At 42.7% G+C, this 144,179-nt stretch overlaps 1 protein-coding gene across 2 annotated transcripts; it reads right to left on the bottom strand.

Annotated features, from left to right (window-relative positions):
- Nucleotides 1–51,824: 51,824 nt before the first annotated feature.
- On the bottom strand, nt 51,825–139,393 carry LOC148024348 (glycolate oxidase 1-like). Of its 2 annotated transcripts, XM_087693965.1 has the most exons (12): nt 139,258–139,393; nt 138,969–139,183; nt 138,409–138,533; nt 138,006–138,052; nt 136,382–136,459; nt 99,502–99,626; nt 99,366–99,432; nt 84,715–84,777; nt 84,344–84,413; nt 84,084–84,184; nt 70,349–70,453; nt 51,825–52,441 (listed from the first exon to the last, which is right to left on the bottom strand). In XM_087693965.1, exons 1-12 carry the CDS (start codon nt 139,282–139,284, stop codon nt 52,268–52,270), a joined length of 1,197 nt encoding a protein of 398 aa, XP_087550091.1. In that variant the 5' UTR covers nt 139,285–139,393; the 3' UTR covers nt 51,825–52,267. The 2 variants fall into 2 exon arrangements, with proteins under 2 accessions (XP_087550091.1, XP_087550092.1); XM_087693966.1 differs by lacking the exon at nt 139,258–139,393 and having other exon boundaries at nt 138,969–139,251.
- Nucleotides 139,394–144,179: the final 4,786 nt, after the last annotated feature.

The following is a 144,179-nucleotide window of genomic DNA, read 5'->3' as shown; positions in this document are numbered from 1 at the left end:
CATGGTAAGCGTTTGGAGCTTACAGGATATACAAATTTTGACTGGGCAGGAAGTACCTACGATAGGAGATCTACCAGTGGGTATGCATTTTCCCTTGGTAGTAGTATAGTCAACTAGAGCAGTAAAAAGTAACCTACAGTTGCACTCTCTAGTACTGAGGTAGAGTATAGAGGTGTTGCACTTGCTGCATGTGAGGCAGCATGGCTCATGAAGCTTCTTGATGATTTGGGCATGGGGGAAGTCATGCCTGTCACACTCTATTGTGACAACATAAGTAGTGTGCTCCTAGCCAGTAATCATGTCTATCATGCTAGGACTAAGCACATCGAGGTACATTATCACTTTATCAGAGAAGAAGTGATTGCATGTGACATTGATTTGGTCCATATGAGGATAGAAGACCAAGTTGCAGATATCTTTACCAAGTCATTGGGTAAATATAAGTTTGTGCATTTCAGAGAGCTACTTGGAGTGAAGTACAACACTTGAGCTTGAGGGGGAGTGTTGAGAGTCAAGCTCATGTACCTTTGGTGTGGTTTGTTTACCTTAGCTGAATAAGGTTTGGGTCACAGTGACTCAAATATGGTTACATCTAGGTTACTTTGATTTTGTATGTTTGGTTGTGTTAGTACATAGTTAGGTAGACTGTGGGAAGATAATGAAGATGAATAGAGGGCATAGCTGCTCTCCTTCTTGCAGGCCTTTGTCCCCCCCTCTCTCTCTTTGTGATTTCTTTGTTAATACATAGTTAGACTGTGGGAAGATAATGAAGATGAATAGAGAGCATGGCTGCTCTCCTTGCCTAGCCTTTGTCCCTCTCTCTCTCTCTCTTTGATTTCATTTAATCATGATGAGGTGGCCTCATTCTTCTAGCCCCTCACAACAATCTTTCACCCCTCCTTTACCCCCTTTCTATCTGATCTAATAGAGGTGTCAAGGATGGTTCTAATACTTGGTATTCCTACCATTCTCCTCTTGGAAAAACGAAAAAAAAAGAGAGAAAATGACTTCCCTGTCATGCCAACCTATTCTTCGAGAAAATGTGGAAACACCCTCGGGAATAGAAAAAAAATCAAAACTGTTATTGGAGAAAAGGAAGAAATTCCCTATCATAACAGACCTCGTTCCAAGAAAAGGTGGCACACACCCTTGGACAGAAAGCTGATTGTGGAAAAGGTGGCAACACCCCATAGTCTAGGATAGCTGATAGTCGGTCTTCCAAGATGTAGTTCTAAAGCTGCCTCCCTTGGTGCGTTGTATCTTGCAACTTCGTTAGTGCCTTTGACTCCTACAAGAGATGACATTTTCAATATGTAATTATCCAAGTACCAGCCTTGTTGGCTACCTCCTTGGGTACACCTCTTCATCAAATTGATACAAGTTGACATCATCAACCAGATGAAGCTGATCTTCATTGACAACCTTGAGTGATGTGAGCTTTTATTCTAACTGGATGGGGATGTAAGTATGGACTGCCCTCTGTATTTATCAATAGAGAGTGTGAATGGAGCATTGCACGCATAAGATGGGCCTTTCAATGCACAAAGTGCAATTTGTTCTTATGTGCATGTCATTATAAGGTTCCATGGCCTTCCTTTTTGCATTGTATACCAGCATAGGTTGGGATGCATTGTTGCACCATCAATTGCACACAAGGCATACAATCTTTGGATAAGTGACAATGAGGATTACATCAATGGGGTTCAAGAATGGGTTGCCCTCTTGTGTTCATCAAAAGAGCATGAGATAGAGGGGGGGATAATCGTGATTGATTTCCCTTTCATCAATTGATAGGTGAGGATTGAGGGACATTATGAGAAATGGAGTCAGGTACGTTCTCCTTTCCCTATGCACACACATGGGACGACGGGCCTCCTCCATCATCACTACACACATAACTCTGTTTGGTGCACTATACGATATGGCTCTATGTCCTTCCTTCTTACACCTACTATGCTAGATGGGTGGGGACGCATTGATGCACCATCAATTGTGCACACTGGCATACTCCCTTCAAACCATCTCTCTTGTTCATTTCTAAACTGAGTGTGAGATATGGGTTTTAATCATTCTCATCAAGTGATATGAGTTATGGGGTGAGTGCTTGATCTATCATCCTCCTACGAGAGACTATTGAGATGTGTTGTATTCTTTGTCATCGACAACTTAGCTAGCTCTTCAACGACAATGCTACCACCTTGGGTGCTGTTACACATGGTCCCTCTTGCTGGTTGGACGAGTGTGATGTGGTGAGATGCGGTACCTCTTGCAGACAATTATGATCCTTCACATGTCAATGACGATGCACCTCGACCATCTACAAATCAAACCAAGCTTTTCTTACCCTACCCCTTTTGCTTACAAGAGCCGGACCTCATGTTTTAGAAAGCATGGGGACGCATCCCTACTACGTGTTTGTTTTGCATGCCCTCATGGAAACACCCCTTGGAACAGTGATTTGATGTAACAACTGTGACCTACACCTTCCCTTTTATATTTTTTCTTTTTAGTGCTTATCATTTTGATGCATGGTTTGTCTATGATTAATTAACGCCCGTTTTTGGATGTTCTCATGTGTGATTTTTGCTCTTTTTCCATGTGAACTTGCTCTATTCTCCTCAAAATTCAACTTTGATTAGATAGCCTTGCCCAGCCTACTCCCCTGCATAAGTTTTTTTTTCTCCATCATGTTTTGGCCTACGAATTTCATATTATTAATTTTTATGTGTGTTTTTGTACTCGTTTTTATTGTTTTTTTCATGTGAACACATCTTTTTTGCATCAAAATCATGTTTTGACTTGACGGTCTTGTCATCCACCATTCCTTGGACATTTTTCTTTTTTGGTATCCCTTGTTTTGACTTAGGGATTGTTTGTAATCAAATTTTCTTCGGATTTTTGGTTGTATTTTTACAAAAATTTCCCATGCAAACCCCCCCCCCCCAATTGCCATCAAAACCATGTTCCAACTAAATAGCCCTCTCCCATTTATTTCTTCACACACTTTTCCTTCTTGTTGCATTCCATTCTGATTTTTCACTTTTTTGTTATTAATTTCTAAATCTTTTTTTGGGTTTTATTTTATTGTTTTTCCATATGAATGGATCCTATTCTTATCGAAACTATGTTTTGACGTGACAGCCTATTCGACTTCTCATTACAAATAATTTTCCTTCTTTTCGCATTTCATTCCGATTGATAGATTTTGCATAATTAATTTTTGTGTGTATTTTTGTGGCTTGTTTTTTATATTTTTCCATGTGAACCCCCTCTTTATTGCCAAATGCGTTGGACACATTGTCCTTGCTATTCCCCCCATCATTCTACCTAGTTTTGCTTTCTATGGCATCTTCATTCGATGCTCAGATCTTTTCGAATTAAATTTTTTGTTTAATTTTGAATTTTTACCTTCCACAGGTGTCGAATAAAAGATCAATTTTTGCATTGATACGTGTGCCCAACCTTCATTGTGTGCAGTTCAGTCGTCGAGATTCTCATATGCCCTTGGTCATTCCCATCGGTGCAAATTTTTTACCCCAGCCCGTGTTCGTATGCGGGATGGATCGTATGCTTTTTAATTTTTAAAAAACATATAAAAATAAAATACTAAAAAAACAATAAAAATTTACAAAAAATCCTCCCCCCAACCGACACCCGTGTTGAGATATCGAGCTCCACTCGTGATATGCCAGGATGACCGTTGTGTATTTATGTCACCGACGTGTCAGTCAGATGCGGTTGGTACACCGCTCATGAATAATAGCTAGATGACAGCTATCCTTATCTACTCTAGTTCGTGGCTCAGTTAGTATGCCACCTTAGTTAGTTGAGTTTGGTTTGAGACCCATATATAGGGTTCTTCTATTTCTTTGTACTTGAGTTCTTTTGGCTTACACAACTAAGAAGAGGAAAACTGTTTTCAGCCTCCATCTCTGTGTGTATTCCCCCATTGTACAAGCAAGAAAGCTTCAAGTGAGACTCCTTCCTTCTCTCCCAAAATCTTGACATGGTATCAGAGCCTTGTTCGTGGTAAGGAGCTCAAGAAAGCAAGCCAAGCTCGTGGTGTTCTGGTAAGAGGAGTAGTGTTGCTTTCATTTTCTGTTTTGGGAGCAGATCTCCGCCGGTAGCACAGCCGGAAATTGCAAGAGTGCATTGTCTCAGGTTGAGACGCCCTTCGTGGTGAAGCAAGAGGGCAGTATATGCTAAGGGTCTGGGCTTTAGCCCTTGGCGACCCTGTTTTCTTGATTTGAGGCCATTTCGGGGCCTGTTTTGGAGGCGGAAGTTTTCTGCATGCACTCAGGAAAAGACCCTATTTTATGCTGTGCGACCACTGTTCTACAGGTCAGTGAAAAGTTACTATAAAAATTGCATCGTATGCTTGTGCGCAGAGACATTGGGAGTTACAGAATCATCCTTGTTGCCTGTTAATGCAAAATCGTCCCTAGGAAGTGACTGTGTGGTCAAATACCACTTTCGTCAGTTTTGCAGATTAGCCCTTGTGAGGCTGAAGCTGTGTTCCTTGCAGTGACAGAATTTCTTGCATTATTCTGTAATGGCGTCTGATTCTCTTTCACAGATTGTAACTGAAAAGCTTGACAAGAACAACTTCCAAGCATGGAAGTTTAGAATGACGAATTTCCTTATGGGAAAAGGATATTGGGAATCTGTTGCAGGAAATGAAGAAGAACCAGTTCTTCTTGATGTTCCCAATCAACAGCAAATGCAGGCATTCAAAGCATGGCATGAGAGAGCCAGGAAAGTTATGTACTGGCTGTCTATCAGCATTTTAGACTCTATGATTGTGCATATTCAAGATGCAAGTACGCCAAAGGAGGCATGGGATGCTTTGTCAAAAATGTATAGCACAAATACGCAAGCCAGGAAAATGCAGCTCAAGCAAGAGTTGCACAATGTGCAAAGAGAAAATATGAGTATCAACGACTACCACATAAAGGTGAAGAAGATTGCAGATGCACTTGCTTCCATTGGGTCGCCAGTGGAAGATGATGATTTAGTTTCTGTGACCTTGAATGGTCTAGGAAAGGATTATGCACAGTTTCGGACATCCATTTCAGTTCGTGAAAGATTTCCTGATTTTGAGGAGTTGATTGCTCTTCTAATTTCTGAGGAGCAAAGAAATGGTGGTGCATCTTCTTCAGGAGGAACTTCAAAAGAAACTGTCTTCTACTCAAATGCTGGAAGAGGTAGAGGCAGAGGTAGAGGAGGCCGATTTGGAGGCCATGGTAGAAATCAGAATATGCAGCAGACTCAAGGAAACCAGTCCTATGGAGGAGGACGTGGTAACTCTAGAGGCAGGGGGATCCAAAGAGGTCGTGGTGGATGGCAAAGAGGCCAAAGTGCAAACAGTAATGTTGAATGCTACTACTGTGGTAAAATGGGTCATATGGCTAAAGACTGCTATAAAAAGCAGAATGACATCATGAATGGAAAACTGCAACAAGGAAATTATGCATCTTCTAGTAGACATGGTGATGACAAAAATGAGCATTTGTTTATGGTGCAGCACATGAATAATTTTGTGACAAGTGCAGAAGAAAGCAACGATGTGTGGTATGTTGACTCAGGTGCATCAAACCACATGACAGGTCATGCAGAATGGATGGAGGATGCAAGGAAAATGGAAAAACCAGGATATGTGGAGACTGATGATGATACTGCACATCCTATTGTGCAGATTGGAAAAATTCCTTTGTCTATGCAGGATGGGAAAAAGAAATACCTGTCCGATGTATTTCATGTCCCGAATATCACCAAGAATTTGGTTTCTGTTGGTCAAATGGTTGAGCAGGGCTTGCAGGTTAGATTTAATCCTCATGGATGCTTTGTTGAGGATATGAAAAATAAAGGTCGCTTGATAGCAAAAGGAAAGAAGAAGGGCAGAATGTTTACGTTGGATGTAGACATGTCTGAATTGAGTGCAGCAATATTTGCACATGGGACCGGTGTAGTTGCAGATATTGATATCTGGCATAAACGCATTGGTCATGTTAATGTACAGCGACTTAAATCAATGCAGGCCCAAAATATTGTTGCAGGATTGCCAAAATTCAAGGTTGCAGAAATGCATAAGGTATGTGAAGCCTGTCAGTTTGGAAAACAGGCAAGGAAACCATTTCCTAGACATGTTCAAGAAAGTAAAAAGCCATTGGAATTAATCCACTCTGATGTGTGGACTACTAAAGCTGCATCTCTTGGAGGCTATCATTATTTTGTCACTTTTATTGATGACTATAGCAGAAAAGTTTGGGTATATTTGATGAAAAAGAAAAGTGAAGTTTTTGGGCATTTCAAAACTCTTAAAGCTATGGCTAAAAAAGAAACAGGTCTGCAAATAAAATGCCTAAGGTCAGATGGACGGGGAGAGTACCTCTCAAATGAGTTTGCAAGGTTCCTGTAGGAGCATGGCATAAAGCAGCAATATTCATGCAGTCATACCCCACAACAAAATGGAATTGCAGAAAGGAAAAACAAGCATATTGGATAGGTATCTCCTGCCATGCTCAATGAAAAAGACCTGCTAGATTTTTATTGGGCTGAAGCAGTTGCTACAGCAGTCTACATAATGAACAGGACTCCCACTGTAGCAATACATGGGATGACTCCAGAGGAGAGGTATACAGGTAGGAAACCAGATATTTCTCATTTGAAAATTTTTGGTTGCATTGCCTATGTACATGTGCCAGATGAGTTGAGATCCAAGTTGGATCCAAAAGCTGAGAAGTGCATCTTTATTGGTTACTCTCTGCAACAAAAAGGGTATAGATGCTATAACCCTTCTACTCGTAAGTTTACAGTGAGCAGAGATGTTGTTTTTGATGAGATGAGTAGCTGGTATAAACCAGTAAATGTGATTGATGATGTAGATGCACAAAATGGTAATGCTGCACAGAATTCATAGCAGCAGTCACAAAATATTAGTGGACCTGGAGCGTCCTCTAACAGTGGTTCACATTCTTCGCCATGGACAGGCAGATTGAGATAAGGAGAATCTTCTCAAAGCAATGCAGATAGTGGTATGCAGGTATCACAAAAAGGAAAAGAAAAGGTTGATCAACCCATGTTTGATGTGAATGCAGGTGACTCTTATGTGGATGGTGAATCCAGTGGCTCAGAACAGAGCATTGATGATGAGTTGGGTATTCCTTCTATTATTACACCTGGAGTAAGGAAGACCAAGGATGTTTTGAGAGGACCTGGGAGTGAACCTACTTTGCGCAGGTCTACCAGAGCTAGGTATCCTGTGGATAGGCTGAAATATGATGGATTTACAGCCATTCACTATGCATATATGGTCAAAGTGATACAGGAACCAGAACCCACTTCTTTTGAGCAAGCCATGGGAAAAGAAAAATGGGAGAAAGCCATTGATGAAGAAATGGATGCCTTGGAAGCAAATGCTACATGGGAATTGGTACATTTGCCTAAAGGTAAGAATGCAATTGGCTGTAAGTGGGTTTATAAGGTGAAGCACAATGCAGATGGTTCTGTGAACAGATACAAGCAAGATTAGTAGTCAAGGGGTATGCACAAACATATGGCATTGACTATGAAGAAACATTCAGTCCGGTTGCAAGGATGGCAACCGTAAGAGCAGTCATTGCTATGGCTGCATCAAAGGGATGGTCTTTACATCAGATGGATGTAAAGAATGCCTTCTTGCATGGTGATTTGCAAGAAGAGGTCTATATGGAGCAGCCACCAGGTTATGTGCATGCTGTTCATCCTGAGTTTGTTTGCAGGTTGAAGAAAGCATTATATGGCTTAAAGCAAGAACTTAGAGCATGGTCTGACAAGATAGGACAATATCTTATCACTATTGGCTTTTAGATTTCCAAGGCAGATTTCTCACTTTATGTGAGAAAAACAGAGAAAGGTATTATGCTACTTGTCATTTATGTTGATGATTTGATTATGACAGGTGACAGTGATGAAGATATCCTTCATGTGAAAATGCTATTGAAGCAGAAGTTTGAGATGAAGGATTTGGGAGAGCTGCGTTATTTCTTGGGCATTGAGGTGATTAGATCACCAAGTGGGATACAGCTCTTGCAGAGGCAGTATGGATTGGACATGCTGTTCAAATATGGGATGACAGGCTGTAAGCCTATTTCAGTTCCTTTGGAGCAGAATGTGAAGCTAAGCGCAGATGCAGGTGAGCTTCTGGAAGATCCTACTATGTACAGACGCATAGTAGGAAGCTTGATTTATATGATTATTACCAGGCCATATTTGAGCTATGCTGTTGGACTGGTAAGTAAGTTTATGCAGGCTCCAAGGAAACTGCATTTGGATGTGGCTAGACGCATACTCAGGTATGTGAAGTCCACATTGCAGTATGGACTATTTTATGAGACTGGGGTTCAGATACAGTTGCATGGATACACTGATGCTGATTGGGCTGGTAGCATTTCTGATAGACGATCTACCAGTGGATATGTGTTCTCTTTTGGGAGTGCTGCAGTCACTTGGAGCAGCAAGAAACAGCCTACAGTTGCCTTGTCGAGCACAGAGGCTGAGTACAGGGGTGCAGCAATGGCTGCATGTGAGGTAGCTTGGTTGCATAAGCTACTTTATGATATGCATCAGTCTCTACAGATGGGCCAGTTGTCATTTATTGTGACAACATGAGCAGTATACACTTGGCAAATAACCCAATCTATCATGCTAGAACAAAGCACATTGAGGTGCATTATCACTATGTGCGAGAGAGGGTTTTACTAGGTCTTATTAATCTAGTTTATGTCAGCACAGAGGATCAGGTAGCTAACATATTCACGAAGGCATTGGGCGCAGAGAAGCTGCGCAAGTTCAGAGACCTGCTTAGTGTGCAGGAATTGGGATTGAGCTTGAGGGGGAGTGTTGAGATATCGAGCTCCACTCATGATATGCCAGGGTGACTGTTGTGTATTTATGTCACCAACGTGTCAGTCAGATGCGGTTGGTACACCGCTCATGAATAATAGCTAGATGACAGCTATCCTTATCTACTCTAGTTCGTGGCTCAGTTAGTATGCCACCTTAGTTAGTTGAGTTTGATTTGAGACCCATATATAGGGTTCTTCTATTTCTTTGTACTTGAGTTCTTTTGGCTTACACAACTAAGAAGAGGAAAACTGTTTTCAGCCTCCATCTCTGTGTGTATTCCCCCATTGTGCAAGTAAGAAAGCTTCAAGTGAGACTCCTTCCTTCTCTCCCAAAATCTTGACAACCCCTCCCCTCCCCTCTCTCTCTCTCTCTCTCTCTCTCTCTCTCTCTCTCTCTCTCTCTCTCTCATGTGTTCCTCCCTACCTCCAACATCCTCCCCCCTCCCTCCATATCCTCCTTCGTCTCCCCTTCTTCTTCTCTTCCTCCTGCCCCTTCTTCTTCTCCTCCCTAACCTTTTCCTTCTCCTCCTTCCTTCCTCCTACCCCTCCTCCCTCCTCCATCTACTTCCTCCCCCCTCTCCCTCCGCACTCCTCTTCTCCTCCTCCCTCTCCTTCCTCCCCCATCCCTATCGTCATCGTCCTCTACCTCGGTGCCGTTCTATGCCCTCTTTGCCACGTACTCCTCCCTCAGTCACTTGCAGGCTTGCCTTGTGGTGGCCGCCGCCTCGCACCTACTACCGCCTACTCTTTGCGACGCCGTCACCTACTATGCACATTGCCGGCGCCCCCATAGTAGTGCCTTTGTCACATCAGCGGGCCGCCACGTGCTGCCATTGTGTTGCCGTCCTCTTTTGCCCATTTTTCCATGATGCCCTTGCTGTGCTCACCCCTCCCTTGTCTCCCTCCCCTCCCCTACCCCACCTCCCTTTTGTTGCCCTCCTTCCCCACCCCACCCCACCCCTTGCCCAGTCCCATCCACCCACAGGTGCCCAACCCCCACCCTTTCCCCCAGCCTCCCCTCCCCCCCACCCCCCTTGCACAACCTTATTGCCCTACCCCCGTATCTTCATTTTTACCCTCCCCTCGTTTATTTTCCCTTTCTGCCATGTGCACACTGTCTCTACCCCATGCAACATTCGCATGTCGCCTATGAAGGGCACGTTTACATGTGAGGTTTTCATGCTCATGGATGACCATGCATGATAGCAATTGTTCACGTGTGAGGACACATGTGTGGTCTTTTCTATGCGATGGTGAGCTTGCAACTGTTCACACATAGTAAAACATAGTTCGTACCTCTGTGCAACGTCTGATGTGATAGGAAACACAATTTCCTTTTTATGTAAAGATATCTAGAGCTCTATTGAACTCTCAATTACTACTTGTATCCAACAACTTTATTCTTCTTGTCATGAAGAGGTTCATCAGTCCAAGGAGGAGTTGAATAAAGCTAATAATGAGCTAGCCTCTGTCCAAGAATTTTTTTTGACCTCTGTACACAAATGGAGTAATAGATTAAGGTCATTGATGCCCAAAAATAGAAGATCTCTACTTTGCAAACTCAATTTGGTAGAGACTAAATGCCAAGTTGTTACTAGACTAAGGAGAGGGATAGGTTGTTGAAGGAGGCTGAAGAGCTAAAAGCTTTGATAGCTACCCAAACAGAAGAGCTCAAGTCAACTAATACTATCCTAGATCAAAGCAACACTCAGATTCAATAGCTCAAGGAACAATTGGCTCAGTCTCGTTCTACTTCACAAATTCCTTCTGTGTAGCCAGTTCCTTCCTTCTCTCTTGCGGATTTAGGTTTGCTTCAAAGAAATGCCATGTTATGTCCTTTATTCCAAGCCAAGGTGGAAAGACTTCGGTCAAAAATGGACTTGTTGTAGTCTTCATTTGAGTAGTTCTAGGAGTTAGTTTCTCTAGATCACTCCTTCTTTGTGCATTATCAGAGCAACATAAGTTGGCATTATATATTAAACTTTTCACAATGGATTTGCCTCTTCTAGAGAATGGTTGCATTAGAGCTTGGCTTTCCAAAGTGGTTAGAATGGTTTTTGAGGATTCTGTGACTACAAATACCATGTTTATGTCTTACATGTACTTGCGAGGTGATTTGTTAATCCTAGATGATAAAGACTTGGCTTGGTATGTGGGAAATGTAGTATTACAAGCTATTTTATATGTCAGACATTTGGAGTTGCAAATAGACCAAATGTTCCAGACATATTCCTCTAAAGTGGCTAATTGTCATGAGACTTCTTGGCATATAATGATTATTTCTGTGATTTTGAACCAGTGTCAAAACAAAGCTTCTACTCATGTGCAAAATACTAACCAATTGAGGGTGGACCTCTTAGCCCACCTTTCCAAACAACCTCCTTTTGATTAATTCTTCTTTGACGCATATCATTGTAAATCTATCTTAGGTATGCCGGTTAGTGCCTTGTTATTCTTATTATCAACAGATGGCTCATAGATATGAAACCTATCTTTCACTTTATCAATCTAATCCATAGGTTATTTTATCCCTTCTATTTCAACCCCAAGGTGCTCCTGAGATCCCTATTTTCACTCATTGTTCTTTTATTGAGGATCATGTCTTTTTCCCTCCTCCTTGTCCTTCCCCATCCACAACCATTCTTTCCACTTTTTTAGCATACTTGTTAACACTTTTTTTAAGTGATTCCCCTAAATTCTCAGCTAATCCCTCTTTAGCTCATTCTTTATTTTATGATTTTGCTTAACCATCCCTTCATCCTCTCTTACTTGTTCCTCTTTCCTCTCCTATCACTTCTATCCCTCATCCCCCTTAGTTGGTTAGTGGTTATGTAGGCTTTGATAAGAAGATTCCTAGATGACAGGGATGGAGTTCAATAGATTCTCTTACACAACCTCAAATAAATTGGCTGCTGATTCTAGGGGAATGGATGACTACTAGCCAAGCTTCTCAATATTCAGATCCTTTAGTGAGATTGACTGCTGACTTTCCTTGATACCTTGTGTACATGTATCGGCATTCACATAATGATTAGAAGTCAATCCCAAAGCTATGCATAAATGTGAATGTGAATATTGATCTCCAACAACTAGATATATTGTACTTTCATGCTCTTTGTTTACCTAGCTGATATCTTGTATTGGTGGAGAGGATGTGTTGCCTGCAATTTTTCCAAAATCCTCCCTAGAATTTTGTAGATGAATCTCTATCCATGGATCATTTTCATAATCACCAAGATTTTAAGCAGAATCATCTTCATTTATACCCATGGATGTATTTTTAATGATTCATAATGATATCTCTCTTTTGGAGGTGCCATTCAATGGTTGTTTTATGTTAAGTGTGTGTGTGTGATGGTTATTTTGTTCTATGATGGGGTCGTAGTGGTTGGAAATTCAACTTGTTCGAGCATCTATCTTTTTGAAGATTCGTGGTGGTGATGATGATTGATGAATAGCTCAAGATGCAACAACCACTTATATCCTTTAAAAGTTTGTCATGCTTATCTGTTTCTAAGTTGTGTTAATGGATAAAGGCGTTTTCCTTTCATTGCATTCTTTCTTAGATGTTGCTTATGAGTTGGGATCATGCTTGGATAGTGCTTCTTGAAGATGTTGTGGAAAATCAAGGTGAGCTATCATTTTGAACTTCTATTCTCTTTTTCTAAGGTCATGAGGATGCTCCCTGATTAAGTGTGGGGATATGTTGAGGGTTGAAATGACTTGATTTTTGGCTAATTTTTGTTGTTTTTGAAGATTGAATGAGTGATTTTTGATTGATTTTTATGTTGATTAGTTGATTTGGAAGTGTTTGAGAGTGTTTTGGATAAGCTTGATTAAGTTTGAGAAGCTCATTATATCTTTTAGTGGAGATATGATTTTCTAACATGTTTTGTTGGTGTCTTGATAGTGTCTGATTGGTTCTCATTGAGTCTGTTTAGCTTTTGTTTTGTTCTATTTTTCTTCTTTATTAGAGGTTGGAATATTGATTGATGGATTTTGAGAGTGTCTAGAAGCTTATTGATTGATTCTTGATGGTTTTGAATGGTTTTAGTTGAGCTAAATGCTTTCTGATGACCTTTTGTATGGAACTGTAGACCCTCTGTCTTTGTTTTGTTTTTGTTGTTATGAATGCCTTTGTAAGTGTTATGTGGGATGAATGTATAGCTTGGGGAAGTTTTCTAACCTTGGGAAGAGATGAATACAAGTTCAAAATAGCCCAAAGAAGTGGAAGAAGTAGATGTTGAAGACTCAATGAAGTGATAGTGACATTGTTGAGCTACGAAAGGACATTGTAGTGGCTCTGGTGACCTTTCATATTAGACATACATCTTGGGGCTCTAGTAATCAATCATGTGCACTGTATCGTTAGATGCAAAATATGCTTTGCAGGGTGAGAGGCAATGGCATGGATGAAGTAATACAATCAAAAGGAGGAGGTTGAACAAAAAAATGTCATTTGTATCATTGCACGATAGCTAAAATGGTCAATATAAGCTAGGTACCATCTTATATAGTTGGGTAGCCCATGACACATGGCATCCTATCATTGGCTAGATTTTTCAATGGTCGTCCACATGTTAGGTTGGCCCAATCGTGTATAAAAACCTGTGGCAAGTTCCTCATATATTTTTTAACCCAAGCTTGCATCTTGATTATTCTACACTCTTAGTATTATTTTTGTCTTTCCCTAAATGTTTTCGCACTATTTCTCCCTAGAATTATTCAAGGCTCCTGATGTGGACACATAGAAAATAAAAAGAAGAAGGTTGTTTACATGGTCAAGGGATTCAATTTGTGTTGTAGTATCCTTTGCTCCTCAAATTTCTACTTCTTCTCCATGATCAACAACAAAAACTATGGGAATACCTAAGAAATCTCCAGGCAAAGGTAAATCACCTTTGAGGGTTCTTAGATTGTCTCAAACCACATACATTTCTCCTTCAGAAAGGCTCCTAGATTTCTTCTTCAAAATGGCATGGAGTTATCTTATTATCCAATTGTAAAGGATATTTTTAGCCCTAATTGGGATCTTGATCATGTGGTAAACCGTTGCAAAAAGTTTTGTGTGGAGGACTTTGCTAAGTTTAAAAGTCTGGCATTGCTCAAGATTCAGAGAGAGAGAAAGAGACATAGACATTGACCAAGCTCAGAGAGCAAAGTACTCTCATGCTTATTCTTCATTATTCATCCATCTAACTTAAACACCTTACACTATAGTGACATAACAAAGGATAAGTCACACTAGGTCTTACTAACCATCATACTAAACTAGAGTTAGTTCTAGTCTGCCTGACTTATTTAACACACACATATGCAGGTGACAGCTAAGGTCTACAACTGTCATGTCGAGTATGATGGATGAGCTTGGTTCTTTACACTTCCCCTCAAGCTCAAGTCACCTCATGTATCCCAAGAAATAATTTGAAATGAATAAACTTATCTCTACTAAGTGATTTTCTAAAGATATCTACCACTTGGTCTTCTGTCTTCACATGGATAAGATCTAACTTTTCTTGAAGTAGCATTGATGAAATCGTAATGCACGTCTATGTGCTTAGATCTTGCATGATAAACAAGAGTACTTTCTAGAAGCACACTACTCATGTTGTCATAGTACATCTTGATTAGTTTATCCACATGTACTCCCAAATCATCTAACATCTTTATAAGCCAAACAACTTCACATGCAACTTGATTAGTTTACCCACATGTACTCCCAAATCATCTGACATCTTAACTAGCCAAACAACTTCACATGTAGCTAAGGCTACATCTCTGTATTTTGCTTCAGTTACTTGAGAGAGACATAGTGGATTCCTTTCAGCCACTGCCAAGACCAAATGCATACCCACTTGTTGATCTTCTGTCATATGCACATCTAGCCCACTTTGCATCACTATATCTTGTAAGCTCAAGAGGCTTACCACACTCATAAAATAGTATATAATGTAGTGTAGCCTTTACATACCTCATAATCCTTCTCACTGCATCTAAATGAGGTTTGCTTGGCCTTTGCATGAATTGACTGATCAACCCAACTACATAGTTGAGATCAACTTGAGTGACCATAAATGAGGTAAGATAACTCAAGCTACCAACCATCTATCTATACACATAGTCACATTATCAATCTCATTTCATGTATTAGCTGTCAACTTGACATTCTGCTCTAATGGAGTATCCATGGGCTTGCACTCCAACATATTGTACTTTTCTAGCATATTATGTGTATACTACTTTTGTAATGTCCAAATTCCTTGAGGTGTGTGTATGACCTCAATACTAAGGAAAAATCTCAGCTCTCCTAGATCTTTTATCTAAAACTCTTTCTGTAACATAGATTTAATCTCATTAATCCCATGTGTATCATCACCTGTAAAAACCAAGTCATCTACATAAACCACCAAAATCACATAGCCTTTCTTTGTCTTGTTAGTAAATAAGCTATGATAAGATTTGCCCATTTAAAAACCAAGTCTTTGTTAAGTACGACCCATTTTTTGCATTCCATGTCTGTGGTGCCTGTTTCAAACCATACAATGCTTTCTTTAATCTGCAAACATAAGATGGATATTCAACATGTACATATCCATCCACTTGATCCATATAAACTTCTTCCATCAATCACCATTCACAAAAGCATTCTTTGCATCCATTTCATATGGGTTCCAACCTTTGAATGCAGCTAAAATTCAATGATAGTCTGTTCAATTACCATCTTCGAAATAGGACTAAAAGTCTTCAGCCCAAACTATTGAGCATAACCTTTTACAACCAACTTGGCTTTGTATCTTTCAAGTGAGCCATATGATTTGCATTTGACTTTGTAAATCCAATTGCATCCAATAAATGTCTTTCCTTTAAGAAGCTTAACTAAATCCCAAGTTTCATTTTTCAACAAAGTATATACTCTTCATCCATTGCTTTACACTAGTTCTTATCCTTAACTACTTCTGCAAATGACATGGATTCTTTGTACTTTATTACTTCTATCATGTACGCATAGTGTTTAGCTGAGTATCCACTATAAGTAAATCTATGAATAGGTTTTCTTTCTCTCTGTGATCTTCATAGCTATGGTTCACTATGCGATTCTTCTCTCTCATGAGGCAGTACATACCTTTGCTTAACACTAGGTGTAACAACTATAGGTATACCAAGTTCATTATCCAAGCTGTCAATGGAATCATATCTTGACATCAAAACAGACCTATTACATCATTAAGTGCCTTATTTTTGCCTTTATCCATGTCCAATCTCCCCCTCACTAACACTCTAGGTTAGTGAAATGAGATCCATGACTTTGTAATCTTCTTGTCCAAGGTCTCACACCCTAGTAGATACATCATGCATAGGTCCACTAGTGGTAGTAGTATTGTGCATTCCATAGCATATGTATTGTGTAAAGAGTCATCATGAACTGTTACTTGCTTAGCACCATACTAGGATGCTAGCTCATCATATACTATATCATGGCTGATCAAAGTCTCATGAGTAAATGGAACATAGTACTTATAAGCCTTCCATTCCTGTGAGTAACCAATAAAAATAGCCTTCACTACCTTTGGATTAAGTTTCTTCCATTTTTCATCAAGTACATGCACATATGCAATGCTACCAAATAATTTCAAGTGTCTAATGTCATGCTTATAACCATAAACCTACTCATATAGTGTCTTCACATGTATACCAATTGTAGGTATCTGATTCATGACATAAATAGCAGTTAGAACCACTTCATCCTAGTGAGAAAGAGGCATATCTTTCTCATTGATCATTGCTTGGCTGCTTCCATAATGACCATGATTTTCCATTTAGCCACTTTGCTTTGCTGTGGAGTATAATCACATGTCAACTATCTCCTGATCCCATGCTTCTAGTTTCCCTTTGTCAGACATACACGGAACAATAATAGGCCCTTGCAACTTGTTCATTCAGATATATGGGCACCCACACAATGTATCTCTTGGAGGGTCTTAGCATTATGTGATTTCAACATGTATACTTGGGTATACATTCTGAAGCATATTATGTGACCTTTGTGAATGATTTCAATAGGTATACTTGGGTATACATTCTAAATCATAAAGATGAAGTTCTGGATAGATTTATGGATTTAAAATGTCATGAAAAGAAAGAGTTCAACTACGGTGTATCATGCTTATGGTCCAAAGGTGGTGGTGAATATGTGTCAAAGGGTTTCCCAAAGTGATGTGCTGAACATACTTGTTCCAAATCAACATATTTGAATTTAGGTAGACTCGAAACAATTTCCTTATGTTGCATATTTTTTAGCCTTTGCACATTGATGTGTCCAATGTGTTTGTGCGAGACATATATATCTTTGACACTTACATCATCATGAGCAAACATTAAGTGTTAAACTCAAGAATATTTGCATCCAATGTAAACATTTTGCCATGTCTTTTGCCCTTTGCAATCGTCTTGTAACCTCTCCCATATTTCTCTATAAAATAGCCATCTTTGTTAAAGTGTACATGTAAGTTTTGCTCAGCCATCTGGCTAATAGATAACAAATTCTTTGTGATTGATGGAACATGCAAAACATCATACAACTTCTTCTTCTTACTATCAGGCATGACTAATGGAAAACACCTGTATAAGCTATATCATGCTGTTGAGTGTCATCTCTTGTGCATACATAGCCATTTGTACCTACTTTCATTTCATCAAACCACTCTCCATGTGGTGTCATGTGATTTGATGCTCCTAAATCAATATACCATATGTCATCCGATTTCTCCTATTGAGTAGCCTTGTTTTGTACATAAATCATGGTGAATAACCTATCACCACTCTCATGCTCTACATGATTGGACAAGGCATAGTGACCCTCCTATCTGTCTCTTTGATTGGGTTTCTTTTCCCAACATTCTTTAGCAATGTGGCCATATTTTCCATAGTAATGATATATATGCTCCTCAGAGCAAGAAGAATCTACCACTGACTCATGGGTGTTGGATAGTGGGGCCTCCCGTCACATGACCAACAAGAAAGGTCTATATAGTTCTATGCAACCTCTACAAGAATCCATCATTGTGATGTGACGGTTAGAATGATGCAAAATGCCCTATTGCGGACACATGTACTATTTCTTTTGTTGCTGCAAATGGTGAAGTCAAAAAGCTTTCAAATGTGTTGTATGTTCCTGAAATTAGGAGAAATCTATTATCAAAATTTTTTGCTGCCATAAGTGATCTTGGTCATGTTGTGAGGTTCAAGAAGATAGGTATAGAAGTTCTCGATAGTACTAGCAAAGTTGTTGGCAAAGGAGAAAGAAGGAATAACTTGTATGAACTAAGTGCCTTACAACCACAGTTGGAGTGGACACAAGTAAGCTTTGGCATGAAACGTTTAGACACATCAGACTTGCAGTGTTGAAGAAGATGCACAAGCAAGGTATGCTTGCTCACCTACCTACAGTGTGACTGAATTGAAGGAACCATGTGAAGCTTGTATGATGGGCAAGCAACAGGGAAAGGCATTTCCACAGGAAAGCAAGAATAGAGCACAGGCTCCTCTAGAGTTGGTGCATGCTCACTTGTGCGGTAAGATGCCTACATAGGCCTTGTGGGGATCTTCTTATTTTATGTTGATTGTCGATGATTACAGTAGGAAGACGTGGGTGTACTTCCTTCGTGATAAGGCTTAAGATTTTGGTAAGTTTAAAGAATGGCTAAAACTTGTTGAGAATGAAACAAAAAAAAGTGACAATAAATTTAGAGCAGATGGTGGTGGTGAGTTCAACTCAAAGAAGTTTGAAGACTTTTGCAAGAGCAAAGGGATCAAGAGTCAATTGAAGATGCCTCACACACCTCAGCAGAATGGTATTGTGGAACACAGGAATCACATCATTGTGGAGATGGCAAAATGCATGCTAAAGGGCAAGGGATTGCCTAACCATTTTTGGGCTGAAGTTGTTAATAGTGCAATCTACATTCTAAATCAGAGCTACACAAAGGCTCTTAAGGGAAAAACACCTCATGAGGCTTACACTGGTAAGAAACCATCCGTCTCACATTTTAGAATTTTTGGATGTGAATGTTATGCACATGATGAAAAGAGAAGCAAGTAAAAACCAAAAAGAAAAAAATGTATCTTCTTGGGTTATAGTGATGAGTAGAAGGCTTACAAATTAAATGACCAAGAGGCAAAGAAGATCATCACGAGCGGTGATGTGGTGTTCAAGGAGCAACGACATACAGTGGAGGAGGAGAAGGCAAGTTCTTCCACTTTATCATCAAGCGAAGAAGCGAAGAAGTAGTTCACTATGAACCTATCTCGAGAGCTGTCCCTATCCTTAAGGAGGAGGAAACATCATCTTTAGATGATGGGGAAAAAGTTCACCAACCTGACATCACCCCATCAGAAAATCCATTGCCGCGTTGGGTGAAGCAGCTCTATGACCACAATAATCCTATGCCTACATCTATTGAGGAGAATGCATATGAACCCAAGGAGGTCTCAGAGAATAGAGGAGCATAGGAGGGCTTCTTCTCACATAGTCAATATGGCCTTGATGGTTGAGATTATGAAAGAAGTAAAGGAGCCAACTGACTTAGAAGAAGCACTTGCAGATTCAACATGGAAGGCAACTATGCAAACTGAGTATGAGAGCATAATGAAGAATGACACTTGGGAGCTACTGGATCGGCTAGTAAAGCGGAAGGTTATTGACACCAAGTGTATCTGGAACGTAAAGTACAAGGCTGATGGTACCTTAGAAAAGTACAAAGTCAGAGTGGTTGCCTAGGGATTTTCACAGGTTGAAGGGTTTGATTTTCAAGAGTCATTTGCCCCAACTACCAGAATGACCACCATTCGCACAATACTTGTAGTGGCCACCCACAAGCAATGGCCAATTTACCAAATGGATGTTAAGTCAGCATTCTTAAATGGTGACCTCAAGGAGGAGGTTTACGTGGCTCAGCCACTAGGGTTTGAGGCTCCTCATTTTGAGAACAAAGTGCGTAAGTTGAAAAAGGCATTGTATGGGTTGAAATAAGCCCCCACAACATGGTACTAGCGGATAGATAAGTTCTTTTTAAGCTTAAACTTCAAAATATGTGCCTCAAATAGTAACTTGTATGTTTACAGGGATGGTGAAAAGTCTATAGTGATTGTCCTATATGTGGACGACCTTCTTATTATAGGTGACTATGAAGATTTGATCAACCAAAATTGAAAGGCTTTGAGTTATGAGTTTGAAGTGACAGACTTGGCTTGCTGCACTATTATTTGAAGTCTGGCAAGAGCCAAGAAATATCTTCACCTCTTAGAAGAAGTATGCATGGGAGATCTTGAAGGCATTTGGCATGACCAAGTGCAAGGAGATAGCTACACCTATGGAGGTGAATGCAAAGTTATTCGTTGAGGATTAATCAACACTAGCAGACATCGGGAGGTATAGGAGGTTGGTTGGCAATTTGCTGATCTACTTGTGTAACACCATACCAGATATCAATTTTGCTGTTGGTGTTTTGAGCAGGTTCTCAAACAAACCTCATGAGAGTCATTGGAAAGATGGGATGTGGGTGCTTATATACTTGAAGGAAAGTCTTGACTATGGTATCACATACAATTCTGGAACTTCTCTTGCGGAGAACTGTGACTCAAATTGGGCAGGAGACAGTGATTCCAGGAAGTCAGTTTTTGGTTAGTGTTTCTCTTTGGGTTCAAGAATTTTCTCTTGGATTAGTAAGAAGCAGCCAATATGGCATTGTCTTCTACCAAAGTAGAGTACAGGGTAACTTGTTTTGCTGCATGTGAAGTAGTATGGTTGAGAAGGATCCTATGGCATATGGGAGTGCAGGATGAAGAACCAACTATGCTGAGATGTGACAATAAGAGTTGCATCACCATTGCCAAAAATCCAGTGTTTCATGCGCCCATCAAACATATAGAGATCTAGTATCACTATGTGCATTATTTGATCAAGGATGGGATAGTGGAACTGGGCTACTATCCAATAGAGTATAATGGAGTGGATATCTTCACCAAAGAACTTACGAAGGATCTACTTTAAGCTCATCTTTAGAGAATTGGCATTGATCTGAGGAGATAGTTCATCTTCAGAAACTCGGCATTGGTATGAGGAGATAGTTCGGACATTGAGGGGGGGTGTTAGATATGCTCAATGCCCCACCCTCATAAGGTGCCACCAATGATCCATGGTGCTCAAATTTCTAAGGCCCTCATTATGAGAAGAAGCCATATGTGAGATCGAATATATTGGTTGAGTCCTGACTTTTATGTTAAATGAGATCTATGTGACTAGATGGCAAAAAGGTGACTGTTGTGGATCTAATCTTTGGGTTGGACGAAGTAGTTAAGCTGGTAGCAACTCGAGGCACATTGCATTGAGTTGCAGGGAAAGGGAGTTATGAGGGACCCCTATTTTAGGGTCTAAGGGCAGCACCCCCGGCCCGATGATAAATGGAATATTCCCTGGCCGACTAGTGGAGGCTCATATGGTAGGTCAGTCAGGCCGACCTAACCGCCTTTGCAGGCTATAAAAGTTAAACCCCTTCACAGCCATCCATCATCTATCTTTCACCCAGTCATAGTTGTTCCATCTAGCCTTAAGCTCTTCACCTATCTTCTCTCTAGATCCCCATCTAAGCTTCACATTGGAAGTGCACGGGTGGATAGAGCTATCTTTGTACAAGTTGTTTGGAGCTAAAGAAATGTTTTTTAATTCTCCTCTTATTTATTGTGTAATCTTTATCTCTTTCTTAGATTCTGTTCGCTGTGCCGTGTAATTTTTACACATCCATCTAGCTTACACACCTTATACTAGTGACATAACAAAGAATAAGTCACACTAGGCCTATTTGACCATCATACTAACTAGAGTTAAGTCTAGTGTGTTTGACTTATTTAGCACACACACAAGCAGGTGACAACTAAGGTTTATAGTTGTCATGACAGGTATGACAGATGAGCTTGATAATACTTGTTTATGTAATTAATAATACTTCTTTCATTTCATGCATTTGAGCCATGTATGTGTAAAATGTAGAGCATAACCTTATACAATAGCCAAGTATCCTGTCATAACCTTCTCCAAACTATCTTATCTAGTCATGAATATTGAAAAAAGGAGGATGTTCACTTGTAGAAAGGCCCTTGGAATAAATAATTCAATCCACCCAAAAATATATATGCTTCTATCCTTATATTCGTAATTTGTTAGCATCCATCTCATTTATCAGTTACTCGATGATGTATACTTTTGCAAGATGTATAAATCAGATCTGGCTGAATGGTAATTTTGTGCTTGCATGTGTCTACGCTAGTGTTACTTGAAGAGATATTGCCAAACATTTTAGCAAATCAACTAGAAATGAATCTCATAGTGATAGAAAGTAAGCACAAAAAAGAGAATGGCAAAAGAGAATGGTGTATGAAAAAAAGACATGGGAGCAAACGAACACGATTTGGGTGCAAATATCTTGAAAATACAAAATCTCTCAAGTTCCAAGACAAAAATGGTCAAAAAGGTCATCCTAATATAAATTAAAAGATGAGGAAAATTAATGATCGACCCCTTTAATGAAGTAAATATTGTCTCATTAATCAATCTAAGCAACCAAATTTGAAGGTTTTATTCTTTCAAAATCTAAAGTAATTGGAAACTTAATTATTTTCTTGTAAGTGCCTTTTTTGAAGCATTTTTAGCTCTAATGATTCTGTAGTGGTAAGAGTGGCCTAAGATATCTAGGGTCTTGTATTGAGAAGGAAGGTCTAGATCATCTTCTTTACAATAGTTGTAGTGGTAAGAGTGGCCTAAGATAGTGACTCTTTTTGTCAAGTTAAGTTAAATCACTTGCTCATGGATGTAGGGGTTCTACTAGGTCTAGTATCCACCTATGTGGAGAGTAGAGTTTCAATAGATTCTTCAAAAATAAATAACCTAATAACTTTGAGATTTTTTATTATTTAGATTTACTTCAAGTTTGTCAGATGTAAGTAAGGCAATTGACATTGATGAATCATTGCATGCCATTGTGCATCCACCAACACATTTTATGATACCATGGAGATGGTTCATAAATTTGATCTAAGGCAAACATGAATTGATCCCTCCAATAAAAATCCAAAGATTTAAATAAACCTAGGTATCTTAGTAAGCTAAGAACTTTGGAATGAATAAAGTCGCAATGGAAAGTCTAGGCCAAGGTAAAGATGCCATAATGATATCCAAAAGATTGACTTCCTACTAAGAACATAAGTTAAGCTCTATCTCAAGTTCATGATGACTTGATTGGTTTAAGAGAACCCCATGCAAAAGGGCAATATATTTAGATAGATCCTATGCATAGATTTGTATTGCAAAGTATTGATTGATGCATTGCAAGGGATTTTTTGATTGTTTGTATATTATAATTCAAGCTATGCCAACATAGGCTGATTTTGAGGAATGTGCTTGGCTTCCCTTTGGCCTTCCTACTATTATATGCTCAAATCTTTCACCAAGAAGATGATTGTATATACAGTCAATGCTAAGATCAGGATTGGATATGAGATCTCTCTCTGTAGAGACTTTTAGTTAGCTAGGAGGTGCTAGGAGTAGCCTAACCCCCTATGAGCCTAGGATAGATCTCTCAAAAGGCCCTAATTAAGGGTGGAAATATGGTTTTTCATTTGAGCAAAATCCAAATTATTGGACTAGAAAAGATGGAATAAAACAAGGATTGTACACGCTTCCCTTGAAATAAAAGATTCATGCTTTCTCAAAGGCTATTTCCACTTGTATTTGTATCTATGCTAATATTATGTGAAGGAATGTGTTATAATGGGTTAACTAAGGAAGCTATTTGTAAATGTCAAATTTAACTATAATAGGATTAATTAAAGAACTAAGACTACTCCTTCAAGGAAACTGGATGGGTAAATCCCAATGGATAAATCCCAAAGCATCTTCATCCTATTGTAGGGCAATCTAAGTTAGCTTAGAGGTTTCCCAAAGAAACATTAGATTAGAAAATTCAGGAAAATCTAAACATTTGACTATCCTAGAGTCTTGTCATAAAACCTAACTCAGTGTTGTCTTAGGGGACAAAGGTAAGGCTTTACACTACGAGTGAGGGATTGGGTATGACCAATATCCCATCATTTCTCAATCTATTTGAACCAAGTGTGACACGGGTCTACTTTGGTTTGGGATGACTTGCATAAGTAGCTACTTGAAAACAAAGCTAGAACTTTAGTTATAGGAGATCTTAGAAGTCTTTTAGGGTCCCATTTTCATTATGATCCTTATGAGATGAGGTATATATTTTCCTGTAAGGGTAAATTGGAGAGATCCTAGGCCAAAAAATTTGGATATTCTAGTTTTTGATGGAGTCACCTAGCTATATCCCTTGATGAACTACCAAAATCATGCTATAAGTGAACATAGCCAAAAATCCCAGGAAGTGTGGTCAAGCTTCATGACTCTGAAAAATCCTATCATTCATGGCAAAAACACTTCTCAAGGAAATTTTTGACTTAAACATAACCCTTTATAAGATTTGCAAACAATATTTCTAAGGCTACAACTATAATTTATTTAGCTTTGATACCACATCTAACACCCTCAGTCTTTGATTTCCAAATTAAATTTACTAGAATGCATCTCCATGATCATCCTCAAGTCTTGGTAAGTCTTTCCTTGTGAAAGAATCTTGGAAGAAGGTTTCCCAAGTGAATAGACTTAGCATCTCTTCTAAGCTATTGCATCTTAGGTATGTGATGAAGATAATATCTTCTAGCTAAAGAGGATTATAATTTTTCTAGTCAAGAAGACAATATTTTACTAGTCGATCTTTTAAAGAAAAACATTTCTTTGGGCATAGTTGTCAAGATAAAGTATTATCTTAACATTGTTAAACCTAGCTTTCATTGGTATGGCTAATTTCATGATAACTCATAATGATTTATTCTTCATACTCAATTTCTCACAAAAAAGATTGGGTATTAGCTATAATTCCCTTTTGAATTATAGTCCTAAAATAATGGGTTTCCCTATAGATAACTAAATAATTGTTCCATCATTTGCATGCTTTAAAAATCTAATCAATTTGGATACTCTTCATATGGACTAGGTTCCATCATAGGAGGGGATGTTCCTTACGGAAATTCCCTCCTAGCAACTTATCTATTTTGCATCTACTTTGAGTAGCTATAGCTACTATGGTTTTTTTAATTCTTCTATTATCAATCATTACCTCAACTAGTATTATATTCAAGAACGTATAACTTAGCTACAAAGAGGGACACCTAGGATTGAGTTGGTGTGGGTGGAACCTCGTTTGTCCATGTGATCTCTTGCATGAATCTAATGATTCTTCTCTTGGGAGCTATTATAGACTCAAACTCTTCCATGTGCACTCCTTGCTTAGTTCCTTAACTCTTGTAGAGTTCCCAGACTTATACGATCTTCAAAATGAGATTTGACAAGGTTAGGAAGAGTTATGTAAGGGAAACTTGACTCTCTCTCTTGCAAGAAAAGATAACATAAGCATGAAGACCACACATTTGCACACAAATGAAGAGCCTTTTCCATTATCCATTATCCATCTTATATAATAGTCCTAGTATTTCTATCATTTTTGGGAACTCACATTAGTGGCCTCTTGTCCATCCTTGCATGCACTTTGAAATTTAAACTTGACTCACTCAACAACTTTAACAAAATGTGGCTCTCTTAATCAAATCACTAGATATTTCTTCTTGTTTTGCTCCCAACAAAATGACTACATAGTCTCCCTTTTTAAATCGGGTAATTTTTTTGGGAGGTCTTATTGTGGATGTCAGAGTCTCTACTTCCTTGGGTTTCCTTTAGCTTTCTCCATTCTAAGTACATTGTTAGATATTTCTTCTTGTTTTCCTCCCAACAAAATGACTACATAGTCTCCCTTTTTAAATCGGATAATTTTTTTTGGGAGGTCTTATTGTGGATGTCAGAGTCTCTACTTCCTTGGGTTTCCTTTAGCTTTCTCCATTCTAAGTACATTGGTAACTTTATCTCTGATTGTTTAGCTAGAGCTTGCTATGGAATATCTACATTTGAATCCATGACATTATCTAACTTCAAGCTTGTCATGTTCGATTCTCGATGTGAATTTTTATTTTTGTCTTGCACTAGCTAGGATGAGGTCTGAGGTTTGAAAGCCTACCCTATTTTCTCATGATCAAGTACCTCCAACATTAGGAGAAATATTTACTCTCTTTTTTTCCCCTTAAGGGGTTTCTTTCACCTCTATCTCTCAAAAAGGAGATTCCAAAATAATGTTATAATAAGAGATATTGTACAATCAAGAAAATCTCATATTTATATTTTTAATAGAATTCACCTATTATTTTATCCCCAAACTGCAAGATATGGTCACTTTTTATCAAAATCCTCACAACTAAAAAAATACAATTTTGTTTTCTCCAAAAATGGAGCCAATCATTAACATGTGATTCTTTAATACCCTCATGACTTTTCAACATTAAAATCTATTAGAATCATTCTCATTCTTGCTTCTTAAAAGGGTAGAAGTTAAAAAATGGTATAAGTTGACATACACATCATATTTAAAGATTATTTTTTACCCAAAGTCACATTTTTGACTCAAGAGTTTCCTTGTAAATTTTTATCTCTTTTTTGGAAAATTATATGCCCATTTCTAGGCAAATTTTCCTTCCCTCTAAAAGCTCTAGTTTATCCCAAATTTTTTGTACTCTTCTCTTTCCCTCCAAATAGTTTCTTGCATATGAATTCTTCTGAAGCAATATCATTGAGGAGTGGTTTTGATGCCATTTGCTGAAGTCAAATAATCTCCATCTATAATACTCTCTACACTACCACAAGCAATCTCCCTCTTCAATAGCCTATTATACAAGCAATCAAGTGATAATGAAGGTATCTTTATTTTTTAATCTTTGTGATGTTATTATTATTCACAATTGTTATTTAATCCTTAAGCAACAATTCATGGAGAGAGAGAGAGAGAGAGAGAGAGAGAGTACTTGACTATGTGAGATGAACTAAGGAAATAAGTGATAAATGACAAAGAGTAAACTTGGACAAAAGATAAGATGATGTTATTGTTCTTCACTATCTAAGCTTTTGTATAAATGTGTTTAATCATATTTGACCAATTCTTATTGTGTGTGTGTGTGTGTGTGTGTGTGTGTGTGTGTGTGTGTGTGTGTGTGTGTGTGTGTGTGTGTGTGTGTGTGTGTGTGTGTGTGTGAATATTTTGGATAGAACAGAAGATAAGATAAGGGGCTAATTAGGGGTTGATTAGGGTCTATCATGACTGAAATCAAGAGAACGAGTCAAGATCCAATTGGTTAAAAAAGAATACAGATATAGTGGATCAAATGGGTTTAATTGTATGATTTGAATGTTAATCCAAGTTAAAATTTTCACACATTTTTCTTTATAGAACACATGTATAGGATGCACTAAAGAGAAAGTTAGATACTCACTTCCAATTGGAGGATAAATATGCACCACTATTCAAAAGAACTGTGGAAAGGGATGATACAATAAGATAAAAGATACAACAAGAAAGAAATACAAGGAAAAAACTGTCGATCTTTGGGTTGATGGGCATTTATCCACCTTATCTACTAACTCAAAGGCCACCACAATTTAATGGGCTTACATCATTTGTAAAGTTTGTTTGTGAAGGCAATGAAGAATTGTATGGATATGTACATGTAGAATTATGACACAAGGATTAGCAGGGGTTCATCAAGACTTAACAAATATGCAAACAAGATTATAAGGATATGTGCAGTCTTTGATAGAAAAAGATAGATTATTGGTTGAGAATGATAGGGAGAATCAAAGCCTACAACATGTAATGTTTGTCATTAAAGATGCTATGCATGCTACGTAGGTATATAATATGGAGTTATTGTCTAACATTATGGAGTTGGAGAAGGATAATAGAAACAAAAAGAGGAAGCTTGTAAAAACTTTGGAGATTGGGCCCACTTTAAAAACCAAAGAAGCATGCCAACGTATCTAATTAGTTAAACCAATTCACCAATTAACCAAAGGAAGTGGATAATATCATAGACAGATATATTCTCAATGTGCTACAATCAAGAATATGTTTCCTCATGTAGAGAATACCATTATTGCTAAAGTCCTTAGCAAGGACATGGTCAAAAATACATCAAAAATTTGTAAAAAAAAGAATATTATGGATGGTTTTGTAAGTGAACATCTTAGGGATGTAAGCAACTTGTTTACTACTATAGATGCCTAGGGATTATGTGACAAGGTGGGAATGAGTCTTGAGCCATATAGTATGCTCTATCAACAATTGGATACAGGTTTTACGTAGGTCTTCAAAACAATTAAATGAGAAAGTCTTTGAACTAATTGGTGAGCTTACACATTTGGAACACACACACATATTGAAGTATGGCTCCAAAGAAGTTACCTTTGTATTGAATGCATCTAACAACTTTGTATTGGATATATGTAGGTTTAGGTAGCTATAGTCAAGTTCTACAATATGTAGCTATAGTCAAGTTCTACAATATGTCCATGTGGAAGAATATAGAGGCAAGCTTAAGTTTGTCCTCAAACTTAACAAGAGTGAAATTATCAAACGGGTGCTCCAACACTTGATAAGAAAGTGATCATGAGAAATGAAGTGCTAGTCCTAGTGGATCCAAACTAGTGCCCTATTTTGAAAATACCACTAACAAGGGTTCACTTTTGCACATTGCATTGTTTGGTTAGAATAATTGAGAAGCTAGTATATGAATTTGTATGCTGCTTTGCATACAAGATGGAGCATATGTCACAAGTTGATGCCATATGTATATGTAGGAAGGTAGACCAAGTCCTCTTTGAAGTTGGATTGCACCATGACCAAGTAGAAATAGAAAATGACAATAAAAAATCAGGCAAGAGTGGAAATATCCCTTACAAGCCATGCTTTGGCAGACCCAACGCTAGGAAGTTTGTATCTCCACCTTGAGATGAGGAAGGCAATATATATATGAAACAACTAGAGAAGTATGAAGCATGGAAAGGGTTGTACCTTGCTATTCTAGATTAGAGCAATGGGGGGAAAATGAGGATTACAAAGGCGAAAGTGTGGATACACCTAGATAGATTAGCAACTCCCTTACAAAACTTGAGGTTTAGGGATGGTGATGCTAATACATTTAAAGAGATAATTGCTAAATTTCACAACTCTATTGTGGAGGCATGGACTTCAAATAGCATAATACACTGTATAGTTAGTATTATCACCATTACAAAAGTATATCATCACATTGAATTAGTTTTTGTTTTCAATCTCTCTTTCTTATGTAGCATATACTTGAGGCATATGGTCCATACTTTACAAATCAAGGGAGTTTAGCAATATGGTCAAGTCAAGGCATGGAATGATCTCATTGAACATGGAGGTAGTATCAATGATTCCAATTCTATGAGGCAATTATTCCAATAGTGGTATAGGTGAGATTAGATATATGATATGAGGAAAAAAAGAAGAATTCAAAAACCTCTCAAGCACAATTTGTAAGTAGGGCAATATATGAAGTGAGGAAAGTAAGATATAAAAACAACACAACTAGGCAACGCCGTGCCGAATGGCTGGCAACCCAAGAAAGAGATAGCAAGAAATGGAGACCTAGATAAAGAGTAAAATTTTGATGCATTTAGAGTCCAAGAGAAAGTACATGTACTAATGATATGACTCATCAATACTCCTATCTTAAATATGAGTTGTTTTAAACACATCTATCTTAATCTTTAGATAGTTTGCTTATTTGAATTTGGCTAAAAGAACATTTTGTAAATTTTATTTAAAATTTCAAAGGTTCAAACTATGCTTTTCAAAGTTTTGATATTGACTGCTCTATCTTTTGGGTCTATTAATCTTAAATCACACTTGGAAGAAGGCATAATGTAACAATGCCTAGCTTAGAGAGTGAAGTTTAAGGTTATCTCTACTTAAGTTCTTTATTTAACATTAGATATGAGATATTATTGAAACTTTCAAAAAACTAAATTTAAATGATGAAAAGTCGATTTTGAAATCCTAAGACAAAGATTTGAAAATTCCAAAACCTTAGAACATTCACTAGCCTTGAGAGAGAGGGCAGGAAGGAGGGTGGCAGAAGATAGAGAGAGGGAGGGATGAGTTGGAGAGAGAGAGATAGAAGTTCATTTATACTACAATAAGTTTGAAAGTTCATTTATACTACACTAAGTTTAAAAGTTAATTTGTACTAGAGTAATTTTAAAGTTCATTTGTACTACAGTAAGTTTAAAATTTTTGTATTTAAGTCAAGTCTCTCCTTTCATTTTTCCCTATTATTCTTCACTCTACCCTCCACTTTTACCTTAGGACATTCACTAGCTTCGAGAGAGAGGGGCATGAGGGAGGGTGACAGAAGACAGAGAGAGGGAGGAATGAGGTGGAGAGAGAGAGACAAAAGTTCATTTATACTACAATAAGTTTGAAAGTTCATTTATACTACAATAAGTTTAAAAGTTCATTTGTACTACAGTAATTTTAAAGTTCATTTATACTACAGTAAGTTTAAAAGTTTTGTATTTAAGTCAAGTTTTCCTTTCATTTTTTCCCATTATTCTTCACTCTACCCTCCACTTTTCTATCCTACATCATCACAACCATGGCAAGTTCCAAGATTCCTATCTAGTGAGCATACTATGAGTGACAATGGCCCCTAGTAGCCAACAATGGTAGGCCTATTAAAGCTAATAATGGTGGTGCTACTATGGCTAACAATGGTGGCCCTAGCATGATCAATAATGATGGCCCATTTATCGAGAATGATGGTCCACGATTTTCCAAAATTGGTGGTCCACATTTTCTAGTTGCTCTAGCTTCCACTATTGCTCTAGCACTCTGATAATACACATCCTCCAACACATAAGAAGCAAAGACAGAGATCGATCACATCTGCTTTATGTGAGATAAGGAAATTCCAAAAGATTGCCAAGTTGATTATTCCTAAGAATATCTAATATGTGATATTCTATTTTTCCCATGATTTTCATTGTGTGAATATTTAAGTTTTCAATTTTCCAAGTAGTTTCGTTGCGGATAAAATTAATGTGCAATCACACACATGTTAGTGAACAGTTGTACTTGGGCCGACATACTATATATTTACTATATTTTGTGGTTTAGCAATACTATATCCAATATATGATATTCCATTTTTCCCATGATTTGTATTTTGTGAAATTTTAAGTTTCCAATGTCGCACATAGTTTGGTTGAGAATACATTTAATATACAATTACACACACTTGGTGAATTTTTTATGTTCTCGGTGAAGTATAATTCAGCTAATGCATTTTTCAAAAAAGATTGAGCCATAAATTTTATAAGTTAGAATCCAGTCAAACTTCACCCATACATTGGGTATCATAAGTACTCATGGAAAATAAAAAATTGGCCCCGGGGCACCTAGCTAGAGGCTCACATGTGGGACCCAGATTTAGGGCCCCACATGGGAGCCTCTGGCCAAGTGCCCCAAAAGCTCATTCAGGGCCCCACATGCGAGCCTTCGGCCAGGTGCCCCGTAGGCTTTTGGTGGGGCCAAAATTTTTTTGGGTTGTTGATATGTCCTAAAAGAGTCCATAACATTTCAAGTCAATCTAATCACTAGTAATATTTTTCCAAAATCTGGACACATTAATTCAAGTTTATGCATTTTAAAAAGTTTGGCTATAAGTTGAAAGTTTCACCTCATTTTACACATTTGAGTTGTGTGTTTCAAGTTCTCACTCTTGAAAGACATGGCACACACTAAGGAATCCTTGTTTTATAAGAATAAGATTCATTATTAGTGAATATATAGTGAAAAAGTTGGGTTTTTGTGCACAATTATTCATTTGTAATGGCACTAAACTATATGGTATGTTATTTCAAGCCACATGATTTCTTCCATCTTTGTAGAATAGTGAAAAAACTTGTAGGTTCTTTATATTTTACTTTTTTATTTTGTATTCCTAAGGCAAGATTTACAAGTTGTGGTGTAAGCATCACTTTATCAACTCCTTGCTTACCCATTGCTTTGTAGGCTAACGTACTTGTTTTAGAGCTAGGGTCATAATTATGGATGAAAGTTAGGCATGTGATTACGTGAGTTGGTTCACTCCACAAATTAGTGAAGTTTGTAGGCCACAATGTTTGACAAGTTTCCTAGCCATTTCATTATCATTAACCAGCTTTTCAGCTTTTGATGAGATGGAATTTAAGATCCCATAGGCCCCATATGTTTGCATCCAAATTAGGGTCTTTTTCTTCTTCCATCCCCTTGAGGAGTACTCCAACAACTTTTCCCTTGGCCATAGTTGCTCAATTCTATCCACGAAATTGTCATTGGAAAATTTTTTGGACCAACTTTGGACCCTATCTCTTAAAATGGCTTGGCTCATTGCAATGGAAAAACTTGGCACTTCATTGTTGCCAATTGTAGGTACAAAGTTTCTAGCTGCATGTTTTTTGGCTTTCTTTCTCTGACCACCTTGGTGTTATTCTTAGATCCTTTTATTCAAAGTTCTTGGATAATTGGCTTAGCTTGAATTAATTCCTCTTGCAAATCAAATGACACATTTCTTTCAAGGCAAGTGTTTAATGGAGTATTGAGTCCATGGCAGAACTTTAACACCTATTGGGAGATGTCCATGGGTGGGGCATACTTTAAAAGAGATGTAAATCTGGAATAGTAGGCATCTAAGCTTAGCCCTAAGTATTTCAAGTTAAAGAATTCATTTATCTTTAAGATGCAATATGCTAATGAGAGGTATTCATGTGCATAGCTCCTTTAGCTTCTCCCAAGTGATGGTTACTTTGCAAACCCCTTGGTTCTTACACCATTGTTTCCATCAAAGCCGAACTTCATCTGTCAGCTTTAACTTAGCTATCATAGCCTATTAGGAGGAGTAATTCATGCATCAACAAAGTAATCATCCATGGACTCCATCAAAACTTCTACTTTAGATTAAACATCCTTCCCTTTGCCAACAAACTTGGGTAGCTTGATTTGTTTGAGAATGAATCTCTTCTCTTGTGCCTTAATCGGGGTAAGTGTAGGCATAGAAGGCATGATACCCTGGGATTGAAAAACTCTCATGGTTAGATATATCTTTTGCAAGCAGTAACTTACTTGATTTTCAAAACTTTAAGTTTATAACAAGAGTTTAGTATGAAAATGCACACTCTTTTTAAAAAATCAAGACATTTTCATTATTCATAATGACTATGGTAATGCTAACCATTTTTAAATTACATCAAATAGAAAATTCTAAGTACAAAAAATACTTCTTATGGATGGTTGACAAGAAGAGAATGACTCCTTTATTTATAACCCAAAAGCTTACAACTTTAGGGTAGAACCCTTAGGATGATAATAAGCTAGATCAATAGGGTAATAGCATGGTGGTTCATGATGGATATGTGAAAGGGTAATAGCATGGTGGGCCAAGATTACTCTTGTTACTTCATCATTGTAAACATAGTGGTCAAGGAAAATTGTAATATTGTGGGTATACAAAGTAGGACTTCTCCTTAATGGGGAGAATACAAAAGCAGTTTAGGACCTTCAAATTCTCCATCCATTGAATATAATTTAAGTTTATCTAAATGTAGTGGAAACTATGAGCATCTATGCAATAATAATGCCAATCTCTAGGCATATCTTCTTTCTCGATATAGTAGGGATGAATCATACAACTAGTCTAGGATGTGCATCACTTCTCTCCTCCATTTGTAGCTAGAGGAGTGCATCATCAATGTGTACATGGCTCGGGACACTAGAAAACAATCCCAAGCTTCCATACTCTGTTGAAGTTACATCCACATTAGTAAGAGAAAGCTTCTTGAATCCCTACTTAGGTTAACAACTTTTATATAAGCTTTTACCACACAATCATAAATTTTTTTACACTCTAATAGCACGTGCAATATTGTGACTGGAAAGTCTCTAGTATCATGATTTAGTGATCCATCAAATGGCTTTACCTAAGTGATGTTGCCTAGGACACCTTAGAATAACATGGGGTTTGTTGTGTTGCTCAGGTTCTCCCCAATCCACTTTGCATAACAAAAGGTTTCGACCATAACTGATAAGGATTGATTTGAATTAGAGTGCCTAAAGTAAGCTCAGGCCACCTTTTGGTTTGTTTAGCATTAGTCTTTGAGTGTCTACTTTTGCTAGATCACTCAAATTAAAGACAACTCATGTCACAATTGGTTCAAGGAGAGTGAGAAACAAGGGGGGTATAGGTATGCTGACCCCCTCTATCCATAGGGCATAGTCTCACTCCAATCCCCTAAAACAACAAGGAGTCAGGGTTCTAACTAATCTCTACTTAGTCAATGTTTACTTCTAATTAATGTATTAAATTTTAGAGAAGTTGTTGACTCGCCGAGACCACCTTGTTGTAGGATAGATCCATGATAGATCTTGCTCTCCCCTTCACTCAATTAGTTAACTTTAGTTAACGAATTGCCTATCACGCTTATGTTTGGATACAGAAAATCAGTTTCTTTAATTAAACTTTTGGAGCATAGTGATTCGTTCATGTAATCTAGGATCATGACATACAAAAAAAAGAAACCAATCCTTTGAAAAACATATTTTAGTTATCTTGCAGAGTCTTATGTAACTTCACCTTCTGTCATATGGAAGAACAACCAAAATGTCTTATTTCCACGAAGATTCCATCCTTAACTAGTAAGAGGGCTCTCAAGAAGTCTCCATCTCGAGTCATGCAAGGGTTGGCACTTCCTAAGAGCTTGAGAAATTTATTGGCTAGAGTCCCCCTTGCACCCTTACCTCCTCCTGCCTAATAGTTCCCTATGGAGCCACCTCTCACTATCAGAGCTAGTCCAAGATCTCCGAGGTAGTAAAAACTAACCGCCATGGTGTAGGGTTTTGTAGCTAGTCTTGGGGGAAGTCTAGCGTGACTCTTTCTTTTATCATGTTGTGTATTAGATTCAATTAGGATCCTAACTATACAATAAAACATATATTTTTAAGTATATCAGGCAACCTTTTATAAGCACTATTGAAAACACAAAGAGGATTAAAAAATAGGATTTAACCTAGTAGACAATCTTTTCAACCTTCCAACTTGGTTTCTTTTCCCTTTGGATTTTTCTAGGAGTTTTGAAGCCTTGAGCTAATAACCCCTATCAAAAAATTTATTGGCTAAAATCAATTTACTTAGTTTGTTCATCAGGGTCTTTGATTGGCAACCTCTTTCGGTTTAAGTCCTTTGTTGAAAGTTGAATGATCAATCTATATTTGTGAACCTTGATTGATAGGTTTATTTATATGTTTTTTCTATGTGTTGATGTAATGAGGCTAAGTCATAGCTTAGTTTATGAAAGTTAAATTAAGACATTGGAGTTGTTGTAGTGCAAACTGGCTTTGAGATTGTCGCCATGTAAGTCATCAAAGATGTATCTTGTTGCCTATGGGAGTTTAAGTCCCTATGGTTTTTCGGGGAAAGGATCAATGAACCCTTGTACTTACCCCCTTGGGTAAGGATCATACCCCCCTTTCACTACGTGGGCATATTGTTAATCTTGCAGTCCTTTAATGTATTAATAGCAATTGAATTCCCCTAAAGAATTTTATATTGTTTAATAACATGCCTAATTGATTCAAAAGGTTTTTCTATACACTTAACTTATTTTTTGAACAAAATAACGTAATCATTAATTTTATTAGATTAAACTTTTCAATTATTTTTATCAGGTTAAATCTATCAATTATTAGAAATACCTTAAAATGTGTATGCATGTATTTTGTTAAAATTAGATTTTACGCAAAAGATTTTAATTGATCTTTTCCCAAAGCTATCATTTAAACTAGCTCTTGATGCAATTGGCTTAGCTTAAAAATACCTTTTAAATTTGCCTAATTTCTTGTTATTTTCTCATATCCCATTTTAATTTATTATCTAGAAATGAATTTTAGTATTTCAAATTTCGTGTGTTTTTCTCTTTCAAATATTCCTAATTTGTCGCTTCCAACGTCAAGTCTCGAGCGACTAGGTAGGTAGGGACTTTAGGAAATGGCCTTTGCAAGGGAAAGGATATGGGTTGCCATAATAGGAGGTAGAGACTTAAAGGATGCAGAGACAGAGCTTGCGCAGTGTAAGATTCCTCGTTCATGGCTATGGCCGTTGCCATGCGGGACTCTCTCTCTCGGTGATTCTCCTGCGGTTGATTCCATGGTCAAGGCAGCACTACCTGGTTTGAGGCTGCGATGATGGCAAGGGTGCAAGGATGAATAATCACTTTCTTTTATGTTTCTTTTAAGAAAATAAATCTTTTAAACTTTTAAAACTTCCCCGCCTCCCAAGCGCTAGTTCATGCGGAGGGGACGCCGCATTGTTTTACTCCTTCTTTTAGTAGCTTGGGTTGTTGCTCATTCCTTAGGGGTGTCTCCTTCATCAAAGCCCGAGGTAGATAAACTCTCCTCACTCTCATCTCTACTCCCCTTTTTTCCATTTTGGCTCTTACTTTGTTTCCTAACTCCTTTCTTGCTCTTCTTGCTTTCTTTATCTTCTTTCGACTTGTTCTTTAGGCTAACCAAAGTTCTATCAATAGACTTTCTTTTTGCATCATGGGTATCGCTTCTTGGGTGATTTTGGTTGGATATTGTCATTTATTAGCCAACTCTGCCTTTTTGAAGGTAGAGATTATTCTAGCCCCAAGGATATTTAGGTGGATATGTTGATCAACAAAATCCATTTTACATTATGTTTTGTACTATCTCAACAAGATTTTATTGTTCCACATTCTCTCGATTGGGGAGAAGATAGAAAAGCATTGGAATGCTTTTTGTCTCAATGGATACCATCAACTTACAGTACTTGTATAATGCTGTGTATTGTGAGCCTCCATATGGAATTAATATCGCATCAAAGTGTATCAATGAGGGCTATTTGATTTGATGCCAAAACTCGTATGATAAGATGTTAAAGTCTAAAGCCTATGTCTATGAGAGCATCAACTAGAATATCTCTAGAGGTAGTAAGTTTGAGGCATAGATAGGTGCGATCACTCTGACTTTGAAATTTTATTGCAAGATAATGTTGTGTTTTTGTCACAAGGGTCCCATGGTTTCACGTCTTTAGTCTTTGTACCATTGGGGGTATCGCAAGTTTCTCGTATTGAGGATGTTGAAGGGGGTATTATTTCTTGATGTGACTTCTATTAAAGTGGTCAACCACCTTTACCATATAAGCATAATGGTGAGCTACATAGCCTTTAAAACTAAATCTTTTAACAAGGTATTCTCAAGAGTGTCAGAGCTCTATGCTTTTTGTTCAACTCATGGCACAAATGTGGTAGGGCCCTAATCCTCTGAATTTCAATTTTTGGTTGTGTCCCTTGAGAAAATAAAGTGCATTGTCTCCTTGCTCAAGTTATCTTTGATACATGTGTTTAGCAGACCAAGCCTTCCTGCACGCTTTTTCCACACTATGCGCATGAGTGGCTAAAAGCCAAATTTCCATTAGCCATTCTAGTTTAGGGAGATGCTCGCACCATGCTTTGTGTCCTTCCCACCATTATTGTATTGCAAAATATAGATAGGGATTTAGAGCTATACATGTGATCGCATCTATACCATAGGTTAACCTGAAAGGGTCTTGCCTTGTTGCTATAAGCAACACGGTAAGTCCATAGTGCCACCATCAGCTTGTTATCCAATCTAATTGTAACCATGACATAATTTTGGTCAATATATCGATTGAAAGGGAGAGACGGATCGAAGCTTGGACTCGAGAGCTATGGCCATAGAGCAAGAGCAAAAAAGAGAGAGACTAAAAATGGAAACTCCAACAGTCACAATGTGTGACCGATCCTTCCTTTATTCAAACTGTCACTAAAAGAATAAAGAATAAAGTGACAGTGACAGGCGCCCGCCATCTGCAGTGTGCAGTGGCAGTGACTGTCAATGTAATAATACATGGGCGGCTAGGTGCAGGCGCCTTTACCCCCAACAACCTCCCACTTAAAAGTGAATCTGCCCTAGTGAGGAGTGAAAAGAAAAAGAAAAAGACAGTACAACATGTACACATGTACAACAGGATGAGGAAAGACATCATCTCATCCCACGCCCATCAACCTCCTGAGGAAGGCAAAGTGCTTTGTAGAGAGGCTTTTCGTGAGCAGATCTGCAGGATTCTGGTCAGTCGAGATCTTGACAAGATCAACAGACTTGTCCTCAACGATCCCACGTATGAAGTGATACCTCACCTCTGTTGAGAAATAGACAAATGATGTATGCTCCAAGAGGTATGAGTCTAAGCTAATCTATCTTGGAACCTAATTCACTTGTGTAATAGTTTATCTCTAATTGTCCATGTCATTATGAACTTGGTCTTCATCTTTGATCCACCATAGCTTGTGTCATGTCCTAGATCCGCATCATTTAACATGGTATCAGAGCCCAGTTGGGCATGGCACAGCTCATACTCTGAATCTCTAGTCTCCCTTCACCTCTGATGATCTCTAACCAAGTCACATTCAGCTCACATCTTCAGCTTCAACTTCAAATCTCAGTTGGACCTTGTGGCAGCCATAGCCAGACTGCACCTACCCACCTTGGAGCTCTTGGATCTCTCTCTACGGGCCATATCTTCATGTGATTCCTTTTGGAGCTATCTTCCCTTGCTCAAGACGCTTCATCCTAGCACTTCAATTGACGACATTACTGCTTCCTAGCTCCAGCATTACACAAATCAAAACGCACTGTCATGTCTGCGCCTGTCCACGGTCGTACTGCTGACGCGAATCGTACGGTTCGAAATCGACCCTGTGAGCATAGGGCTTTTGAAGCTCACTATGCAAGCCTACTCCCTATATAATATCTTGGACAATGGTGAACTCTTTGAGCTGCACGAACTGAAAGAACAGTCGGCTGTCTGAAACCCTAGAGGAAGCCATATCCAGAAATTTGAAAAGCTTGGTAACCTTGTTCTTTTTCTCATTACCATCATCAACAGTGATTTTGATCACTGAGGAATAATCTCTGAAGCTCATTACTAGTCTAGAAGTGTCCAAGGAAGCTCAGAAGCCACCCACGAAGTTCCTGAGAGGAAGCAGATCAAGTACCGACTAGTATCCATTAACACTCAACTAGTGTCAATTTGACACTGATTCTCTTGTGTCTCTTGACACATTAAAATACAGTTTTTTGCTGGTTAACTGAAGATTAGTAACATGGCAGAGCTTGAGCAAATAACAAAGTTCAATGGAGAAGGCTTCCATGCCTGGAAGGAAAAGACCATGTATCACCTAATGCGGAAAGACTTGTCAGACCTGTTTGAAGATGATGCAGATAACAAGAAGGAAGATGATGAAGACGGGTTCGTTGAAGAAGAACAGTTCAAATCCAAAGAATGGAAGAAGATGAATAATAAGGCACTAGGCATCATTGCCTGGGGATTAAGTGATGATGTGTTACATCATATATCTGGCATTAGAAATGCTAGAACCGCCTGGGAGGAACTTGATAAAATGTTTGGTACTCAAGCAAAGAATTCAAACGTAAAACTTATCATGCAGTTTTATAAACTGGATATCAAAGACAGTGCTTCTATGACCATACACATTAATAAGTTTAAGAGTTTAAAAACTCAGCTTGCATCTCTTAAAAAGAATATTGAGGAAGATGAAGCAATAGTCGTACTGCTTGCAAGTGTAAACAAGGATCCATATGAAAATCTTGTGTCCACTTTGAGTAATGTTCCAAGCCTCACACTTAAAGATATTGAGCACTCACTAATCGATGAAGAAGGCAAAGTAAAAACCAAGAATGCAAAAGACAATGTCTCATCATCTAGGGACAATCTTTTGTACACCAAAGGAGCTGCTGGACCTAAAGGAAGAGGTCGAGGATTCATCAACAACAACAACAAGGATCGGCTTACATGTCACTATTGTGGTAAGACTGGCCATGTAGCCAGTGAATGTTTCCACAAGAAAGAGCCCAACAATTGCAAAGTGATCATCACCAGAACCAATTCATGGAAGAAGAAGAAGAAGAAGAATATGCTTCCGCTACCATCAACAACTCTGACAGATTGTTTTGAAGAACTTTCATTGTATCTTTCATATGTTTTTCCTTAGTGGATTTGATTTGTAAAACCCTTGCCAAGATGTAAAGTCTCAAGCTTTAACTTGACTAGGCTGCCTATGAGCTAGTCTTCCGGACCATGTTATCATGTAGGGGGGGCAAAAGCCAGCAAGTGTAGGGACTCATCATTTGAGGGGGGGTGTTGAGAAATAGACAAATGATGTATGCTCCAAGAGGAGCTATCCTGAATCCCATATGCACAGTGAGGAGAGTGGAACAACTCAAAGCCTATAAAGCATTGTACTTGACTATGAAATGAATACAATATCATGATGCCCATGCATTTCTGCACCTTGGACATCCAAGAAACAGCACCTCCAGCATACATGAATACATAGCCGGAAGTGGACTTCCTACTATCTGCATGTTCTGCATAATCAAATTCAGTGTACCCCACGACTCCTGTATCTTGGCTGCCATAGCAGATGCACATATCTACAGTGCCCTTCAGGTACCTCATGATACCCTTCACAGCATCCCAATGCTTCTTGCCAGGTGTAGCCATATAGCGTGCCACAACACCAACTGCAAAGACAATATTTGGACGAGTGGTTATCATGGCATACATAAGACTGCCCACTGCAGATGCATAGGGAATCTTGGCAATCTCGGCCCTCTACTCATCTGTCTACGGACAATCAGTCTGTGATACCTTCACATAAGAAGGCAATGGACAGCCAATAGGCTTTATGTCCTGCATGCGGAAGTGCTCAAGGACTTTATGAATGTACTCCCTTTGTGATAAGTAGAGGAGTCCTTGATGCTTGTCGCGTCTAATGCGCATACCAAGTATGTGAGTGGCTTGTCCCAGATCTTTTATCTCAAAGCTCTTCTTGAGCTGAGCCTTAAGAGCATCTAGCTTATCATGAGCTTTCCCTACTATCAGTATATCATCCACATAGAGTACCAAAATCAATAAAGAACCATCACGGGCTTTTTTCGTGTAAAGACACGGATCCATAGCACTCCTGTTGTCGCCCTGTGACTGCATAAAGGCATCAAACTTATGATACCACTCCCTAGGTTCCTGTTTTGAGCCATAAAGACTTTTCTTCAATTTGCACACTAGGTGCTCCCTACCAGGTTCTGCAAAGCCCTTAGGCTGCTCCATATAAATCTCATCATGCAAGTCCCCATGTAAGAAAGCCGTCTTGACATCCATCTGGTATAAATCCAGGTCAAGCTGAGCAACCAAAGGCAAGACTAATCATAGGGTGGTCATCTTAACCACAGGAGAAAAGACCTCATCAAAGTCCACACCATGCTCCTGCTTAAAACCCTTTGCTGCCAATCTAGCCTTGTATGCCGGCTTTGGGTGTCCAGGGGTACTTTTCAGCTTGTACACCCACTTGCATGGCAAAGACGTCTTGCCCGTAGGCAAGGAAACCAAATCCCAAGTGTTATTCTTATGCAGGGAGTCTATCTCAGACTGCATAGCCCTCTCCTAGGAATGATTGTCACCCTTGTGCATAACCTCATCATAAGTGAAAGGCTCTCTTGCATCTGTAACCAAGACATAATGCATCGAGGGCTGAAATCTATCAGGTGGACGTCTGTCTCTAGTAGATTGTCTCACAGCAGGCTCTGCTGCCTACCCAGCTGCCTATCCAACGCCTTGACAATGAGCATCTGCTGCAGCTGTAGGCTATCCAACTAGCTGTGCGGGAGCTCTCGACTCCTCCTGAAATATGACCCTACGGATCTCAACAACTCTCTCAGGCTGCCTATGCATCTTGTCTTCATGGAAGACTACATTATGACTGCGGATGACTTTCCGTGCCTGCAGATCCTAGAGACGGTAACCCATCTCGCATGCATCCCCATAACCAAGGAAAATGCATTTGACACTCTTAGGATCCAGCTTACTTCTCTTGTTCCTAGGCACATGGTAAAATGCCTCACATCCAAAGACACGGAGATGGACATAAGAGGGAGGTTTTCCAGTCCATACCTCATCTGCAACCTAAAAATCCAAACCACTAGAGGGTGATCTATTTATGACATTCACAGATGTACTCATTGCCTCAGCCCAAAAGCTCTATGGTAGGCCTGCATGGCTAAGCATACTACGGACACGCTCCTGGATGGTTCTATTCATCCGCTCAGCCAAACCATTCTGGGGGGGGGGGGGGGGGGGGGGGGGGGTGTAGGGGGCGGTCAATTGACGCTTAATACCCCTCTCATCACATAACTCCTCAAAAGCACGTGAGACATACTCACCCCCATTATTTGTCCGTAGGTATTTTAGCCTATACCCAGACTGGTTCTCAGCCAATGCAAGCCATCTTTAAAACACAGCCAAGACATCGGATTTCAACTTAATGGGATAAGCCCAAAATTTTTGTGAAAAATCATCTATGAATGTAAAAAATACTTTGCACCACCCATAGACTGACAAGGCATGGGCCCACAGACATTCGAATGTACCAATGCCAAGGGCTCACTCATGCGTGGCCTACCAAACTTCTTATGTGTAGACCTAGTCTACCTACCATAAAGACAATGCTCACATGAATCAAAACATGCATAATCAAGGGGCGGTAAGTACTGCAAACCAAAAAGCATTTTCATTCCCTTCAAAGACATATGGCCCAAACATGCATGCCAAAGAGATACATGTGGGATAGCACCCACAGACAAAACATGATCAAGGGAAGAAGCTGATACAATCAGGGGATAGAGGCTGCCAGCCTTGGCACCTCTCGCAATCACAAGTCTGCCACGAGTGATCTTCCATGCAGAGTCTCCAAAACATACATGATATCCTGCATCATCAAGCTGTCCAACTGACATGAGACTGCGTGTCAAAGCAGGTACATGACGTACATCCTGCATAACAAAACTGCTGCCAGAAGGAAACTGCAGCCTAACATCACCAATGCCCACAATATCAAGAGAGCTGTCATCACCCAAGCGCACAGAACCCGAAACAGTACGGTATGAATGAAACCACTCTCGGCAAGGTGTCACATGAAAGGACGCACCTGAGTCCAAGAGCCAACACTGTGCATACGCAGTGCGGAATACATCCCATGACTCATTAAGAGTACCAAGCAAGAAAAGAGGAGTGACATCCTCTGCAAAAGTGATGTCTTGCGAAGTCAAGTTCTTGAGTATAGCATGGAACTGGCTCAAGTGAGCAGACATAGTCACATTCTCCTTCATGCACAGATCCATAAGTTGCTTCAGCCACAATACATCTGACTCGCTGGACTTTTCTTATCATAGAGATTCTTGATCTTTTCCCACAACTGCCATGCACTCTGTTCTTCCTCAAATACATTGTAATGAACCTTTTCTGTGAGAGACAATACAATAGTGGACTTGCGTAACTCATCAAGCTCAAGCCATTCCTCATCTGGCATAGTTGCAGGCGCATGCCCGCTCAACCTCAAAGGTTTGATCTATGATTTCTATACCAACGCCTACCAAATCTGGCTCTTCCAATAAGAGTAATTCATACCATCAAGCTTAGTGATGTTGAAAATAGCATGATCAGTGGAGGATGAACTCTCCATAATGCAGGCTCGAAGACTGTAGACAGTTCAAAACTGCTTGTTGTTTACTGCAGAAAATGACCCAAAAATCACCAAAATCGAGGTAAAATGGTGAGAAAAGTGGAACCAAAGCTGCTGCCCACCAAGTACTAATGAAAGTACATCATTTCAGAATGTTTCAGCATGAAAAATCCATGTCAGTCCATACATATATGCTTGCTGTAATAAATTACAGATTTCAGTAAAAGAGAGCTAACAGTGCCAAAATCGAATCCCAACGCAATCAGATACTGCCAAGACCAAATCCGGCATCATGCGGGCATAGCATAAGCATATGACGGTCAATAAGCATGAATCCAACACCCAAGTATGTCATATAAACATCTGCCAGTGAGTAGGTACACCCCCCAGTCAACGAGGCAAAGTGTTCCTGCCACTACCAAAACTTGACACAAGTAGGTGTCAGTTCACAAAGATACGAATCCAAAACTGAGACTCAGCTCATAAGCATACAGTGAACCAAGACATATAATGTATCATCCCAAAGGGTAAGAAATCCCAAAGTCTCAAGTGTCTGCTGCTCAATGCATAAAAGTACCGCATGCTCAATGTCTGATAAGCATTCGAGAAAGCTCCCATTGGCACAAAAGCCATATGTACGAGCCCAAGAGCTCAAGACAAGGCAAGACACAATGCCAATGACATAAGTCCAAAACAATACATCAATAGTACATCTTGAACATGTAGGCGGTAGAGAATCCGTATATAGCATCCATAAGCATGTAAGACATCAAATACATCCCAATCCAAACTCTGACAAGCCAAGTAACATCCAAGACTACTCCAGATAATCCAAATTGCATCCAAGGAAGAGCTTCAATGAGCACTCAAGCTCAACGTATGCATAGGGTAATCAACCGTGACATGAGCATCAAGCCGTAGACAACGGGTATGCATAAACCCAAGGAGCATCACTGTCAAAGCATATACCACTATCAAGCGTGAACCATGTCAATGAGTGTGTAATGTCAAAGCTCTTTCAAAAGCATCCGGAATGAAATCCAAGCTCGAAGTCGTACCCCAAAGATCAATACTTCATGGCATATATCCAAGACATAAGCTGGAACCAATAGGCATAACCCAAAGCATGTAGAATAGCTTCAACTCGCTTTTATTACAACATGAAATGGCTGTCAAAAACTAAGAAATTTCAATCCCAAATCAGTGCCAAATGGTTGCCAAACAATAGGCATACATTCCCTTAACATGTAGGCGTCATACGGGACCAACCGAGAATAAATGACAATGCGGGGCAAGCATAAGCATCAAATGTTACTGTAGCACTGTTATAAACTATCTATGGACTGTTATGACAGTCCCAAAACAGTGCTAAATCGGCCCAAAAGAAATGTCAATGCTCAACCTTCAATGCAAGCATCAAAGCATGTGCAAATGCCTCAAATGAAGCTTGTGGAAGTGCCCAATGGCCAAGAGCTTGAGGAGGACTAGTGTGAAGCAGATGGAGATTAGCCTGGAAATAGGCGCAAACAGCGTGCTGCTATCCTGGGGGGCCTGCAGCCCACGTGGCACAACTGGGGTGGAGTAGGGGCTCAAGTAGGTGCCCAAGGGGGCATACACCAAGCCTCAAGGGTTCTTGAGCAGGGGCAATGAAGATATGAAGCAATGGAGCTTCAATGGTGGCTGCCCCAAACTGTTCACATCCTGTGTGACCTGAGAACTGAAGTAAACCCTAGATTGATCAATACCTCATATGACTCCATGCAACCTGGATTCAAACACGGGGGATTCACTAGCAGTAATAAGGAGACATCACCCGCGTGCAAGAATTATATGAAAATACCCCTTATCTACCCCTATTTATGGGACCTTACCTTATAAAATGTACATTCCTTTCCTTAAATAACCTCCCTCCGTTACACTCACGTGGTACCATAGGGTAAACCCTAGTGGACCCCCCGAGGATTCAAATGACTTGTCTTGAGTGGCACATGTGATAGTTTTGGTATGTAAATCACCTCCTTAATAACTACCTCATTCTCCTTGAAAAAGAAGAAACCGAAGCACTAGATATTACAAAAATTGATGCATATGCTCCACAATCCCTAAAACTAGTCTATCAAATAAAAGAAAGATACATATACTCACACACTAAGGGGGCTAGGAGAATATTCAAATCTTGTTGAAGAGAGTGCTAGTTATATATGCCCAATCATAACTAGGAAAAAGAGGGTAAAAAAGAAAACAATTGAAGACATGCTTGAAGATGACTAGGGGGATATGAACCAAATACCACAAACCTTCTTGTGGTGAAATTGACGGTTCATGTCAAAGAACAAAGTGAGGAAGAGTTTGAATCAAGCATAGTATGTGAGAGCAAATAGGAAGAGACAATGTATAGCTAGTCAATATTTTTGGTCTCTAAGATTTACTCCATCTGTCTCATTGGAAGGAGTCCAACCATGTAGCACCACCTTAAAAATCAGGTTAGTTGAAGGGTAAACAACAACCCTTTGGGCAATTATAATGAGGTAATAAATCCAAGTGTTGCATCCAAGACCATGCCTAAGAAACATGCAAGTTGTAAAGTGCCAATCAAGTCACAATCTAGGGTTTCAAATTTCACTGAATCATCACAGTCTTGATAAACATATATTCTCAAATGTTACTTAACATAGGACATAACATTGATATCATAGGAGACCAAATCTATAATCTCAATGCAAGTGGAAAATTTAGTACTTGATGGAGTTGCTTATGTATAACTATGACTACAAGTTTTGGATCACATTGAAAATTCAAAATATTTTCACCAATAAATTAGTGACCAAAGACACAAATGATTACAAACAAAGATCGTAATAAAATTTTAAGTTAATGTTATTATGCATTAGAGCATGTTCTTCCAAATCACATGATTTATTATGACCTATCTAGGGAGACATTTCTTGAGTGATAGAAAACATAAATTATCCATGTCTACCTAGGAGAGAAACAATGCCTATTTTAAGCATGAAAACCTAGGCAAGGAAAGTTTGAGAAGCCCTAAATAAGTTCCCATTGCATTATGCATTGCCATTGTTGCATTGGAAGTACTAGAAGCCACACCTAGAGAACCTATACAATTGTCGATATATACAATATCAAACTACAAAGTCCAACACAACTATATCAAATATCCATTGATAGGTATCATATTTTGGAATGGTGCCAAGTTGTAAGATGATCTAAATTAGCTAAGACTGGAGGTTCCCATCAATGAACAAGTTTGGGGAATCTTTTGGTTAAACACACATCTGTGTCAACAAAACCAAGATGGGTGACCTCCTAGGAAGTTTTCCCCCTTTCCAACAATTGGTATTAGAGCTGGGTTGATGGTGTGCCTTGCACTTTAAGGGGGAAGTGGCTAGTATTCGCAAATCAAAAGACTCATTGACTTGTGAAGTTGCCAAAGTCCTTTCAGATCGATTGGCAAGTATGAGTGTTATATTGGGTGTAGTTGACTTGCATGTAACCTTGGACGTTTTAACACCAAACGGGGTATTGGAGTGGTGCCAAGTTATAAGATCATACATATTTGTGAAGATCAAAGGTCCCCATCACCTTAAGGTTTTGAGGTTTAGATGGCTACATACCAGTTTGGGAATCTTTTGGTTGTGCACATGTTTATGCTAGCAATACTAGAATGGGTAACTTCCTAGGAAGCTTTCCCCCTTTCCAACATCATAAAATTGTATATTACCATTGCAACACAATCTTTGCTGCACACATTATAAATATTATGAAAGGTAAGTGAGATATATGTTTCCCATTCTCATGATATTGATAAAATGCCATCTTGATGCACTAAACCTTGCACTAACATCAAAGCCTTATTTCTTGTCTTGAAGTATAGACTTTGAATCAAAATTATATTTGTGAATTACCTCTTTTAAACATATGCTTTATGTCAAGTTTATGCTTGTATGAGGAATGAGAGTTTGTAAGAGAAATTATATAATATTCATGGATATTTGCATTGTGATTTCCTATGTTTATTCTATGTTCATTCTTCATTATATATCACTATTCGCATTGTTTGCTTTCTCTACATAGTTCTATAATGGTGTTTATGTCTTATCTATGTAGTTCTTGATATAGTTATGGAGTTTTGTTGTAGTACCTATGATAGCAATGCAACCCTCCCTTATACATTCTATTAGGATCAGGGCTGTAAGATCCTGCCTATGATGCCATGTGCCTCTTATTTGAATTTCATGAAAAAACGAGATTGTTTGATAGTAGAAACTCGAAATTCTTGCAAATCTTGAAGCAATGGCACACCTTGTTTAATCAAATGATGCAACTTAAGAGACTAGTTTTGCATTTCTACATATATGTCAAAGAATCATCCTCACCCATCAAATGTCATTTTGACAAAGACCAAATCCAAGGATTTGAGGAAATTATTAGCAAAGCGCCAATAGCAAGAGTCATGATTCTCTAGTTCGCTTCAAGTTCATTAAGCAAAGGTTTCTTCTAGGTTGTCATTTGTTCGAAGGCTGAGAGGGACTGGGTTCTTTCTTGTTTGGTTGGATATACAAGGAATCTAGTACACAGTCCCTTGGTCGACTAGCTTCTCAGCCTCATAGCATCTGAGTGCTCGGTATGGGTTTGGTTTCTTTGGCTTGACTCCATCTTTGACACTCACATAAGAGAGATTGTGAGCTCCCTTGGTAGAAGGTTATGAACATTGTTGAGGAAGAATGGATTACCTATGAAGTTTTTTTGGGAATTTTGGGAGATTTGTGGAAAATATCTTACAAAGATAGGAAACAAATTTTGCGAGAAGGGTGAGATGTCTCCCAAGGTGAACATTGGGGTAGTCAAGCTTATCCCCAAGATAGCTAGAAGAGAGTGTTAGAATTGGAGACCCATTACTTTACTCAATGTGGTATATAAAGTTCTAGCTAAGGCATTGGCATGTAGAATCAAGTATGTGTTGCCTAACATTGTGCATCTTAAGCAATCATAGGATTCACAATGCCATCTTAAATTTGGTGTTGTCTTAATAGATCATGCATTGCTTATGAATGAAAATTTGTTGTCGATGAATCATGCACTGCTTATGAATAAAAATTTCCGTGTTGATCAACATTGACCTCAATAAAAGCTTATGATCATGTTAGGTGTGACATCATCCTTTTGGACTTGGCTAGAGTTGGATTTAGTGTTTGTTTCTATTGTGCTATTAATGCTTATTCTCTAATGCCTCTGCATTCTTATGTATTAATGGATACTTTCATGACACCTTTGATCTAAAGTGCTCAGTTAGACAAGGGTGCCCCTTGCCCATTTGTTGTTTGCCTTGCCCTCATCTTGGACCCACCACCACAAAATATGGATCTTTTGGTCCAAAAGCAAGTATTGAAACGTCTCCCTATTCTTGGTGGATCAATCTTTAGCAACCAAAAGTTCGCAGATGACAATGCCAACATCATCAAGGAGGAGGCTAGTATTGCTGCCCTTTTCAAGCTTTATGACAGATTTTATGGTATTTGGATCTAGGGTCAATATTGCCAAAACAAAGGTGTTAAATCCTCACTTTTCTTAGTGTGCGTCTTGTATGAAATTTTCAATTGAAAGATATTGGTCCTCAAAAGATTCTCAATTACCTTGACTTACCATGTGCGCATTGGAATCACGAGCAAACCAAGTTTCAGTTGACTGTTTGAAAAGATTGAGTGAAAAATATGTTATTGAATTTCTATTTCCTTCTCCGTTAGGCAAAGCAAGTTCTCCAGTCAATGACGGTCTTGGTAGCATCCATTTTCCCCTTTTATAAGTCTGCATGGTGTAAGATTGAACAAATGTTTAGGGACTGTGTGTGTTCTAATTGTGAAAAGCAAGCATGGCACTGTATCAATATCAATTGACTCTGCAGTGCAAAGCTAGTGGGTAATCATAGGCTTACTAATCATGCTCTCTATAAATGGTCGAGTAGCATGGAGTCTCCCCAGCCATGGGCCGTGTTACTCAGAGCTTAAATCGAGGACGGATGTGGTTGTTCCTCGGTGGGTTCGATTTCTATGCAAGCCCCCTACTACTGAAGATCAAGCAATCTAAGGCGGCCGATAGCATTGTGAATTCTAGGAGTAATGTGCTTGCTAGAGTGGAATGGGGTGGTCAACCTGGCAAAGCAGATCCAAGTCTATCACCATCAGTTTGGAGTAACCGATTGCCAATTCAAGAAGGCCCCTCATCGATTTTTGTGAATACCAGGTTTGCCTGAGTTATTGTTTGACAAAAGGAATTCGAGTTTGGCATGACGTAGGAGAGATCTTGGATGGACAGAGTGCTCTTCTTGTTGAGAGACTAGCCTTCTTTGCCACAGCTCTACTACTAAGTTTGGATTGAAGCTTTACGAGATTATTACCAAAAGGTTAAGATGGAAAAGCACAGGAATAAGAAGGGCGGCACTGGAATCTTGGAAACAAAAGAACCCTACCTGGCCGGGAGAAGCAACGATGAAGCCAGTCAAGAAACTCTGGTTCACGACCCCTTCCCCAGGATAAAATTTTCCTGTTGGAGGGCGGCGATGAAGAAAGTCTCTACCAGAGATAGATTAAATTTTCTGCAAACTAAACGTTAGATCGCCTACCACTTGTTTTGGGAGTACAACTGCGTGAGACCCGTTTGCAAGAAGCTTCAGAAATGGCTATCATCTAAAGGGCGTTCACGATAAAATTACGTGGAAGCGGGTGATGGTTCCAGTTAAAGGCAGAATGGCCCCCTAGAACGTCATCAGGGGAGTGATTCTGTTGTCTCTTTGGAATGCTAGGAATACGGTGTTTAACAAGCTGGGTGCTGATGAACCCGACCGATAGACTCGGTTCAGTTGTAAACTGATGTCTTAAGCTAGTTTAGGGAGGGAGAGTCATGTTCGGGCTGTTGCGGTCAAGCTTACCAAAGATGCTATTAGCCAGCAGCCTGCAATATGATTATTACTTTCTACCATACTTGTGACTGCAACCAACTAGGAAGTGCTTCAACTAATAAAAGTCCAGTCTAATAGAAAACTTTGATCTTGTTAGAAGCTTCAACTTCCAAAAGGAACTTAAAAATACTGACCACCAAGAACATGACTTTTTGACACCCCAAACCTTATCAACCTAAATATGAAACCATGCAACAGTTATAGCATTATATAAGGCAGAAGTTTGAAGACATGAATTCTCTTATCCATGGCCATCCAGTAACTAGTCCTTGAGTCAACTTTTCCACTGGAATAAAGTAGTCCGCCAACCATTTCTTAACACATACCCATAGCTTACTTAACCTGCAAGGGAGGCCAAACAAGCTTCCTTGAAAATAGGAATAGAACTATTAACCAAGAGATCTTCAATGATCAAGAAACCAAGTTTGGACAATGATTACATAGCTCTAAGCCATTGCACAGCAGAAGGATGTCTACTAGAGTTGACCATTCGTTTAATAGCACGTGAGATCTTTTGCAACATCTTCCATGAATTAAGCACAAACTTAACAAAGGATTTAATTTATAATATTATAACATCCAGTGCTTTGATGCAATGATGTTCCAACAATCTAGCTGAAAAACAATTGGAATCTTAAAGCTGTCCCCCTTCACCTGATGGGGTACAAACCAAAATTGGTTTTGCTGAGACATTTTCATTAGAAAGGCAAACCTTTTGGCATGCATATGATTCTCCAAATTCAGCAGACCAATGCCACCTTTTTCCTTGGGAGAACAAATCTTATCCCAAGCAAGAAAGGAACGAGAGAATTTGTTCTCTCTCTCACCCCCAAGGAATTTCAAGCACCAGCTGTTCACAAGCTTCAAATGAGAGGATCCCCAATCCAGTAGAGGAAGAAAAATAGAACGACCAGCATAATGGAGGTCATAATCATTTTAATTCTTACATTTACATTAAAGGGCCATGCTTCCAGATCCCATCTTCTGACTCTCTTTTTTAACTTTGTCAAGCAGCCATATAGTCAACTGAAGAGATGAAGTATCAACACCAACAGTTATCCCAGAACTCTGAAAACACATGCTCTATGTGTTATTTGCCATTCAACTCCAAACTTCTAAAATACAGATAAGATAAGAATTGGTCCAATATGCATTAATACCCAAAGTCAAAGGAAAGAGTTGAATGATCTCCATAGCATTAGCAATAACTTCCTTGCTAGCATTGACCATCAGAAACATATTATCAGCATAAGCTTGACACTGAAAACCTTGATTACCAAATTTCACTCCAACAATTTGACTATCAGCAGTATATTGTAGGTTAATTAAATGGAAGCCAACAATGAATAGTAGGGGAATAACAGGAAAACCCTGTCTGACAGAGCTTTACAGGACAAATTTCTATAGATGTACCCATTCACCAACAAAGAAGCTCCAAAATCAGAATAAGAACAAAGGGTTTTGCCTATCTAGATTTTTGGACCAAACCTAAGTTTATTCAAGAACCGTACATCATGCCAAAGCACTCTATCAAATGTTTTCTCCAGATCCAAGTGAACAATTATTTTATTGCCTTGTTCAACGGCGTAGTCGCAACCTTAATTGTCAAGAGGACATCATAAATTGACCGCATTGCATGAAGTTTATCAGCAAGCATAAATATTAATCTATTGGCCACTTCTCTCCCATAACACACTATTTCCAAAACTGCATGTCTCAAAGCTTGGCCAAATGTAAATCAACTTGAACATGGGATCGTTTTACGTCCTTCAGCATACGGCATCCCGCCAATGTCATTGTCAACTCAAGCTCATCTCGAAGCATTTGAAGCACTTTGCTTACTCCTGCTTCTCCATCTGCTGCAAGAGCAAAGATAATTGGTCTTCCAATCTGTAACATCAAGAAATAAACATGAAGCAAATCATTAGTACTAGTGTTAGAAAGCATTCAGAAATCACCAGGATTCAAGCCGGGCACCACTTCGTCAAAGTAATAATATAGTCAAGGATGGCAGGTTTCAACTTATCATGTTTTAACAATACACTAAAAGTTACTTCCAAATTCATGAAATCCAACCCAATCCTTTTTGTCACTAATGTGGCTTTTAGCCATTTACTTTAAGCTACTTGTGGCTCAATTGCAAGCCTAATGATAAGTAGTTACAGAATCAGCCAAATCACTGAATCCTACTTTTCAATCATTAAATTGGCTGTCTAGAGCTAGAGCTGGAGCAATCATGTATTATGGCATGAAAACCTTCATGACAAGGTTCTCCTCATTCTTACACTTGAATCTGTTTGCAGAATGAATCACCGAATTGTACTTTTCAATCATTGAATTGGCTGTCTAGAGCTAGAGCTGGAGCAATCATGTATTATGGCATCAAAACCTTCATGAAAGGTTCTGCTCATTCTTACACTTGAATCTGTTTGCAGAATGAATCTGTCTGTCTATGAAAAAACTGATCGATCCAAGTATGCTGTAAATGAACTTTCTATATTTATCTGCTGAAGGTAATAGAGGGTTAGGCTTGGGCATTCTTATGAATGCCCCCAACAAGGTGGTATGCTCATAATATTTGCTTGTTTTTAAGACTTAATATTTCAAGAAAATGGATAAATATGACAATTATTCAAAAACTTACAGCCATAGAAATGTTAAAAAAATGGAGAGAAGATTGAGGGTTGAAGATGGGTAACCCCCCGCCCCCCAAAGGAATGTATTTTTGCTCACACCAAGTCCCTTAGGGAAGAGCCCCATTACAATCAACAAAGTGAGGAGAAGTATTTCCCTTTCTCAGAAGATCATCCAAATTATGCACACATGCATCTATGCATATCTTACTATGCAATAACAACTTTTTTTTTTTTACAAACTAATAGTAGGAAGAGAGAAAATCAGCCTTTCTTCATGGTTGATCAGCTAAACTTTGTTATGGCTTTCTCGTTTATCTTGAAACAGAAAAAAAAAGATGTTGTAATGAATTTACAATTCTGTTGTCTTTTAAAACAGCAATTAAAAGGGAAAATTTTGAGGATTTTGATGATGGACAAGTAGACAAGGTGATGGAGATGGCTGGGACCAACTTTGTGGGCTATCTTTAGCTATTGTGCATCAATTTACAAGCAGCAAAAACTTATGTAGAATGAGAGGAAATGAGCTCTTTTTATAGGAAAAGTGAGACTTGGTAAAAAGAGGGAAAGTAGAATAGCACAAGGTAAGTGTCTAGCCACATGTCATGAGGTGTGACAGCTGGTGTGATACTTGGAAACCTATATGACAAGTGTTCTGACATTTGTCTTGCTCTCTGGCCTTCCTTTTTGGGTTGAGAATTGTCAAGAATAGAAATCAAATTTAGTAAGCACGCAGTTCCTACCCGTTGTGCTGTTGCTCCGCCATCGCACCCCTACTCCCCCCCCCCCCCCCGGTTCCTCCTGCCCTGTTACCCCCCGTGGCACGCTGCACCTCCCCCTCCCACCAAGCAATCTTCTCCTTCGCACTGCCCCCGCCTTGCTACCCGCCCGCCCTGCTGCCCCCCGCCAGGCAATCTCCTTCATGCTGCTCCCCCGCCCTGTTACCCCCCCGCACTGCCCTGCCTCCTTCGCTCTGCGACCCCCGTCCTGTAGGCCCCCCACCCGCCCTGATCCCACCCTGCACCTGCCATCTGTGACATCCAACGCTGCCTCCACTGCCAGAAAACAGCATCTGCCCCCCCCTCCTCGCCATCGCCCCCCACCTACTACACGACCTCTCCTCGTCTCCAAGCTGCCCCCTCGACCAAACCCCCCCCCCCCCCCCGGTAGCACAACAACTTGATCAGTAGGTCCTCAGCATAGACGCGCAATGGAAACCTTTGGTCACACGCCAGTGCATTCTACGAGTGCCCCCCAGTCAAACACCTTGCGCATCGTCCTTTCTGAGGAATAGCTCTTAGCCGTCCGTGCCATAGAGCTGGAACTGAAAGAAACAGCAATCTTTGGTCAGGTCATAGGACACTCCCCATCCAGGGCCCAGCTTCGGGAGTGGCTTCACTCCACACTTCGCATTGGCACAGCGTAGATCGTGGAGGCAATTCTCACGGGTCAAGGGATCTTCATGGTTCGACTCACCTCTACCAATGCAGCCCGTGAGCTAGTGGATAGCTCACCTTATGCCTCCACAAAGGGGGTTGTCTATATGGTTCCCTGGTATAGTGGCTTCATAGTGGAGGAATTCGCGCTCCACAATAGGTTTCTTAAGACACACGGTCACCCTACCATTCCCCGGACTTGCGCTAGAGTATCGCCAGTTAGTGGAGGACTTGGAACAGCTCTTCAGCACAATTATGTCTACCTCCTTCGCGGACGCAGTGACAGCCATAGGAGTCCCGAAGGTACGGGTGGTTGTGAAAGATACAAAGAACATACCAAAGTTTCTAGAGATTGAGGCAGGCAGACACTCCTTCAGGCAGCAGGTTATTGTGACTAGGCAGCCAACGCAGTGCCTGCAATGCCATGGCTTTGGGCATCAAGCAGTAGACTAGGCAGCCAAGGCAGTGCCCGCAGGTGGATGCTGATGGTTTTACACAGGTCCCGGCAACGACAAAGAGGGAGACGGCAGCAGGGGGGCCCTCGGTTAACCACTCAAACTCAGCCACAACAGCAGAGAGCAAAAGGGCGAGTAACAGACCCTTGGCAAAGCACCCCACAGCACCCTTCAGCTTGTCCCACCCACCAGGATCACAGACCTCCACCTCCACCACCCACAGAGGCATCACAGGCTAACCCACCCGAGATCCCACAGCCCCCACACCCACCCTCGCCTCATGGATCCCCCCGACCCTATCCCACAGCCTCCCCCTTCCACAGCCACCCGCCCCCCCACACTCGCCTCCTACCTCGGATCACCCCACCATCCCGCGATCTGCCTCCTCCCCACCATCTCCCCCATCAATCAGTCCCCCTTATCTTCACCCAATACATGTGACCCCCCCCCCCCCCCTCCCCACAGGGGATGATGAGCCTCATACGCCGATATCTTCTCCTCACCAGCAGCCTAGTCCCCCCCTTCCCACAGCCACTAGCTCATCTGACCCAGCCACCCGCCACACTTTCCCTAGACATGCGCAGCTGCTTCCACAAGAGTTCTTCCGTAGTGGTCCGTGGTCCTACTTGAGAGTTGCGGAGTGAGGAGAGTTTCCACTACCTCTGGAGGTGGGGATCTTCGTGGTCTGCAAGTCAAGGAGCAGCAAGGTCCATCTACTAGCACCACCGGATGGACCAATCTATGCCTTTTTCCTTCAGACCTCTCATTCAGGAGACTGGATCTCATTCAGGAGACTGGACGATGACACAGATAGAGGAGGAGGTGAAGGGTCAAGTTGCAGACCACATCTCCCAGTGGATGGGAGGAGGACTACCTAGCACTCTTTTCCCAGCAGGGTGCATGATGGACATTAACTAGTGGGCTGGAGCCGAGGTCCCACATCCGAGCATTATTTTTCAAGCCCCTCCATAGTGGAGAGCACCGATGGATGTGATCGAGTGGCCCCTCGCACAACCTGTCCGCTTCTACCAATGTACAAAGTTACGCCTCTCACCCTGGCTGATAGATGCCCTAGTGGTACCGCCTGGAGCATCTATTACCCCCATGGTCCGCCCGAGAGCCACCATGGAGGAATGGAGTTCACCTTCCAAGCCTGTGGCAAAGCGCATACACATGCCCCATAGCTCTTCTTCTTCATCGGCAGCTTCCACACCAAATAGATGCATGTTCACTTAGTCACAAGCTTCCCCATGAGTTTACATCTAGCATCCTGGAATGTGAACAGCCTCCACTACAGTGAGGCACATGGTTCTAGGAAGATTGTTTGGCAAGAGTTGCAACCTACCCTTGTCAGACGGATCGATATCTTACTTCTGCAGGAGCACAAGCTCACCCCCGCCCAGGCCCAGCGGGTAGGGAAGGTACTTCCAAGCAGCTCACACACCAACTGGGAGTACTCCATCAATGCCCACGGCAAGAGTGGAGGCGTATGCACCTCTATTGGCCTAAGCCTTACCGCCTGTGTGCATGACCACGAGACGACTGTGGAAGGGAGGGTCCTATGGATTAAACTGGACATGGGGGACTCATGCCTTGGAGTCCTCAATGTCTACGCTCCTACGGAGGTTAGGGCACGCAGCACGTTCTGGATGGAGATTGTAGTAGGACTTCCAGAGGTAGACTCTTGGATTGTTGGAGGAGACTTCAACGACCTGGAAGCCCTAGAGGACCAACAGGGCAGAGGTAGAGACTACTAGGGTATGGCAAGGGAGGAGCAGGAGGCACGGGAAGTCTTCCTCCTCGCGGTAGGAGCACGCGATGCCTGGCAGGACCTAGCTTTTCACAGGAGGGAGAGGTCACTGGACTTCTCTTGGGGATACAGGCGATTGGGCGGAGCTCTTCTGGAACGGTTGGACCGGTTTTATATGGGAGAGTGGGGGTGCTCTCGAGGAGGCAAGGTAGGGCAGTAGGCTGGCACCACCTTGTCACCATTGCCCGGTTCTCCTCACACTTGATGCTCCAACTTCGGCCATCGACACACGATCCTATCGCATCCCTGACACAATCTACAGGAGGAAGGAGGTGAGGAGGCAAATTGAGCAGCTCTCGACTAGGGAGTAGGACAGGAGGGACCGGATTGCAGAGGAGGTTGCAGAGGTCTTAGCCGAGTCGAGCAGGATCTGCCAAGAGGCAACCCTACAGGCCAGGCAGCAAAGCTGGGAGGAGGAGAGAGCACTCCGGCAAGACCTAGCTGCCATGCAGAGACTGCTCCAGGAGGCACCAAGAGATCCCACTCTCCACACGTAGGAGGTGCATGCACGGGCAGCCCTCGCCAGTCCTGAGAACACGTGCTCGGAGTTTTTCTTCTGTACCTCAACAGTCTTTTGGGCGCGGAAAGGGGACACGATATGCACAGAGTTTTTTCAAGTGCATCAGCCTCGCACCTCAGGAGATCAAATTCGCAGCCTCTGTGTTCAGTATGGGAGGATTTTCTCTAGCCCAGATGAGGTGATGGGGATTGCCACAGGCTATTACAAACACCTTTTTCAGCAGGAGGCAAGCTCAGCCAAGGGACAGTGTTGTAGACAGCAGGTCTGGGACTACATTCCGTCCCGCGTCACAGAGGAGATGGGTCGATCCCTCCTAGACCCCTTCACATAGAAGGAATTAGCGGAGGCTTTCCATGCACAGGATGGGCAGAAATGCCTGGGAGAGGATGGTCTTTCAAAGGCCTTCTTCACTACCTACTGGGAGGAGGTGAAAGGACCCCTTACTGCTGGCCTTTCAGGAGATTTTCAAATCAGGATGAATGCCTGGGAGTCTATCGGTAGGTCTTGTCATCCTCCTCCCCAAAGGTTGAGAACAGTTGGAGCTATCCCAGTGGAGACCGATCACCTCGTTGTCAATGGCCTATAAGGCACTGGCCAAGATGATCAATAGGCGACTCCGCCCTGTGCTTCCAAACATCATTCATGACACACACACACAGGTTTTGTCCAAGATTGGAGCATGCTAGACAATGTTTTCACCTTCTTCAAGGCGATCGAGTGGGCCCAGCATAGTGGTCAGGGGTTGGTTGTACTACTCCTAGCCTTCGAGAAGGCCTACAACAGAGTTGATTGGGATTTCTTAAAGGGCACCATTGTGAGGCTCGGTTTTCCCCAGGCATGGATATGCGGGGTTTCTGCACTTTACAGATCGGCCACTAGCAGGGTTCTCATAGGTGGCAAGAGGGGGGAGGAGTTTCAGCTGGAGAGATCTATCCGGCAAGGCTATCCTCTTGCCCCGTATCTGTTCCTACTCTTTGTAGAGACGATGTCCTACTTCCTCCAATCACGTGTGAGCGGGCTACGTGGCCTTCAACTTTCGGTGAGGGAAGAGACGGAGCTACTTGATTCTGAGTATGCAAATGATACTGCCCTTTATATAGAGGATGATGAGCTAATGTTGGAGAGAGTGAGACTAGCTCTAGAGGTGTTTTGCATTGCAACTGGAGCGAAAATCAACTGGCGAAAGTCGATTTGTTTTCTTACAGACCTAGACGCTAGCACGGAGTGGGGCATCCACTTGGGGTTCAGATGGGTGTGCAAACCGTCCGATACCTAGGGTTCCAGGTGGGACTCAACATCACTCCTGCCCAGCAGTTTCTTCCAGTTCTCGACTCTATCAGGCGAAATCTGACCTACTAGAGTATTGTCTGCCTCTCCTTAGCGGGCCGAGCCCTGGTGGTCAACCAAGTCCTCCTAGCGATGGCTTGGTATATTGACTCGTGTTGGTGCTTCTCCTCATCTTGTGTGGTTCAACTTCACTGCCTAGTGCGGAATTTTCTCTAGGCCAGCTCAAACGGTTCCAGGGACTCTCGGGCCAAGGTGGCGTCGGTGACCATCATCTGACATCGGTCTGAGGGAGGGCTTGGGATCATAGACCCAGAGTTCCAGAGCCTGGCCCTTTTGGGCAAGCTAGTAGTCCGTGGGCTCACACTACGAGGGCAGACCTAGAAGGTCCTTTTGCAGGAGGGTCTCCAGGAGTGCAGACCGAGGCTTGGTGGTGGTTGGAGGCCATCCTTGAGATGGATCTTCACGACTACCTAGATCACGCCACCTAGATCTTCCTTCCTCCGCAACCTACTTCGTGTGTGGCAGGGCCTCCGCAAGCCCTTAATTCAAAGGCCCCCAAGATGCGAGGAGGAGATAGACCACCAGCCGGTGGTCTGGAACCCCCAAGTCAAAGATCGGGATGGGATACAGATTTGTGAGCGCCCCCACATCCAGTGGGCTGGATGGGAGGCTGGCCCTGCTCGTACTCTCAAGACGTGGTGGGAGGTGTACATGATGGTGGATCAAGAGGTGTTGCAACAGGCATCAGGTTGTCAGCGAGAAGTTGAGGTCAGGAGAAGGGAGATTGACTCAATGATCCCTCAGAAGTTGCTTGACCCCCCGATCCGAGAGCTGGTGGAGCTTGGTGAGGTGTGGGCCGCTAGATTCTCATCGGCACGTATCCCCCTACTCCCTCCGTGGTTGGTGGGACCAAGTGCAGGGTGAGTCTCGAGCTCTTCAGGAGCTCCATTTTCACTTTCTGTGCACCTGGGGGGCGGCCAAGACCTGTTCTTCATGATGCAGGCAGGCAGCCCCAGATGGCGATACACCCCCCCCTCCATGGCTTCTTGCCCCCATCCCCCCCAGACCACCTTGAGATGCTTGTATATATGATGTATTTGTGATTTGCATGAACTCCATCTAGTCTGTTGAGCATGAACACTCCATTGTAATCAACCTTTTGAGTAATATATTTAGCCACATTTTACTTGCAAAAAAAATATATATAGTAAGCACTATCATAATACAAAAGTTATTATCTTTAGAATGCCATCTCTATTTTCTAAGACTAGCACTTTTAGGCCAATCGAGGCTTGTAAAATTTAGGGATCCCCCAAATACGGGTATAATCTAAAAGCTCTTTCCGAGTAAATTATAAAAGTAGTGCTAGAATCTTTGCATGAATTTCTATGCAAAGATATTTGCATTTTAAGTTTTCAACCTACATATACACATCATATAAACTTTTCATGATTGTGCCATCTTGCTAGTTGTAACTGTCTATTCTAGTAAATCTAGTTTACATTTCAAGGCATTAATCATTTTTATGTGTGAGTCTGCTGACCTTGATATACTCAAGTTCCGATCATAGGTGCTCAATCAAGTCATATAGGTGGAAATATGTATTATCTCTTTTCTAACCCATTGTATGGGTCTACCATAACTTGTGACTATTCTTATTAGTGGCCAGATCTAATACACTTTCTTGATATTTGTAAATAACAAAGAAAACAAAAAAACTAATTAACTATGAAAATATATTAAAGATGATACAAGTTCTTTTTTTATTGTGTTGTGACAATCCTTAACTTTTATTGATCTATCATTAGCTAAAAAGCTTCTTCAAATGACCGAAGGATATCTGGATAATCCAACATAAATATTCCATCTACTCACTACACATATGCTGTGGATAATTCCTTGAATTTCAATAAAAATTTTGATGCCACAAGGAAAATTCTTGTGGTTTTGTCCTCCTGAAACAAAATCCGTTGAGGTTCCAAGAGTTGTTCAGTTTTTTAACTCCCAAGGGATTTTTAGTAATGGGTTCCTTTGATTTTGGTTCTATATAAGGCTTAAGAAAATGTGGAAAGCATTGTATATTTTTCAATGAGCTAGAAGCTCAAGTCAATTAAAACCTTCATTTATTTTGTAAATTTTTTAAAAGAGGTCGATATATTTACTGTAAAGCTTTGAAAATATGAATTTTGATTGGAACTTTGTTTTAGATTGCTTTTATCAAATTTCAACAAGGCATATTGATCATTTTCAAAAGCCAAATATCTTCTTTGTTTGTTTGCTTGGTTCTTTTATCACTCCTGGGAAACTTTGATTGTGGCTTAAACTTTATCATCTGTTATTTTTAAATTTGAAGTGAATTCACTGATAACAAAATTTTAATCTTTTGTGCAAATGATTAAAGTAATCACTTTACCTTGTATTATCTCATTTGGAGCTTTCCCTATGGAGATGTGTACTATATTATTATAAGCAAACTCCGACAATGTAAGATATTTCTCCCATTGTGACTACGCTTACTAGCATAAGCTTTCAACATATCTAAAAGAGTGAGATTTATCACCTCCATTTGGCTATCATTTTAAGAATAAAAAGATGAGGAGAACTTTGAAGTGGTTCTTAAGTCCTCAAATAAAGCACACCAAAAGTTTTGAATTTGGAATCTTTGTGTGAGATCATTTTAGAAGGGTGTATCATGTAATTTGAAGATATATTGAATGAAAAGTCTTGTGACTTGTGAGGATTTCAATGTTTTATGACACACTTGGTAAATCCCTCAATTATGACATTGTGATCGACTCTGATGGAACATTAGATATTGGAAGAGATTACAGAAATCCTAGAGTCTTTTGCATATCATACTTCGATTTTTAACATGCTAGGCAAGCCTCAATTAATTGTGTATATCTCTTCGTAATATTGGCTAATAAAAGAAGTACGAAAAATAGGAAACCTGACATGAAGGTGATTATTGATCACAAGTTAACCATCTTTGATAGAATAATCTCGATAATAATTTTCTTATTGTAAATTTACCCAAACTATTGCAAAATCAACATTAAGTATTTCTCATCACTTGAAAATCTGAGATCCACCAAATTATCCTCTGTCTTACATTAATCCATAGTGATTGTGTTGTCCAATATCTTCTCCCAAATGTAACGGTACTATATCTCAACGTGCTTGATCTATGGGTGAAACGCTAGGTTTTAAGCAGATGGCTATGCAACTCTAGTTGTCGCATGGGATAGGAGTGGCATGACTCTGAGGACAGCCAAGCTCTCCTAGAAATCTCTGAAGCCATACAACCTCACACATGGTAGTCAATGTTGCTCTGTATCCTACCTCACTATGAGATAAGGCCACCGTAATCAATTGTCGATGATCAATATCTTCCGCCCAATCAAAGTTGGTATATCCATGCAGCACCAAGGTGGTGTCTCCTAAACCTATTGGATAGAATTGGCCAAAGACAAGCATGCCCTTAAGGAATCAGAAAATCCTCATAGCAACTTGCCAATGAGTTTTCTCCGCTCACTCATAGACCCTGCAAGCAAACCTACCGAAAAGCAAAGATGAGTACACATGTTAAGCAACCAAATTAATGATCCAACTAGCCTTTGGTAACTCAAAGCATCAATTTCATCTGAGTCTTCATAAGCTGAAATCTTCTAGTTTGGATCCATCAAAATAGAGATGGGACAACAAGTTGTCATCTCAAAGGGAGCCAAGATCCCCTAAACATAACATTGTCAAGGACAAAGATCCCCCTCCCACTTTGCTCTATCTCCTAGCCAAGGGAGAAATGAAGTAATCCCATTTTGGTCATCTCAAACTTCTAATTGAGCCCATCCTTACTCTACTACACCATTTGTGTAGTCATTTGTCAATATGAGGTTGTCCACCTAAAGCACAAACACAACAGTTCAGTCACTTGGAGGTATGGACATACAAATTGGGATCAAAGTCCAATCTCCGATACCCCAACCTTTCACTAAGAAAGGTATCACTCCTCTCATTCCAAGCACGAGGAGCTTATTTAAGGCCATAGAGAGCCCTCTTAAGCTTGCACACCAATCTCTAGGCATCGGATCGAGTGAACCCAAGAAGCCGCTAACATAGATTTCCTCCTCCAAGTCTTTGTCCAAAAACATTGACTTCACACCCAACTAAAAAGCTGGCCATCTCCTATGGCTAGCAAGAGCAAGAACTATTCGAGATGGTAGGAGCAGAGGTGCCCACAACTATTTGGTCACTTAGAGGTATGGACATACAAATTAGGATCAAAGTACAATCTTCGATACCCCAACCTATCTCAAAGAAAGATATCACTCTCATTCCAAGCACAAGGAGCCAGTTTAAGGCCATAGAGAGCCCTCTTAAGCTTGTACACCTGTCTTTGGGCATTAGATCAAGTGAACCCAAGAAGCTTGTCAACATAGATTTCCTCCTCCAAGTCTCCATTCAAAATGTTGACTTCACACCCAAAACTAATAAACCGGCCATCTCCTATGACTAGCAAGGGCAAGAACTATTCGACATGGTAGGAGCAGAGGTGTTGTCAAAATCAGCATTGGGCTTTTGAGCAAGCCACTTAGCCACCAATTCGTCCTTGTGTTTGTCCAAAGTGCCATCACTATGATATTTGATCTTAAACACCCACATCACTCCACTTACTTTCTGTCTGGATGGTCAAGGCACTAGGTCCCATGTACCATTCTACTCAATGGCTTCAAGTTCTTGCTCCATGGCTCTCCACCAATGGTCATGCTGTAAGGATTCTCCAACAAATGTGCGGTCTCTATCCACCATAGCACAAAGTCATAAAGCCATAGTTGGTGTGAAGACACTCCCTTGTATGAGCTTGATTACACTCCTCTAGGACACCCTGAGGACCTGCATCTCTAAGCATCTTATGATTTCATCAAGTAGGAGGCCAATACTCCCAAAAATCTTCTGTCTCAACACTATGTCTAAATCAACAAGAAGTTGCATAGCCAGTAGCAATGCATCCTCCTCAGTCTTTGATGGCTCCACCTGAATTAGCTATGGTGACCACCTCTTGCATGGATCTCCAAGAACAAGATGCTTCTCACCCCCCTTTAGCCCAAAATCTCAACAATTTGCATGTCTCTGCTGGTCATGGATCCCTATGTCTATATGTCCCTAAACAAGTGCTGCCCCTAGACAACTTTGTCAGGACTGTGTGTTGTCAGAGAGAGAGGGAAATGAAATTATATATTAACGTCTACAAAAGGCCAAAATGACCTATGAGACCATGAGTTACAATCATGTCTATGATGGTACAACTGTCTGGGCAAAATATGTAGCACAAGCAGAATAAGAAAGGAAACTAAATATGGCTATGTGTAAAACATAGAGCTCTATCTAGTAACAATGAGCTCCAAAATGGTACAATCTCACGTGGGTACGGAGGGCCTAGCTCTAGCCCGAGCAATAATCCCCTGTATCTGCCTATGAAGGTGTCATCGGTGTTTGTGTCGAGGCCTAGGACGTCTAGATCAGCTAAGCTAAACGGCTCGATCACTCAGTACTCCTTGTCTGTGTGTGCCAAATCCGTCTCTAAAGAGACAGTGGAAACGACCACGTACCTCATAATACGCTGGGCAACGCCAGATATAATGCTCCTCTCTCTCTAGCTCTAATTGGCATATCTCGCATACATGCTCCTCTGGTGGGATGGATCTATATCTGCTAGTCTCAATTTCTAGCTGATGTGAGGAGGTGTGCAACTGCCCAATAGTACATCTGATCCCATGGGAAAGGTGGGTGTCCATGTATCTCGGGCAAACAATAAATCCACCATTTGTGGTATGAGGAAAATGCTCGTGGTAGATTTATCCCTACCTCCTGCTCTGGCATCAACCATGTCCGCCTAATATCCAACTGAGTAAGATCCATCCTGATGATCTTGTGAATCTCTAGCCTGCTCAGATCAAGAGATGGTGCATCAAGGGAGTATTGGAAGGGGGGTAACTTGTCTATGCTAAAGCCATGCAGCTCAAACCAAGCCGACATCTATGCATACCAGCATGAAGTATCACCCTCTCTGGCAAGCTGCCTAGAGGACTCAAGATCCAATCGTGCATATCTGTGCCTGGGTAAGTCCCATAGGCTATGTATGTATGCGACCGATCGGGTAAGGGCCTCTACCACAATTGGTGTAGCTGCTAGCTCGGCTCTAATGATCTCATGTGGCACTGAGGCCTTACATCTGATCATCCTGGATATCATGGACACTAGGGGTTTCTCCATCGACCTCCATCCATCATAAGTGCGCCTTGATCTGCTACGGTGGTCAAGACTGGGCCCCCATATCTGTACTCCATAAAGTAGTGTGGATGTGACTAGTGTATCGAAGAGCAATAACTTGGTGCGGGGTTCTTGGAATTGCACCTATGAGCACATTCTCTCCAAACCACCTAGTGCTGTGTATCCGCGAGTCAGTCTAGTGTCTGCTGCCTCTCGCATAGAAAAGGTGGGCCCTGTGAATAAGACTCCCAGGTATGTATAAGAATCCACATACTCCAGCTCCTCAAATCCATATGTGTATTTAGGTGCTAATCTCCTAACCCACTGTGGTGTAGTATTAAATACCATCACCTTGGTTTTACCAAGGTTCACTAAAAGTCCACTGTCCAAAGTATAGGAGTGTAATGAATCCAAGTGTCTCTATAGATCCTCTAGAGAGTCAGCTATCAATACAATGCCATCTGCATACAATAGGAGAGGTATCCAAGTGCCAGCTAGTGGAGCTCCTCTATCTCCTTCCTGTGAAATATAATCAGCAATCCCATCAATGTACAGGCCAAATAATGTCAGAGAGAGGGGGCATCCCTGCTTCACCCCAATGGTGGAGTAAATAGGTGTTGAAAGGCCCTCAGGTGTCCAGACTTTGCCCACAACTCTCTCATACAGTGCCAAAATACCCCAATTGAGCTCTTTCGATACTCCCATGTCATGTAATCTATGTATCAGCCTGTCTCTCGGTACTGTGTCAAAGGCTTTGCGGAAGTCCACAAAGCAGCAGTAGGTCCGTCGACCATGGGCCCTTCCCTCCTCAATGATCGCTCGAAGTGTAAGGATGTGATCCAAAATGGAGAAGCCTCTCCTAAAGCCAGCCTGTCCCTATGCTCTAAGACCCCACATCTCTGCCCATGTGCTTAACTCATGCTCAAGGATGGAAGCATATAACTTAGCCAATGTATGCCCAACCATGATAGTTCGATAGTTACTGGGTAGAGAAGGGTCCCCTGACTTGAGGGTAGGCACAATAGTGTTCATGCTCCAGCTTTCTAGTAGGCCTTCACACATGGCTCTGTTAAACATGTAAGCTAGGAATCTTGCCACCAAATCTCTAGCATGGATGAAGGGCTCAGCTACTAGTCCATCATGATCTTGTGCCTTTCCTCTGCTAAGTCTGTCAATGGCCTCTCAGACCCTAGTTTCTGTAAAGAAAGTGGTGGTCTTTGGACAAGGCTCAAATGGGTCAGGAAGAGGTGGCTGACCCTCCACAGTATAAAGACTAGCTACATACTCTTCCCATACAGCGGTGGATGTAATAGGTGTGGTCGGGCAATGCACTCTTAAAAGCCTCCAAGCCTCTCTAGAGTCCTGGCTCAAGAATAACTGATATAGGTCTCACTCCAGCTGGGCCAAGAATGTTCTCTTCTTCCACCATGTGAGGCGTCTAAAGAGTATCTATGCTTGTCTGTGGGTAGTGAACCCCAGTGCTATCTCTCTCTGTAGCCATGCTCTAGTCTCACGGCACTCATCATCATACCAGTTGTTCCAAGGAGTCACCCCGGTGGAGGCTCTCTGTGTGGGTCGTGAGTGTGGGAAGGCTATACCTCCAACGATGTGTAGGGCCTCACTGAACTACTGAGTCAGCTCCTGTAATGGAACGTCGGGGTCTGCATCATGTAACAATCTGAGGATCCCCGCCTCATAGATATCCTCTGTCTCTCTGGAAAAGAGATATCTCGGGTGTCGGTGAGCTGCATGATGGGTCTGCGTGTCAGTGAATTGGAGGTCAATGGTGAATGATAGGTAGGCATGATCCACTGCAACTCCGAGAAGGAGTGGGGATACTGAGAGGTCCTCGATGTGAGATATCAGTATTGGTGGGGCAAGAACATAGTCTACTGTGTTGGCACCGTGTCAGTGAGGATAACATGTGAAGGCGCTGGATAGGAGGTATCTAGCCATGCCATTGAGAATGGCCAACCTATGTTCTGTCCATCTCCACAAGGTATCTCCCATATTCGGTAACTTCCCCCATATCCTCAGATGTCCTCTCCAGCTGTAGCTCTGACACATCCTGCTCCTGTAGCATCTCCTCAGATGCATCAAAGAAAGACAGAAGATGAGGTCCAATGATGATGTACTCCTATAGGTTGTGTGACAGTAGTAGTGATATGTGCCATACTCGGTTATGCAACAGTGAAAAAGTCAGTGACCGCTCTCTGTCTATGTGATCCAAGCTGTGGCGGCCTCCTACTCCATAGAAAAGCTGCTCTACATCTCTATAGCTCCAAGAGGAAGAAAACCAAGCATCTCTGATCTTCAAACTACACGATTCATCTGAAGGGTCCAAAGCCTCTCGAAACAAACAGTGCTATCTACCTCATATGTCATAATATATCGTGCATCGGCAGATTTAGTGTTCCTCTTTCTCTAGCTCTCTGTCGCATAGTGGGCATATGCGTTCCTCTGTATGTATGCCCTCCCATCTGCCTGCCTCAATCCTTAGGTGGTGGGATGAGGTGCAGATCTGACCAATAACTATGTGCAATCCATGAGGCAGTTGTGTATCCATGTAACTGGGTCCGGTGATGAAACCATCCTCAGATACCTGAAGAAAGTGGGTCTAGTAGTGTGCCATCCTTGTGCCATGGGGAGAGGGGGAGAGGGTCCAAGTCTTCTCTGTATCTAGCTTCAGTATGTCTACTCTGATTACAAGGTTCAGCTCTGATCAGCTTAAGTCAAGTGTAGGGCAATTCAATCAAAGAAGTGTAGTCTGTCAATCTGCAGCCCATGTAAAGTCATCCATGTACTCATCTAAGCATACCAACAATGTCTGTCACAATCTGCTGCTAGCTGTCTAGAGAGAGAGAGACGAAGGAGAGAGAGAGGGAGAGGGAGGGAGGGAGGGAGGGAGGGAGGGAGGGAGGGAGAGCTCATAAATGGCATCATGCTGAGCTTGAATTCTGAAGCAGAGTATGAACATGGTGTGTGTCTGGTATGCACTCAGCAGACCTCACTCTCACTGACAAAAACACCAAGTACCAGACCGCTGGGGCTGGGGCCAATAAATAGGCTGCGGGAGAGAAAAGGAAAGCAATCAGCCAGACTAAAACTGGGAGACTGCTGCTGTGACATGTGGCACATCTTCTCGGACTGCAGGCGACTGCCTGCTGCTCATGCTGCCTTCCCAGCTGCAACTGCCTGCCTGCCTGCCATCCTTACCCGCTGACTGCTCAAAAGCCCTCTGACCGCCTGCTACCCATCCAGGGGGATGTACCTCTAGCAATTATACCACTTCTAATCTAACAGGGACTACCTCATCTTCTCTTCGACACAAAGATCTCTAAATTGAGTAAGAAGAGCCTTTTAAAATAGGAAAAGAACAGACTAGCCTTCAAACTCTAATAATGACCACTAGAAAGACTGATATCAAATTCATCTCCAAACTTTGAGCAAAATCCAATGGACGCTCAACTACCAGGGACCACCTGGAGTCTGGTTTGATTTCATAAAGCCTCCAAAGTAGTAGATTTTAACAAAGATTTTTGCTTTAGAAGAGGGCCTTTAACAATAAAGCTTAAAGAGCAATGCTCTAGCCTAGTAGTTTGGGTCAAAGATCCCAGCTCTCCTCTAGATCTCAATTCAATAAATAACATACAAAGCAATGTTTGCTCTAGATGGCCTCTACATCTCTGCTTGGCCAGATGAAACCTAACAGGGCACTCCCAACTGTCCAACGTACAAGGTCTAGAAAAAGCCCAACAAAAAACGGTGTCCCACAAAATGGGCAAAAGAATCCAGTTGTCCACTGCCACCACTCTCTTCACTAGGGATAATGTAGTCTGCTCTAGTAATGTCCCTCTGATGTTGAAGAAAAAGGAGGCTAGTTGCTGCTTTGAAAACGATGTCAATGACAGCATGATAACTCAAGTACGTCACTAAGGCTCTGATGGCAACCCATCTCCAGTTAGGCTGATTTATGTCACAAATCCAAAACCCATAGGACTTGGTCAATTGATGAGGATATCTAAACTAATATGTAAGATCAAATGCTCTAAAGTTACCCTCATCCTCGTGTGTAAGTGTTCATCCACGAACGCCATATCCATCAGATTATAATGATTCAGAATCCAGAAGCTTATCATGATTCAGACTGAGAAATTTGATCCCTTTCTATACCCTACTTATTATCAGCAAATTGAATCTGTAGCACCACTGGCAGGCCCTTGGCTATGCACTAAATCTTTTTCTCGTTCTGCTTCAAGTTGCTTTGCTCTCGTTAAGGTTTAGATAAGTTCCTGGATCAAATGTTCTAAAGTTTCTTTGACTGATGGATCTATAGTTTGTGTCATCCGTGAACTCCATATCCATTGATTTATCAGATTCAGACTGGGAAAATTAATCCCTTTCTGGTCCCTCCTTATTTATCAGTCAAAAAAGAACTCACAGCCCCTGCTACAAAGAGAAAAAGGTTCTAATTGATTGCTACAAGTCAAAACTGTAGCACCATTGGCAAGCCCCTGGCTATGTACAAAACCTTACTCGCTGCCTACATCAAATTTCTTTGCTACAATCTTGTATACAGCAACGTTACATAAACCTCCATCTTTCACCACTTTATCATCACCTCTCTCTATTTCCCTATTCTTTCACTATTTTCAGAATAGCAGACTTGTAATTTGTTTTGAAGCATTCCTACTGCTTTTCTCCCACTTCTATACCATGACAGAAGCCATGCCAATGTACTGATCACCATCCATGAAGAATGTTGTTTTTCCCTCTCTCCTATTCTTCAATACGTAAGGAAGTAGTTGGTTTGTTGTTTAGTACACCCTTCCATGATCTATGAGAGTGAGGAATACTTCCTCTCACTCAACTTCTTGCATGATCTATGAGTTATTGTTGATGGTTACTTTGAGTATGACATCACAATGTTTCACTGGCTGCTATTTATCGAACTATTGAAATGGAGAAACAATGACATTTTATAGTTTTTTATTTTCAGGAAGGGTTGGTTGCATTTCTATGTGAGTTCAATTAGCAGTTGTCTTAAAAACTGTTGCTGGCTCCTTACATGCTAACTATCTATGATTTGTCATTTGAGCACTGAATATAAAATTTCCAGGCTTTGATTGCAGAATCAGATGTACAGTTCTGTCACAAGAAAAGGCACAACAAACTATAAAGACATTGATCAGGTTATATGTAATCATCAGAAATAACATATGCATTTAAAAAACACCTACAGATACATAGACTGAAGTAAAAAAATAATATAATGGTGCAACACTTTCTATAATCAACATACTGTGTACTCTTAGCATATATAAGATAATTATGCAGTGTAGAGGAGATGATCTGTAAAGCAGAGTCAAGTTACACTCTTACTGACCAGCACTGCAGTTGCACCCATTGCCAGCGCCTTGAAAATATCAGTGCCTCTCCGGATTCCCCCATCAAGGAAAACAGGAACATGACCTTGCACAGCTCTTACAACCTGTTTCATTGCATGACACGTTATTGGCTGCATAAAATTTTAATGTAGATAGACTACCAAAAATGAGCAAATTCTTCTATTCCTTGCTCAAGAAAAATGAATAAAACTTTTAAGGCAAGGGCACTGACTGCCAAAGATATATGAGCTAGTGTATCAACAACATACAGGGCTTCAAAGATATAGATAAACTGTCAGACTAAGACTTCTCTCATCTTCTCTCCTGCTCTCAGATCAGAGCCATCTGTAAGCTTCACAGCCATATGGTTCCAGAGCACGAGGGCCTGATAACTGAATATCTGCCATGTGATATTTTAAATCCTTCTAGCCTTCATGTTCAGTAGATCTTTCTTTGGCTTCCCCAGCTTCCTGTTCCATTAACACACTCTACCCAATCCAAAAAGCTAGCCAAACATTATTGCTCAACCATAAAGATGGAGCGTACTTGCATGAAGGGGAATGGTCATCATGCCTTAGGCCAGAAATAATTCATGCAAAACCATTTTATGCTGGACAACATCTTCACTCTTTGAGCAATCATAGATTAGGGCAGAAGTAGGCTTAAGAAGATCTCGTGACATTTTAGATTTCTGTAATGTCTTGATTATGTTTCCATAGCTTCCTTGTCGCCATGCCCACGTGGCCATCGATCTTCTACTGTAACATTAGTGATTTGTTGCACTCAGGATCCATTCTTGGATGACATTCTCCATCACTCAGCTCCCACAAGAAAGAGTGACTACAGGATAGTCTCCACTCCTTAAGCTCCCTAAGTTTCTCATTCTCATCATTCATTCATTCATTACCATGCATTACTCTCTTGTTCCCTCTTATATGTTCTTTCTTTGTGCAAACCCTAACATACCTTCACTGTCTCTGCACCACTTCACTCCCTCCCATGACCAAAACAGTGCTTTGGGGTCTCCATATGTCACTACAGACAACATTGGCAAAGTTCTTCCTACTGCATTTGAACCAACTAGCTGCCTAGTGCTACACCCCAGCCAAAATGTTTCACAAAATTTCTTTCTAGGAATTAGTCTAACTATGCCAGCCTCCCAAGATTCAGGTAACTGCACATGTTGCCATGCAGAATTAATCTTTGTGAAGACAATATAACACAACTCATCGCGAAAATTAAGTAAATTCAACTGAAAGGCTGTCCCAATAGTGGCATTCACCTTTCCCAAAGCACCTCTAACTCCTCAACTGTGAACGGCTCTGCCCTATGCTTGGAGCTTCTTGAGGATGGAGAATGTGGGTGACTGAAGCACAGAGGGGCCAATAAACATCTGCCTCAATGTTGTTTACATGCATATTCGAGATGATATTTGTTCTAAGTCTAGAATCAGTTACTATCAGGATAGAATGCTTTTTGCATATCAAAATGCAGGGTTTGGGAAAAACCTTTCAAAAAGCAATCTCTATTAACACTAGCACTTAGGTAGAAATGATCCCTGCATAGATATATTGACAAGATATGGATGGTTCCGAAGTGAATTCCTGAAATCTAGAACAATGGTTACTGCCGGCCCCTTCCAACACCACACAATATTCAGTATGTTGAGAGAATAGAATCATCACAATTCATATATTCAACAAACAGGGATTCAGAACTCATGGAAAGTATTGTTGAATGGAAAATAGTGGAAGTACTGCATCTTTGAAAAATTCAAAGCTATTATATGTATTATGGATGGATCAAGACCTAACTAAGCCCCAAATTCAAGACCCTTAATTAGGTACTGAGATTTGCATGCATGACTACATGGTCATTACTGCCATTTCAAGATATGTACAACCTTTGTGATATGAATTGCTTATATGAAAGTTTGCTGGCGAGCTAGCGGACAGAGAAAAGGACAAGCTCCTGTAACCCTGTCCTCTGAATCTATACTTGACTGGTTGCAACCCCAATAACTGCTCCTACAAGGTAAGCCTCCTTTCATAATTTTACCTGAGGATATGTCTGCTACCATTTTTTTTTCAAGAAAAGAGAATTCTATTAATAACACCTCGGAGAAAGCCCCCTAAGGTAAATACAAAGTGCAAGAAACTCTGTCAAAAGTAACTAAGTACATCAAAGATACAATGGTTGTGTAAACAACTAGTCTGGTGGGCTAAAGTGCTAGACCATCTGAGGGGTAGTATGAAAGAAGGTGTCTGAATCCCAAATCTGCAAGAAAGCCTCTCTTTTCTTTCTCATCCACTCAGAGCTGCCCTGCAACCTCTCCCATCTCCCACGGAGAGTGTGAACTATCTCTGTCCAAATCCTCGATAAAGACTCCCCAGTGGGTATATCCTGAAGATCAATGACCTGGCTACATCTCGCAGTCCATATGTACCAAGCTATAATCCCATCTATGACAATGTCCCTGAGTCCACTGTGTCTGTGAGTAATCTGGGGTAGGGATCCTACTCAAATGCTGTCCAATGATGAGAAAAGAAATGCTCCCCTGAGTGTCCTCATAGCCGTATGCTGGACCTCTGTCTGTGACCCAAGCTACAGCCCCCCATGTCGCCACCATGGACTCTGCTGTGCCATGGAATACTATCCTAAGAGCTCTCCTCCAAATCTCCTGGGCTCTCGGACAATCCCATAGGCAATGTCTCTGTGTCTCCTCTAGCTCACCACATCGCGCGCATGCCACTGGGTCCCTGTCATATCCAAGCCAAGTGCCAACTGCTAAACTCCTATGGGCTAGAAGCCATAGAAAGAGAGATTTTCTTGGGCCTGAAGCTGTCATGTAGCTACCTCCAAAAGTCATATAGGAACTCATCTGAGACACCTCTACGCCAATGAGGGGTGGCTGCAGGCTGTGCTCTAATCTTGCTCATCTGTATCCTCCGTCCCAATCTAGTAGTGTAGCCAAAGAAGGGGATGTCAGATGACCCATCAAGGAAGGGATCCCTCCACACCCACTCTCTTGGATCCCACTGAAGTCTCTCTAGGGCCTCCTCCGGTATGCCCAATATCTCCATCCATCTATAAGACAAGTGGTTGGGTCTGGGTCTATGTGCCATTCCCTTTCAAAGTGTGCCACTACTCTGATTCTCTGCTTGGAGCAGCTACCGAGTGCTGTAAGGTCAAGGTCCTCTCGCTGGAGGCAGCCATCCTCCTCAACTGTGAAAGTGAATGTCCTATCTTTGCTAGATGCAATGACTGCTAGAAGGATATCCCCTCTAGAGAAAAGACCAATCCAAGTCTGAGAGGAAGCTGTTTCAGTTTGCCAATCTAGTGGAACCCCTTCCATCACGGCCTCAATCATAGCGATGGCTCCCCTGAGACCATGTAATCTCTGCCTTTGGGTCTCCTGTGGTAACTCCTGAAATGCAAACCACTCCCCCACTGATGTAGCGACCTGTAAAGAGAATCTCCCCCATGATAAGTGTGTCCGCTGCCCAATGGTGTGGCCTGACTCTAATCTCAAATAATGATTAAAGAGAAGAGGCTGTCTCTGTCAGAGTGCAGCGGTGCGGAAGCGTAGGACTGAGAGAGAGAGAACGCAGAGAGAGAGAAGAGAGAGAAAGAGATAGTGGAAGATGAAGATCTGCTGTATAAAGTGTGCTGTATACAAAGATATGCAGATATATACACGGGCGCAGTGCGCTGGACTGCATGTCTCCACCTCGACAATGCAACCTGCTGTTCACCTCGAAGTCCGCTGCAGTTTGCACGATCTCCTGTCTGAAATCTGTGAACAGAGACGGAATCTGCGCGAGCCACCAGCCTGTAATCTGCGAGCAGAAGAATGTAGGCAGACTGCTGAAAAACCCGGCTATAAATAGCCAAGAACTGGGCGCCAAATAACTGCCTGTCGGCTGCATTAAATGCAGCCGACTGTACGGAAGCAGGTTGGACTGGCAGTCCGACTGGACTGTGGACTGTGCAGTCCGACCAGGCAACTGATCTCTAACACCCCCTCTCAGAGCCTGGGCGGGGCAGAAGCCTGAGGGATCTGGAATGTCTCCGAAGTAGAGCCTAGGGAAGTGCCTTCTTAAACAAATCTGCAAGATTGTCCTCCGTCTTGCAGTACTCCACAATGATGGTCTCATCCAGAAGCTTCTCTCTGATAAAGTGGTATTGGATCTCTATATGCTTCGTCCGGGTATGAAAAACAGGATTCTATGCCAAGGCAATGCAACTCTCATTGTCGCATTGCAGCAAAGTAGGACGAGTCTGGGGGCAGCCAAGCTCCTCCAACAATCTCCGAAGCCACATAGCCTCACATGTGGTGGAAGACGCGGCCCGATACTCCGCCTTAGTAGACCAAAGGGCTACCGTGGGCTGCTTCTTGCTACTCCATGAGATAACACCTGCACCCAAGGTAAAACAATAACCTGTTGTAGACCGCCTGTGGTCCACATCACCAGCCCAATCCGAGTCGCTCCAGCCTGCAAGTACAAGATCTAAACCACCTGTACCTGCTAGATAATGAATCCCTAAATCAGATGTCCCCCTCAAATACCGAAGTATCCTTTGGGCAGCCTGCTAATGCACCGTCTGAGGTTCACTCATGAACCCCGCCAAGAGCCCCAACAGCAAAACAAAGATCAACACGAGTGTTGAGGAGCCAAATCAATGATCCAATCAACTGACGATGGCGGGAAGCATCTGCCATGGGAGAAGCTGAATGGGTAGTGGCCTTCCAGTTCGGATCCATAGGAGTAGAAATGGTCCGACAATCCTCCATCGCAAAAGAAACCAAGAGCTCCTGTACATATCTCTGCTGAGAGATGAAGATCCCCCTCTGAGAGTGATAAATCTCATGGCCCAAAAAGAAATGGAGTAGACCCAAGTCCGTCATCTCGAACGTCCGATGTAAAGCTCCCTTCGTCTCTTTGACCTTCTGTGCATGATCACCGGTGACAATCAAATCATCAACATACAACACAAAAAGCACACAACCAGCCTCGAAAGTGTGTACATAAAGCTGTGGATCGGCCTTGGAACGCCGATATCCCAACTGCGACTAAAGGAACAAATCAATCTTCTCGTTCCATGCACGGGGAGCCTGCTTGAGGCCATACAAGGCCTTCTTCAACCTGTAGACTTGCCCAGCTGAAGATCCAAAGCCAGGAGGCTGTTCTACATAGATCTCCTCCTTCAAATCACCATTGAGGAAGGCCGACTTCACATCCAACTGGTAGACAGGCCATCTCCTATGGCCAACCAAGGCAAGAACAGCTCGAATAGTCGCCATACGAGCAGTGGGGGCAAAAGTGTCATGACAATCAATCCCTGGGCGCTGTGTAAAACCTTTAGCAACAAGGTGAGCCTTGTGCTTGTTCAAAGAACCATCGCTAAGGTACTTGGTCTTGAAGACCATTTTGACGCCAATCACCTTCTTATTCGGGGGGCGAGGCACGAGTGACCAAGTGCCATTCCTCTCAATAGCCTCCAACTCGACTTCCATAGCTTTCTTCCATGGTGCGGACTGTAAAGCCTCCTTCATGGAGGTGGGCTCTCGATCCTACATAACACGGGTCATCAAACAATAGCTAGAGCAAACAAGCTCCGTAGAATGTGCTTGGTGCCGCCGTGACTGTCGCGGACCATCCTGCGGTCCCCACTCCTCAGGGACCCCCTCGATCCCTGAATCACGGAGTGTGTCACGGGCCCAACGAGGAGGAGGCCGGACCTCTCCTCGTCTCTCTCCATCAGCTGAAGACTCTGGGATATCCACCGGTGGTAACTTCTCGGGGGTGACCGGTGGAACAGTAAACTCTGTCTCGGAAACAGAATCGGAATCAAAAGGCGTGGGCTCCAAAGGAACTGTCTCGGGGGCCCAACTCTCCCCTGGATCTCCAAGAACGGGATGCTCCTCACCCGTTGCTATGGCCGGAACCTCCATGAACCGCACATCTCGACTGGTGTACACATCCCGCTTGACGGGATCATACAAACGATAGCCTTGGGACTGAGACCTGTAGCCAACAAACACCTGTCTTCGGGAAGCTGCTTCAAATTTATCACAATGAGTCTTGGGAATGTGAACATAGGCATCACACCCAAAAACCCTAAAATAAGAAACATTGGGCTTAGTCCCAAAGTAAGCCTCAAAAGGTGTCATCCCATCAACGGCCGAAGTGGGGGATTGGTTAAGGATGTGGACTGCAGTAGCCACAACCTCGGCCCACAGAAACTGAGGTGTCTGTCGGTGCTCCATCATGGTGCACGCCATCTCGATCACACTTCGGTTCTTCCATTCAAGAATGCCATTTTCTTGAGGAGTGTTGGTGCTAGCAAACTCCTGGTGAATACCTTTATCTGCACAAAAACGAGCAAACTCATTAGAAACAAATTCACCACCCTTGTCGGATCGCAAGGTCTTCAATCTCCGGCCCGATCGGTTCTCCTCAAAGAGAAGCCAATCCTTGAAGTGGGAGAAAGCTTCTGACTTCAACGCCAAGAAATAGGCCCATATCATCCTGCTGTAGTCATCTACGATCAACATGAAGTACGAGCTCCCTCTCAAGGACTCGTTCCTCATAGGGCCACAAAGATCCATAGATACAAGCTCCATCGGTGAAGTAGACCGCCGCGAAGCTATGTTGGGAATCGCATCCCTACGCTGTTTCCCACGAATGCAGGAGACACATGGCTGCTGGCTCACCACTATGTCCGGCAACCCTCGAACAAGCTGTCCACGTGACGCCCTCCGAAGATAATCATAGTTGAGGCGACCAAACCGAGCATGCCATAGTTCTGACTGTGTCTGAGAGGTAAGAAGAAGAGTAGAGAGGGCGGTAGAAGACTTCAATTTGTAGATGCCGTTCTCCTCATATCCTGATGAGAGAACCTTCCTTGACCCAGATCAAGGACTCGCACCGAATCACTGTCAAACTCCACCAAAAGTCCAAGGGAACAAATCTTATGAACTGACAGTAGATGATACCCTAAACTCGGTACATGCAAGACCTCGGAGGTATGGGTACCACCACGTCCATCTGGAATAAGTTGCATCTCACCCCGTCCTGCAATAGACACTGAAGAGCTATCTCCAATGAGAATCTGCCCACGCGAAGGTCGCATTTGGGCAACACCATCTGATGAAGGAGTCATGTGCCGGGAGGCACCACTGTCTACGATCCACTCTCGAGCCTGGGGAGTTGTCATCGCAGCATCAGAAGCATTCGGTGTAGAGTCCTCAATGACAGCTAGATGAAGAAACGCAGTTGATGAGGGTGCAGCCACCGCTCCAGAATCCTTCGTGTCCTTCTTGTTGGTGTCCTTCTTGTCTTTGTCAGGGCAATCCTTCTTCCAATGGCCAGTCTTTCCACAAATATGGCATGTGGATTCTTTGTCCTTGTCCTTGTCCTTCTTTGACTTGTTATCCCCCTTCTTCTTCTTTTGGTCCTTCCCCTTCTTCTGAGAGGCTTGACCTGTCAGTGCCTCCGTCTTGGAAGCATTTTGTCCCTTCAGTTGTTCCTCTTGGTCCAAGACCATAGGAACCAACTCTTCCCACCGAAGAGTGGGCTCGCGCCCCGAAGCAATAAGGGCGGAGTAGAAAGCACCGAATCGTGGTGGCAACTGGGACAAGAGTGTGATCGCCATGTCTTCGGAGGAAATCGGCTTCCCCGCATTCTGAACCTGCATCTGAAGCTGTCTAAGCTTGTTGATGTGCTCCCGCAACGAAGAAGACTTGTTCACGGACAAGGTCCGCATCTGCACCTCCAAAGAAACCCGCTTCATAAGGGTCATCCGGTTATACATCTGATCAAGCTCCAGCCATATCTCCCGAGCCACCGTCAAGTGCTCGATGTGGGCTATCACGGCTGTAGTACAAGACAGAAAAAGAAAGGAACGAATCCCGGCATTCAGTTTGTCCCAGTGAGACTGTGCCTTGGCCAACTCCGCACGAGTATCGGAAGAGAGTTTGAACTCATCTCTCACCGAGGGCCGGTCGATCTCCTCATGTACAAGCTCCGCCAAATCGTAGGACTCAAGGATGGCCAACATCATCACACGCCAAATGCGGTAATTGTCGCCATCGAGCTTCTGATCTGCGGGAAGAGCCGGTTCCGGTCCATGATCGTCTGGAACTCCAAGTCAATCTCTGTAGACATCTTTACCTGTAATGCCTTTACAAACGCAAAAGCAGCCCCCTCTGACTGTGAAAACGCAGCCTGCTAGGGCTTTTCTGCGTCCCGAAACTTCTTCACCCGCCAGAGGCGATGAAAAAGCAAAACCTGCACTTGAAAGCTGAAAACTCAAACTTCCTCCTCGTCAAACAGCAGTAAGCAGCAGCAAATCCACCACCTGGACTTCTTTCCCGCGCACCCACGCTCGCTTCAGCCTTGTTCCGAGGCGCAACCCTCCTGCTTGCCCTCGAACGCTGGAAACGTAGCCTTGTGTCGCGATGGAAACTCCTCTTCAGGTTGGTTCTTCACTCAGTCAGCCCTTCTACACTGCTCTGATACCATGTCAGAGTGCAGCGGTGCGGAAGCGTAGGATTGAGAGAGAGAGAACGCAGAGAGAGAAAAGAGAGAAAGAGACAGTGGAAGATGAAGATCTGCTGTATAAAGTGTGCTGTATACAAAGATATGCAGATATATACACGGGCGCAGTGCGCTGGACTGCGTGTCTCCACCTCGACAATGCAACCTGCTGTTCACCTCGAAGTCCACTGCAGTTTGCACGATCTCCTGTCTGAAATCTGCGGACAGAGACGGAATCTGCACAAGCCACCAGCCTGTAATCTGTGAGCAGAAGAATGTAGGCAGACTGCTGAAAAACCCGGCTATAAATAGCCAAGAACTGGGCGCCAAATAACTGCCTGTCGGCTGCATTAAATGCAGCCGACTGTACGGAAGCAGGTCGGACTGCCACATGGCAGTTCGACTGTACAGTCCGACTGGACTGTGGACTGTGCAGTCCGACCAGGCGACTGATCTCTAACAGTCTCCTCTTCTCTTCAATAGTAGTCGAGGGAGCTGGTGGAGCCATAGAGATAAAGATCTCCAAGCTCTAATAATGGCCGCCGCCGCAAATCTGACCTCGAAGCTCCTCCCTAAATCTCTCGTGCTGATCTCCTGAAAAATCCAGTGAATGCTGGGCTGCCATGGTCCTCCATGTGCAAGTGTCAAGTCCTCTAGCCTCCCCATCAGAAGTTTCTTCTAGGGCTCCTCACCTGGAACCAGACTCCTAACAATGAGCTTGACCAATAAGGCTTTGCTCTGACTATCTGGGTCTATGATCCCCAATCCTCCTCTGGATCTAGGATGTATGATGGCATCCCAAGCCACCTTTGCTCTGGCTGGACTCCCATCTCCTCCTGACCAAATGAAGTTCCTGATGAGGCATTTCACCTGGCCAATGCACGCCCTAGAGAACAAGAAGTGATGTACCACATGGTCACTAGAAGAACTTGGTTGGCAACCACTACTCTCCCTGCCAATGAGAGTCTCACCGAGCTCCAATACAAAAGCTTCCGTCTAATGCTCAAAAGGAGGGGTGCCAGCTGCTGCTCTAAGGTAATGTCAATCCCCACATGGCATCCGAGATATCTCACAGCGGTCACATGGGGAACCCATGTGAAATCCTCATGTGGTCACCACTCTGGCTGTCTAGTGTCGCATACCCAAAATCCATAGGATTTGTGCCACCTGATGCTCTCCAAAATGTCTCCATGGCTGTTACAAAGGCTCTAAAGTTGCCCTCATTCCCATCCAAGCAAACTGTTGTATCATCAGTAAACTCCGCATCAAAAGCTCCTCAAATTCAAGGATGGGTAGCCTGATGCCTCTGATAGCTGTAGATCTGTCTCTCAAGAAGGAACTCATGGCCTCTGCTACAAATAGAAACAAGAACGGAGCAAGTGGACATCCCTGTCTAACTAATTTATGGATGCTGAATCTATCTCCTCTTGCCTCTCCAGTCATGACCTGATTATGTGCTGAAAAATAGAGAGATGCTACACCCTTGACCCATTGCTCTGGAAAGCCCATCCTCAGCATTATGCCCTCTAGGAACTCCCAATCCACGCGATCATACGCCTTCTCAAAGTTGAGAAAGAGCACAATAAGGTCTTGCCTCTTGGATCTAGCCAAGGCTGTGGTCTCCCAAAAGGCGAAGATGTTGTCCAAGATGTTGTGCTCTCGAACGAAGCCTGTCTGAGTGGGGTGTATAATATCTGACATCAATGATGCCAGCCTGAGACTAATAGCCTTTGCGAGGATCTTATAAGCAGTTCCAAGCAAGGTGATCGGTCTCCATTGTGTGATCTCCAATCTATCTCCACTTCTAGAGGGCCCTGTGCAATGGATCCATCATCTCTCCTGAGTCTCCGAACACCCTATCTAGAGTGTTTAGGCCTTGTGGTGCGGAAAATATTCCTATTAACCCTGTCCCCAGACTAAGTCCAAAAAGAGGCTCTAGCGTGAAATATGTACTCCGATCTAGCTTCCTTCATGGAGTCAATCTCTGCCCTCGTGGTGTGCATCCTCTCAACTATCCATCTGCATCCTAGCCGTCTCTCCTCCTCCCTCTGTAAGGCAACCAATGATGCCCTAGCAGCTCTTTCCTTCTCTAGAAGGCTCTGTCTCCTCCTTGTGGCCTCCTCTCTGAAGAGGGAACTAATCTCCAATAGGCTCTCATCCAAGTCATTAGCTGCCCGTCCAGCTGAGAAGGGTCTAGATCTCCAACACTGTGTGACTGTGTCTCTAAGATCATCCTCATAAAACAAGTGCTCTGGAATCCTAACACTGGAATGGGGTCCCCCTACTCTCTCAAAAAGAAGTACCTGAATCGGTGAGTGGTCCGAGAGGGTCGTGCCAGGTATGATGCTTGTAAGGCCGCCTCTGTCGCACGCCCAGTCATCCACATAAAATCGATCAATCCTGGAGAAATTCCTCGCTCCTATCGCCCCCCTGTCTCTCCTAGAGAACTGAAGTGAGCCTGTGGTCCTGCCAAACTCTATTGTGAACCATGGGTCCTGACCTCTAATCTAGAATAAGAACTCCTCCCAAGCAGTCCGCTCTCCTCCCCTAATGATTTTTGCACATCTGCCTCTCCTATCCTCAAGAGCCTCCACCGTGTTAAAGTTACCCCCTACCATCCAATGATCAACCTATGGAAGAGACTGGTCCAAAACTATTTCCTATCTCGTTGGCCATTCGAGGAGTAAATGGCCAACAAACCAATGAGTGCCTCCTCCACTCTCATCGAAACTCGCATGGCTCTCCCTGGAATTAGAATACCCCAGCCCTGTACCAACTGAGTCCACTGCTCCCCAACACATACGCATACTCCAACCTGTATCTCGGTAGCACCTACAGCTGCTGCCCAGTAAGTGTGACTCTAACCTGGCAGTAGCTTCCCGCAACATCGAGATATCCTGCTGCCGAAAGATGGTGCTCCTGTAACATAAGAAAATCAACCGATCCTCCTACTAGAGCTCTATGCAAATCCTATCGCATGAGGCTCCAGCCCTGCCTAAAGTGACGACCTCTGAAGCCTCATGAGTCGTACATTCCATGAGGGTATCCTCATGGAATGTGTCTCAACCTCTCGGACCGGTATGGCTATACAGCCCATGCCTGTCTCTGTTGTTGCCTCCCCATATATACCCGATCATGTGTCCTCTCCGCTATTTTTGCTGCAGAGTGTAATGGGGGGAAGTCCTCAGACTAGTCATCTGAGTCCTCTACCTCCTCTCACTATCCTCGGCCATTACAGCCTCCCCTGTGCCTGTTGTGTGTCAGGTACCTGAGATGGGCTAAGCTGGGGAAGCTCAACCTAATGAGGCAATGGTCTGAGGGACTGTGGCGTATCTGTAGCCTGTTGTAGCTCCTGAGAAGCTACTGGTGTCGCTGCCTCCATGGGCTAAATCACATCCATCTGCAGTGCTGCCCCTGATAGTGGCTATGGGACCTCTGGCTCTAGGGCATCCAATGGAGCATCTATGGGAGTAGTGGGGGGCTGCAGTGGCTTTGCATGGGCTAACGGCCTGAGGTCCCTGATCACTCTCCACCGTCTCGGCTCTAGGCCCTTGTGCCCCTGCCTCTCGGCAATACGCTTTCTTCATTGGCACTATCTTCTCCTCTATCTATCCTTGCACCATATCTGGCACTCTACATCACTCCTTTGACGCGCCTCGGGTCTACCACCTCCCTCATCCCTGAAGGAGGTCTGGCATCGGCGTGTCTTGGGGCATTCAGCTGTGAGATGTCCAATCATCCTGGAAGTAAAGCACTGACCAGGGAGGCCTGTATAAGAGACTGGCTGGATAAGAAAGCCCCCGTGAATGGAGGCAATCCTAATAGTCTAGGAAAGGTAGTGCAAAGACTGGGGGTATTATCACTTAGACCGAAGGGTATTTGTGTGGGCCTTCTAAGACGGCATCACCAAAAGTCCTATCCCTCTGTATGGTGTGGCCGAATGCACTGCCAATCTCAAAAAGGTATGGCGTAAAATACTCATCAAGAGGAAAAGAGATGGTAATGGCAATGCCATCTTCAAGCAAGGAATAGTCCCAACCCTTGATCCATCTGGTCAAAGTATGCTACTGAGGTCCTGACATCAAGCGGGCTGAGCGCTGCCTCCATCTGCTCAGGTGAGCTGAACTGGAGTCTGAAGCATCCCTTTCCAAGGGGCACCACTCGCGTGATCCTGGCTAGGGTGCCAATAAGAGCAGACTGGATGGAGTCCTTAAGACTGTGGATAGGCGGACGATCTCCAACCATTCTGCATGCCAAGGATGATGCTTCTAGGGCTGACACTTTCTCCTGGAGTGCCAACTCTATGTCCGGAGCAAAGTAGATCGGTAGGAAGGCATCGGTCGAGTGTATGCGGGGGGCTGCATTGGAACCCCCTAGGGATGGTGGAGGACCGGCTGCAATCTTGGGCAATACGCTAGCTCCATGTGTCAGTGGTGTGGGTGCTTCATGGTCTGTTGGCATAGGGTATAGCCACTGGTCTGCCTGTTGAGGTTGTGGGGGGAAGGGGAGATGGAGGTTGCTTGTGCAAGGAATCTTACAAAGGCTGCAAGGGTGGATGAGGAGGCTGAGGAAGTGTCCATGGCTGCGAAGCGAGGAGAGGGTGAGGGCAAAGCAGGTTGAGGCATGGTAGGCAGGGCAATTGCTGGAGCCAAGGAGGCAGCTGTGGTGAGATAGAGGAGGCGACTGTGATAGGATGCGGCAGAAAGGTGAGATGTCGGGGCAGGCCTGATGATGATGTGTGTCCGTGACCTGTCGAGGATGTGATGCATGTCAGGTCAACGGGCAGGTCGAGGTGCATCTGTGCATGGGCAGGGCAGGTAGCATGTTGATGTGGCACTGGAGACTGACGATCAAGAGGAGCTCCAGGTCAGCGCCACAATGATCAATGAACCAGATGCTGACGTGAAGCAGATTCGACAACCTGCCGTGATGCCTCAGACAGGACCATGTCTGCTACCATTAGATGTCATCTTCTGTAAAAGATGGGGCTTGAGACAAACCAAACATATCTTGACAAGTTAGCTGATATTTATTCCTAGCCCACTCTATATGGAATCAATATCCTATTTTGAGAAATGCACATTTGTGAGGCTTTGCATGCATTATCATTCTTCAAATATTGTGCAGTATCTTTTAAATGCTGCTCAAACAAGCTTTAGAAATGACGTGGGTGAGCATAGGACATAATGACCTCTTCAAGTGCTAAAATACTTGGGTAGACATAATCCAGCTGCCGAGCCCCATGGTTGGACACTATGATCCCAGCCACTCCAGCTTGTACTGCTAACCATGCTGTTCAGTGACGATCATATCAGCTGATTTTAGAAACAATTTTAGATCATGGTTCTACAACCAGTTTAGCAACATGAAGCAAATATCTGATAGATGGAAAGAAATGAATTGTTCTGCATTCTGTATTTCCAGAATTGTGAAACCAAATCACTTGATTACCATCTTCACCAGTTAAAACTCCTTTTAGAATAATTGGCAGCTTTGTTAGTGATTGTAGCCATTGAATGTCCTGCATTCAAGACACATATTGATTCATCTTGGACTAGCTGGGAATTCAAGTAAATGACTCTTAAACAGTAGATTTTCTTTTTCTTTTTCTGACCAATTAGGAGCAGAAAGTCCCCCAGAAAGATTAATGTTGAAACAGTGATTCCATGATGTGACGACACATGACTGTCAAGTAGCATTTATTTAGAACTTGCAAACAGCCCTGATGTTAAATTTAATGTTTGCTCTCGACAGGAAAAGGATAGTTTTAAAGGTGAGTAGTTGATACACACACAAAAGTGAGATTTATATTTAAAACCTACCTTCCAGCTAACAGAGCTGTCCATCACATCACCGGCAAATGCCTCTAGAGAAGAGCCCTTTGTCTGTGCAACATGAAAATAAGAGCACAGCAGAAGTTAAGATTATAAGTGTTAAGAGGCACAAGTATTGAGTTGCCGAAACAACCCTGGATCTATAATACACCTTGTTTGTTATGCAAATATGCAACTGACTCCTAGAATTAAAATGCCTAGATGGACACTTCAATGACGAACTTCAGAATCTTTTAAGAAGCATGATAATCTCATACAAGAATTCACACACAAAGGACGCCTGCAAACCACATCTGAAAAAGTCACATAATCTAGAAGTTCATGATACAAATCGTGATCAAATATTTTCCATGGCCTAATTCCTTGAATTTTATGAACCATGAATTCAGTCTTAAATCCCAAAGAATTATCTAGAAGCTCCATAAGAAATGATAGCTATAAAAGTATGTCTGCAAAGATAATTTCCCTCCAAATCTGCCACCTTATAGGACTTGCAATAATCTCCTAACAAGTGCTAAGCTCATCTCAATGATGTGTGTGATGTATACTCCACAAAGGAGCTCTTTGGATGTACTTCAATAAATGGATGGAGCACAGTCAGCACAGTCAACCTTGCAAGTTGAGATACAACCATGTATGAAGTAGAGGCAATAGAATGCCATATAAAATCGACCTGGTCTTTTAAGCCTTTAGATAAGCTACAAAGGCCCACTAGAGGGACCCAAAAAATTAAGAGTTGTCCTTACCTACACGTTTTTTAATGTCAATGTATCTAATTATTAAAGTGTTTTGAATGGCAAGCATTGTTAGACAGTGTATATGCATGACTTATGAAAGATTCCACTGATAACAAATGAAACACCCTCCTAAGATCCAACCTGCACACGATGACGCGCACCATATGCATGTAGAAAGAACCATAGCCAAATGGGCATCAAAATTACCTCTTAACCAAAGAGCCAAATAGGCTCACACCCAAGCCTAGCACTAGGGGCATAACATGCCACACTCATGACAAAGATTTGGGTCATTCTGGTGCATTGCTAGATAGTGAGAATGATCATGGGATCAAACTGGTTACTGCATTGAATATGGGATTTACCTTGCATGATGTACCACATGGTGATGGTCTTGTTACTACTATGCTCTTAGATTGTGCAGATTGGTTAAACGATGATGCTAAAAAGGACATGGTTCATGATGATGTTGTCATTATGGGTATGCAAAAGAAGGTTCAATTTTCTAAAGAAAATGGAGGCCATGCTTAAGAAATCGGATTTGATGTAGCAAGGAGAAGCTATGTATGGTGATAGGAGGTCATTGGTTTGCAGATTATGTTCCTCATACTCTTGTGAAAGCATGTTCTCTTATGTCTAGAGAAGGAGTGGGAATGAGAAGGGAAGAAGAGGGTGAGAAAAAAGAGGAGTGGGAGAGAGAAGAGAAGAAGAGGGAGAGAAGGGGAAGAAGAGAAGGAGAAGGAGAGAAGAGAAGGAGGAGAGAAAAGAAGGAGTAGGAGAAGAAGGAGAGAAGAGAAAGAAGGAGGGAGAGAGAGAAGAGGAGGAAGAGGGAGAGAGAAGGAGAGAGGTAGAGGAAGAAGAGGAACAGGTAGAAGGAAAGAGGAGAGAAGTAGTAGTAGAAGAAGAAGAAGAAGAAGAAGAAGAGTAGAAGGAGAAAAAAAGAGAAGAGGAAGAGAAAGAGAGGGAAGGAGAAGAAGGAGAAAAGAAGTGGAAGAGGGAGAGAAGGAGAAGGAGAGAGGGAAAGAAGGAGTGGGAGAATGAAGAGAAGAAGAGGGAGAGAAGGAGAAGGAGAGAGGAAAAGAAGGAGAAGAGGAGAAAAAGAAGAAGAAGAGAGAGAGAGAGAGAAAGAAAGAAGGAGAGGGAGTGGGAGTTGGTAAGTAACCGCAACAAGTCACCCAAACCACTCCCTCGGTGAAGGACCCCATCCAGCGGTCTTTCCTACCGAACTTGTCAACCCCAAACCCGTTAAGGTCCGGACCGCCCAATTTCCACGAGGCGAATGGCTCCCAAGAAGAAAGTCGCGGGAAGCGTAGGCGCCCAAGCTACCAGTAATATTGGAGAGGCGAGCGGAGCAACCAACGCAGCACACACGAATCAAGACCAGGTTCTAAGCTTTAAAAATTAATTAGGTATTATTTCTCGTGGAAGAGATGAAAGGATTGGTGACGTGCATGGAACAAGAACGAGTCTTAGGGTTCTGTTTACTCTAAGTACTAAGTTGCATGCGCGAAACAGTAGAGTTTGGAATTCACATAAGATTTTATGCATGAAAGGATAGCTTTTACTCACATAAAATGATAAGGTTATCGCCTTACTTCACATAAAATGATAGCTTTTTAACCAGTTCAGTGCATGAATAGTCATTTAGAATTCACGTTTCGCAATCATGGTTAAAAGAAACACATGAAATATTAATTTCTATTCATGAGATACACTTGCATCGTTAGACAAAACCCTAGACTTTCATATACGCAAGTCACATGTGATCCGGTGCATAGAAATAAGTACTTGTTGCCAAGAATAAAGAGAGATAAAAGTCGTTTAGGAGGTACAACTATACTAAACACACAATGTGCATGATGGTTAAGGTTGATTGGGAAATCCTCCATAGAACCACACTAAGAGAATTGGAAGGATCGCATGCATCTAGACTGCATCTTGAGTGTCTAAATGAAGAATCATGTGTTGCCATGTGTGTTAACTGAGCTTGGTTGGAATTAGAGATTAAAAGACCCTTGGTTGGGTTGCGAATAAGACATGTCCGTTGCCTTGACTGACCAGCTAATGCTTGAGTTAGGGACTAAGATACCCTAAGGTAAAACCCAAGGGAAAAAGGACAAGTATAAGTCAACTTACCAAGACCATTTGCTTGTGTATCTTGTTTGAAATTATTGGAATCTCGCCAAGTCGCAAAAAGACCCAGGATCGGATGCTAGGAGCATCCGGAAAAAAAGAAGTCACACCTTAGCAGTCGGTCGTACAAACGACCTCCGAAATGTTTGTGCTTGTACTTAGATACATTAATTGATCTCTTTGCTCAAGGAACTAATTCAAGGAAAACACTTAATGCTTCAGGTTGAAAGACTGGAGGGAGAGGCAGGAACAGTTATCTCCGACTGTTTGCCTGGCCCTATCCAAGGGGGTTGTTAGCCGCGCCGGGTATATGGACCTAACCCGCCGCGAGAGGTCTCTCCGCGGGTGTTGCTTGGAGCGGGAGAACGCTTGGGTGCCAGGGGAGGCTCTGGCTGTAAATCCATTGCCTCCGGATCCCGCACAAGAGGCCAATGTGACTCGTGATGGAATCTCGAGGCCCGTGTACTAGTCAACGAGCGGAACTTGGAGCAGCAATCCTCTAGATTACTGGGATAGCCTTCGGGCGTGATATTGGATGTACTCCAGGATTTTTTATAAATAAAGAGTAGATATTGGAGAAAAATGAATTTGCTTAACATTGTTTTTATGTCAGTGCTTAAGTTGCGTGAAGGAACCCGTGATTAATCTGATTAATTAAGAAAGCTGCTTTTGCATATCAAAACATAGTATGGTAGGTAATTAGATAACTAAAGCAAACTGAGAAAAGTGCGGTGGATGTGACTTAGGTCCGTCCTACGGAAGGGTGGTCCCGGTTAGCTGGGAACTTTTCTCAAACAATGAGATAATAAGACAATAAAGAGTAGTATCAGTAGATGTAGAATTTCCGGTTTATTCTGTTTTAGGGGAAAGGAATGGGACTATGCCGTATGGCAGAGAGGTTGTCCACTGGTACTTCTGGAGCTTGACGCTAGCTTCTCCCTAGAGACTTTGCTGATAGGAAAGGAACCCTGACCTCAAGTCGATCCCAAGTGGGAACGGCTGGACACTTCCGCTCGGTGCAAACTCGGGAAGACCTAGATCGCAAACCCTGTGTCATTCCCTGCGAGTGCCAGGCGAAGCCTTCTAGACCCTCCTCCCGATGGGCTGCTAAGACGTATCCCGCAAGCGGACAAGCAGGCACGTTACAAGTGAATAGAGGAAAAAAAGAACTAAAAGGAAGGGTGCTCAATCCTTAAATGCTCGAATGGCGTATCAACCCAAAGCTCAACCACAGGTCCATGAGCAACCACTCATAAGCAAGCCCCCGCCTAAGGATCCTAAGATGATCACCACCGCAAAACCCGACAACAAAGTTTCAATCAAACTTCAAACCTCGCAAACCAAGCCTACCACATCCACTGAAAATCATCAAGTGGAAGTACCACGCATCAACCTGTCCTGTTCAACTAAACCCAAACCACCAGCAGACCTTGGGACACCATAGCCACGACGATCCATCGTTGAAGTGGCATCCAACATGGCCATGGACACAGGGGATGACTTGGCAACATGCATCCAACGGTTGGATTCAACTTTCACACTATTTGCTAGAAGTTATGAACGTCTAGAACTAGGCCTACTTGATGAACCCATAGCAAATGAGATACATTGCTTGTCGTGTTCTAGAAAAGAATACAAATCCATTTTTATTAAGACTTCCACTATTGCAAATGAGATGATTGGCAATAAAATTTCACAAGGCCATAAGCCACCACAAGAACTTTCTGAACTCCAATGACTAGTTAAATTTGAGTCCAGTTTCTTACGCAAGTGGTATAATTTGCGCCTTTCATGGGCTCAAGAGGATTACCAAATCATAACCAATGTGGAGCAACGACGTGCCATCAAGACTTCTGAGTACAACCCAAGCTATGTGGCCCCCATCTCATTTAGAGTATTGGCCATAACTAGGAATCGGCCATTAGAAGACAATATCATGCTTCACCCATACTTGGATAAGAATTTTACTTTTCGGGCAAGAGACGCCCTTTAAAGAAAAGTAATTGTGGGATATTGTGTAGCGACAGGAACCTAAGTGGCAGGTCAACAAGAAAAATACAACATGCTCCCCTTCTCAAAGGAGGAGCATAGAAGATACGGATTAGCCATGGAGATCCAAACATTCAACCAATTAAAATATCGCAACATTCATAATCTAGAAGGAGTGGTGACATCTGAAGAGGCAATGGCACAAATGATAGAGCGATGTAACCTTGCCAAGTACCTGGAAAAGGTGGGACAAGACATTGACCACAGCAAATGTACAAAATTCCTGAGGACTTTTGATATCCAAAGGAACAGTGGCACGGTGACCATTAGGCAAGGCGAAACCTCTAGAAGGATGAAAGTTGCCTTTAATCCATAGATTGTGGAGAAGGCACTGGGACTAGCAGAGAAGCCAGAGAAGAGGCCAAAGAGGGATGTGTGCGGAATGCTGGGGTTGAACAAAAAAAAGATCTACATAAATGATGGAATCAACCTAGCTGATATTCTGGATCCCACCATTCGACTGCAGGCTAAAATGGTCCACACCCTTTTCTCAAGTCAGAGATATAATGCTCTCATGAATAGAATAGGCGTACCATTGCTAGAGAGCCTTGCAGCAAATGTCCTAGACGAGGTAAATTGAAACACCTACATCTAGAAGACAATACACGCATCGGCAAAGATACTAGCCACAGCACCAAGGTGGCAGGAGGGGAGTCTCCAACTACTACCATAGTGGAGTCCGAGAGGAAGAATCTTGCTCCAAGGCTTCGACTGTAGGCTTTGGAGAAGTGTTACCGGCTATCATTCAGGAAGCTCTAGGGGAGGCGGAAAGTGTAGTAGTAGAGAAGACCCCGAAGCCGTCACCAATCCGAGAAAAGCATCACTCTCCCACCCCAACAAGCCCGACTATCTCGCTTTCAGCAGGAGAATAGGGGGAAGACGAAGTCCACAAGGAACAGTAGGAAAATACGGAGAGAGTTGTTAATGAAAAGGAGAATGACCAACCCTCTCAACAGCAATAAGCCTTGAGCGAGAGGACAGTCAATGAGCACCAAGACTCAGAGTTGTCGAGCCAAGGGGGGAGGAAAAAGATCACTCTCAAAATCTCCATAAGAAGAATTCGATCCACCTCCGAGGAAAACGGAGAGCTACAAAGGGTAGTGTCACAACTCTATAGAAACAGAATTTGTATCCTTTTTTATTAATTTGTCTATATAATGATTTATTACTGATGAGTGGTCACAGGTTATGGTGGACCCACGCGGTGGGTTAGAGAAAAGATAGTTCACATTTCCACCTATATGGCCCGATTGGGCGCTTGTGACTAGAACTCACGCATATCAGGGTTAGACTCGCACACAGAAAGGATTGATGCCTTGAAGTGTGGGCTAGATCCACCAGAACAGACAGTTACAATCAACAAGATGGCATGATCATGAAATGCTTGTATAATGTGCATGTGTGGGCTGAAAGCTTGAAATGCACATTTCTTTGCATAGGAAAGTCACATGAAGATTCGGATACCATTTTTGCAATGTACACGGAAAAAGCTTTCATATGACACCCATATTGGGGGGGTCCCTAAATTTTAGGAGATCCCTAAATTTTAGGAGCCTCGAATTAGCCTAAAAATGCTAGTCCTAAAAAATAGGGATGTCATTCTAAAAATAGAAAGTTCTGTACTCTGACTGTGCTTACTAAATTTGGTTGTTTCTATTCTTGACAGTATTCAACCCAAAAAAGAAGGCCATAGAGAAGAGACAAGTGTCAAGACACTTGTCACACAAGTTTCCAAGTGTCCCACCACTTGTCACATCTCATGACATGTGGCTGGACACTTGTCTTGTGCTACTCCACTTTCCCCTTTTGTACTAGCTCTTCCCTCTCCTATAAATAAGAGCTCGTTTTTCTTCATTCAGCATCATTTTTCTTTGCTGTAAACTCATGTACATCACCCATAGATAGCCAGAAACTGGGCCCATCCATCCCCATTATCATCACCCACTTCTCCATTATCAAATTCCTCCATATTCCCTCTTCTATCACTGCTGTTTTACAGGACAGCAAGCCTGTAAATTCATTACAGCACCTCCTTCTCGAGCTCTTTCTTCCATTTTAGCAACAAGAAGCAAGCCCTATCCATGTACTACTGTTCAACGATGGAGAAGGCTGATTTCCCCTTTTTCTTCTCTCATACTGTAAAGAAATCAGTTCTTATCATTGCATAAAAGATAATGCATGTGTGTTTGTACATCTTTGCATAATCTTGTGAGAGTGAGAATTACTTCTTCTCACTCTCAGGTTGATTGTAACTGAGCTCTTCCCTAAGGGACTTGGGTTGAGCAGAAATACATTCCTTCGGGGGGGGTTTCCCATCTTCAACCCTCAATCTTGTCTCCATTACTTTTACATTTTCATGGCTGTAATTTTGTGAGTAATTTTCATTTTCAGTTTTAAGTGTTCATGCTCTTTTATATTAAATCTCGAAAACAAGCGAATATCATAATTGTTAAGCATACTACGTTGTTCAGGGCGTTTACAGGTAGATGAGAAATCAAAGAGACTAGAAGAAGAGCGCAGGAAGAGGCAAAAAGAGGAGGAAGAATGACTTAGGTAACAGGAGGAGAAGATTGCCCTGGCCATTCGGAGATCCGCAGAGCAGCCCTCCTGATCTCAAGAAGTGGCAATAAAGAGCCCAGCACAAGAGAATGTACCAAGCAACCGAAGAGGTAGGACCAAGACCGGTGGCAAAAGGCAAGGGTAAAGCCCCTCTACACACAATCCCACTAGTCATGGCCACACCAACAATCACCCAACATAAGGAACTGCGGAAGGGGCGGTTAACAAAAGCAACATCATGACCTGGGTACAATACATAGTTAGCAAAGTATAAGAAATCACACCTGCACCCAGCGAAGGAGCCCCCCTTGCAAGAACAAAGAGACCAACACCAGTGGCCGACGCAGAATCACACCAAGGGCCAAAGGTACCCTACTTAGAAGTGTCAATCACTTCGGTACCTTCAGCCATGTGCAACAATAAAGATCAGGACGAATTGGTAAAAGAGCTATAAAGCCAACTCAACAAGGCAACAAAATAGAAAAAGGCCGTGCTTGCAGAGCTTGAAGAAGAAAAGATTGCATTCGCAACCTACAAGGTGGAACAAGCAAGAGTGATGACCATCATAAACAGGAAGGTAATCACACTAAAAGAGGCATTAAGGGCAAGGGAGGGAGAAGAGAGTCTAAAGAAGTTGTATGATAAAGAAAGAGAGAACCGCATATCCTTAGAGAACATGTGCATCTTTAACTCACAGGAAAACAAACGTCTAAAGCTGGAATTAAAGGAGTTGAAGAGGCAAAGAGAAGAGGCAAGGATAGAGCTGCGGGTAGCAAGGAACCAAAGAGACGAGGAGACCGCAAAGAAGCTGAAGGAGTTGCACAACCAGCTTTAATCAACTCTTCACAAGTAAGCCATATTGAGGAAACAAGTAGAACGTAAAAACCAAGAGCAATAACAAATGCACACACTATGGTGGGAGCAGGAGCAGGTGATTGCCACCCTAGCCCGATACCAAAATCAAGGGCTAGAGCAGATGAAGAAAAAAGAAGAGGAATGGGCAGCCAGAAATGAAGACAGAATCAAAGACTTAGCTTACAAGCTGGCCCTATAGGGTGTCCAATGTCCAAGATTAAAGTGGCAAAGTGTGCCTTTTCAATTTACATGAATTTTATGCTTGCTGAATTAGTGCTTAATCAGGTTATTACCACACTATCCGAGAAGGAAGGTTGGTTTCAAATGGGCATGCTCTTACTTGTCCACATGCATGCAAAAGCTTTAGGCTTCCACAAGGTACTTACAATATGTTCACTTTGTGAATATGTATGGTGAGGAACGTACACAAATTTTGTGAATAGAATGCATTGTTTCATATGTTCATAAAAGATTATGTATATATTTGATTTTGCTAGTAACATATATTACACATACGTAAAAACATGTGACTTGAAGATAGAAAGTTAAAAGTTTGAATATCATAAACTAGAAAACAATTTCAATGCTTTAAGTATAAAAGTTCAATCCCAAGAGCCATGTTCTATTTCAAAAAGTGTCATATAGAAAGGAAAGCTTCAACTTGCCATTGAGTCACAAGCTCAACATATTATGAAAAGACTTAAGAGTACATACTAAAGGGCCAAGGCTAAGGCGTAACATCACATTATACAGAATCCTTAGGCTCAAACACATCAATAGAAAGAGTCTCATGCTCGCTAGAAGAAGAGGAAGATGTAGATGTAGGTGAAAGTAGAAGAGGGAGAGGAAGAGGCTGACTCAACAGTAAGAGATAAGTGGTAGAGGTGAATGCTTGAACTTTGAATATTCAAGAGATAGATGAAGAGAAGTGTATTTGGGGGATTGGGATACACAATTAGCCTATTTAGAGATAGGTTACAGAAATATTAGCGCCTTTGGAAGTTGGAACCCCTAGCTGCACTTCATGTCATAGATTTCAAGATGGGCCATAGTCACACAAAATGTCATCTTTCAGATCATACTTCAGTGAAAACTGCATAAAAAGGCTTGCTTGCACCACCTCAGACTCATGAGCATGCCAATAATTATGAATCTACAAACTGGTCAATGGGAAACCTTCAAAGCATAAGGAAAGCGCACTTCCTTTGAGACAAATGTTACTTTATGGAGATGGAGTCATGTGACCTGCCCCAGTTTACCATAATTGAAGTAACTTAAGCAATCATGTGTTGCAAACAAGATGGATCCTAGAGACTCTTTTACATGACAATGAAATTCATGCTTCACAAGGTAGCGGATTCACAGAAGGAGCACTTGGGAGCATTAGAGCTTCCTTGCTAGCAAGTTCAGGAGCTGGCCAAGTTGCAGCTATACTTTGGAAGGGCAAACCATTTTTACAAGTGGCATAGTTATTGGAATGGCTAGAGCATGGCCAACAACTCCTCAATCCTCATTTTTGATTATTCAGCTAGCACTAGCTAGTAGACATGGCAGCAAGAATAAGCATTGGAGGCCTGAGAGCAATACATGCTCAGAGAAGTTATGAATTCATAGGAGGCTCAAGAGTGATCTTGGGGGTATCCCACACAGCAATTAGCATCCCCCGCCTCACATAATCTTATGGCTCATGGACTTTTGATCAGCAGTTCGCTTCCTCAAATGGCAAGGATTGCACAGCTATCATGTGACTTTGTATTCCTTGTGGAGCTTTCCAGCAGATCATGCAATTAGACATGGGGCATTACCAATCTCTCAGAGGGTAACCCCAAACATGAGGGCATCACTAGGGGTTCGTTTGTTTACTCCTTCCCAGATTCAGCTGGACCCAAGTCCCATAATACCCTTGTTCTTACAGCTATTTATATGCATTGCCTTTCACCAAAACCTAAATGGAAAAAAGGTTTTGTCCAAAAAGGACAGAAAAGAAAAAAAAAAGTGCCCCCCCCCCCCCCCCCCCCCCGGGTCATAAGTCACAGAAATGGCACAATGGAGAGAGACACATAATATATCAATAAGGAATCCTTGTGTTCATGAAATAGAAAGATACAACATGTTGGCACATCTCAAGACTACACCCTCTTGACACCACACATGTGAGGGTTCACCACTAAGCATAGGGAACCATATGTAGAACACATCCCAAGCAGAGCTCGAGTGACTACTACTACTCGCTATATAGGTGCATTCATAAGCAACGCCATGGTATACCTACAAAGCCCCAAATGGGGTAGAGGGGACTCCACACTCACCCCTGCACAATGGATTGATGTCCTCAGCAATCTAAGGTGGGCTTGCCTTTAACTCATTCTGGGGTCTCAACACAACTCATTCTATCAAGCTGGTCAGTGTCTGCTGGTCTAGGATTCACAATTCATTAGCGGGGTCTTAACGTAGCCTTTTCTATCAAGCTGATCAGTGTCTCCCGCACTATAACTTGGGGTCTCAGCACGACTTTTCCTATAAAGCTAGCCAGTGTTTTGCCACAGTATGACTCGGGGTCTTAACACAGCTTTTTTTATCAAGTTGGCTAGAGTCTACCCATCTAGATTCTTTTTTTTTATTGATTTTCATTCCAAACCACCCTCGACTCAATAAGATTTGAGGAGTGGAGGCTTCAAAGCCTTAACTTTATTTGGCTTGCCTCTTATAGCTTTGGATGCCAAGCTTTGTAGGCACAATCCCAAGTTGCCACATTGTTGGGGTCAAGGCATGGTGGCTCAGTTGTTGCCATATTGTACCACACCTTAAGGGAGGCAGTCCATTAGGTTGCTCCTTGTGTAGTTCCTCCCTTCCTTCGAGCCTTAGCCTTGGGCCTTGGGGACTTGCATCTCTAGGTTCATTTGCCAAGACCCTTTGCCCTCATCGCCAAGTCAAGCACTTGGGTTGTCTTCTTTGGCCTCTTTACTGGATCCTTCTTGCTTGTCTTGAACTTAGACAAATTGGTTGGTTGAGCTTGTCTTTTTACATTGAAGTGCGGTCTTAGTGCATGGCACCTCTTTCGCTCTTCTTAGCCTCATTTGGAATTGAATTTCTTTGGGGATACGGACTAAGTCATCACACTTGGACTGGATTCTTGGCATCGAAAGTAGAGGTATTAAGCTGGTGTCTAGGGTGACGCCCATGTTTGAAGTGCTTGGGGTGTCATGAATCCATAGAATCAGAATGACAACGTCTTGCACTTCTTGCAACCTAAAAGCTGAGATCTCAATCTTTAGCAACATTGAGTATGGTCCCAACAAGTTCCATAGTCCAAAGACGTTCACATTAAGAGTGAGTTGTGGAGGGTTCTCCAAGGCTCAACTAGCAAGGTTCCCTTCCATGGCACAAAGTCACCTCAGTCAGACCATAACACTAGTACTCCCTTGTGCTCTTCCTTCTTCAAGGCTTATTTCTCTGACTCATTCTGTCCAAGCTCATAAGGGTTTGCCTCTTCAGGTTCAAAGGCATAACCAATGACTCCATTGTTGAAGTGCACTTGGTTCCTACTTTGATCTAACTCGGCTAGGATAGGGTGCGGCCTTAGATCGAATGCAAAGTTTGCTTCATCCTTATCCACAAGCTTAGATTGGGGGGGTTTGGAGGCATCCTCATTCTCATCTCTCATCTTGGCTCTAGCAGCTTACCTCCGTTTCTCCGCATTTTGTTTCGCCTTCATCTCCTCATTCTTTTTCCCTTCTTTATCTATCTTTCACTCATCTTTTCGGCCTTCTTTGCCTAGATCTATCTCTTGCTCCTCTTCTTTCTCCACCTTCTTGCCCAAGTCTAACTCATATTCCATCTTTTTTCTTTGGCCTTCATGCGTATCTCTTTCTTGACTTGCTCTTTTTGTTCTAGCCTAACTTCTTCTTGCTTCTCATCTTCTTTCTTTGGCTTTCTAGCTCTCCACACACTCTTATCTAAGTTGGCTCCTCCGCCTCTTTCTAATCTCTCTTCCTTCTTCCTAACTTTCTTCCTCTTTCCTTCTTCTACTTATCTATTCTTGCTCTCACTCTTCACATCTAACTCTCTTCCTAGTCTATCATCGTCGAACTTGGTGGGATTGTTTTGTTGTTAGTGTTCACATGGTCAAGGTCAAGGTGTTGATCGGGTCAAGCTTATCCTTTCCCTTCTCTTCTTCGCATGACTTTTCTTCTACTTCTAACTCTTCTTACTTCTCTTCTTCTTTGTCTAGCTCTTCTACTTCTAGCTTTGGGTTCTTCTCTTCTTCCTTCTCTTCTACTTCACCTATCTCACCTCCTGATGTTAGGGTCTCACCCCTACACAATGAAGTGTTGACTCCATGTATAGAATTCCCTTCCCAAGGTGCTTTCACCCTACCATCTTCATCTTTCAAGTCTATCTCTTCATCTGCGTCCTCATCATCTTCATCCTCAAAGGCATCCCGTGCCTCAAAGATGGGCACCACACTAGCCTCACCCTCAATCTCAATAGGTAGAGGTGAAACTTCTTGATTGAAGAAGTTGAATGTCTCCTCTCCCTTCTCAAACTCTTATCTCCTCCAACACTAGTTTATCTTCAAGTTAGTGGGTTGCAACCTGTGGGTGCAAGGGCTCATTGTTCTCACATGTCCACCTATCTTCATCTTCTTTCTTGTAGTCTAACTCTTTCATGATTCTCTCTAGCTTCAATCTAGCATCTATCTTCCATGCTTCTCCTTTAACATAGTGTTTTATCTCTTCTACTTCTTCTTGAACTTCCTTGGGTTCTTCTACTGGTTGACATTCTTCTTGATACTCTTCAATGTAGGATAATTCACCTTTAGGGTAGTACTCATTGTAGAGATATTATGCTTCCAAGTTGTAGTCTAGGGTATTCTTCAGGGTAGTAGCATTCTTCTTCTTTTGGGTAGTAATCTATTGATCTTTGGGGTAGTCTCATTCTAGATAGTCAACTCTTTCGTGCTCGTCTTCAGGGTCATAGTTGGCTTATTCGTCATCTTTATCTATCCAGAATTCATCTTCACATGTCACCTCCTTCTCTGGGCTCTCTTTTGGCTTCTCTTTGCTCTTCTACTCCTCTTTGGTTGGCTTCATTCCACTCTTTAGCTCTTGGACTTTATCAGCTCTCATCTACTTCACGTACGATTCAGCCTGCTCCTGTGCTTCTTCAAATCCAAAGGCAATCTCTTAGTCCCATCTTAGGATTATATCTCCTTATAGCCCCATGTCGAGGTCTTGGGCCATCTTGACTTGCCATAGCATGGCTCTCTCACACACCATAATCAATTAGTAGTCAACCTCATCCAAATCCTCTACAGCTTTGAGCCAATGACACAACTTGAGTTCCTCTTCAAATGAGGTATCCTTCCATATCTTGAGATCTTTCCAAGTGGTAGTCATCTCAGACGGTATGCCACATGTCCTTATCGCATCAAGCCTCCTTCACAGCTTGATTGATACTTGTGGGTCAACTTTGCATTGCATCAAAATCTCCTCTACAACCATGAGTCTACTCCCCTATTGAGCTAGTTTGCTCCTTGATAGAGTTGCTCTAATACCAAGTCTTATAAACCTTCACGAGACTTCAAGTGGTAACTTGTTATAAGACATAGAAATGACACAGCGGAAAGGGACACATAATATATCAATAAGGAATCCTTGTGTTCATGACATAGAAAGGTACATGTAGGCACATCTCAAGACTACACGCACTCGTAACGTTGCACATGTGAGGATTCACCACTAAGCACAAGGAATCGTATGTAGAGCACATCCCAAGCAGAGCTTGAGTGACTACTACTCCCTATATAAGTGCATTTGTAGGCAACGCCATGGTATATCTACAAAGCCCCAAATGGGAAAGAGGGGACTCCATTGGGGGGGGGGGGGGGGGGGGGGGGCGGCACAGGTTTTCTGTCTGTGGTGGTGTGCGAGGCCTGTTTTGTATTTGCATAAATGGCACTCGAGTCCCATGATCCATTTGCATCATTTGTGTTAGTTGTTCTATTAAGACCACTAAAATTAAGAGCACGCCTTAACTCTTTTCAGGTAGTTTCTTTTCTCATGACTCCATTATGAAAAGAACATATTGTTTTCTTATGCTTTTTCTGTAAGTCTACATATTTCGTACTTTAAAACCCCCTCTCCTTTGCCTTTAACATCTTATAACTTCCCAGTCTCCCATCTCCCTCTTTTGCCTACCATACAAACAATTGGAAAGAGCTGTGAAAAACAAAGCATGTGTAATTTTTTTTTGTAAGAATCTTTCAACTACTCACAGCTGTTGAAAATATGAAAAATAACACACCTCTTCTACGGGCATAGCAAGAAAAGGTTCTACATTCTTCATGCTTACACCAGGTGGCAAGACAAACCTGTTCATAATCACAAAATTAACTTGTGTTCAAGGAAAGTGAAAACTGGCTACTTATAGCATCTCCTACCTGTTCCTTATATCTGGTTCTCTGCGCCCTAATCTAGGGGTATCAACAGTAAGAACAATTGCTCTATAGCCTGCTTTCTCTGCTCGATGGACAAGTTCTTCGGCTATCCTCCTCTGTTTATAAACCTGCACAACAAGCCACAATGTTACTACAAATGATATGATGCCCCTTCCTGCAAATGTTCGTAACTTTCTTCTAGTATGTGTCTGATTATATTACTCAAAGTCAAACAAGGAAGTACACGGATTTGACAGCATGGCTGGAGCAGAAAGTGTCTGCATCACACATGTATAAGCCTCTCAGGGAAGTGAGAGAAATCAGGAAAAAGGTTGACAGGGGAGTGCAGCATCAAAGGGGGAACATATCATCCCGTTGTCAGAAGTGGTGCAGCAATGGAAGCGTAAACATAAGTTGTAATAAACTGCTGAAACACAAGACAAAAGAGAAAGGGAAAGAAAGAACACAATACAGATGAGAACTCAGATGTATGCTCGGGAAATGGAATCCATATACCAAAACATGAGACAATACAAAAGCAATGTGAGTCACCGGCTGTGAAGGCACTGGCACCTGCTCCCTCTCCCCAGAAACTGTCAAGTGATGAATGAATGTGGAGGAGGGAGGCTGACAATAAATAGGCCAAATAAATGCCTAAAATATGACTGGTCGGGCAGCATTAAATGCTGACCGACTTGCTGCAAATAATGCCTAAACCACAATAAACAATGGCAAATAAAATGTCTAAATAATCTCTGAGCCCAGCCTACTATACCACAAGTACAGACTCAACCATGAGCTAACTAATCTGCTAACACCCGTCACGTGAAAACAAACTCTAAACCGGAGCTCTTCCAGACACATGTGCACTCCAAGGCTCTCCACACTACACATCAGCTGGAAAAGGCCATCCAAATATGCCACCCTGCCGGGCTCCCACTAGCTTCCAGGCCTCCAATTGCAACAACAAAGGTTCTAACACCTATTAGTTGGGCAAAGACTCTTAGTTGGGCAAAGACTCTAAGTCTACCATTGAACAGGTGCCTAGCCTTGACTGATGAAGATTGTCCTGCACCTCGGCCTTGTAGAGAAGTACAGGCCTTGGCTAGTGCACTTCCAGTAAAAGGCTCCCCAAGTGGTACACCTTGGGCTCCTGCTGTCAAGCAGTGCAGAATCCTGCTAGTCACTCTCCATACCGACCAGGTTGCCTTGCAAGATTAAAGGCAGTGCTTCAGAGTCTACATGCACTATCATGGACGTGATTAACTTCTATTAGACCACATCTTGCTGCATGTTTGCCTGCCAACTACCAACTGCAAGTCCCCCCCTAAGCAACTAGGCACAAGAAAAAGGAAACCCTTCCCAATCACCACCCCATAGGTGCTTCCAAAAAGTACATCTAAAAGGCTCAATGATGCTTTATTTAGTCACAGACTAGTTATCATCCACCTGCATTAGAATCTATCTATTGATACACGTTATGTGGGAGAAAAAACTATTAGGTTTGACTCACACCTACGCTCACAGAGGAGTGTCAATGATCTTCAGTAGGACACTAGGGCACTTTTTACTCTCCGTACGAGAGGTTTTTTCCCCCAGATTTATTTCTTTCATTTTATATGCCTATGTTACATAGTTTGGGCACTTATCACGTTTTACACTCTTTGGGTGTGAACACCCTCTTACAACCCTAAGGTTTAAGGCTTGTACTTTGTACTTGCACCTTACACTTCAGATTATTGCATTGGGTGTCGTGCTCTCACACTCTACACTATCAATTGTACTCTTAACTGAGCTTTGATCTATCCTTCCTCTCGCATTTGGTATAAAAGCAGAGCTTCAGCTCAGCTGACCACTCGGCCATCATCAACAGCTCCTCGGACATCATCAGCAGCTCCACCACCACCAGTAGAGCCTCAGACAGCTAAGTGGATGGCTTAGTAGGCGAATGCGGATTGGGTAGGACAGGCGAGCGGCGGCTCATTGCAGGTGGCGTCGAGCTGGAGTGGGGCTTGGGGAGCGTTGGCGGACCAGAAAGATTGGCAGTGCTTGGTTGGAGACGAATAGGTGGTGGGCGTGATGCAGGTGGCAGGTTGGACCAGGGCGCAGGGAATTGGTGGTGCCTAGGGCACAAGAAGCAGAGGTGCAAGTGGCACAATCAATGGGCGGTGGTGTTTGGCTCAGGTGGCAGTTGTGCTGGCAGCTGGTGGGCGGGGCAGCGCTGAGATGCTGCAGGTGGCGGATAGAGCAGGCAGGTGCTGCAAATGGTGCCAGGCAGCCGCTGCTTTTTCAGTTGATCAATCGGTCTATCTAGTGTCCACTCTCACTCCTGCTATGTCATAGGTGGAGTTATGGCATGCTCGCATGGGGCATGTAAACCATGGTAGCTTGATGCTTATGCAGCGTACACAGATGCTTAATGGTTTACCTCTCTTGGAGAGACCTCCTGAGCATATATACGAGGGATGTATTTTGGGAAAAATGCATCGTTTTCGTTTCCCCGTGATGTTGCTTTTAGAGCAACTGCCAAACTACAAATTGTGTACTAAGATGTATGTGGCCCGATGCAAACAAAGTCATTGGGTAACTGTTACTATTTTGTCACTTTCATTTATGACTTTACTCGTTTTTGTCGGATCTACTCTTTGGTGAAAAAGTCAAAAGTGTGTGATGCATTTTTAGCTTTTGTAGTACTTGATGAAAATCAATCTGGCCGTAGGGTAAAGACTCTCTGTTCGAACCGAGGGGGGAAATACATGTCCTCTATATGGAATTCCTTTTTAAAGCAGAAGGCATTGTTCATCAATATGCTACTACTTATACACCACAGCAGAATGGGATTGTAGATAGAACTCAAGGAGATGGCCAAATGTATGTTGAAAGCAAAGAGCTTGCCACACAGTATTTGGATGGAAGCAGTTATGTGTACTTGCCATGTCTTGAATAGGTGCCCCACCAAGGCATTAAAGAATGTTACGCCTTTTGAGGCTTGGAATAGCCAGAAACCTTCTGTTGGGCATTTTTGTACTTTTGGGTATCTTGCATATGCACACATCCCCAAGGTACTCAAAAAGAAGTTGGATAACAAGGCTGTTAAATGCATTTTTGTGGGGTATAGCAATGAGAGCAAAGGATATAGATTATATGATCCTATCTCTAAAAAGGTATTTGTTAGTAGGGATGTGGTTTTCGATGAAAAATCAAAATTATCCCTTTCTGGTTTTGACACATATCAGGCTGCCAATGATGTATTTGAAGGGCTGCTGCCCATTTCTTTCAGTCATACAACTCGAGCTTCAGCAACAAGTGAACTTAATGTTCAGCCAGATGCTCCATTGGGTAATGCAGAAAATCAGCCCATGGCTGATCTAAATATTCAATAAGGTGCTAAATTTGAAATTCAGCAAGAGCTTGTACATAGTCAAGAGGCTAGGCAAAGGTAGATGGTATTTGCAGACTATGAAAGATAGTCATTTGGATGCTCCTATTGCTAGTCGTACTAGAAAGCAAGCTTGTATACACAATGGCACATATACTATGGAGTTTGTTATGGTAGTAGATATACTTGATGATGAGGAGCTTGAATGTTTTGAGGATGCATAACATAGTGTGCATTGGATGGCAGCAATGCAAGCTGAGTTTGATTTCATCATAAAGAATCAAACATGGTATTTAGTGTCCTTGCTTGTTGGAAAGAAAGCTATTGGTACAAAGTGGGTCTATAAGCTAAAAAGGAATGCAAATGGATCCATTGACAAATATAAGGCCAAGCTTGTGGCCAAGGGCCACACACAAAAGAAAGGCATTGACTATGAGCAAACATTTGCTCCTACATTCCGCATGACTACCATCACGTCTATGGTTGTTTTGGCTGCCCATTATGAATTGATTATGCATCAACTTGACATAAAGACTGCATTTTTACATGGGGAACTTCAAAAAGAAGTGTATATACAACAGCCCATTGGTTTTGCAATTGAGGGATCCAAACACTTGGTCTTCGAGCTGAAAAAGGCTTTATATGGTTTGAAGCAAGCTCCTTGAGCTTGGTATGCAAAGATTGATGCCTTTTTACTCAAACAAGGATTCATAAACAGCTCATTAGAGTCTACCCTTTACGTACATAAAGAGAGGGAATCCTTGATGGTCATGTGTCTTTGCTTATGGGACACATATTGATCAGATTTCAGCATTCAAACAAAATTTGCAGCAAACTTTTGAGATGTTAAATTTGGGTCCTTTGAACTATTACTTGGGCATTCAGTTCGTTCATGATGCTAGAGGCATTGGATTGTCACATTCGAGATACACTCGTAAACTTCTTGTGAGGTTTGGCTTACAAGATTCTACACCAATGGAACCTAGATTGAAGCTATCATTGCATGATGACAGTGACTTGTTTGATATCCATACATATGCTCCAGCAATTGGATGTCTTATTTACTTATGCAACACAAGGCCAAACATACAATTTGCAATTTCAGCCCTGAGCAGATATATGCATCAGCCACGCATGTCACATTGGCAAGCTGTCAAGCGTGTTTTCTATTACTTGCAAAGTACTAGGACTCTTGGATTGCTTTATGCCAAGGTGGGACCACTGCACTTACATGCTTACAGTGATTCTGATTGGGCTGGTGAGTATGATTCTCGTCACTCCACTAGTGGCAATTGTTTCTTTCTTGGCTCATCTTGTATCTCTTGGCTTAGCAAAAAACAATCCACCATTGCCACATTGTCATGTGAAGCTGAATATAAAGCAGCTTTCACTATCACAGTTGAATGCGTATGGATTAGACACTTGTTAGCTGATTTGGATATATCTATCATGGATCCTACTCCTTTTTTCAATGACAGTCAAGAGCCATTGCAGTGGCACAAAACCCAATGTTTCATGCATGCACGAAACACACTAAGATCCATTATCACTTTGTCAAAGAGAGACTACATGCAAGTGATATCAGTCTTGTCTACTATCCTACCACCAGTAATGTGGTAGACATCTTCACCAAAGCTCTTCCTCGTGACAAATTTGAAGCATTTCGCAATGCTTTAAATTTGATCTTCTTTGGTGGATGACCTTTGTATCTTGATCACTCTTTCACTCCAAGGGGGTTTGTTGGGTTTGACTCATGCCTACACTCGCAGAGGAGTGTCCATGATCTTTAGTAGGACATTGGGGCACTTTTTACACTCCATACAAGAGTTTTTTTCACCTAGATTTATTTCTTTCATTTTATATGCCTATGCTACACAGTTTGGGCACTCATTGTGTTTTACACTCTTCGGGTGTAAACGCTCTTACAACCCTAAGGTTTAAGGGTTGTACTTTATACTTGCACCTTACACTTCAGATTATTGCATTGGGTATCGTGCTCTCACACTCTACACTGTCAACTATACTCTCAGCTGAACTATTCTTCCTCTCACAAAAACTCATAAGAGTCCTCCAAAACTAATGAGATTGGCCTACGCCACTCCCTAGATCCCAATCCAACTCATCAAGGTGCAACCCTTCCACATGCAAAGCCTCCACTCATGAATGTTTTCCTTTCAAGCAATGTATGGATAGAATGTCCAAGTCATCCCGATAACACAAATCCTCCTCCTCAAGGGGTCAAGGTAAGCCACCCCCACTATCCTCTATTCACCACAGTCCACATGAAGAAAGTGTTCAAGGAATCGTTAGAGAACAAGCATGCCACTTGAATTGAAACACCCAACAAGAAGAGCTAGGCTACTGAGTCTATGAGCATCCTGAGGAAAGGAAGGGAGGAACCTCCTCAACATTGGCTATTTATCAATCTCATCCTAATAGCTTGAAGGTCTTTGCTCCAACACCTTGTGCACCTGGCTACATAGGAAGGAGGAACGGGAAAGAGAATAGTAAGGGTGATATTTGCAGATAGGATCTCTAATCTAGCCTTGTGCACCTGCGTACATAGGAAGGAGGAACGGGAAAGAGAAGAGTAGTAAGGGTGATATTTGCAATTAGGATCTCTAATCTCCACCAATATATAGTCAGCATTCTTGAAAGCGCTCCTTGAAATGTCCACCCAAGATCCAACTTGCACACAAGCACAACACTAGACATAGTCGCATAGAAAGAACCATAAGGATATAGACATCAAACTCACCACTAGCCATAGAGCCAAAGGGGCTCATCCCCGAGCCTGGGACCAGCAGCGAAATAGGCCACATTCACATCACAGGAGCTATCATCCATACCACCAACCCACAACATTCTAACGTATGGAGGTGATGGCCATTGTGCCTAGAGTGCAAGTGTAGTGGACATAAAGTGCACATTTGAAGGGGCTCAACTCCGAGACTAGGACCAGCAGCAAAATAGGCCACATTCACATCATAAGAGCTAGCATCCCATACCATCAACCCACACCATCGTGACGTATATAGGTGACAACCATTGGGCTTAGAGAGAATGTGTGATGACACCCCATATAAAGTGCACAAATGAGCCTTGAGATCTATTTACAAAACTCAATCACCCTAACCATAAAGTGACCTAGGTAAATTCACATTATCAGACCCTTTGACCATCCTAATTGGACGCATTCACACCTAATGACACAATGACCCAAAGCTGTGACCAATATTGCAGGCACCCATCCTGAATGTTCAAGGATGGACATTTCCCTCCCTTCTAAATGATTGCTGCCCTCAACAATATCCTCAAGCACTAAATCAAGAAAATGATTGTTCAATGAGCATAGTAACTACCATTTTGCCTCCATCTCTGGACAGTGTTTTCACTTGACTAGTTATTTGGGACAAATAGTCCGACAAGAGCATTTTGTCCTATAGTCAAAAACCAATTTAAGGTGAAGTGGAATGTATCGAGCAATGTCTTACGATCACTAGACTTTCTCAATTGAAACAATCAATTTACCTTGGCCCATGCATTCTCTCAACGAACATAAGTGGAACACAAGATGAACCCCAATGCCCTGAGGAAATCTAACAAATAAGACATGCCAGTTATTTTTCAATATGGAATAGTCCATAGTACCTTAATAATAGTTCCTAATAATTGTTAGTGTTGGAACCTCGTTAAATGGAATTTTTGGCAAATAGTACACCACATACCTACTGAGAGCTCTCATGCAATATAATTCCCATTCACATAAATGTAGTATAATCTTAGGCTATTGTATGCTTTCCTTTACAATTGTTAACATTTCTCGCATATCAGCAAGAAGTCAACTACAAACTGCATATTTACTCCTTTGAGCCCAATGGTACTCATCGGTTTTAACTCATGGCCATACATCAACATGAACGGGTAACAACTAGTACCTAAATGCTAGTATTGTTATAACAAAACTCCATCTATGAAAGATAGAGTTCCCACTCAAATTGAACTAGGGGAGGCATATGCATGCAACATATCCTTCATGGTTTGCTTTGTTCATTTGTTTTGTCCATCAATTCTCCCAGGATGTTCCAAGGACAACATAGATAGATCGGTCTCAAAGTTCTAGAAGACCATTTGTCAAAAATGGCATGTGAACACCACAGTCACTGACTATTTCATCCCACAAACCATATAGTGTGGGACCTAGGACCCCGTGACATCAATTGGTGCCGAAGGCAAAAGTTGTAATAAGTAATGCTTGATAGATACTAGGTAGTACCCGTGTCAAATTTGGGCCTAGATCAATTTATTAGCCACTAATGTCAATGGTGATATTAGAGACTAGGAATTAATTAATTAATGTCAATCTAGGGGTCAATAACTACTAAGGGACACTTGGGAGACAAGTTGGCCTTGCCACTTTAATTATTGGTTGGCAATTTTATTTTTTTTTGCACTAGAATAATCATTGAATTAATTTTCAGAAATAGTATTTCAAAAATTAATTTAATAAGTTAGATAATGCTGGAAAAATGAATTAGAAGGCTGTCACTTAGCAAGACTTGTCCATGCAAGTAGGAAAAGCATTTTTTAGGCTGAGAGAGAGAGAACTGTCATAGTTGCTACAACAATTGACACGCCATTTTCACCTAGCAAGAGACCCTCCAAGAGTTGGTGACATGCCATGAAAAGACTACAACAATAGGTAACAACAATTTGAGGTTTATTTTAACCAAACATCGTATTTGGTATATTCCATTAGTGAAGACAGCTTTCATGGATGTCAAGGAGAGAAAGAGGGTCATTCCAGCCTTGTGCAAACTGTGAGAGAGAGAGAGAGAAGCCTGCCATAGCTACTACAATAGTTGACACGCCATTTTCAGCCAGCAAGAGACCTTCCAAGAGTTGGTGACATGCCCTAAAGAGACTACAGCAATAGGTGATTATAGTATAAGGGTTGTTTCAGCCAAACAACATTGTATTTGGTGTATTCCATTCAGTGGAGACAGCTTTCATGGCTGTGTAGAGTAGCAATTGATTTCTTCCATTCTCTCGTAATGAAAGTCTGAAATTTCTCTCTCTTTGACATTTTGTCTCATCCTATAGTCATTTCTCAACTCCCCTTAGCACTTTCCAACATTTTGAGTCATCACAGGTGGAGATATTGGAAAATCTCTATTGTAATCCCTAATTTACAACAAAAATTAGGGTTTGATAGCCACCTTAAGATGCATGCTCAGAATTGAGAGCCTAGGACTTGAATTCAAGTAACTAAAATTAAAGAATTTCAAGGAGATTCAAGAGGCCAACTAGCCAATGTTAATTTGGGGCTAAATTTGTCTTGCAAGGCACAGGGTGAAGGTCAATTCCCCAGGCAAACCAAGGGACAAATTGGTTTGAAGGCTTATTGGTCAACTTTGATAGCAAGAGGCACTTGGATTAGCAAAGGGGATCAAATAATCTCTGTTATACTCCATCCATTTGCAATAAAAGCTAAAGAAATACCCCAAGGGGCACCAATTTTGGGGCCAACAGGTTGTCCATTGTCCAAGATTAAAGTGGTAAAGTGTACATTTCAATTTATGTGAATTAATTACTTGTTGTAATTAGTGTTAAACCAGGTTAATACCACCCTATCCGAGGAGGAAGCCTGGTTTCATGGTCCGATCGCCAGGATACCATCAAATCCCTTGACTTGATGGGCCTGAGACACTGATTGAAGATCAAAATCTTTGCTCTAGTGTCGAAATTGTATTCAGCTAAGCACTACATCAAAAATATCTTTAGATAGTGAGATGGACTTAAACAAGAATGATGCCTATCAATCTGAAAATTTCACAAAGTGCTGGGAAAAATGCAATTCCTAATCTTGAACAAGGCATGCAACATGGGTAGCAAGCTGATAATATTGGTTTAGACCAAAATGTGGGTCCTTCTAGGTTTGAAGCTGATGACCAATAAGAGGAAGAGGAATTTGATGAGCCTCTTAAAGGAAGGTAACATGTGCAAGAAAAGGAAATTGCCTTTAACAGCCCACTATATTTGGGACTCATGGTATTAGTGTTGGTCATGCAAATGCTCCATATAATATTGGTCGTGAGGGAAATGCAACTAGTAATGCATGCAAAGTATGGGAAAATGTATCTCGGTATGGCTGGTAGTATGCAAATTTCCATGCACAATCACACTGCAATGGTCCAAAGTATACAAACAAGAATGTTTCCTAATGCATCTGGTGCTCCTAGCATGTCAAGTACACATGAGAGTCAAACATCCTCCATGCATTAACAGTCATCTCCAACAGGTGCATCGAAAGGGGGTAGTGTTAGAGGACATGGTGTCAATAAGAGAGAGTCGTATGGGAAGTGAAGAAGGTTAGAGAGAATAAAGAAAGAGAGAGGTTATTTCACTAAATATTTTACTTGTAGGAAGTGTTTAAGAGAGTATATGAGAGATTATGAACTACAAGAGTAGCAAAGTGTTGTGAGAAACATTTTGTAATAGGTACAAAATTGATGTTTTTATGGTGGTGGAAGCGGGGATGGCAGGGGGGATGGATGAATGTGGATGGCTTGGTTGAGAGGAGAGAAGTGGGTAAGTACAATCGGACCGAAATGTCCCAAAAGAGAAATACTACTAAACTGCCTATTTTGAATTTCTCCTTCCCTCCTCCTTTCAAAAAAAAGAAATAGAGACACATGGTTAATCATGTGCCAATCATACCTATGATAAAAGTCATTGTCAAATAAACAAGAAGAAACTATGCTATCACTAAGGTGGTAAACTCCCAAGTTACCATGTAGCCACGTGAACCCCACAACTAAATGGACACCAGACAAACAGACCCGCCCTATAATCCAGCCACACCTTTTTTATCACATCAAGGCGGCCTACCAACTAGGATACGGCCACCCAATTATTGCACGGCCCAAGCCAGCCACTGGCTTATATTCTGTCAAACAACCCTACTCACATCAACAACTACAAATTGACCCCCTCTTTCTCTCAACCCAAAAGTCTATCATGGAGTTCCTCTCTTCGTTTGACACCTATTTTCTCTCTCTTCGAGACCTCTCTCTCTCTCATGGATGGTGCAGGTAATAAAAAGACATGATGATGCATGATGCGCGATACTTATGGATTAGGATACATACAAGAAGACTATGGGTTATATTCATTGCAATATGCTACTTTCCTCTTGCAAAGTCAACCTATGCCACACGAGATGGATCTCCCTGTGATGTACTTTACGAGAATATTATCAGATATGCTAGCATTAGGGACATATTATTAGTGGGAGATTTCAATGCACGCACTGGAGATGGATAGAGTGACTTTTATATGCATGATAATGCCATGTTTAAAGATTCAAAGAGATTGGCATAGATGAAATAGATCTATGCAAGAGAGCCCAGGATAAAGAAGTGAGTACCTATGCGACCCATCTATTAGCTGTGGAAAGCGCACATGGACTAGCTATCTTTAATGGTCTACTACAATGGACAAGATCCAACACTTTGACATGTTGAAATCACAAAGGAGGGGCAAGTACAGTGGATTACTTGATAGGCTTACTAGCATTGATACCAAATATCCAAAACTATAAGGTATCTAAGAGACCAATTGGCATAGCAATAGATCATGTAATTTTCACTTTTATGCTACCTTGTGAACATATGAAACATGGAACACCACGAATCTCTAAACATTCCAAATACCACTTTGTGGAAGACACCTCTCACACATCTACTATAGTTCTCTACAAAAGAGTTTGCATACACCTCCGAATCTATCCAAGCCCAATACTAGAGTTATTGTAGATAAACATTTCTAAAAATGATTACTTCTAGAAAGGAATTTCCTAAGAGAAAAGTAGATCACTCTTATTTGGTAGAAATATGCAAGCCTTTATAAACATTAGTTTCTATATAAGGCTTAAACGACGCACCCAAAAGCTATGTACACCTTGCATGATTCTAAGAGAAGGTTCACATGGAAAAATAAAAGGTTCTGAAATGTACTGCAACTTTTGTATTATTGGTCTACACTTTGGCTTCAAGTTGATGTAGTGCTCTACAACGATCACTTCTGTAACGTGATCATAATTAAAGATAAACAAAGTGGCATGCTTTCTCACCATTACCATGTAATCCTCCTCCTCCTTTGTACTAAGATCCTTGGCTAACATATTTTCTAGCTCCTCTTCACTTGGTCCCACACAGATACTTGACTCGCCTCCATCAACTAGTTTCTTTAGGACAACTCCCATAACTTCTAATGAACTATTATCTTCTTCTTCAGACATCTCTTCATTGGATGAGAAGCATTTCTCTAAGCTCCACTCATCTTCTGAAGTCTCCAACTCAATACTCTCGTCTCCCTTCCCTGAGATTGTACACAATTGATTGTCCTTCTCTTCCATCCCTTCCTTACAGTCGCAACACAAATGTACGAAACTCCCAATCTTGCCTTGCTATCATAGCAATGGGCCAAGGTCTTCCTAGTATGATTGGATAGCCCTCCCCTTTGGATGACAACACACACATATCCACTTCCACTTAAATACCACATACTGTAATCTTCACACCTTTTATAAAACCAACACAATTAACTAAAACATTATTTGCAATTTTTGCTTTAAAAACAGAGGATCCACTTACCTCTAGATCCAAACAATGCATTAGCTTATCACTCATTACACACATTTGTGCACCTCCATCAACATATACCTTGGATACTCTTTGCCCTTTGATATAAGCCTCTACTATTGATAGCACATCCTCAATGCCTTGGGCTTTAATTAAGCCCACCTTCTTCACTCCTCTTGTACTCACCATACGGACCCATTGTCCTCACACTTGTGGTGATAGAAGTAATAGTTTTGGCCCTGCGAATCTTGGTCCTTGTGAACTCACATCCTTGATTAGACTATAGAGCTCAGCTTTCTCTCCCAATGGGGGATCTTTGATCCCTATATTGCGTCAAGGGTGATTTGACTTCTTCTTTCTCTCTTTTAAAATGTCTTCCCCATCCCTAGTCCCAATCTTGCTATGATGTAGATCCTGAGATTTATCAACCCGAGCTTTCTAGATTGGCTAGTATCCACCTCTATCATATTTTTTCTTCCTTGTTTTGTTTTCTCCAAACCAATCATATTCATAGTACCATCTTCTGGCAAGGGGGGAATTATAGCTGGTGTTTGGGGTGTTACTGGAGATCTTAGAATTTGTGGTTGTATTGAGGTTTGTAAAAGGGGTGGAGCAAGAACAGGTCTTTCTCTAGGAGGTGTAACTTATTCTTGGCATAGTCTAGGTCAGGCATCTCCTGCGGTTCTTGGAGAAGGGCAACAATACGTATCATGCCCCTCTTCACCACAATTGTAGCAAAAATATTCCCTTGCTGGTTTCCTTGGAGCTCGACCGTTTCCACCACCAACTACTGCCGGAGGTTGAAAGATTATCTAGTTGACTAGTTATCCTTTCCAGTAGTTCTTGATTATGATCCCCCATATGAAAATTCATGGAAATAGTAGATTGTGGTGGTGGTTGAACAACCACGGGTTGGGAAAGTATGGGTTGTGATTGCAAGTACTCCACCTTTGATATTTGAGCTTGAAATCTCAATTTTCGATCCTTGGATCTTGCCATTTCCATTGCCTCTTTAAATGTACCAAAAATTTTGCTTTTGATCTTTTCTTGGAAAAGAGTAAAAAGACCTACCACAAATCGTTTTTTGTTAAGAAAATTAGGAGCTCTCTTTTCATTGGGTAGGGTAGTAGACCATCTATCCTAGATACTCACAAACTTACATTCATAATTAGCATAATCTTCGAGAGAACGTTAGCATAGTTCTGAGAGCTGTCTCCACAAATTTTCAAGAGCGTCACCTCCACCATATTGGAGAAGAAATGCATTCTTGAGGGCCTCCCATGCGGCTTTAGTTTCATCACCCAGGCCATGATACCAAGCGCTTGCTTCTTCTTTAAGACCAATGGTAGGCCACGAATCTTTGTAGCCTTGTCATCCCTTTCTAAGACGAGGAAAGCCATTTCCAAGCTATCTATGAAATCAGCAACACCCTCCCTTGGGTGACCAAAGAAACTTGGGAATGACATGATTAGAATATTATTGTTGTTCAAAGTAGAAAATGATAAAGTTAAATATTATATTCTCATAAAGTAATTTATTACAAGATGATCATAATATCAAACAAATTTTGATAGTTCGTGATGGGAATGATAAATGGCTCCACCGAAGCATTAATCTTAGCTAGTCTTTTATGGCCGAACATGAGAGCTATACATTGTTGAAAATGGATTTTTCAACTAAAGATAATGTGAATTAATTGAAAAGAGAAGGTACAAATGACATGTTCTCTCTAAATGGTTGATTCCTTGTATCACCATTTTCTATTTTTGACAAAGAACTTGGAAATCAAATATAAACTTTCACCACTTAAAAAGAAACTGAAGGTTTCTTGTAGAATGTTCTCAATGGTGACACCAATTAATGAGAGAGAGAATGAGCACTTGTAATCTCTACACAAATGGGATCAATCTCATCACATTAAGGGATGCAAAAGGAACACCACCTAGCCAAATTGAAAGTGAATTAGGACACTTTTACATACATGAATAGAGAAATAACATAAAAGAAAAAGAGTGAAATGTGTGATACAATATGAAGCCAACAATTAAAGGCGCTAATATTTAGAATTGTATCCCAACCCAAAATGGTGGGGGAGACAGGCACACATAAGTAGAAGAATAATGGTGGTGATGATGTAAGAAGAGAATTTGGAAAAAGGATGGAGAGGATGATAGTGCAGAGGGGTTTGGGATAGTGGAATGGGAAGGAAGGAAATAATGAAGAGATGGAGAATGAGATAAGATGAGGGCAGGAGTAGAAGAGGTTAAGGGTATGATAAAGTGGGGGATAAGGAGGGTAATGAAGTAAAAATATGGATAGGGAGTGAGAGAGAGGGAGATTGTGTGTGTGATGAAGTGGGAAATAAAGATGGTGGAGTGGAGAGGGATGAGGGAGTAGTGAAGGAGAGGAAGAGAATAGAGATAGTGAGAATGGTGGTAGAGTGGAGTATGTGTGTCTCCCCTTGAAGGCTCAAAGGGGTATCCTTTTATAGGCACATGATTGAATTATATTATCTGTTAACCCTAATTAATCAAGTATAATCTTGATTTATTAAAGTCTCAAATTGAATGATGCACTAGGTAATGAAAAGCAGTGCATAATACATTTTGTTGTCTTGTGTGCATAAGTCTTCATAGTCAAGCTTTCCAAAATAGTAAGAAAAGAAAAGGTACACTACAAAGGTTGGAAAATGTGAAAGAGAGTTGTGCATGTGCAATACTAATATAATGTGCTGTTTTACAATATGGGATGGATAGTTTTATAAGGTTTTGAGTAATGTGAATGTGAAAAGGTATACACACTTCTTATAATATGTTCTATCCTCCAAAAGGAGTGGAAGCTTGCTTTAGAGAGAGATTCATAGAGGAAAAGGCTTAAATAATAATTGAAAAGAGGTCTGAAATCTCCACCATTGTAGATGTGGTCTTTGTTACAAATCCTTTCATGCACCAATATATTATTACATTGGACTTGACCAAATCATTCGAGGAATGTACAAGGGACTTAGCAAAAGCCATATATAGATCAACCATGTATGCATTCCCATACACCCTGCCCCCATGTAGACCCACACTCTCTATTGCCCCCCAAAACAACCGGTATGATGATGAGTGCCGAGTTACTTGAGCTAGCTTATAGAGAACACTGGAGCTAGCTAGGCACTTGGACACATCGTTAAGTAGGGACGTTCTTCAAACACCTTGTGTGGAAGAAAAAGCGCGACTACTTCGCGAAATCAAAAGTAGAGATATATCAGTTATATTTGGGATGGGATAGTAAGAATGCATGGAATATGTTTCATGAAAGACAGCCCCCCATACAAATTACATCATCAAATGCTTGGCTTGACTATGGAAGAAAGCTGTATGATTTGCCAAGACATCACCTATGCAGTCCCCACAGGCCTATAGGCCAACACAGTGATCTTTCTTCACCTGGAAAATGTTTAGGAATGCAATTTACAAATTACAAAATGGAAGGGCACAGGATGAGGATGGGCTACTAGCAGAACATTTCTTATGTGCTTGCAATATACTAAAACCCATACTAGCACATATGTTCAGCAGAGCAATATGTGAAAGTCAAACAATACTATAATTTCACTCTTTAAGAGTAGTGATCCTTTGAACCCTAGCAACTACAAGACTATCATGATCAGCCATACTTTGGCCAATAAATATGGATCAATACTGGAACATGAACTTAGTGAGTAGGCTGAGATGAAAGGCATGAGAGCATGAGGACAAGCGAGTTTTAGATGTGGATATACCACACTGGAACTCAGCCATTATCGAGGAGGGTCCATCTTGAAACAAAAGGATCTATTGCTACTTCATAGATTTCCACAAAGCTTTTGATACAGTGCGTGATACGTCATGTGGGGGCACATAGGGGCAATCAGAAGATTAACGGTATCATAGGAGTGAAACAAGGATACCCGCTTTTACCCGCATTGTTTGGTTTATATACAAATGATGAAGTGTTTGATTACATTGACAGAGGATGTGGAATCAGAGCCAGTCTAGCACAGGTATTGATACCAATATGGTATGTAGATGGCATTGTTCTTATTTCAAATTCAACAATGGGATTACAGCACCACCTAGATGCTTTGCACGTCTTTTGTAGATATAGAGACCCCACACTAGACCTTGGGAAGACCAAAACTATGGTATACTTAGGCAACATGGGTGACTAGACCTATATATCAATTCACATTTGGAGAAGACATAGTGGAGCATGCAAGGGAATATGTTTATCTAGAATTCACCTTCTCTGGCACACGATTTACATTGAGAGGGGCATCAGAGGCACGTCTAGCACAAGGCTATGCAACACTAGGGAGCACGAGCACTCAAGAATCGATATGCTCTCGTATAGTTCCAAGAGTCTCGTGCCACTGGTCATTTGATACTCTAGTACACTACTATATGGAGCAAAGGTATAGGGATGCAACTTGTATCATAGACGTCTCAGTCCACTCACTGATCAGATCGGAACAGAGAGAGATTATTATGATGGCTGGGATAGTATGGAAAGGCCACTCACTGATCATGATGATAGCACATGTGATTTTAGGAGTAATCCCTCCAGCCCACATCCCATTGCCAAAGCAAAGCTAGGGGCAACACCCAAGTCACGGAGGCACTCTTTAGGGCAGTGACCTTTTGGTACTGATTATGGGATCTTCCACGTCATAGATACTCCAGAGTGGCACTAACTTCATTAGACAACTAGCAATAGAGAGCGAGAAGAACTGTTGACTTTCACATATGACTATCTAGATGAGCCTATTGAGCTAATATTGCATTAGCCCGATTTAAACACCCCCAAAACCTGCTTAATTAATGAATGAACATTCTTATTTTAAAAAGAAATGCAATCCTAGAGAATTACTGTTTCCCACATGCAAAACCCTACTTTGGGTGCCCCAAACTTTCTATAAATAGGCATGCAGCCCACCACTCTCCCTCAATCTCGTTTTTGCAGGTTTCACGAGTCACACTTCGTTCGACGAGCTGATCGCAGTCAGAGCTTCCCATTGTTATCTCCTACCATTTGGCACTTGATTCCAACCTTCATCTCCACTTGTGAGCTGTCACCTGCATCCTACAACTATCGCTTGCAGCCCAATGCTACCACCTAGTATCCTGGGGCTATCGCCTGTAGCCTAGAGCTGTCACCTGGTACCTTGGAGTTGTCGCCTACTGTTTGTGATGCTTGCGTTTTTTGTTGATGTCATCAGCTGGACTTATCATCATCAGTTAGACACTATCATCATCATCCAAAAAATATGTTTGCTGAGTTTCTCTCCCCTCCAACTTGTGAGAGTGCGCAACGGAAGAAGAAAACACGAACACGGAGGAGAGACAGAGAGAAAGCAGAGAATGAAGGAAGAAGATCTGCACTGACTGAAATGGATGCTGAATACTCTGAAATGGACTGATCAGTCCCTGCACGCAACTCGAAGCGTCAGTGAAGGCACCAGATCAGGGTGGGAACAAGGGCAGAACCGATGCCGGAGTGGGAGAGGAGAGAGACTGCGCTGAATCTGAAAGACAGAATGTAGGACTGATTTGGGGGGGGGGGGGGGGGGGGGCGCTGCTATAAATAGCCCCCCAGCCCTAAAACTGGCCGACAGCCCTAAAACTTGCCGATGGCCCAAAAGCTAGCCGACTAGCACAAAAAGCAGCCAATAAAGGCTGACTGCCACCCGAGAAGGGAATGCACACAAAAATCAGCAACACATAAACTGACAGAGCTCCTCTGTCTCCTGCCAGACTCTGACAGGAGCTCACAACCAGGAGATGACAGACTGAGAATGAAATAGAGCAGGCTAACACCCCCTCTCAGATCCTGGGAGGGTCTGAAGACCTAACAACCACATGTGATGAAGCAAAGAAGCCTGAGGCAAAGGCTTCGTGAAGAGATCAGCCGCATTGTCCGCCGTAGGACAATAAGCCACCGCCAGCTCCGAATTCACGATCCGCTCTTGAACATAGTGGTACTGAACCTCAATGTGCTTCGTGCGAGCATGAAACACCGGGTTCTTCGCTAGAGCAAGGGCACTCTGGTTGTCCACGCACAGCGCCGTAGGTCCTGTCTGGGAAAAGCCAATCTCCGCCATCAAGTGACGGAGCCAAACTGCCTCCATAGCGGTCGAACATAAGGCCTGATATTCAGCCTCTGTAGAAGAAAGTGCCACAGTAGGCTGCTTCTTCCTGCTCCAAGAGACAGCACCGGATCCAAGGGTGAAAGCATAACCTGTAGTGGATCGTCTCGAACCCACATCACCTGCCCAATCAGAATCACTCCATCCAGAAATAGTAATCCCATCTCCATACATGATCCCGTAGGATCGAGTCCCCTGTAAATACCGAAGAACACACAAGGCTGCCCTCCAGTGATCCTGTGTAGGAGTCTTCATAAAAGAAGACAACAAAGCCACCACAAAAGAGAGATCCGCCGAGTGTGAATAAGCCAGATAAGAGAGCCAACAAGGCACCGGTAACGAGTGGCATCTGTAAGGGGGACTCCATCTGCCAAAATCTTGGACTCAGGGTTCATGGGGCATGAAATAGGCTGACTCTCGGCCACACCAAACTCCGAAAGAAGCTCGGAGATGTACACGTGCTGCGAGATAAAAATGCCCTGTGCCATCTGATAGATCTCCAGACCAAGAAAGAAGTGAAGGATCCCTAGATCCATCATGTCAAACTCCTGCCGTAGAATAGCCCGAGTATACTCCACCTGCTGAGTGTCACTCCCTGTAATAATAAGATCATCTACATACAAGATAAGCAAAACACAAAGAGAACCCACAACCCGAAAGTAGAGGTTGGGGTCATGATCGGAGCGCTGAAAACCACTCTGTAGAAAGAAGCGGTCAATCCACTGGTACCAAGCACGAGGAGCCTACTTCACGCCATAAAGGGCCTTCCGCAGCCTGTAGACATGATCCTCCTTCCCCTACACAAGAAAACCAAGAGGCTGTGAAACATAGATCTCCTCCTCAAGGACGCCATTCAGAAAGGCTGACTTGACGTCCATCTGATAAACAGGCCAACACTGGTGAGCTGCAAGAGCCAAAATAACTCGAATGGTAGACATCCGAGCTGTAGGAGCAAAAGTCTCAAAGTAGTCCAAACCTGCTCTCTGTGGAAAACCCTTGACAACAAGCCTAGCTTTATGCTTGTCCAAGGAGCCATCTGCAAGATACTTGGTCTTAAAGACCCATTTCACACCTATCACCTTCCGTTTCTTGGGATGCGGTACAAGCTCCCAAGTATGGTTCCGCTCAATGGAATCGAGCTCTGCCTGCATAGCCTGTCTCCAAATATCCTGTGCAAGAGCCTCCTCCACTGTGGAAGGCTCTGAATCCTAAAGAATCTGAGACATAAGAGCATAGTTCACACAGAGTGAACTATCCCGCTGGGCCTGTAAGCGGGCGGATCTGCGTGGACCTATAGAAGAAGCAGGAAAGTGAGTAACACCTGAATCCTGCATAAGCCGGCGATACCACAAAGGAATCCTAAGAGACTCCTCCTGCTGCGAGGGAGACCGAGTAGTCTCCGGAACCTGTAAAGCACCTGTCTCTGAGAGGAACTCCCCCTCACCCAAGGGAAGGTAGATCCTCCTCATCTGAAGAAGGCTCCCCATCGGATGGCGGTGGATCCCTAGAAGACTCCTGAGGGGAGACTGAAGGGGTGGAAGAACTCGAAGAAGGAGTCACATCCGCCAAAGGGGGAGGGGAAGCCGAAGTAGAAGGAGGAATGGGAGTGGGAGGAGTCGATGAAGAAGGAGGGGTGCTAAGATGTATCCTGGAAGGAAGAGAAGGGAGAGAAGGTTTGGTTGGTTTGTCAATGTCGAAGAAGTACCTGTAATAGAACCATCAATCAGATCGTCGGAGGCCGAAGCCTCATCAAATATCACATCCCTGCTCACCTCAATCTTCCGTGTCGTCGAGTCGTAGAGCCGATATCCCTTCGTGGTCGTGCTATAGCCCACGAAGATAAGCTGTCGCGACTTAGAGTCCAGCTTCGTCGTCCTCTTCTTCTTGTCCATATGGACAAAAGCATCACATCCAAAGATGCGAAAGTGAGACACGGAAGGCTTCCTCCCAAAGAAAGCCTCAAAGGGAGTCATGTCCTGTAATGCCGAAGTCAGAGAGCGGTTGCGAATATGCACCGTTGTAGCCACCGCCTCACCCCGAAGGAAATGAGGAAGACTCCTATGCTCCAGCATAGATCGGGCCATCTCCACCATGGTCCGATTCGCACACTCCACCACACCATTCTCAGATGGTGTGTTCGGATGGGAATACTCCACCCAAATGCCGTGATCCTTGCAAAACTGAGAGAAAAGGTGAGAAGTAAACTCGCCACCGTGATCAGCTCGTACACCACGAACTTTGGAAGTTGTTTGTGTCTCCACAAACACCGTCCACTCGTAGAAACGGGAGTACGCCTCACTTTTGTACTCCAAAAAATAAGGCCACACATAACGACTGAAGTCGTCCACAATCAGCATCAAATACTTGGCCTTCCCAAGAGAGGCTGTGCCCATAGGTCCGCAAAGGTCGGTGTGAACCAACTCAAGCGGAGAAGTAGCCCTTCTAGAAGCAACCTGTGGGTGAGGCTGCCGATGCTGCTTGCCCCTCAAGCAGCTAGGGCACAAAGTGTGTAGAGGAGGAAAATTGGGAAGGCCCTCCACCATCTTCCTCCGAGAAGCCCGCCGAATAGAATCAAGGTTCAAATGACCATAACGAGCATGCCAAAGCAGCCCAAGCTCATGGGAAGCCCTCGCAGCCAAGGCTGTGAGCTTGATGCTGCTTGCCCCTCAAGCAGCTAGGGCACAAAGTGTGTAGAGGAGGAAAATTGGGAAGGCCCTCCACCATCTTCCTCCGAGAAGCCCGCCGAATAGAATCAAGGTTCAAATGACCATAACGAGCATGCCAAAGCAGCCCAAGCTCATGGGAAGCCCTCGCGGCCAAGGCTGTGAGCTTATAAAGCCCACCCTCCTGTGGACCTGTCCAAAGAGCATCACCTGTAGAAGCATCCTCCACTGTGACTGCATCCTGTGTAAAAATGACTCGGGTACCTAGCTGAGTAAGACCATGCACAGACAATAGGTTAAAGCCCAAATCAGATACATAAAGAACTTTGGCGGAAGAAGACCGCCTGTCAAAAAACATAGGTAGCGTCCCCACGCCTCGAACAGGAACTGTAGAATTGTCACCAATGGTGACGGTGCCCCCTCTGGAACGAAGATCCTGAAGCCAATCCTGTCTAAAGGTCATATGAGAATATGCTCCGCTGTCCACGAGCCAAGGCTTCTCCTCAGTGGTAGAAGCGAGGGCTGTATCCTCCTCAACAAAGACATGCACAAACGCAGACTCTATCGTGGCTGGGGCCGCCTTCGAGTCCTTCTCCTTGGGCTTCAAATGGGGGTACTTCTGCCAACACTTCTCCTCAAGATGAGTGCCCTTCCCACAGTGTGGTCACTTGGGCTTCTTCTCCTTCGCATCCTTCTTGGCCTCCTCCTTCTTGTCCTTGGCCTTCTCCTTCTGCTGCTTCTTCTTCTTACCGCCACCTGTACCTGTAGTAAAAGCCTTGGTGGAGCCACTGGCTCCCACCTCTCTGAGTCGCTCGTCATGCTCCAAGACAAGCGGGGAAAGTTCCTCCCATAGGCGTTTCTCGCGGGTCCTCGAAGTGATGAGGCTGGTATAGAAGACATCATATCGGGGTGATGGCAGCTGAGTCAAGAGAATCATCGCCATATCCTCGGACGATATCACACGACCAAGAGAGGCTAGCTCACCTCGCATGTCCTCCATCTTCGTGATGGGCTCCTTCGTAGAAGAAGAATCATCAAGACTGAGCATCCGTAACTTCTTCTCCAAAGAAATCTTGTGGGCAAACGTCTTATGCTGATACAAAGACACAAGCTTCTTCCATACTTCCGCCGCGGTCTTTAACCTGTGAACATGTACAAGAGTTGAGTCATGAAGACTCATAAAAAGAAAGGAACGGGCTTGAGAGTTGAGCCTATCCCACAAGGCAGCATGGTCCGTAGAGGCTCCATCTGACGAATCCATGGGAGGACGGGCGATGGGTGAAGAAACAAGCTCCCAGAGGTCGAATGTATCGAGGATGCACTCCACCTTGCACGACCAGAGGGAGTAGTTGGAACCATCCAACTTATCTTCCTTTGGATAGGAAGGGAGAATAGGCACCTGTATAGAGGGAATCAAGGAAGGCATCCGGACATCTGAAGTAGTCTTCACGGATGGAACCTTCACGGTAGATGGAACCCTCTGAGAGGCATGGATTGAAGAGGGACGAGTGCGAGGAGTCTCCTCCCGTCGTCGAAAAGCCTGATAATCCCGTCTCTGCTCAGAGGAATGATGAGAAAGGAGCTCATCCTCTGAGTCGTCAAAGCTTGAAAACTGGTAAGACATATTCCAATCTGCAAAACACAAAACACCAAAGAAAACTTTGTCGATGCCGAATAATGACCACCAGAAGGGTCACCAACCACCGAGCGGACCACCAAACACCAGTAAATGAGGTCGCCTATCAGCAGAAGGGGAAAACGCAGCTGAGGATGGAGCAAACTCCGAAGTGGCAGTGGCCAAACACCAAAAACGCAGGCTGCAAAGGAGTCGTCGGCTGAAGATCAGCCGCCAGTAGCCATAGACACCGCCTAATGAGCAAAACGCTAGTAAGGAAGATGTCGCCCAGCTGTTGGGGAGGCCGCCTGGCTGAAAACGCAAGCAGGAAGAGGTTGTTGATGACATGGCAGCCACTGGAGAAGGCGCCAGTAGCAAACGCAAAGATTTGGGACCTCCTGGAAGGGCCACCTTGGCTGTTGGGGATGAAGCGGCAGCAAGCAGAAGAGGGGTGTGGTGTCTCTCCAATCGATGAGGTCCTCCGTACTCTCAGTTAGGCGATGATACCATGTGAGAGTGCGCAACGGAAGAAGAAAACATGAACACGGAGGAGAGACAGAGAGAAAACAGAGAATGAAGGAAGAAGATCTGCACTAACTGAAATGGATGTTGAATACTCTGAAATGGACTGATCAATCCCTGCACGCAACTCGAAGCGTCAATGAGGGCACCAGATCAGGCTGGAAACAAGGGCAGAACCGATGCCGGAGTGGGAGAGGAGAGAGACTGCGCTGAATCTGAAAGATAGAATGTAGGACTGATGGGGGGGCTGCTATAAATAGCCCCCCAGACCTAAAACTGGCCGACAGCCCTAAAACTGGCCGACTGGCCCTAATCTGGCCAACTGGCACAAAAAGCAGCCAATAAAGGCTGACTGCCACCCAAGAAGGGAATGCACACAAAAATCAGCAACACATAAACTGACAGAGCTCCTCTGTCTCCTACCAGACTCTGACAGGAGCTCACAACCAGGAGATGACAAACTGAGAATGAAATAGAGCAGGCTAACACAACTATCGTCTACACTTCCTACAAAGTCCTCTAATGCTTCCAACTATCACCTAGTTTTTCTCTCTCCTCAAGTACCTACGTTTTTTGTCTTTCTCTCTCCTCACTGCCTGTCAACATCAAATCCAGTCTCTTTGGCTGCGTTTGTTGTTGTTCAACACACTGAGGCTACTTTGCTTTGTCTCAGGATCCATTCGGAGTAGGACACAATCTTCGAGCCAAAGGATACTATTCAGCATTTCTTACTTCCTGTCACGGAGGTACAGGACGAGCTTGGACGCATGCAATCCACCCTTCTAGAGGCTCATCTTGTGGGGATTGTGCTCTACAAGCTGCCTCTGGAGTTTGATGGAGTGGCTAATGATTTGTGGGCTTAGACTGTTGAGATATCGAGCTCCACTCGTGATATGCCAGGGTGACCGTTGTGCATTTATGTCACCGACTTGTCAGTTGTTTGCAGATGCGGTTGGTACACCGCCCATGAATAATAGCTAGATGACAGCTATCCTTATCTACTCTAGTTCGTGGCTCAGTTAGTATGCCACCTTAGTTATTTGAGTTTGGTTTGAGACCCATATATAGGATTCTTCTATTTCTTTGTATGAGAGTTCTTTTTGGCTTACACAACTAAGAAGAGGAAAACTGTTTTCAGCCTCCACCTTTGTGTATATTCCCCCATTGTGCAAGCAAAAAAGCTACAAGTGAGACTCCTTCCTTCTCTCCCACAATCTTGACATGGTATCAGAGCCTTGTTCGTGGTAAGGAGCTCAAGAAAGCAAGCCAAGCTCGCGGTGTTCTGGTAAGAGGAGCAGTGTTGCTTTCATTTTCTGTTTTGGGAGCAGATCTCTACAGGTAGCACAGCCGGAAATTGCAAGAGTGCATTGTCTCAGGTTGAGACGCCCTTCGCGGTGAAGCAAGAGGACAGTATATGCTGCAGGAAATGGCTTTAGCCCTTGGTGACCATGTTTTTTTTATTTGAGGCCATTTCGGGGCCTGTTTTGAAGGCGGAAGTTTTCTGCACGCACTCAGGAAAAGGCCCTATTTTATGCTGTGCGAACACTGTTCTACAGGTTGGTGAAAAGTTACTGTAGAAATTGCATCGTATGCCTGTGCGCAGAGACATTGGGAGTTACAGAATCATCCCTGTTGCCTGTTGATGCAAAATCGTCACTAGGAAGTGACTGAGTGGTCAAATACCACTTTCGTCAGTTTTACAGATTAGCCCTTGTGAGGCTGAAGTTGTGTTCTTTGCAGTGACAGAATTTTTTGCAGTGTTCTGTAATGGCGTCTGATTCTCTTTCACAGATTGTCACTGAAAAGCTTGACAAGAACAACTTCCAAGCATGGAAGTTTAGAATGACGAATTTCCTTATGGGAAAAGGATATTGGGAATTTGTTGCAAGAAATGAAGAAGAATCAGTTCTTCCTGATGTTCCCAATCAACAGCAAATGCAGGCATTTAAAGCATGGCATGAGAGAGCTAGGAAAGTTATGTACTGGCTGTCTATCAGTATTTCAGACTCTATGATTGTGCATATTCAAGATGCAAGTACGCCAAAGGAGGCATGGGATACTTTGTCAAAAATGTATAGCACAAATACGCAAGTCAGAAAAATGCAGCTCAAGCAAAAGTTGCATAATGTACAAAGAGAAAATATGAACATCAATGACTACCACATGAAGGTGAAGAAGATTGCAGATGCACTTGCTTCCATTGGGTCACCAGTGGAAGATGATGATTTAGTTTCTGTGACCTTGAATGGTCTAGGAAAGGATTATGCACAGTTCCGAACATCCATTTCCGTCCGTGAAAGATTTCCTGATTTTGAGGAGTTGATTGCTCTTCTAATTTCTGAGGAGCAGAGAAATGGTGGTGCATCTTCTTCAGGAGGAACTTCAAAAGAAGCTGTCTTCTACTCAAATGCTAGAAGAGGTAGAGAAGGCCGATCTGGAGGCCGTGGTAGAAATCAGAATATGCAGCAAACTCAAGAAAACCAGTCCTATGGAGGAGGACGTGGTAACTCTAGAGGCAGGGGGAGCCAAAGAGGTCGTGGTGGATGGCAAAGAGGCCAAAATGCAAACAGCAATGTTGAATGCTACTACTGTGGTAAAATGGGTCATATGACTAAAGACTGCTATAAAAAGCAGAATGACATCATGAATGGGAAATTGAAACAAGAGAATTATGCATCTTCTAATCGACAGGGTGATGACAGAAATGAGCATTTGTTTATGGTACAGCACATGAATAACTCTGTGACAAGTGCAGAAGAAAGCAACGATGTATGGTATGTTGACTCAGGTGCATCAAACCACATGACAGGTCATGCAGAATGGATGGAGGATGCAAGAAAAATGAAAAAACCAGGATTTGTGGAGACTGGTGATGATACTGCACATCCTATTGTGCAGATTGGAAAAATTCCCTTGTCTATGCAGGATGGGAAAAAGACATACATGTCTAATGTATTTCATGTCCCGAATATCACCAAGAATCTAGTTTCTGTTGGTCAAATGGTTGAGAAGGGCTTGCAGGTCAGATTTAATCCTCATGGATGCTTTGTTGAGGATATGAAAAATAAAGGTCGCTTGATAGCAAAAGAAAAGAAGAAAGGCAGAATGTTTACGTTGGATGCAGAAATGTCTGAATTGAGTGCAGCAATGTTTGCACATGGGACCGGTGTAGTTGCAGATATTGATATCTGGCATAAACCCATTGGTCATGTTAATGTACAGCGACTTAAATCAATGCAGGCCCAAAATATTGTTGCAGGATTACCTAAATTCAAGGTTGCAGAAATGCATAAGGTATGTGAAGCCTGTCAGTTTGGAAAACAGGCAAGAAAACCATTTCCTAGACATGTTCAAGATAGTAAGAAGCCATTGGAATTAATCCACTCTGATGTGTGGATTACTAAAGCTGCATCTCTTGGAGGCTGTCATTATTTTGTCACTTTTATTGATGACTATAGCAGAAAAGTTTGGGTGTATTTTATGAAAAAGAAAATTGAAGTTTTTGGGCATTTCAAAACTCTTAAAGCTATGGTTGAAAAAGAAGCAGGCTTGCAAATAAAATGCCTAAGGTCAAATGGAGGGGGAGAGTACCTCTCAAATGAGTTTGCAAGGTTCCTGCAGGAGCATGGCATAAAGCAGCAATATTCATGCAGTTATACCCCACAACAAAATGGAATTGCAGAAAGGAAAAACCGGCATATTGGAGAGGTATCTCGTGCCATGCTCAATGAAAAAGACCTGCCAGATTTTTATTGGGCTGAGGCAGTTGCTACAGCAGTCTACATAATGAACAGGACTCCCACTACAGCAATACATGGAATGACTCCAGAGGAGAGGTATACTGGTAGGAAACCAGATATTTCTCATTTGAAGATTTTTTGTTGCATTGCCTATGTTCATGTGCCGGATGAGTTGAGATCCAAGTTGGATCCAAAAGCTGAGAAGTGCATCTTTATTGGTTACTCTTTGCAGCAGAAAGGGTATAGATGCTATAACCCTTCTACTTGTAAGTTTACAGTGAGCAGAGATGTTTTTCATGAGACGAGTAGCTGGTATAAACCAGTAAATGTGATTGATGATGTAGATGCACAAAGTGGTAATGCTGCACAGAATTCACAGCAACAGTCACAAAATATTAGTGGACCTGGAGCGTCCTCTAGCAGTGGTTCACATTCTTTGCCATGGACAAGCAGATTGAGATCAGGAGATTCTTCTCAAAGCAATGCAGATAGTGGTATTCAGGTATCACGAAAAGAAAAAGAGAAGGTAGATCAGCCCATGTTTGATGTGAATGCAGGTCACTCTTATGTGGATGGTGAATCCAGTGGCTCAGAACAGACCATTGATGATGAGTTGGGTATTCCTTCTATTGTTACACTTGGAGTAACGAAGACCAGAGATGTTTTGAGAGCACCTGGGAGTGAACCTACTTTGCGCAGGTCTACCAGAGCTAGGTATCCTGCGGATAGCTGAAATATGATGGATTTACATGTGAGAGTGCGCAACGGAAGAAGAACACGAACACAGAGGAGGAGAGAGAGAGAGCAGAAAATGAAGGAAGAAAATCTGCACTGACTGAAATGAATGCTGAATACACTGAAATGGACTGATCAGTCCCTGCACGCAGCCTGAAGCGTCAGTGAGGGCACCAGATCAGGCTGATGATGACGGCAGTACCGAAGACGGAGGAAGATGACGGAGTCGGAGTGTGCACCTGCCAAAGGAGGGAAGATGATAATACAACTGACTGGCAAATGGGAAATGGCTATAAATAGCCAAAAAACCCAAAAACTGGCCGACCTGAAATTTGAGACCATAAATATGTCCGACCAGCATTTAATGCTGATCCGACCAGCATTTAATGCTGGTAAAAATGCCAAGAATGCTCAGAAAAATCCCGGAAAGGGTGGACAATGTCCGGCAGGTGAGACAAGCTGAAGAATGCAGAAACTGCCCCGGGAAATGCACATGAAATCCCGACTGGAGGAGAAAATGCACTAAAATGCAATAAACTGAGTGCTCTAGAATGAGCTACCTCCTCCGTCAAAACAAGTGATAGACACGTCAGAGCTCCTAAAGTGCTTGTCTGACTCAGACTGAAAGGCTCACAGGCAGGAGATGACAAGGCATGACAAACATGACTGCTAACACCCCCTCTCAGATCCTGGATGTGGCTGAAGGCCAAGGGAGAAACGGATCCTGGGGTGGCAAGAGGAATGCCAGGGTCGATGAAGTCCGTCGATGTAGACTGCTGCTGAAGGAGCTCCTCACGATCCTGGGAATCCCCCTCTAAAACACTAGGGGCCAGGGAATCCACAGCCGCATCACCGAGATCGTCCCCCTCTGAAAGGGATGGGGGGTACGAGGGAACCACCAGAGGAGAAGGTGGGGGATGGGAAGGAACCTGTGGAATAGAAGGTGCACAAGCGGGAACGGGTGTAGCAATAGACTGCCTCGGAGGAGCCTGCATCAAAGAAGAGGAATGGAGCCTGTAAAGTCCGCTCTCTTGCCAACCTGTAGATAAGACAGCGCCTGTAAAAGAATCCTCAATAACAACGGCATGCTCGGTGAAGATCACTCGTGTGCCAAGCCTCGTAAGGCCATAAACTGAGAGGAGGGGAAGGCCCAAATCCGGAACATGTAGGGCCTGTGAAAAGGAGCTCGAAGGTCGGTCGGTAAACAAAGGCAATGTGCCAACACCACTAATAGGCACCAATAAAATGTCACCAATAGTGATTGAACCCTCTGATGAACGGAGATCCTGTAACAAATCACCTCGGGGAGTCATATGACTCAAAGCACCACTGTCCACTAACCAAGGCTGCGCAGAAGACACTGCAGCCACGGAAGAAGGATCCTCCTCCAAAGTATGGATATGAAGGAGCACTGACTCATGGATAACAGCTCGTATAGAGGTAGAAGAAGGCTCCGATGTAGATCCACCCTTTGCTCCCGGACGAAGGTAAGGGTACTTCTTCCAACATTTCTCCTCGGGATGTGTCCCTTTCCCACAGTGTGGGCACTTCGGTCTCTCTGAATCTGAGTCAGAGCCTGAAGAACTGTCCTTCTTCTTAGCCGTTGACTTCGTCTTCTTCTTCTTCTGTCCTCCCGAACCTGCAACAAAGGCTCTAGTGGAGTCGGATCCACTAGCACTGACCTCTCTGAGTCGCTCGTCATGCTCCAAGACAAGCGGGGATAGCTCCTCCCATAGAAGCTTCTCACGGATCCTCGATGTAAGAAGGCTGGTATAGAAGACATCAAACCAAGGCGATGGCAGCTGAGTCAAAAGAATCATAGCCATGTCTTCAGAAGATATCGTCCGACCGAGGGATGCAAGCTCATCCCTCATATCCTGTAATCTGTTGATGTGGTCCTTCATGGAAGGACTATCATCAATAGCGAGCATCCGCAACTTCTTTTCGAGAGATATCCGGTGGGCAAACGTCTTCTGTTGATAGAGAGACGCGAGCTTTCTCCACACATCTGCTGCAGTCTTCAACCTGTGAACATGAACAAGGACAGAATCCTGCAAACTCAGAAAGAGGAAAGATCTAGCTCTAGAATTAAGCTGGTCCCATAAGGCTGCACGATCCATAGATGTCCCATCTGCGGGATCCACCTTAGGCCGGGGAAGAGGAACAGAAACAAGCTCCCAAAGATCGAAGGAGTCCAAGATACACTCCACCTTGCAGGACCATAGAGAAAAGTTGGAGCCATCCAACCGGTCCTCTTTGGGCAGCTGAGGAAGTACGGGTACCTGTACAGGGGGTACCAAAGGCTGCATCTTCAGCCCACTGGAAGGGGATCGCCGAGATACATGAATAGAAGGGGGACGGGAAAGAGGAATAGACTCCGGACGACGGTCCTCGTGATAAAAATCACGCCTCCGTTCAGATTTGTGTTGAGACAAAAGCTCGTCATCTGAGTCATCAAAGCCTGTAAACTGATGAGAAGACATCTTCCAATCTGCAAAACACCAAACACCAAAGAAAACTTTGCCGATGCCGAATAATGACCACCAGTCTGGTCACCAACCACCAAAACGCAGGCTGTGATAGCCTACAAACACCTGGAGCTGCAAAACGCAAGGGTATCTGATGAAGATCTCCAGAACAGAAGCCGCCAGCACCAAAACGCAGCCAAGGAGTGGGTCGCCAGCAGGAGATGAGCCGCTTGAAGATGGAACAACGGCCAGAACAGCAAGGTGCAGGCTGGAGGAGTGTCGCCCAGCTGGAGGAGGGCCGCCCAGGCTGAAAACGCAAGCAGGAAGAGGTTGGTGATGATGTGGCAGCCACTGGAGAAGGCGCCAGCAGCAAACGCAAATATGTGATACCAAAACAGGCCGCCTTGATCAAGGAGATGGTGCAGAAGGTGACGCCTCAGCTGTTGGAGACGTCTTGACCAGCAAACGCAAAGTTGTGGGTATTCTCCCGCGTAAAACTCAGCTCCGTGTACTCTCCTTCGGCTCTGATACCATGTGAGAGTGCGCAACGGAAGAAGAACACGAACACAGAGGAGGAGAGAGAGAGAGCAGAAAATGAAGGAAGAAAATCTGCACTGACTGAAATGAATGCTGAATACACTGAAATGGACTGATCAGTCCCTGCACGCAGCCCGAAGCGTCAGTGAGGGCACCAGATCAGGCTGATGATGACGGCAGCACCAAAGACGGAGGAAGATGACGGAGTCGGAGTGTGCACCTGCCAAAGAAGGAGGGAAGATGATAATACAACTGACTGGCAAGTGGGAAATGGCTATAAATAGCCAAAAAACCCAAAAACTGGCCGACCTGAAATTTGAGGCCATAAATATGTCCGACCAGCATTTAATGCTGGTAAAAATGCCAGGAATGCTCAGAAAAATCCCGGAAAGGGTGGACAATGTCCGGCAGGTGAGGCAAGCTGAAGAATGCAGAAACTGCCCCGGGAAATGCACATGAAATCCCGACTGGAGGAGAAAATACACTAAAATGCAATAAACTGAGTGCTCTAGAATGAGCTACCTCCTCCGTCAAAACAAGTGATAGACACGTCAGAGGTCCTAAAGTCCTCGTCTGACTCAGACTGAGGCTCACAGGCAGGAGATGACAAGGCATGACAAACATGACTGCTAACATTACAGCCATTCACTATGCATATATAGTCAAAGTGATACAGGAACCAGAACCCACTTCTTTTGAGCAAGCCATGGAAAAAGAAAAATGGAAGAAAGCCATGGATGAAGAAATGGATGCCTTGGAAGCAAATGCTACATGGGAATTGGTACCTTTGCCTAAAGGTAAGAATGCAATTGGCTGTAAGTGGGTTTATAAGGTGAAGCACAATGCAGATGGTTCTGTGAACAGATACAAAGCAAGATTAGTAGTCAAGGGGTATGCACAAACATATGGTATTGATTATGAAGAAACATTCAGTCCGGTTGCAAGGATGGCAACCGTAAGAGCAGTCATTGCTATGGCTGCATCAAAGGAATGGTCTTTACATCAGATGGATGTAAAGAATGCCTTCTTACATGGTGATTTGCAAGAAGAGGTATATATGGAGCAGCCACCAGGTTATGTGCATGCTGTTCATCCTGAGTTTGTTTGCAGGTTGAAGAAAGCATTACATGGCTTGAAGCAAGCACCTAGAGCATGGTCTGACAAGATAGGACAATATCTTGTCACTATTGGCTTTTAGATTTCCAAGGCAAATTTCTCACTTTATGTGAGAAAAACAGAGAAATATATTATGCTGCTTGTCATTTATGTTGATGATTTGATTATCACAGGTGACAGTGATGAAGATATCCTTCATGTGAAAATGCTATTGAAGCAGAAGTTTGAGATGAAGGATTTGGGAGAGCTGCGTTATTTCTTGGGCATTGAGGTGATTAGATCACCAAGTGGGATATGGCTCTTACAGAGGCAGTGTGGATTGGACATGCTGTCCAAATATAGGATGACAGGCTGTAAGCCTATTTCAGTTCCTTTGGAGCAGAATGTGAAGCTGAGCGCAGATGCAGGTGAGCTTCTGGAAGACCCTACTATATACAGACGCATAGTAGGAAGTTTGATTTATATGACTATTACCAAGCCAGATTTGAGCTATGCTGTTGGATTGGTAAGTCAGTTTATGCAGGCTCCAAGGAAACCGCATTTGGATGCGGCTAGACGCATACTCAGGTATGTGAAGTCCACATTGCAGTATGGACTACTTTATGAGACTGGGGTTCAGATACAGTTGCATGGATACACTGATGCTGATTGGGCTGGTAATATTTTTAATAGACGATCTACCAGTGGATATGTGTTCTCTTTTGGGAGTGCTGCAGTCACTTGGAGCAGCAAGAAACAGCCTACAGTTGCCTTGTCGAGCACAGAGGCTGAGTACAGGGGTGCAGCAATGGCTGCATGTGAGGTAGCTTGGTTGCATAAGCTACTTTATGATATGCATCAGTCTACAAATGGGCCAGTTGTCATTTATTGTGACAACATGAGCAGTATACACTTGGCAAATAACCCAGTCTATCATGCTAGAACAAAGCACATTGAGGTGCATTATCACTATGTGCGGGAGAGGGTTTTACTAGGTCTTATTGATCTAGTTTATGTCAGCACAGAGGATCAGGTAGCTGACATATTTACGAAGGCATTGGGCGCAGAGAAGCTGCGCAAGTTCAGAGACCTGCTTGGTGTGCAGGAATTGGGATTGAGCTCGAGGGGGAGTGTTGAGATATCGAGCTCCACTCGTGATATGCCAGGGTGACCATTGTGCATTTATGTCACCGACTTGTCAGTTGCAGATGCGGTTGGTACACCGCCCATGAATAATAGCTAGATGACAGCTATCCTTATCTACTCTAGTTCGTGGCTCAGTTAGTATGCCACCTTAGTTATTTGAGTTTGGTTTGAGACCCATATATAGGATTCTTCTATTTCTTTGTATGAGAGTTCTTTTTGGCTTACACAACTAAGAAGAGAAAAACTGTTTTCAGCCTTCACCTTTGTGTGTATTCCCCCATTGTGCAAGCAAGAAAGCTACAAGTGAGGCTCCTTCCTTCTCTCCCACAATCTTGACACAGACGTCATCGACACCCGTCAATTTTCTACAAACGTCCTCGATACTGCTTGAGCATGAGACGTCTTCGAGGCTACAAGGGAGGCTTCCATCGCAATCTGATGGCTCCAATGAGGCCTTTACAGCTTCAAAGAGGGGTGATAGGAAGAAGTCGTCGAAGGCCCAATGTTATTACTGTAGTAAGAAGGGACATTTACGTGAGGATTGCAAAGAGTTAGCAGCTTCGAGGAAGAAGAAGGAGAAGAAGAAGTAGAATTCAGACTCTTCCGCTAAGTCATCCTCTTCTTGAGACTCTAACTCAGATCCTCCAACCAAGGCACGAACAAGATCGTCTTCTTCAGATCATGGAAAGGGCTTGGCAACCCCTCCTGCTTTCTAGTACAAGTGATGCAATCATCCCTCCTAACTCTCCAATGCCAAAGAGGGAGTGTGAGAAGGTGGTGAGATGGAGCAAGTGCGACTCATCTATATAAGTATACAGGTGCACAAGTTCCAAAGAGGGACGTCTCTAGTGCATCGACTAAAATCCTTGCAAGTTTGAATCCTGGAGCTAGGATTAATATCCAAGTTTATGATGGCCTGCTACTTGACAAAGAGCGGCATTGGCTCCTAGTTCGAGCTCACATGAGGGGATACTTTGGCAGTCTTGGCTAAAGGCAGGGAATCCATGGTCACGTATATTTAGAGGCATTTTTGGCAAGATGGTCTTGTATACTACTACATCAGGTTCTCTTCGAGGCACCTTGGTGGTGGCTTGACCACCCACTGCTTGGGTATCCATGGTTCTAGTCTGGTGATTCTTTGTTGTATGGACTATGATTAGACTTTATCATTGTATCATTGTATTATATCAAATCACCCATCACCTAAGAGAGGTGCTAACAGTCTAGACAATTCATAAGTGAGCTATGTTGGGCATGGTTAGGTATTTTAGGCATTTTTTGAATGGTCATTATGATGCTTATTTGGCCATTTTATGCTCACCGACGAGCATTAAATGCTGGCCGACCTATTGCCATTTATAGCATATTTTTATCCTATTTATACCGGGCTCCCTCCTTAGTCAATCATATCATCACCACAAGTTCTATGAAGCTAGTGCCAGTGCCTACGAGCTAGTGACTCACTGTTGTGCACATCATTCTCATGTTTGGTATATGGATTCCATTACCCGAGCATTCTTCTAAGTTCTCTTCTTTGCAATGTTCTTTTGTGTTTCTCTCTTTTGTCCTTATATTCGGCAATTTATTACAACATCTATTTATGCTTCCATCCTAACATCCCTATCCAAATGAAACCAGCCTTTCTTCTTGGAATGGGTGGTGACAACCTAATTGAAGAGTTAATTACAGAATAAATAAATGTACATAAAATGAAATACACACTTTACCATAACATTCTTGGACAATAGACACCCTGTTGGCCCCAAAATTGGCGCCCCTTGCGGTATTTCTTTACCTTGCAAGCCTTTTGGGTCATTTGCCCCTTGATTCATCCAAGACTTCTTCTCCAATTTGACCCTCGGCTAGCCAAATGCTGCCCCAAATCAATTCAGGATGGGCTGGCTCCTGAAATCCCTTGATAATCTTCAATTATCAGCTGCTGATTTCAGTCCCTTGAGCCTTCAATCTCTGGCACGGATCCCAAGGCGGCTGCTAAACCCTAATTTCTGCTGTAAATTAGGGTTTACTATAGAAATTACAGATTAGCCCACCAAAAATGGCTGAGATCTCCTCCGAATGGCTGAGAATTACTGAGAATGGTTGTGCATAGACTGAAGGAGATGAGAGAATGCTGTAAAGAGAGAAAATTTTGAGATTTGTCGCGAAGAACTGATCAAAATCAGTTGCTGCCCTATTGTACCAGCCCCAAACGGATGCACCAACAACAATAGGAGCATCAGAGACTGTGATCTTCAGGAGAAAGTGCATCAGCAGCAATTGTCAACTTCCCAAGGTCAAGAATATGCAATCTCCATCACCAAAATGGTCTCCAACGGCTGGGAATTGGCCCCAAAAGCTGGCAGCAACAGTCCAACACCTCTTTCCAACAGCTCCAAAATGAAAAAACGAGATTTCCCTCTCCCTTCAGCCCTATTTAGCCTTTCCCCCAACTACATGGGAAAGTTTTGCCAAGTGGCAGCTTTCTTAATCCATTTTCAGCAATTTCCAGTCATTTAATTAATTTTCAGAATTAATTCAACCCTTAATCCATGCCCAGAAAATTGACCTTGCCCATCCAAAAATTAATTGGCTTGGCCATTTGCAACCCAAAGTGGTCCCATGCATTAATTGACCCTTGGACATGCATTAATCCATTAATTAATGCCTAGGCCCTAGTGTCACCACTGACACTAAATGGCCAATAATGGTCCTAGGGACAAACTGGCACCATGGTTCACCTAAGAACCTAACAAGTATAACTTATTACAACTTTTGCCTTTGACACCCATCTTTTTCACAGGGTCCTTGGGCCTTCAACTGTAAAAAAAAGTAGCTTGCACCTCACATGTGCAACACATGTGCATCTTTTAATTGCACATTTGATTAATCCTTTAATCAAATGTCAATTAAACATAAGCAAAGCATCAAATTTTCACGTCCTCGTGACACCAAACCCCCATGGTCTACTCCTCAAAACAACTAGCATGATGATGAGTGCAGGGCTACTTGCACTCATCTACAAAGGGAGATTGCTCTGGGCACTTGGACACATTGTGGAGCAAGGATGCTCTTCAAACACCTCATGCCAAATGAAAATCAAGACTACTTGTTGGCAAAAGTTGAAACAAAGATATACCAACTATTCCTAGGACAAGATAGCAAAAGAGCATGGAGGATGTATCCACGAGAGGCAACCAGATTACATCCCTAGATGCTTGGCTTAACTATGGGAGACATTTATATGATGTGCCAAGACAGCTACCCATGCAGTCCGCACAGGCCAGCAAACCAATACAATTGCCCTTTTACCATAAAAAAGGTCAGAGATGCAATAGCACAAGATGAGGACAATGTCATGGCAAAGCATTTCTCACATGCTTGTGACGCATTAGCACCCATATCAGCATGTCCCTTCAATAGAGTGGCACGAGAGGGATTCCGTGAAGTCAAAATTTTTAGTATAGTCCACTCTTTAAGAGCGGCAATAAGTGCCAAAGTGAATGCAATGGGGCATTTACACATGTATGAGAGAGTGACAAGCCATGTGCAAGCACCTAGGGGGTGTCTGCAACAATTGACATCACCATAGGAGTAAAGCAAGTATGTTCACTTTTCCCCGCACTATTTGGATTATATATAGGTCAAGTGTCTGACTACATCAACAAGGGAGGTGGAGTTGGAGCTAGCCTGGCTGGAGTGTTGATATCAATAGTGTTGTATGCCAATGACATTGTACTCAATTCCACCTAGGCAAGCTATAGGTGCATGTGGATCTAGTCACAGCAGTTATGGAGGCTTGCATGGAGTTCTTTAACCGACAGCCGATACAGTATGTTTTCAGGATGGCAAAGGCAAAAACAAGCATTACTTGATGAAGCCAAGAAACAGATGACAATGGCAAAAAGGATTGTAATTTGAACTAGGGAAGGAGTGATGATAGTGACAGTGGATTATGGTGGCAGTGGTTGTGCCAACAGCTCAGGTGATTCCAAAAAATTCTGGTTGACCTATATGCAAAGTTCAAGTTTCACCATGTTAACCATAATCAATCAGCAGACACAGTTTTCCATTTTAAAATCGTTGCAATCAAAATGGTCTTTCAAACAAAAAACTTCATTTGGTCCCATCACTACTTCTCTAGAATTTGACACAGGTTGAAAACTTACATATAGTTGAAAGAATCTGATACCATTTTCAATCTGTGCAATTTCTTCAATACTGCAACTAGATGACATTGAAAGAACCTGCACATAAGTATTATAGCATGAAGAGTGGACTTACTCTAATCAAGTGTAATCAAACATAAGCAGAAATGTCAACTACACAATCACATTCGCAAAACAATGGAGACAATGGGAACGATTGCATGATTAAGCAAGTAGTACAATAAAGGATTGTTGAATTATATTTTCTGTTTCAAATACTCCAACTCCTTTTTCAGTAAAACTATTAGCCCTTTCCTTACTGCTTGTTTCATGACTCGCAGGCTGGCTGTAGGCCCAACACATTCAATTTGTCCCTTGGCTACCCTAAAGCATGTAAAGGGGAGTACGTGAAAGGCAGCACCTCCTCAACTTAATAAACACCAATTCAGAAGAATGCAGCTGCTTTTGAGTTCAAGATTTTGGGTGATGCCAGTGGGATGGAACATATACTAGGTTAACCCTCTGTACCTTCACAAGAGGTTGAATGACAGATGTTTATTTATTTCTACTCCTCACACTTAATCAATGTATCACAGATTAACTACAATGAAAATGGACCCAACCCATTTACAAAAAATTCCCTATCACCCTGGGGTCTTTAAAACATCAGTCAAACTCTTACTACAATTCTCAAAATGCCAAAGCATTGTTGCAGGAAGGATGTCCTCCCCAGCCTTAATCTTGAACCCAAAGTGACAGTTACATACATGTAACATACAATCGCCATTAAGCGAGCATCTTAGACATACCTGAAGCTTTACACCAGAATGAATGCTTCTTTAATGTATATGACAAGGATGCACATGGACCAAAAGGTCTGATGAAGATCATGGCATTAGACAAGGGCTTATAACATACTGTCACTATGCCCAACACGTCCCCACTGAGTTCTCATGTATATGTAATGTTCTACAAGCAGCTGAACTTTTATTTCAATCACTTGAACCTAACAGGTTCATCCTTGTTTGCCGTGGGCATAGTTTCCTAACAGTCATCCACATCACAGATTAGCAAGTATCTTATTGTTTTCAAGTTTGTTGTGTGGACTGGGGCACATTTTTCTTAATTTCTGCATGTGAAAGTGCAGCAAACATGTTCCACTCCATAGATAGCATCACATTAGTTGTGAAATGCAGCATGGATGGAGCTTCGCCTTTCAAGTTTGATCATGCCCATGTTTGTCAGCTTGCAACACCAACAATTTTGCATAAGTTGCCAGTCCATTTGTGCTCTTCTTGTGGGTGAGTTGTGGGTTGAACGTTGGTTCTCAGTCTAGATGGTCATAGTTTGTGCATTTTTGCATTCAGCTTCTGTCCAACTCAGCCCCTCTCAATTCAACTATGGTTGCTCAGCTCTCAAGTCAATCCTCAGATTCAGTTTGAAAAAGCGGTCACTTCAATAGAACTTCCATGCACGAATGGTAAAAGTGAAGCAAACATTTCTGAAGTGGGGTCCTCGTGGATATATATGTGGCTGATGGTCATGGGAATCAAACTTAATATTCTCCGAAAAGAGACACATTTCATCAATAACCGGTGAAGGCACAATCATCCTATTTTCTCAAGGGTTCAAGCTAGAGGTATACCATGATTGTTCCAGCAGCTTTTGCTGCTCTTGCTGTGGCTAATTCACCTGTTACATCCAAAGAAGCTATTTCAATAAGGGAAGACAATCCAAAGAAGGTATTTCAGTAGGGGAAGAAAACCCAGGCAGATTTCTTGAGCGACAGCAAAAACATCACCAAACATTCCCTTCCACAAGAAGAACAAGCAACCTGGAATTTCTAAATGTTTTTCCAGACCAATTAACCTTTGCTAGATCGATCATCACAGTGCTTTCAAGGTGCCTTTTGTCATTACATAAATTTGCTACACCGCTTTTAGATTTTCCTGGCCTAATTGGAAATTTAAATGGTATTTTACTCCAGAAGATGTTGATGTAGGCAAAACTTGTCTTAGGCAACTTCTCTGAAGGCCATCGCAGCTTACCTTGAGGGTGGGCCATTTTATGCAGGGCAGTTGGCGCAATCATGATTGGCATGGGGATTTTGAAACCCAAGACTGATGTGGACAAATTAATTTCAGTCACGTCCACTAGAATTCTTGGGCACAACCTGGCAAAATCATAATTCAAATTGCAAAGATTTTACCAATGACTCCTCCGGTTTAGTCAAGGCAAAACAACAAAAGATTCCTCCGATGCAACCAGACACTGACTCAAGTTCTTTAATTGCAACAATTCAAAAGTTTCCAAAAAAGAATCATAATTAGAAGCTCCTTCATTGTACATGTTCATTTGGACATTCTAATAATGTAAGGCTTGATGAAACACTGAATATGTGGATGATTCATTCAAGCCACTCATCGCCACTTCGCTAGGATTAGCTTTTGATAAGATCATGATGCTCCTTACCATGTCTATTAAAATGGGAAGTCTAAGTTGTGAGTACAAATTAGACGGTCAATGTATGATTGTCCAGGTAGTGGGTCATGTCTTCTTGTAAGAGATTAAGGGAAATAAACTCTTGATGGCAGGTACTGGAGCTGACCTGATGGTGGAGAAGGCGGCTCTGTTGAGGTAGAGGGTGCGCTGGTCTTCAGCTCCTGAGGCATAGAAATCAAACACCATCTTGGGCAGCCTCTGCTTGGCGATGGCCTCGTACTCGCTCACGTTCACCACCATCTCTCTGTCTTTGCTAGCCATCCTCTCTTCTTCATCAACGATAGCAATCTGCAAACCCACACTCTGCATCCAAAAACGAATCTTCCGTGCTGCGCTAAGTTATTTCTCCCCTTCTCTCTTCTCTATTTCGTCTTCTCCTTCTGTCCAGGATCAACCCTCCTCGTGACGTCAACCTCATGCATGCCTACTGGCCTCTGAACCTGACTTAATAATGTAGACTCTTTAGGCTAAAATAAGGACAAGTAAGATTAAACCCCCTCTATCTTTTTCCTATATCTTTTTTTCTTTTTCCCGTAAATGGACAAGTAGTCAAATTAACCCCCCCCCCCCCCCCTCTCTCTTTTCCCCAGGGGTAATTCTATTGATTATTGGAAAAATACAAAACTTGCAAAGAAACTAACTGGACAACAGAAAAACCCAACAAGACCTAATCTTCCTTGGGAGAACACCATAATACCAAACTACCAGTGAAGAATATCTCTCAATCAAGAAATGTGCACTTCGAAATTGGGAATCAAAAATGAAGGCATACTATGTAGTCTAGTTATGCCAAGAACCCCAAAAACATAGGAAGTGAAACACAATCTTCATATGCAGTTGCAAAAGATCCAAAAATGTAGGCTTTCCAAATACCCAATCACGAGGATGCATGGTAGTTCCAACCACACGACGCTAGATCTCAAATAAAAGGCACTATATCTTTCTTAGCTTGCCCCCAGACAAGAGAAACCATTAATGATATGACTCCACACTTGTAGTAAGAAGAAGCACAACCCATTGGAGATATTGCATGTAGAAAGTTAGAAGCAGGAGGAGACCACGCACCAACATTCACCAAATAAACACTATATTTGAAGGGGATTTTGTTGGGCCAACACACCATCATCATCGATTTCCACCAAGTCGCACTTTTATGAAGGCCCCAAATGGAGCTACCCGCTATCTCTCACCTAGCCGACATGCCTTCGAACCTACGAGTGTAGTGAGCTTACCTCAATGCCGAAATGAGTTGTCTTCTCCCTTGCACACACCGGTAGCTCCACGATCCTAGATGCTAGCTCAAGCCTCCTCCATCGAGCTCCATCCACCATAGCCACGTGCGCACAAGAAAATAGAAAAGAAGAGAAGAGAAGAAGAGAAGAGGAGATGGTGAATCTCTCATTCCCACACACTCACTCCCTCATACTCTCACACTCCCTCTCTCAAGAGCACACACACAAGCAAGGTGAAGAAAAGAAGAGAAGAATGTTAGCCACACACCAAAGAATGAGCTTCCATTCACTTTTTGAACTTTATATACAAGCCCTAAAATCCAATGGGCACCCACTCCTTTTTACATGACTGGTTGTTGTGGCAAGGTCATTTTTCCTATATCCCTCTTCTTGTCTCGTGTCTTAAGCTTACACACATCTATTCTTTTACAAATGGCACAAGAGGGAGCCTGACGCTCTTTTACAAGAGTTTTTAGAGTTTTTTGAGGCACCTTCCATTTAAAATTGTGCTTTTTGTCTCAGCTTAGCTTTAGGGGCCGCCTCTACGCCTTTTGGTCTTTTTATGTCCTTTTTTCCTTCTTGCTTCGTATTTCTGCCATCTCGAATTGAGATTAATATTACCCCCCTCCGAGACGGGTGCCAATCCCATGGCACTTCGAACTCTTTGTTGTGGAAGGGTGGGCTCTAGGTAAGTGGCTGGTGGGGTGATGATAGGGCCACAAGTGGACTCCATTAATTGGGAAGCTTTGATAATGATTTGGATAGAGAACCTAAGGTATGTCGAGTGGATGATGGGGCCCTCCAAAGTTGGTGGCTTGGAGCATCTTGTCATACATGAAAGGCGAAAGTGCTCTACCTAAGGGGAGTGTCTACCTCACCATGCAGTGCTCTGCGCTTGTGCTAGTGGAACGGGAAGCTGTGTCTACTAACCATAGGCAAGCCTGGGTGATATCCCACACTTAAGGACCCCGTTTGTGCGAAGGAAGGTGCGGTATGTGTAGCTTAGGGTCACAGGTCTAACCACTAACCATAGGCGAGTGTTACCTCCCTAGGTATGTCCTTCCCTTGAGGTACCCTAAGCATGACGTGGAGTCAAAAAGGGCTAGGGGTTTAGGAACGGAGCCGGCCAATCGAGGCCACCGGGTATACCTAACTTGAGGATCCCTAGGTGCAGTGACTATGAGCTATGTGCCACGAATTGTGTTTGGACGTGTCGTGTGCTCCTTTCATTTGCTGTCTTTGTGTTTGGCCTTCTCTTTTCTTTTCTTTGCTTTTCTTTTTTTTTCTTTTTTTTCTTGCTTGCTTGCTGAGTTACATGATTCGGGTAGTAGCTGACTGCTAATTATCATCATCACAATGTGGTGGGGAAGGGGATTTAATAGAGTGACACAAAATTCCCAGCTCTGCATGTAACCCTTAAGGTTCAAGCAGGCATGGAGAGAGGTGATGGAGAGGAATGGGTGGTTACAGCAGGTGAATTGACTGTCACTCATATCCTCAAGAATGGCGAGGGAGAAGGAAGGTAGAAGGCTGGCTCGCATCATTAGGCGTATCATTGCGCAGCTATATATGGCGTTAGCATCAAAAAAGAGTGGGGGGATACCACGTTCTCTGCCAGGGTGGGATCTTGCTTAAGTAAGATTTTTAATAGCCTAAGGTAGTTGCATGTGGTAATGAAAGGGGGAGGAGACGTCAGCATTGAAGCGGGTCATGGTAGCATCTAGGTTGTCCGAGGTAAAAGTGAGGGCTTGTGCTAAGGTAGTAGTACAGGGGTTATATATGATGGGGAAGTCGTAGCGACCATGGATGTTTGTATTAAAATCTACTCCTACCCTACAAGGATATGCCATGAAGGTGGGGTTGTTTCTCTCAGAGGGGAGGGTACTACAAAAAGCCATCTAGGAGGACACATTGTCGTCGCAAATGCGTCTCCGCCACAATGGCTAGCACTAGTATTTGGGCACAGACCGAGGCACTTCAAAAACCTTATTTTGTCGATACTCTACATCCTCGGTGCCCCTGAGGGTGGGATTCTTCTCTCTTTCTTCTAACCATTGTTGGCCTAGCCGGCTTCCAACACCGATCATCTCTTCCACTACTTTAAGGGGAAGGACTCTACGCAAGCCATTAGGGAGGAGGAAGCTGAAGTTAAAAGGTTTTTTCTCTTTTTCTTGTCTCTCCCAGACTACGAGTTGTGTGTGGAAGCTGGCCGTCAGGTTACCTAGGCATGGTGGAAGAGGTGCAAACGGTTGTGCCATATGTTTGGCCCTAAATCTCTATATGGCTTCTTCCACCATTTTCTTTCTCTTTTCCCTTAGGGCGGTTTTTCTTTCCGCAGATGTGTTTATTGACTGCTGTTGTTCTTCAGAGTGGGGTGAAGGGGATTGTGGGATCATTTCTTCTTCAAATCTGCCCATGTCAAATTGCAGTTCAGCTTCACCCCTTTGTCGATCTTCTTGATGTACCTCCTCCACAAACCCTAGTGCATCAATAGGTACTTGCGTTGTTCATCAAGGCTCAATCCAACTGCAATGGGTTGTAGTTGCATATGTAGCCCTGCTGCAGAGCTCTGCATGCTATGCTGAGCTTCTTCTTTACCACCTCAAGGGACTCCCCTTCCTCTGTGTGAGTGTTATTGAGTATTAAAGCCCACTTGGGCTACCTCAGCCCTACTTTCTACTAGGACTTTCTCTCTTTCCACAAGAGCCAAGCAATGCGCCAAGGTCTTCACTCTTCATTCATTTTGGCCTGCCAACTCTTCGGCTCTCTTTTTCATCTCTTCCATACTTTCTCCATGCCTTTGTACCAGGGTCATGAGTCTCTGCTCCTGGTCTTTGAATTCCCTGCTCATTCTCTCTTGCTCTTTTCTTCCTAGGCTCAACTTTTCGATCATGGTTTCCATCTCAATGTGGTGTTGCTCCTCTTCTTTCTTCCTTTCTTCTTCCCTTGTGGCAAACACTTCCATGACTTGTTTGATCCGATCTATTTTCACTAGCACTTGTTTTTCATCTACGAGCCATTCCTGCTAGCTTTCCTCCTCTTTGGCCTTTAGTTCATGTTTTAGATTTGCCTCATCTTTTCAAGCTGGAAGGTTGCCATTGACTCCTTTTCCACTTCCAACTCGGCCACCGCTACCTTTCTTTCCTCCTTTGCCTTCTCTAGCTAAGAGAGCAGTTCATCAACATATTCATCATAGTTTGCTAGTGGTGTCATAGTTGTAGGGATTGGAGTGGTTAAAGCTTCCACCTTTTGGCGTTTTGGATCCTGCGTAGACTTGGAATGTGTGGCTGGTCTTTTCTACCCAGTGGTTGTAGTCTCCACACTCTTTCCTTAGGCTAATTCCTTATTAATGAGGTATTGTATACAGGCCACAAAATTGTTTACATTGGCATTGGCCCGGATGCTTGGAGTGAGAGTGGTTGCTTCGTTGGTGGGAACCAAGAGGGGCGGGATGGGATGGATGGGAGCCTTGCCCTTGCCTTCAATGACCATAGGTGGTATGACTTTGGGTACATGAGTGCTTGAGCTAGGTCTCTCATCCCTGGGCGGACTTAAAGCCCCTAGGTCATCGAGTCGGCTTTGTTGTTCTATGGACCGGCGAATTGCTTCGGCCATGTCTTCCTCCTCCTTTCTTCTCAACTCCACCTCCTTTTCCACAGCTCTTCTCTCCTTGCACAACGGGTTGGGACTGGACTACTAACGAGGCACTACTAGTGACGAATGCAGCTTCCTGAGTCTCGGTAGAGTTATGTGGTACTGGTTTGGGAATAGCAGGCTGAGATTTGGGCCGATTGACTTGGTCGGTCTTCATAGGCATAATTAGTTGTGAGTCTATGGGCTTGGTGTCTCAAGGCTTATGCAGCTTTAGGCCTTGACACATTGTATGGCTGGGTATGGTTAAGCATGAGGGCAGTGTTTGATTAGTGCCTTTGGTTGTTTTAGCCTTAGGGATCTATATTTAGGCATTAACCTCATAATAGCCTTGCGCTTGCAATAGGGTCTTAGGAACCCATCGCCGCTTGACCATATGTCGTTATCTGTAGCTTTGTCTTGGCCTCCAAGGTTTTGAGGTTGTGTTCTTAGCC

The sequence above is a fragment of the Lygodium microphyllum genome, chromosome 15, assembly GCF_053477565.2.
Source record: "Lygodium microphyllum isolate KBCC chromosome 15, Lygodium_microphyllum_v1.1.10, whole genome shotgun sequence".
Taxonomy (NCBI): domain Eukaryota; kingdom Viridiplantae; phylum Streptophyta; class Polypodiopsida; order Schizaeales; family Lygodiaceae; genus Lygodium; species Lygodium microphyllum.
Note: the sequence above shows the minus strand (reverse complement) of the source record. Positions and strands in the feature narration are given on the sequence as shown.

Coding starts and splice junctions, on each gene's coding strand:
- LOC148024348 (XM_087693965.1), bottom strand. CDS start 139,284: ATGCATGAGGTTGACGTCACGAGGAGG. Junction 84,414..84,714: donor ACAGCTCTGTTAGCTGGAAG/GTAGGTTTTAAA, acceptor TCTTGAATGCAG/GACATTCAATGGCTACAATC. Junction 70,454..84,083: donor GTATTTTAGCACTTGAAGAG/GTCATTATGTCC, acceptor GCAATGAAACAG/GTTGTAAGAGCTGTGCAAGG.